At 41.4% G+C, this 144,179-nt stretch overlaps 1 protein-coding gene and 1 pseudogene across 8 annotated transcripts; one reads left to right on the forward strand and one right to left on the reverse strand.

Annotated features, from left to right (window-relative positions):
• The first annotated feature begins 9,865 nt into the window (after positions 1-9,865).
• LOC123392340 (conserved oligomeric Golgi complex subunit 2-like) lies at positions 9,866-78,970 on the forward strand. Of its 8 annotated transcripts, none has more exons than XR_006607077.1 (7): positions 9,866-10,078; positions 29,982-30,143; positions 31,298-31,360; positions 41,506-41,586; positions 48,305-48,432; positions 58,281-59,104; positions 62,489-62,509. XR_006607077.1 is itself a non-coding variant. In XM_045081109.1 (7 exons), exons 1-7 carry the CDS (start codon positions 10,007-10,009, stop codon positions 62,585-62,587), a joined length of 690 nt encoding a protein of 229 aa, XP_044937044.1. In that variant the 5' UTR covers positions 9,867-10,006; the 3' UTR covers positions 62,588-62,666. The 8 variants fall into 8 exon arrangements, 6 of the variants coding, with proteins under 6 accessions (XP_044937154.1, XP_044937044.1, XP_044937286.1 ...); XR_006607121.1 differs by lacking the exon at positions 58,281-59,104 and adding an exon at positions 57,597-57,815 and having other exon boundaries at positions 9,867-10,078; positions 62,489-62,666; XM_045081109.1 differs by having other exon boundaries at positions 9,867-10,078; positions 59,020-59,104; positions 62,489-62,666.
• LOC123392338 lies at positions 14,969-15,635 on the reverse strand (annotated as a pseudogene).
• Positions 78,971-144,179: the final 65,209 nt, after the last annotated feature.

Here is a 144,179-nt window from a genome sequence, read left to right on the forward strand (position 1 = left end):
GTGGGAGCAGCCAACTATATAAACCAATTAATAACAAAATCAAAGAAACACATAAACAATAATACAATAATAGTAGGGGACTTTAATACTCCCCTCACTGAAATGGACAGGTCATCCAAGCAAAAGATCAGCAAGGAAATAAAGGCCTTAAATGACACACTGGACCAGATGGACATCACAGATATATTCAGAATATTTCATCCCAAAGCAACAGAATACACATTCTTCTCTAGTGCACATGGAACATTCTCCAGAATAGATCACATCCTCGGTCCTAAATCAGGACTCAACCGGTATCAAAAGATTGGGATCATTCCCTGCATATTTTCAGACCACAATGCTCTAAAGCTAGAACTCAACCACAAAAGGAAGTTTGGAAAGAACCCAAATACATGGAGACTAAAGAGTATCCTTCTAAAGAATGAATGGGTCAACCGGGAAATTAAAGAAGAATTGAAAAAAATCATGGAAACAAATGATAATGAAAAAATACAACGGTTCAAAATCTGTGGGACACAACAAAGGCAGTCCTGAGAGGAAAAATATATAGCGGTACAAGCCTTTCTCAAGAAACAAGAAAGGTCTCAGGTACACAACCTAACCCTACACCTAAAGGAGCTGGAGAAAGAACAAGAAAGAAACCCTAAGCCCCAGCAGGAGAAGAGAAATCATAAAGATCAGAGCAGAAATCAATGAAATAGAAACCAAAAAAAAAACAATAGAACAAATCAACGAAACTAGGAGCTGGTTCTTTGAAAGAATTAATAAAATTGATAAACCCCTGGCCCAACTTATCAAAAAGAAAAGAGAAAGGACCCAAATAAATAAAATTATGAATGAAAGAGGAGAGGTCACAACTAACACCAAAGAAAATACAAACTATTATAAGAACATACTATGAGCAACTCTACGGCAATAAATTTGACAATCTGGAAGAAATGGATGCATTCCTAGAAACATATAAACTACCACAACTGAACCAGGAAGAAATAGAAAGCCTGAACAGACCCATAACCAGTAAGGAGATTGAAACAGTCATTAAAAATCTCCAAACAAACAAAAGCCCAGGGCCAGACGGCTTCCCGGGGGAATTCTACCAAACATTTAAAGAAGAATTAATTCCTATTCTCCTGAAACTGTTCCAAAAAATAGAAATGGAAGGAAAACTTCCAAACTCATTTTATGAGGCCAGCATCACCTTGATCCCAAAACCAGACAAGGATCCCACCAAAAAGAGAGCTATAGACCGATATCTTTGATGAACACAGATGCGAAAATACTCAACAAAATACTAGCCAATAGGATTCAACAGTACATTAAAAAGATTATTCACCACGACCAAGTGGGATTTATTCCAGGGCTGCAAGGTTGGTTCAACATCCGCAAATCAGTCAATGTGATACAACACATCAATAAAAGAAAGAACAAGAACCATATGATACTCTCAATAGATGCTGAAAAAGCATTTGACAAAGTACAGCATCCCTTCCTGATCAAAACTCTTCAAAGTGTAGGGATAGAGGGCACATACCTCAATATCATCAAAGCCATCTATGAAAAACCCACTGCAAATATCATTCTCAATGGAGAAAAACTGAAAGCTTTTCCGCTAAGGTCAGGAACACGGCAGGGATGTCCATTATCACCACTGCTATTCAACATCGTACTAGAGGTCCTAGCCTCAGCAATCAGACAACAAAAGGAAATTAAAGGCATCCAAATCGGCAAAGAAGAAGTCAAATTATCACTCTTCGCAGATGATATGATACTATATGTGGAAAACCCAAAAGACTCCACTCCAAAACTGCTAGAACTTATACAGGAATTCAGTAAAGTGTCAGGATATAAAATCAATGCACAGAAATCAGTTGCATTTCTCTACACCAACAGCAAGACAGAAGAAAGAGATATTAAGGAGTCAATCCCATTTACAATTGCATCCAAAACCATAAGATACCTAGGAATAAACCTAACCAAAGAGACACAGAATCTATACTCAGAAAACTATAAAGTACTCATGAAAGAAATTGAGGAAGACACAAAGAAATGGAAAAATGTTCCATGCTCCTGGATTGGAAGAATAAATATTGTGAAAATGTCTATGCTACCTAAAGCAATCTACACATTTAATGCAATTCCTATCAAAGTACCATCCATCTTTTTCAAAGAAATGGAACAAATAATTCTAAAATTTATATGGAACCAGAAAAGACCTCGAATAGCCAAAGGGATATTGAAAAAGAAAGCCAACGTTGGTGGCATCACAATTCCGGACTTCAAGCTCTATTACAAAGCTGTCATCATCAAGACAGCATGGTACTGGCACAAAAACAGACACATAGATCAATGGAACAGAATAGAGAGCCCAGAAATAGACCCTCAAATCTATGGTCAACTAATCTTCGACAAAGCAGGAAAGAATGTCCAATGGAAAAAAGACAGCCTCTTCAATAAATGGTGCTGGGAAAATTGGACAGCCACATGCAGAAAAATGAAATTGGACCATTTCCTTACACCACACACAAAAATAGACTCAAAATGGATGAAGGACCTCAATGTACGAAAGGAATCCATCAAAATCCTTGAGGAGAACACGGGCAGCAACCTCTTCGACCTCTGCCGCAGCAACATCTTCCTAGGAACAACGCAAAAGGCAAGGGAAGCAAGGGAAAAAATGAACTACTGGGATTTCATCAAGATCAAAAGCTTTTGCACAGCAAAGGAAACAGTTAACAAAATCAAAAGACAACTGACAGAATGGGAGAAGATATTTGCAAACGACATATCAGATAAACGACTAGTGTCCAGAATCTATAAAGAACTTAGCAAACTCAACACCCAAAGAACAAATAATCCAATCAAGAAATGGGCAGAAGACATGAACAGACATTTCTGCAAAGAAGACATCCAGATGGCGAACAGACACATGAAAAAGTGCTCCATATCACTCGGCATCAGGGAAATACAAATCAAAACCACAATGAGATATCACCTCACACCAGTCAGAATGGCTAAAATCAACAAGTCAGGAAATGACAGATGCTGGCGAGGATGCGGAGAAAGGGGAACCCTCCTACACTGTTGGTGGGAATGCAAGCTGGTGCAGCCACTCTGGAAAACAGCATGGAGGTTCCTCAAAATGTTGAAAATAGAACTGCCCTATGACCCAGCAATTGCACTATTGGGTATTTACCCTAAAGATACAAATGTAGTGGTCCAAAGGGACACATGCACCCGAATGTTTTATAGCAGCAATGTCCACAATAGCCAAACTATGGAAAGAACCTAGATGTCCATCAACAGATGAATGGATCAAGAAGATGTGGTATATATACACAATGGAATACTATGCAGCCATCAAAAGAAATGAAATCTTGCCATTTGCAACAACATGGATGGAACTAGAGCGTATCATGCTTAGCGAAATAAGTCAAGCAGAGAAAGACAACTATCATATGATCTCCCTGATATGAGGAAGTGGTGATGCAACATGGAGGCTTAAGTGGGTAGAAGAAGAATAAATGAAACAAGATGGGATTGGGAGGGAGACAAACCATAAGTGACTCTTGATCTCACAAAACAAACTGAGGTTGCCGGGGGGAGGGGGTTTGGGAGAAGGGGGTGGGATTATGGACATTGGGGAGGGTATGTGATTTGGTGAGTGCTGTGAAGTGTGTAATCCTGGTGATTCACAGACCTGTACCCCAGGGGATAAAAATATATGTTTATAAAAAATAAAAAATTTAAAAAAAAAAAAAAAGAAAAAGGTCATTTGTCTTCTGACTGGAAGGATCCATTGGAACGAGAACTTGATATTGACCCTGGGAGTGGAGTCCTGGAGAGGGCTGGAGGGAACAAATCCCAGACACAAGGAAGAACAAACCCCAGCTGGGGATGTCTGCTCTTCTCAATAAACCTGCTCTGTCTTCAACTCTTTCTGTGTTTCTTGTACATTTCTCCAATTACCATGTAAATTCCATGATGCCAGGGACTTTTCTGTGTTGTTCGCCACAGATTTACAAACACTCAGGGCAGTGTGTAGCACTGACTAAATATTTGTTGAGTAAATGTCTAAAAACAAATTAAAAATGGATACAAATGTAGGTATAGATTTGATTGGGTGGTGGTAAGATAAGGGAATTCCTACACAAAGGGCTTTTATTTTCTTGAAGTGTGACACTAGTGATGAAGTTTTGGAACACAGGTGAGGTTTGGTGGGGTGAGGTCCAGAGCCGATGACCAAGAAAGGATTCTTGAGACGTCTTAGGTGCAAATGGTGGTTTTATTAAAACACAGGGACAGGACCCAAGGGTAGAAAGAGCTGCTCAGACAGAGGCATGGTTGACTGGGAGCTGAGGAAGGTGAGGACAAAGGGGGTGTCCAGAAGGACTGTCATATGCTAAAGAAGAATTTCAGGATAAGGGAGACCTGGTTATTGTCAAGTCAAGGCTGTTTTTACCTCTAATGAGGGAAAGCATGAAGACAGTCAGGAGTTTCCTGTAGATATGTTACATTCCTCCTATCACACATCCTTGTCAGTGGGCTTTGGGCTTAGAAGAAATTCAATTTTTTATTACACTTCCCTCCCCCTTAGCCTCCCTCTATTTTATGGAGGGGAGGGTGATGTTAGGGCTTCTGGAAACTGAGGTATGGGTCTCTGGAAGTCAGGCTATTGATGAGAAAGCTTATTCCTTCCTTGTAAGTCGCTAGGACATTTGTAGAGGGAGGGAGACTCCTGTCCTGCAGGACTGGGATCTCTATCAGTTAAGCATCATTTTTCCTTTAGGGCAGCCAGGAGTGCATGAGGAATGTTACACATATGGCATGGGGAGAGGGTGTAGGGCGCCAGTTTCTGCTTTGTCCTAAGCTTGCCTTCTGCTCCCTCATCCCTAGGACAGGAGCTGGGAGTGAGGTGACATAGTTCAGAAGAGGTGGGGGTAGGGATTGTTGAGGCAAGTCTTGAAGGTGTGAAACGGTCATCCATTAGAGGGAAAGCAAACTCACCAGAGAGACAAGGGAGTTTGAAGCCAGGGTTGAGTATCCACTGGAGAATTGTGGTCAAATATTTTAAAGTACAGCAGGTTGGCTCAGCTGTATGATTCCTTCATGGTTTCTGGTGCATGCCGCTTGCATTGGTAGAATCATTTCTAAAGAAACAAAGCAAAAGAGGATAAGCCATTCTTTCACAAACGATGATGAATCAAGTTTTGAACATGCTGGGTTTTGAGGCACAGGTGGGACATCAGTGAAATAGCATGAGTAGGTAGTCAGTTACACGGGCCTGGTGGGTAGGAAAGAAACAGATGGTCGTGTATCAGTGGGAGAGATGTTGGCTAGGGAATGGGAGCTGAAACCAAGGGCACAGTTGATATCATTACAAGAGAGGGTATCTTGGAAGAGAAAGGTTAACTGAACCCCCAGGGAAACCCTGATGGGAATGTCACATGCATTTCTCAGGCATGCCAATGTTGACACAGATTACTGTAACTCCTAGGGGCCAGAAGCCATGTCTTTGAGATTCATTCATTCTGTGCCTCTGGCATAGCGTGGGCCACATTGAAGGTAATTCTAAAATTCATTCCGATTTGATTTCATTGCACTTTTCATTTACCAGAATCTTGTCATGGTTTGCTAGTGTATCATTTTCTCGAAAAGATTAAATAAGGACCATTTTACAAATATGAGATGAATGCCTGAAGGGATTTTGTTTAATTCATTCATTAGCTCGGGAACCACTAAGATGTTACCACCACTTCAAGCAAAAATCTCAAAGCAGACACATATACAATCAGTAATACTTAAACGAATTTGCTTTGATAGATGCAAATAGATATACAAATAGAATGCAAATGTATGCAAAACTGCCTTCTACCAAAGGAAAGGGGGTCAACTGTACTTCCAGTGGACAAAATTCATTTACATATAGCTATACAAGATCATCTGCATCCACATCAATTATGTACAATCTATAGAGTTGCAAAATAGCTCAAAGACAAGAAAGGCACAGAATATCCCATAGAATTGGTCATCCCAGAAGGGTACATGAGACAGCACCTGTTTTCCCTTGGAAGACACTATAATCTTTTAGGTTCATTTCAATGTCTTTCGTGATTTTGCCTATGCTTTAAAAGAAAAAAAAGTTACCCTTATTATTCTTATTAGTTTGAAAAAAAACTAATAAAATACTAGTCTGTTATAAAATACACATGGAAGAATGTTCTGGCACTATCATACCCAATTTGGGGTACTAACTGATTAGGAAGATGAGGCAGAATTTGGGAGCCTGTAGGATGAGTCTGTTTCCGGTTGGGATGGGAAACATTTAAGAATCAAACTAAATGATCTCAAATCCACTCTGGAATGAAACAGGTTATAAGGAAAATACAGAAGATGCTGAAATGGACCTGTTGGCTCATTGTGAGCTTTCCTGGTCGAATGGAGACCTCTACCATGATGCTTGTCCTCCATGTCCCAACCATCCCATACCTGCTATCCTGGCACCAAAGGGCCACCAGACTTTAGGCTCAGTCTGCAGTTCCAAATGGAAACCCTCTGTTCCCACAGTAGTGGACAGGATGACTCTGGTTGCTGGTGGAAGCGTCAGCTGCTTTAGTCCAACAGTTCAAGAGAGGATCAGAAGAGCATAAGGACGATATTGGAAAAAATGTTCGGACGAATTTCCAGAACACAATATTTCTCTTTGCAATTTTTGAGTGTTTTGTAGCCAACCTGCCAAAAAAAAATGTGAAAACTATAAATAGAGAGGAGTGGGAAGGAGAAATGAGGACCTGTCACAGTGCCAGCGAAAATAGGGAGCTGAGAATTTTCCAGAGATTCAGAGTCAAAGGGGGTTAATATTTACTTAGAAAAGAAGTCGTGGGCACAAGCTCTAGGATGAAATGAAGGCAAGAGAGGCAAGTTAGGGAATCGAGAGAGAGAGACTTGAAGATAAAAAAAAGTCGACTTAAAGTCTCATTCCTCATTAAGGAAAGTACAGATCAGAGAAGAGGGGAGAGACTGGGATATAGTTGATCGCCGATTGTGTCTGGCTCTGATTAGAAGCTTTGTATCCACTTTTTAATTTCATCTTCCAGCCTGTTTCCTGGATTCCAGCTTCTATTTCCTATGAAATAGGCACCATCACCAAAGACGAGAGTCAAACATGTAACAGTAGTCAAATCCTTAACAGCGCGGACAACTAACTAACCAAAAGCTGGCCCGGGGACCCCTGCAGAGTCAAGTGTTACATGCCCAGTGCCTGGATCATGAGGCCATGGTAGGGATCTTGGGAAGGGTTCAGGGTAGGGAGACACACAGCAGGTTCTGGTCAGAGGCTAGTCACCAAACTTTGTGTGGCTGAAGGGGTGTGTACCAGCTGAATGTCAGCTCCCAGAAGAAACTGAGGGAAATGTCCTTTGGGAAGGTTTCCGCTGACTCTCTGCCTTTCCTTCGTCCTCCCCAGGGTGTTCCATTAGCATTTGGGGTCTGGGGTCTTGCCTGTTGCTCCTGGCTTTGGTGGGCCACGCCACTGCCACAGCCAGGGCTCCAAGTGGCAGTGCACTGTATGGGGTCTTGACTGTTCTCTCCTGACTCTCAGAAGGAGAACAGGCAGCAGGGATTTTCATTCTTTGTTGGCACCTACTCTCTTCAGCAACCCCAAGATCAGTACCCCAGGCTGCACAAGCTCAGGTTCATGCCTTTACCAAAGGCCGGCAATAATTTCAGAAAGGAATGACAATGAAGGTAAAAAACAGTTCAACTACTCGCTCATCTGGACTTCTAGGGCAGGTGGGGTTCCCAGACAACTTTATTCCATCGGTCTGGCACCCTTGCCCCCCCTCTCGGTGCCTTGGTGATGAGTGTGGGCCTTGCTGTTTGCGCTGCCTGAATTTGCCCTTGTCACTTATTAGCACTGTGGCCCTGGGCTAAAAGCCAGGCCTCTCAGAGCCAATCTGAATAGCTTATTAGACCTATTGATTCTGGCATAGTGGGCCTGTGCGGAAATCTCTCTTCTTCATCCCTCCTCCTTCTCAGTCTTCCCCTCCTCCACCTCTTCCTCCTCCTTCTTTGATGTGTAAACCAAGGTATTTGGGGAGCAGGGAATGATGTGATGTTTGGGATTTACTTTAAAATATATTCCAGACCTCCCCTCTCCCCAAAAAACAAAAATACAGGCACTTTGGGGGCAGTAGAAGGAGGAGGGCCTATGAAACAGTTGGGGAAGCAGAGTGATAAGTACTCGGAAGGGCCCGGATCCTTCTGCTCTACACACTTTGGTGTATGCTTGAGCATTTTCATAATAAGAGTAAACAAACAAAGACCAAATAATGAGGCTTTCATTCCCTATATCCAAATGACCACAACAGGGCATAGAATGTACTTTTATAGTTGCTCCCCTGGCAATTTATTCTGATTCTCCAAATAAGATTCCAGCTCTCATCCTACCTGTCATAGTCTCTGGATATTGACTGGGAACGTTTTCCTCAACAAGGCCTTGCCAGGCCCACTGCTAGGGAATGTATTGTTTCAGATTCTGTACTCAGGTTTTAAAGATTTTTTTTTAATTTATTTATCAGAGAGAGAGAGGGGGAGAGAGCGAGCACAGGCAGACAGAATGGCAGGCAGAGGCAGAGGGAGAAACAGGCTCCCTGCTGAGCAAGGAGCCCGATGTGGGACTCGATATGAGGACGCTGGTATCATGACCTGAGCCGAAGGCAGCTGCTTAACCAAGTGAGCCACCCAGGCATCCCTGTACTCACGTTTTTTTTAAAAAAAGTGACCAGTTTCCCGTTTGGAGTGACTTGAATGCAAGACTCACTGTAAGCCATTGTCTTGCTGTGTCCCATCCCTATCTAAGGACTGCTCCTGCTATCTCTGGGAGATCACAGCATTGGGAGAGGCAGCCCAGGCCTGGGCTATTACAGCAAAGCTGCAGCCTGAAGGGCGCGCGTGAGATCTGTGGTTTGAGCTGTCAGAGTCTCACGGAGAAAAAAAAGAGAAATGAATCATCATTTGACCATGACATTCCCACTAAAGGGGAGGACAGTGGGAGAAAGAGCAAGGGAAGAGGAAAGAAAAATCTCAAAATAAATGTGGGGTGGATGGCAGGAGGAGGAGGGGGTCTCGGAAATTGGGGGCAGGTGTGGGGATCGAGCCAACGCTAGCCACAAACACACGATTCCGCCCATTCTAGAGCGGACTGGACATAAACATGCTCGCACATCTACTTGTCGGCTGCGTTTTGTCGGCTGGCCGGTAGTGAAGTGATTCTTTAAGAGCTCTGAGAACCCAAACTTGTGGCCGCCCCGCAGCTGAGCTGAAGTGGAGCTGGGAGCTGCCCAGACGACCCGAGGCTGCCACCTGACCACCTTCCTCCCTACAGATCGCTGGAGCCAAACTCCGGGGGAGAAGCCACGCTCGCGGGTGGGTGCCGGGGCTAAGGGCGGAAGCCGGGTTCCCACAGAGGCCTCCGCGCCCAGGCGGCTGCAGCGGCGGCGCCCGGGCAACGGAGGCCTGACACCCGGACGCGCCCCCCTCTCTGGACGACCGGCCGCAGAAGTAAAGGGCCAGCATCCCGCCACGGCTATGCTTCCCGTGGGACAACCTCGGGAGAAGGTCCTGGAAGAGGTTCGCAGGCCGATTTTCCGAGGGAAAGGGCGAAGTGGGGAGGGAGCGCCCCTGTCCCTCCCCGCCCTTTCTTCTCCCGCTCACCCGGCAGCAACAGCGGCGAGGCTGCCCTGCAGAAACGTAGGCGAGGTTGTAGTGTCGCCCTCCGCCGCTCGGGGGCAGGATAACCTGCTGGCTTCACGGCAGCGGCCCACGCGCCTCTCTTGGTGGAGGCAGGCGGAGGCGGGCTTGGGGCGTCTTCTTTCATTGGCCGGGCGGGGGCGCTGCCATGTTGGAGGAAGCGGTGCCTTCTGTAGGGTGGAAACGCCGTGGCTTCAGCGCAGCCTCCTACCTTTCCTCCTCGCTCGAGTGTTGGTGCTGAGAGGCAGCGGCCGGCGGGATGGAGAGAAGTAAGATGAACCTGCCCAAGGGGGCGGACACGCTCTGCTTCGACAAGGACGAGTTCATGAAGGTGCATGCCTGGGCTCTGCTCCCCGGAGCCGGCCGTGGGTGGCCTGCCCTCCTTGGCCCTCCGGGGCCTCTCCTCGGGCTTCTCCTGCGGGCTTCCTGGGCCGTCCCCGCCCCGGACGGGTCCTCGGCGGGGACCTCACTGCACTTCGCAGTGAGTCTCTTGGCCTCGGGTGGGCGAGGTGCAGCCTGGAGAAAGCACTCCTGTGAAATCGTGCACATTGAATGAAAAGGCCTGAAAGTTCAGGGCAAGTGGTTTTGAGCTAAACGTAAAAGCCCCGGACCCGTAGGACCCGCCTCTGGTACCGTGTGGCACAGTCAGACCGCCGCTCCCCCGGCCTGACAGAAGCCTCCCAGTGCCTTGTGCCTAGAAGCTGAGCGACTGTGCGTTGAACACATCTCTGAACACACGTACTTACCAGGAATCGGGTCAAAAAGGCAATTAACCTAACGTTTATGCCTGACTTTCGTCTTAAGCTTTCGGAATGAGAAATCTGAAAGACTGTACTGTCCTTACTGGTTCTGGTCCAGTACTACAAAGCATACCAAGCTCCTTTTCTAAAGTTGCCCTACTTCTCTTGGTGAGGTCAGCCTGAAGCTGGCAGCAGATAACTGTAGGACATAAACTTACAGAATAGAAATTTAAACTGAAAAGACTTTACTGACAGGAAAGGTTCATCAGACATAGCCTTGAAAATGTCCCAAGGTTTGAATCAGAGCCAGGAGGAGCTTTATCTGTTTTCTGTATCCCTCTGGGTCTGTACTTAAACTATCAAAACTTATATGTTTAATTTCTAAGGATTGGGATTTAGTAGCTAGTTTCAGTGTTTAAAAGTTTTGGCTCTGTAGGTACCTAAAATTCTGAAAAGAGTTTGAATTTCTTACTTTTTTATGGCTTCAAGTCATAATATGTTTTTTTTCTTTTTTGGGTTAACCAGCTAGTTCCTTTTTGATACTTGCATTCAGATCACATCTCCCAAACTCTGGCTTTAAAAGTGCTTATGTCTGGGTCCTCTGCGGTGTGGCCATATCATTTTTAATATGTAGGGATGTCTAGACGAAGGTATATTGTACTCTTGTTCTTGTATGGTGATGTTAAGCCACTGTAATAAAAGGTGTAAATTGAATGGAGTGTCTGAAGGAGAGCACAGAGTGAATTCTCTGATCCAGAAACGTTTTGTTAACAAAGGACACGTGATGGGGAGAGAGGTCATTGGAAGAAGAAAAGGCACACACACAGACTTAAAGAATGTCAAAGCACGGAAGTCTCTTTAGCTTGTCTGTCTTTGGACTTCGTCAGGCTTTCTTTGGGCCTAACACTAGCATTTTCTCGCACTTCCTCACCCCGCCATCTTTCTCACTCTGAGCCGACAGAATGCCTTTGGTCAAAGCAGCTTCGGAAAATAGAAATCTCAAAATAGCAGTTCTAAAGTAGGACTTAGAGGTAGGAAGAGAGCAAACTGGGAAAGTGGCTAGAATGCCAGCAATTCCATATTCTTTCAAGGCTCTGACATTTCTGAATATAATGTACAATTTGTAGTGTTAATGAACATGACCCCTTCGTACATAGAAGGAAAATACATGGAACAGCTGTTCTGTGTAAAGTGGTATTGATCTTCTATGTGGGAGCCTGAGATAAAGGTTATATGCAATTTGTGTTTCTGTCAGAGAGATGTTTTGTTAAGTTACAGTTCCGAGGCAGAAATGAGCGGAGAGCTTGCTGTCGGGGTTGTATTTCTACATAGGTGTCTTGTTTGGCACATTTTGGAATGAGACTGGGATGGTAGAAAGGGAGATGGGGTGGGGCTGCGGGTTGCACCTTGGACACTGCATACATTGAGGGGTCCACGTTGATGCAGTCTTCACGGTAGAGCTGCAGTCAGGTTTACAGCAGGAAGTTGCATGGTCATATCTGTTGAGTTCGAGCTGACTGGTGGCAGGAGACTACTTAAAAAGTCATGTTTATGAGATCTAATGAGAAATAGAAGGGGAAAGGTATGCAAAAGAGGTAGGTGATCAAAGTGCAGGAATGGCAGATGGGGAAGGGTCACCTGGGGCAGAGGCACTGGCAACATCATACTTTGTCGGCTTAGAAATATGAAAATCCTTTGGGTTGTCAGCCAAATAATAGATGAGCAGGACATAAGGTATTGGTAGTAGGGGGAGAAAGTGGCATGACAGATAAATTAGACCGTTTACATGGGTGTGCTATTGACATCACATGTAGCCTTCCTCTTCCATCTCAACATATGACTTCATCTCCAGTCGTACAGAAAAATTAGCAGCCATCCCACGGGACCTCCTCCATCCTGCTGATCATGATCCCATTCTTGTATTTGTCCCCTTCTCCTCCTCGCCTGGTACGGGGAGGGGCTCTCCTTCCTCCTCGGGTTCAGTCTCCACTCTGGCTCGGAGTCCATGCTCTCCCGCCCTTCCAGGAGCCTGCGAGGATCCTCTCCCCTGCACTCCTTCCCATCACGCGCTCCTGTTTGATCCTCTCCCACTTGACTGCCCCACCTCTAGGTATTGCCCTGTCACTGTTGCACATCACAGCCAGTGCTCAGGGGTTGACTTGACTTTCCCACCTTCTACCCTTCAGGCCCTGTCGTTCCACTAAAGAGTTCTTACCAAAACTGTTTCTAAGTCAGCGCACCTGACCTTTCTCTGTCTCCTTACTCGACATCGCAGTAGACCAAATGCTCTGCATTGCTTCCTGTCTTCCTTCTACCTCTCTGATGTGTCTCCTGTGCAAAGTCATGCTCCTGGTAGCCACTGAATGCTAATTATGGGCTCAGCCCTGTGTTCCTTTCTTTCCCTAGATGACCTTTTGTGCAGCTTCATGACCACCTATCAGCAGGTAAGGCAGATTCCTGTCTCTGGCCCACACGCCTCCTGAGCACCAGGTCTGTGTATCAGACTTGCTTACCTTTCTTCTCGGATGTGTCTGTGGCCCCTCAGACTCATCAGGTTCAAGACGGAATTCATGAGCACCTCCTCCACTGAAAACCACCTTTCTTATTCTATTGCCTCTCTCGGTAAACACTTCATCCGTTTAGCCTGGAGTCGGGAAACCAGAAGTCAACTCCTACTCTGTCACCTTTCCAAAATCTAGTCTGTCACACCAAGTCCTGTGGATTTCGCTTCCTAAACCTCTTGAGTCCATATACTTCTTTCCATCTCTTCTCGTACCTTTGCAGCGCGCCCTTGCCATCACACCATAGAAGCTTCTCACCCAGTCTCCATGCGCCTTCCTTGTCTTTCTGGCCCCTGGTCTACACTGCAGGCAGGCCACTCTTGTCAGAATGCGGATGTGATCTTGTATGTACCAGGTGACTGGTCAGTCCACCAGCTCTTGAAAAACCATTTTCCCACGCACTCGAACGTATTTCAAAGAGAATCAGTCCCCCATGGGGTAGTTTTCCTTGGTCGACAGTTTGTTTCTGTGCTGAGCCAGTCTGCCTCCTTCTAACTTCTCTGTCAGTTCCTCTCTGGAACCTGTGGCTTCGTTGGCACCCCGGGTAGGCACATGAAGACCTTTTCCATGAGAAGTGAAGGCAGGACACCTCTGGACGGTGAATGTATGTACCCTCATGTTCCATAGGTAAAAGAACCGTGTGTGGGGGTGGGGGGGGTAAGTCCTTGAGGCTCCTCCCTGTTCGAATTGGATGAACTGGGAATTTTGAGACAGGCAGCAGGTCCTGTGTGTCCTTGTTTGCAGGGAGCATGCATTCTGATGGACAAAACAGAAAAGGGGAAGAATGAGCAGCTGCTCAGATCTGTTTGTACTGTGCTGGCTGATTAGCTGTGACCTGCAGATGTGGGTCCCATCCTCGGCTCTGCTCTCTGCCTGCTTATGGCTGACTTGGGGCAAATCACTCGCCTCCGGCCTTCTGTTTGCTTGTTAGTATAATGAGGTGGTGCTTATCTATGTGATCTTTGCAGGCTCCTCTGAAAAGACTCCAGTCCATCCTGGCTTGCAGATAAGGAAACTGAGGCCTGAGGTGTGATGACTTCCTTTAAAGCCACACAGCTAGTTGGGGCCAATCACAGGCCAGATCTCCTGACCCCCACGCATCAGTCCTTGGAAATCCTACTGTAATATGTTCCTTTCCAGAGGCCACAGGTGGGAACTGAGGGAAGTGGGACAATCAGAACATTAAGAATAGCGCAGAAGATGGCACAATGTCTGCATGCCTTGGCACCTGCATTTCACCAATAGGGCCACCTCTTACCTTAGAAGAAGTTCCCACAGAGCTGGTGATCTGGATGCCTGGCCTGGAGCTTAGCTATGGTAAATGGGACCAGAGGGAAGTGATGGCTGTTCGAGGTGGACTTTGTTGACGGCGGCTGGAGATAGCAGCTGACAGAGGAGGAAGAGGGAAGAGTGACAGACGGCAGATAGCCGCAGGCCTGCAGATCAGCCACTGTTGCCCAGGGCCGCCCATCCCCAGGAGCTGTCTTCGTATCACAGGAGCTGAGTGCTTACCCTGTGGGTTCTTAGTTCGATGTCACGTCTTGATGACAAGATTCCATTCTCTTCCGCATCAGTTTGAGACAGACATCGTAATGAAATTCTAATTAGCCAAATATGGAATGTAAGCCTGGAACTCATTTTATAGAGAAATTTTCTTATGTGAACTACTTTCCCTGATGATAGAGGAGTTGTGACGATGTAACATCAGATATAGTTTATCTGATTGGCACTTGTAAGAAGGGTTCCCGGCAAAAAAGAACTGTTTTTTTGTTGTTGTTGTCCTCCCTTTTGATCTTTCCTTTCCATTCCTTTTTTTTTTTTTTTTTGTCTTGTGAGCGGTCATCTGATTTATAAAAAGATGCAACAAAAAGTAAAATGGTACAAGATAATCAGTTTCAAAACATAAAAAAATGAGTGTCTTTAGCCATAGCTCAGAACAGAGGAACTGGGTAAGGAGAATTGCTTGTATGAACTGGCAACAGAAAAAGTTGGTAAAGGAGAGCTGAGGAACTCTATTAAGACATAGGAGTGAGGGGCTCCATCATCATCTGGCATTCGCTCAGTGTCGTCTATATGGTTAGAGATGTCCATGATGGGAACTCCAGCAATCTTCTGGGTCTGGGTCAGCTGATGCCACAGTGTAACACTCTGAATTACTTCCGTACTGAGCAGTCATCTGCATAGTTTGTCTTGTGTGTACGTGGTAATCGTTTGAGTCTTGGCTCTTTCGCAATCCTTAGAGCCTCTTGATACTTTCACCCCGGTTTCTCAGTTTCAGCCATTGCACAGTCAGTTGTACAACTGGTACACTTGGCACACAGCCCGTCCATCATTGACCGGTCCAGTTTGGCCTAAATAGAAAAGTTGATAAAGTCGGTACCAACCAGGATGTGGTAAGTCGGCCCAGCTGTGTGTTTATATTGGAAAAAGCAGGAGGGATGTTGGGGGACTTCTCTTTCCTTGAGTGCATGGGATCCTTCTTTTCTTTCTTTTTAGGTTTTAATCTGTTCTTCTCTCGGAGAAGGATCTCAGAGCTAAGCATTTGCTTCCCGGTCACATACTTTCTTGCTTTCTCTTGCTTCCCCATGTTCACATCATGCCCATTTCTCCTTGCTTTTGATTTTCTAATTCACTCTTTGTAGTACCATAAAACTTATTTAAATAAAATGTTGGCCTACTAAGTTATTGATTATTAGTAAGTTCTTTGTTCAAAATTTGAGAGCAAGAAGTATTATGTAAATATATCTTTTTGTTATTTAACTTGTCTTACAACATTTAGCATCAAATTTCTTGAAACATTTAAACAAATTAATCACAAACTGGGGCTTGGGCTCTTTCTTTTTTTTTTTTTTTTTAAGTAATCTCTATACCCAACATGGGACTTGAACTCACAACCCTGAGATCAAGACCTGCACGCTCCAGTGACTGAACGAGCCAGGTGCCCTTTGGGCTTTTTGTTTTTAAGTTCCTCAGGTGAGGGGCTGCCTTAGTGGCTCAGAGGGTTAAGCTTCTGCCTTAAGCTCAGGTCATGGTCTCAGGGTCCTGGGATTGAGCCCTGCATGGGACACTCTGCTCAGCATGGAGCATGATTCCCTCCCTCTCTGCCTACTTGTGATCTCTCTGTGTGTCAAATAAATAAATAAAATCTTAAAAAAAAAGTTCCTGAAGTGATTCTAATGTGTGACCAGTGTTGAGAACTCTAGCACTGGATAAATCCTTTAAATAGCTCAAGAAATTAATTTTGAAAAGTGAACTAAAAGCCTACATAGATTATGATTGGTGTTAAATTGAGGGGAAAAAAGAGATAAAGAGAAGAAATCAGCTGGAACAGAGTGTAATTAGGTACTCAAATATTTGTTAGATGGATAAATACATTTACGGAATGTAGGGTTGTTTTTTTTTTTTTTTGTCTCTTCATAAATATGTCAAATGGGTATATAAATTCAAGAAAGGAGTTTGATATAAAATTGATTAAAATGTTAGAACAGAAGTTTTTTAGAATTTCAGTGTTACTATTTCATGATGCTTTTAAGATGATCTCTCTGTAGATGGTGGGAAGATCTTGTTAGCATATGTTTTTAATTTCTCAAGCTTGAATAATTTAGTCACCGAACAAAGATTTAGAATGAGTTTTGGGAGACACAAGTCCTAGATTATGTCCCCACCTAGCTGGGTCAGAGATTTGAGAGCAGGGGCTGGAGGGAAGAGCTCCAAGGACATTTTTGTATACATGCTGATACCTTGGGCGGGAACACTCTTCCCACACTTCCTGTGGCTAGCTCCTTTGTGTCATTTGGATTCAACTCATTGTTCTATATTTCCTGGTTCATCCAAGTTAAAATACATCCCATTTGTCACTCAGACCTTTACTGTGTCCTGTTTTCTTTTTAGCTGTGATCACTATTCATTAATCACTATTTGATCACTGTTCATTAATATAATGTTTGTTTACATATTTATTTTCTCATTTCTGCATTAGAATATCTGCTCCTTAAAAGCAGAGACCTTGTCTTTTCTTTTCATGACTGTGTCCTCAGGTCTTAGAGCAGAGCTGGAGTTGCATGATAAATATTTGAGGAATATTTATGGGATATACAGGGACATTTATTCATCTCTGTTGCCCATTGTTTTCAAGAATGGTTGGAAACACACACATACGTGAGCTCACACAAACTTTCTATGTCTTTCAACCCCTATGTAGTGTGCAGATTAGTGCTTAACTATTTTGGTTTTTTGTCTCGATGAAATGGGACATGTTTCAGGACAGAGCTCATAAATTTCATATGCCCTCTTAGTACTTCTCATCATTACAGAGTGATGGTTCTGGGGGATTCTGCTTCTCGTGGAGATAGTATATAGTGATTTTATAAGTCCATGTATCTGGGAAGGACTGTTTTACTTCTTGGCAGCTTAGAGAACTTCAATCTTTACAAATTCCATGTAATTTTCATAGCATTAAAGCTACTAATTTCAGATTATTGGTAAGTTTTAAATGATTAATTCCCAGGTTACTTTGAATTAGTCTTTGTTTGCCATCCCTGATTGCAGCTACTTAGTAAAGTAGCTAAACTTTTAAACTCTACTTGGTTTTAATTTTGAGTGATGTCACTGCTTCTCTCATGGTTAATGGTTGTTAATTACCTGCAGCTTGTCTGGTTTGCTCATTTATTTTCCTGTGTTCCAACTCCTCTTGTGATCTCCCAACTTCTGGCCTTTTGGGGGATTTTTACTTGAACTGGGTTCAGATAGGAAATACCCCTGAGTACAAAGAGAAGATATTTTTCTTCTAACTTCACTATCTCCTATTATTAATGTATTACATTGTTGTGGTACATGTGTTACAACTGATGAACCAGCATTGATACAGTATTAATTAATAATCCATGGTTTACATTAGGGTTCACTCCTCTTTCTATAGTTCTGTGGGTTTTGACAAATGTATAATGTTATTTACCTACTGTTGGTATCTTACAGCCTAGTTTCATTGCCTTGAAAACCCCTGTACCTCATCTATTTGTTTCTTCTCCTCTCTCTGCACCCTCCTCGCTCACCCCTCAGCCCGGGATCTTTTGACTGTCTAGAGTTTTACCTTTTCAGAGGCACCTGGCTGGCTTAGTTGCTAGGGCATCTGACTCTTGATCTCGGGGTTGTGAGTTCTAGCCACCACATTGGGTATAGAGATGACCTAAAAAATAAATAAAAATAAAAATGTTGGTTAATTTTTACCTTTTCCAGAATGCCATAGAGTTGGAATCATATAGTATTCAGCCTTTGAGACTGGTCTTTCACTTAGCAATATGCATTTAAGGTTCTTCAAAGTCTTGTGGCTTAATAATTCATCTTTTAATTGTCGAATAATCCGTTGTGTGGGTGTGGCACAGTGTACCTGTTCACCTACTGAAGGAGATTGGATTGCTTCCAAGTTTTGGCACTTCAGAGAATAAAGCTGCTGTAAATATCCGTGTGCAGGCTTTTGTGTGGACACTAGTTTTAAGCTCTTTTGGGTAAATACAAAGGAGCACAATTACTGATCTTATAGTGAGAATGTGTTTAGTTCTGTGAGAAACTGCCAAGCTGTCTCACACAGTGCCTCCCATTTTGCATTCTGACCAAACAGTGAATGAGAGTTCGGCTGTCCCACATCCTTGCTAGCATTTGGTATTACTAGTGCTTTGGATTTTTTATATTCTACGTGATATGTAATAGTACCTTGTTTAAATTGCAATTTCTTAATGACATAGAAAGTTGAGCATCTTTTCAGATCCTTTTTTTTTCGTTTTTAAAGATTCTATTTATTTATTAACAGCACAAGCATATGGAGAGGTAGCAGCAGGCAGTGGGAGAGGGAAAAAAGCAGGCTCCTCGCTGAGCCGGGGGCCCAGTGTGGATTTCAGTCCCAGGACCTGAGCTAAAGGCAGATGCTTAACTGACTGGGTTTCCCAGCCACCGCTCTTTTCACATTTTAAAATTAGGTTTGATTTCTTGTTGCTACTAAGACATCTTTATATTATATTTCTTATTTTAAGTCCTTTACCATGGATGTGTTTTGCAGATATTTTCTCTACTCTGTGACTGGTCTTTTCATTCTCTCTCTCTCTCTCTCTTTTTTTTTTAAGATTTTATTTATTTATTTGTCAGAGAGAGAGCGAGTGAGAGTGAGCACAGGCAGACAGTGGAAGGCAGAGTCAACGGGTGAAGCTGGCTAACTGCGGAGCAAGGATCCCGAAGTGGGACTCGATCCCAGGACGCTGGTATCATGACCTGAGCCGAAGGCAGCTGCTTAACCAACTGAGCCACCCAGGCGTCCCGTCTTTTCATTCTCTTAACAGTGTCTTTTACAGAGAAGTTTAATTTTAACAATTAATTGTTAAAATTTTTTTTAACAATTTTTTTCTTTCGTAGATCATGCTTTTGGTTTTATATCTGAAAAGTCATTGCCAAATCCAAGGATCCCTACATTTTTTCTTATGTCATCTTTAAGAAGTTTTGCATTTTACGTTTAGGTTTTGTGAAAGGTGTGAAAAGTTTGTTTTTATTCTTTTCATTTGTTTGTTTTTTCTTATCAATGTCCCATTGTTTGGTTCCATTTGTTGAAGACTGTCCTTGCCATTGAGTTGCCTTTGCCTGTGTGTGTGGATGTTGTTCTGGGCTCTCCACTCTGTTCCAAGCACCTGTCTCTTTTGCCAGGCACCTTCTGTCTTAACCACTATAGCTTTAATAGTAAGTCTTGAGATTGGGTGGTGGCAATCCTCAATTTCCTTTTTTTCCCCGCTCTTTAATATTTTGTTGACTACTCTGGGACTCATGGTTTTCCAGTTTTCCATCCAAATTTTAGAGTCAGCATGTTGGTATCCACAGAATAACTTCCTGGCATTTTGATTGGGATTGCATTGAGTCTGTCGATCAGTTTGGGAAGAACTGACCTCTTAACAGTATTGAGTGTTCTTACCCAAGATTATGGACTTTCCACTTCACATCTTACCTTGCTTGTTATCTTTCATCAGAATTTTATACTTTTTCTCATATAGATCTTATGCATATTTTGTTAGATTTGCACCTAAGTATTAATTTTTTTTGGTATGCTAATGTAAATGGTCTTGTGTTTTTAACTTCAAATTCCACTTGTACATCGCTGGTATATACGAAAGCAATTGACTTTTTAAATTTTTAATTAAAATTCAATCTCGTTAACATATAGTATACTTTTAGTTTCATGGTTAGAATTTCGTGATTCATTGGTTGCATACAACACCCAGAGCTCATCCCAACAAGTGCCCTCCTTAATATCCCTCACCCAGTTACCCCAACTTTCCCCTCTCCAGTAACCCTCAGTTTGTTTCCTGTAGTTAAGTCTCTTGTGATTTGCCTCCCTGTCTGTTTCTATTTTTCCTTCCCTTCTCCTATATTCATCTGTTGTTTCTTAAGTTCCACATGTGACTGAAACTATATGGTATTTGTCTTCCTCTAGTTCCATCCATGTCCTTGCAAATGGCAAGATTTTGTTCTTTTTGATGGCTGAGTAATGTGTGTGTATGTGTGTGTGTGTGTGTGTGTGTATACCACATCTCCTTTATCCATTCATCTGTTGATGGACATCTGGGCTCTTTCAATAATTTGACTATAAACATCGGGATGCTTTTGCCCCTTCAAATCACTTTATGTACTTTGGATAAACATCTAATAGGGCAATTGCTAAGTCGTTGGGTTGTTACATTTTTAACTTTTTGAGGAGCCTCCATACTGTTTTCCAGAGTTGCATTCCCACCAACAGTGTAGGAGGATTCCCCTTTCTCCACATCCTCGCCAACATCTGTTGTTTCCTGACTTGTTAATTTTAGCCATTTTGACTGATGTAAGGTGGTGTCTCATTGTGGTTTTGATTTGTATTTCCCTGATGCTGAGTGATGTGGAGCCCTTTTTCATGTGTCTGTTGGCCATTTGGATGTCTTCTTTGGTCTGTTCATGTCTTCTGTCCATTTCTTGACTGGATTTTTTTGTTTTTTGGATGTTGAGTTTGATAAATTCTTTATAAATTTTGAATACTGGCCCTTTGTCTGATACATCATTGGAAAGCAATTGACTTCTGTATTTTAACTGTGTATTGTGCAGACTTGCTATAATCACTTGACTAGTTTCAGGAGGGTGTGGGGTGTGAAGTCTTTGTATTTTCTGTAGACAGTCATGTCATCTGTGAACAAAGTTTTTTTTTTTTTTTAAATTGTCAGAAGACCTCTTTATTAGTAAAAAAGAGAAATTGAAAACAGAGAACAGTATGAACACTCAGGTACCCATCTCCTGGACTTAACTGATGTTATTAACATTTTTACACATTTGCTTCGTTTTTTAAAACAGTATTTTGAAGAGCATTATGCATACCATGGTATTTTACATCCAAATTGGTCAATATTTATCTTGCAAAAGTAAGGAGTTTTCTATGTGACCACAATAACATTATCACAGCTAACAAAATTACCAATAACTCCCTAATATCATGTAATACTCAGCCACTACTCAAATTTCCTCAGTTGTATTAGAAATGTCTTATTCAACTGATTCTTCAAACCAAAATTCAACCAAAAAGCCATCTTATCTTTTCAATCTCTTAGCTTCTCCCTTTGGAATTATCATTAATTTTCAATAATTTTAATAATTAGTATTGTTGAAAAAAATAGTATTGTTGATATTCCAAGTTAATTTCATTAAGTCTTTTTTTCATGTGAACAAAGTTTTATTCTTTCCCAGGTTGTATACCTTTTGTTTCCTTTTCTTACCTTATTTCATTAGTTTGGCCTTCCAGTATAGTATTGAATAGTAGTAGTAGGAGGGACATCCTTGCCTTGATTCCCTGTCTTCTATTTTCTCAGTATTAATATCATGTTAGCTGTGGATTTTTGGAGACATTTTTATCAAGTTGAGGAAGTCCTCCTATTCCTAGTTTCCTGAGGGTTAATAATGAAGAGGTGTGGATTTTATTAAATGTTTTTTTTCCTCCCTTCATTGATATGATCATGTGATTTTTTTTCTGTTGATATGATGGATCACATTGATTTTCTAATGTTGAACATTTTCTAATGTTGCATACCTGGAATAAATCCTACATGATCCTGGTGCATAATTTTTTAATATAGTGTTTGCTTTTATTTGCTAATTTTTGTTGAAGATTTTTGTGTCTGTGTTCATGAGAGATACTAGTTTGTAGTTTCTTTTCTTGTAGTATTGGTTTTGGTGTCAGGGTAATAATGATCTCCTAGAATGATTTAGGAAGTATTCCTTCTAGTTTTACTTTCTGGAAGAGATTTTAGAGAATTGTGTAGTATTCCATAAATGTTTGGTTGAATTTACAGTGATTGGGATTGTTAGCAGTAGCCCTCCCTTCTTTCATCTGATATTAGTAATTTATGTCTTTTACCTTTTTTTCTTTGTTTGCCTGGCTAAGGGTGTATCTGTTTTATTGATGTTTTCAAAGAAACAGACTTGGGGTTTATTGATTTAAAAAAAAAATTCCTCGTTTTAATTACATTGATTTCTGCTCTAATTTTTATTTTTTTCTACTTCCTTTAGGGTTTTTTTTTTAATGATTTTATTTGACACAGAGAGAGTCAGTGAGAGAGGGAATACAGGCAGGAGGAATGGGATATGGAGAAGCAGCCTCCCTGAGCAGGAAGCTCTGATGCAGGGCTCTGTCCCAGGACCCTAGGACCATGTCCTGAGCCAAAGGCAGATGATTAACCAACTGAACCACCCAGGAGCCCCTCCTTACTTTAGATTTGATTTTGTTGTTGTTGCCTAAAATGGAAGCTTAGATTATTGACTTTAATCTTTTTTTTTTCTAATATTTGCATTCAGTACTGTATTTTCCCTTTAAGCAGCATTCCACACATTTTGCTACATTGTATTTTGTTGAGACTGGTCTCCTGTCATTTAGAAGTGTGTCATTTAATCTCCATGTATTTTGGACTTCTTCAGCTATCTTCTGTTACTGATTTTTAATTCCATTGCGGTCTGAGAACATACTTGGTATAATTTTTATTTTTAAAAATTTGTTGTGTTTTGTGGCCCAGAATTATTCTGTCTTGATGAGTGTTCCATATGAGCTTAAGAAGAATGTGTGTTGCACTATTACTGGGCGAAATTGTCTGTGTACATCTGTTGTACGGTAATTGATGGTGGTGTTAAGTGTGCCATGTCTGGACTGAATGTCCACATCTGTCAAATCCTTGTTGCCCTGCTGCTGGATCAGCCCATTAATGATGGAGAAGTGTTGAAGTCACCAGCTGTGATAATGGAATTGTTTATTTCTCCCTGCAGTTCTGTTAGGTTGTGTCTCACCTGTGTTGATCAGGCACACATACATTAAGGATAATTGTGTCTTCTTGGTCAGTCGATTTCTTTATCATTATGTAATGCTGCTCTTTATGCCTGATAATTTTCCTTCTCTGAAATCTGCTTTGTCTGAAATTCATGTAGCTACTCCATTGTTCCTGTGATTAGTGTTACTTTGGATTTTTTTTAATGTATCCTAGCATTTAACTTGTTGATATTTAAGTTGTTTCATTTTTCATCAAAATATAATTCACAAAGCATAATAGTTGCCATTTTAAAGTGTACTCTTCTCTGGTTTTTAGTATATTTACTGTGTATATGGTACATACGTCACTTCTGTCTAATTCCAGAATGCTTCCATCACCCGAAAAATAAACCTCTTAGTTCCAATTCTCCCCTCCCCTTATTCCCTGGCAATCATGAATCTACTTTCTGTTTTTATGGATTTGCCTTTTCTGGAAAATCTCATATCAGTGGAATTGTATAACACGTGACCTTTTGTGTCTGGCTTCCTTTAACCTGAGAGTAGAATGTTTTCAGACTTCACTCGTGTTGTAGCATGTAACAGTTTATTCCTTTTTATGGTTGTGTAAGAGGCTCTTCCACATTTTATGTATCCATTCATCAGTTGATGGACATTGGGTATATACTCTTTTGGCTGTTATGAGCAGTGCTGCTGTGCACATTCATATACAGGTTGTGGCAGGAACATCTATTGTCAGTTCTGTCGGTGTCATACCCCTAGACGTAGAACTGCTGGGTAATTGTACGTGTGTAACTTCTTGAGGAGCTACCGAGCTGTTTGCTGCCTTAGCCACACTATTTTACATTCTCACCGACAATACAGGAGGGTTCCAGCTTCTCCGCCTTCTTGCCAGCACTTTTCTTCTTCTTTTTTTTTCTCTTTTTCTTTTTCTTATTTTACCATAGTTGTCCTAGTGGGTGTGACGTGGCATCTGCATGTGCTTTTGATTCGCATTTCCCCAATGACTAAGGATGTCGAACATCCCGACATGTGCTCTTGACCGTCTGTGTATCATCTTTGGAAAAATGTCTATTCAAAAGTCTTTGGCTTGTTTTTAAATTAGGTTATTTGTCTTTTTGTTGTTGAGTTCTAAGAGTATATTTGCATATTCTGGTTATTAGGTCCTTGTCAGACAAATGATTTGCAGATACTCTCTCCCATTCTGTGGGTTGTCTTTTCACGTTCTCCGTAGTGTCCTTTGACATGCGAAAGTTTTTATTTTGATCAAGTTCAGCTTATCTAACATTTCTTATTGCTTTGTGTATCATGTCTAAGAAAGCTTTTCCCTATCCAAAGTCATACAGATTTTCACCTGTTTTCTCTGAGTGTTACAGTTTTGACTCTCACATTTAAATCTTTGATCCATTTTGAGTTATATTTTCGTGTATGTGTGACGTTGCTGTTCCAAGTTCATTCTTTTGCATGTAGATATTCACTTTTCCCAGTAGTAGGCACTCGAAAAGACTGTTTTCCCCCCATTAAATGGTCTTGGCATCCTTGTGAAAAATCAATTGACCGTAAATGTATCGGTTGTAAATACTTTCTTTTTGAATACTTGGGAAATCTACACTATAAAGTAAAACCATTCCTAAAGTAGTAAAACCATTCTTGGTTAAGTGAAATGGGTCTCTATTATGGCACTGTGAGTTTGGGTTTGCTTTTCATAGCAAACGCTGCCTAACCCAGTATTCACAGATGTTCCGAGTTATTTAGTCAGGTGTTATGCAACTTTTGTTTATCTGAGAACAAATGCATAAATGGTAAGTTGAGTATTAATATTACCTAATAGAATTTGTTCACTGAGGCTAAGTTATATTATTTATTTATTTATTTATTTAAGATTTTATTTGAGAGTGAGAGAGTGCGGGAGCAGGAGGAAGGGACAGAGGGAGAAGCAGGCTCCTTGCTCAGCAGAGCGCCTGATGTGGAACTCAAACCAAAGAGACTGGGATCATGACCTGAGCCAAAGGCAGATGCTTAACCAACTGAGCCACATAGGCACCCCAGTTATACAATTTAGAATGCCATCATGAAGTTCAAGATCTTCAACAATGTGTAACTGAGGCAGGGAAAATGATAGACCTAAAGGTATACAGTTGGTGAGTAGGATGGCCATGATTATGAACCGAGACCCCCTCCCGTGATGTACTACATAACTATGATGTAAGGTCTGAGATGGTCTCAGGAGAGAAAGGTCCAGGCTAATTTGGTCACCAGTGTAAGAAGCAGGTGGCTTTCTGTAGATGACTGTGAAATTACAGTTTGGTATGAAGTCCTTCTCTCCGACACTAGCAGGGTCAGTCTTTGTTTGATTAACTAAAAAAGTCAGTTTAAACAAGTACTCTTAGGGAATGGTACATACAGTTTTTAGCATTTTATTTGGAAAAGATATATGTACATTTATTCTCCATTGAAACAGTGCCAGGTCTTTTCTCTGTAAACTGGCCTGCAGATTAGATTTCTGAGTTATCACAGCACTTGGGTCGCTCAATAGGTTAGGCATCTACCTTTGGTTCAGGTAATGACCTCGGGGTCCTGGGATGGAGTCCCGCATTGGACTCCCTGTTCAGCAGGGAATCTCCTTCTCCCATTGCCCCTTTCCCTGCTCATACTGTCTGTCTGTGTCTCAAATAAATAAAAAGAATCTTTTAAAAAAAAAAGCTTTCTATGTTGTCTTTTTTTGCATTCAGTTTCAGTTTCTTTAACTGAATTGAGTGAGAATCCTGTGATCACTCCCTCCCTGCCTGGTACTTGGTCATCTCACCCATACCTAACTTAGCAAAAATTTTCTTATTGATTTCTTTGTATCAAACCTTTCCAAAGTAGCTGTGTTAGTTTTCAAAAGAACAGTGATTTTTTTTTTTGCAGTCATATTTTGTTGGTTTACATAGTTTTTAATGAAGCTGTATAATTACGAATTAAGTGTAGGTGTCCTTAACTAGTTTGGGAATTTGATTCTTGCTGAGTAAACAGGTCATGGAGTAGCAGAGTCACAGGGGAAGTAGATAGTAATTTATTGCCTTTAAGCATATAAGCCTATCCAGGTATCACAGAATTGTAAAGGGGAAACACAGGATAGCTAATCCTGTGGGACCAATATTTGGAAATAGGTTATGAAAGATTTGGAACATCTGTTCAATGGGACACTCAGCATGCACATAAAATATTAATAGAAATGTATGTGTTCTATGTAAAGACATTCAAGTTATATTTTTAGATGGGAAATTTTTTTTAATAGAATGGGTTTTTATTTTTTATTTTTTTATTCTTTTTTAAGATTTTATTTATTTATTTGACAGAGAGAGAGGTCACAAGGAGGCAGAGAGACAGGCAGAGAGAGGGGGGAAAGTAGGCTCCCAGCTGAGCAGAGAGCCTGATGTGAGGCTTGATCTCAGGACCCTGAGATATGACCTGGGCCAAAGGCAGAGGCTTAACCCACTGAGCCTTCCAGGTGCCCCTAGCTGGGAAATAGTTTAGAAGAGCATGAATATGTGTGTGTGTGTGTGTGTGTGTGTGTACACATATGTGTGTGTACACACATACATAGAGAAGCTCTGGGGTTTCCATTCAAGATGGTGGCATAGGAGGATCTTGAACTCATCTCTTCTATGAAATACACACTGAATCTATAGCTCCATATGGAAAAATTTCCTGTGGAAAAAACCCTACAACTAGCTGAGTGACTCCTACACATTAGGTGAGTAAGGAAAAAAAACTATGTTGAAGTAAGAATCAGTCTTGCCATAAACCCCACCCCTGGTACAGCGACCTGGGATTGGGAGGGTACTCAAAACCCCAGGCTTCTCCCTGAGGAGCAAAGGGTTTGAGCCCCACTTCTGGCACCCCAACTTCCAAGACGTACATCTAAGAGACAAGACCCCAAAACATCCAGCTTTGAAAGCCATCAGAGCTTGCACCCATGAGACCCACAAGGCTATAGCAAACTGAGAAACAGTTCCTAAAGCAGTCGCGCGAGTAGACTGACCCACCCTGGAACTCAGCACAGAAGCAGCAGTCTGAAATGGGTTCAGATTTCTCTGAAAGAGGCTCATTTGCTTATCTTAAAGCCCTGAGGGGCAGGCATCTAATATCACATGGATCTGGGAGCCTAGTAAGGTATTCTCCAAAGATGGAGCTGATGGGTACCATCTTTGCGCTGTCCCTCTACCTCGCTTCTGCTTTCTGGTATCTCCTGGAAAGGAGCTTGAATGCTCGTATGATGCCCCGAGGTTTGCAGTTGCTACCCAGGGTATACCTCTAGATCACCTGGCTCTAGCGGCCAGCAAGATTCACACTCACGGTAGTGAGTATCACAGTATTTACAACAACCAAGACTTGGAAATAACTAAAGTGTCCACCAACGGGGTGAATGGATAAAGAAAATGTGTATGTATATGATGGAATATTACTCAACCATAAAAAGAAGGAAGTCTTGCCATTTGCAACAACATGGATGGACCTTGAGGATATTGTGCTGAGTGAAATAAGTCAGACAGAGAAAGAGAAATACTGTATGATCTCCCTCACATGTGGAATCTAAAAAACAAAACAAAATGAAGTCATAGAGAACAGATTGGTGGTTGCCAGAGGCGAGGTTGTGGAGGAAATAGATGAAGGGGTCCAGTGGTATAAACTTCCAGTTAATAAGATAAGCCTTGGGGATGTAATGTACATCATAGTGACTGTAGTAAATAATACTGTGTATTATTGTATATTTATTATTTTTTATTAGAAATATGTATTATTAGCCCCAGGGTTACAGGTCTGTGAATTGTCAGGCTTACACACTTCCCAGCACTCACCGTAGTACATACCTTCCCCAATGTCCACAACCCCACCACCCTCTCCCTACACCCCTCCCCCCAGCAACCCTCAGTTTGTTTTGTGAGATTAAGAGTCTCTTATGGTTTGTCTCCCTCCTGATCCAATCTTTTTTTTTAAAGATTTTATTTATTTATTGGACAGACAGAAATCACAAGTAGGCAGAGAAGCAGGCAGAGAGAGAGGAGGAAACAGGATCCCTGTTGAGCAGAGAGCCCAATGTGGGGCTCAATTCCAGGACCCTGTGATCATGACCTGAGCCGAAGGCAGAGGCTTTAACCCACTGAGCTACCCAGGTGCCCCCCTCCGAATCCAATCTTGTTTCATTTTTCCTTCCCTACCCCCACACCCCCCACTTTGCCTCTCAAATTCCTCATATCAGGGAGATTGTACGATAATTGTCTTTCTCTGATTATTTCACTCAGCATACCCTCTAGTTCCATCCACGTCATTGCACATGGCAAGATTTCATTTCTTTTGATGGTTGCATAGTATATTATATATATATATATTTTTTTTTAGATTTTATTTATTTATTTGACAGAGATCACAAGTAGGAAGAGAGGCAGGCAGAGAGAGAGGAGGAAACAGGCTCCCTGCTGAGGAGAGAGCCTGATGTGGGGCTCAATCCCAGGACCCTGGAATCATGACCTGAGCTGAAGGCAGAGGCCTTAACTCACTGAGCTACCCAGGTGCCATATATTATTATGTATTTAAAGTTGCTAAAGCTTAAGAGTTCTTAGCACAAGAAAAAAATGTGTATGTTTGGTGATGGATGTTAACTAGTCTTAGGGTGATCATTTCACAAGAGATAAAAATATGGAATTTTTATGTTGTATGCCTGAAACTAACATGTGTCCATTATATGTCAGTTTCTTTAAAAAGTAATTGATATTTTATTTTTTAAAAAATTATTTATTTATTAGACAGAGATCACAAGTAGTCAGAGAGGCAGGCAGAGAGAGAGACAGGGAAGCAGGCTCCCTGCTGAGCAGAAAGCCCAATGCGGGGCTTGAACCCATAACCCTGGGATCATGACCTGAGCTAACGACAGAGGCCTTAACCCACTTAACCAGCCAGGCACCCCAAAAGTAATTTATATTTTAAAGAGAAAGACTAGGGCACCTGGGTGGCTCAGTCAGTTAAGCGTCTGCCTTCGGTTGAGATCTTGATTTCAGGGTCTTGGAATGAACCCTGGCATCAGGCTCCCAGCTCAGCAGAGAGCCGGCTTCTCCCTCTGCCCCTCCTCCCACTTGTTCTCTCCATCTCTCTCTCTCAAATAAATAAAACCTTTAAAAAAAAAAAAAGTAAAGAGAAAGACCAAAACAAAGTCTGGAAGGATGTGAATCGCTGTGTTAAATAGTGAAGAAAAATAAATATTAGCAGTGCTTAACTGCAGAGCATTAGAGAGTGGGTGATTTTTTTTTTCTCTCTCTTACATAAGTATTTCTTGGTTGGTTGAAAGTTTGACAGTGAACATTTGTTACTTTTAAAATTAAGAAGAAAAAGCTGTTTCTATTTTGAGAAGAGCCTCTTTGAAATGTATAATTAAAAGAAATAAAATGCCTGTAGTTAGGCAACTGGAGAGAATGGTCTTGGTGAGGGGCCCCCTTTCCCATAATCTTAGGAAGTGAGCAGACCCCCTGATTTCCCTGAGTGTGTTCCCCTGCAGTAATAAGGCCTCTTATTCTTTCTCTGATCTTATTTTTCTATGTAAAATGTGGTATCAGTGCAGTCATTTTTTCTCTCTGGTTTGATTTTCAGGAAGATTTCGACGTTGATCACTTTGTGTCTGACTGTAGGAAGTGTGTCCAGCTGGAGGAACTAAGAGGAGATCTGGAACTCTACTATAAACTTCTTAAAATAGCCATGGTCCAGCTCATCAACAAGGATTATGCAGATTTTTTCAACCTTTCCACAAACTTGGTAAACCTGAAATTCACAAGTCCTACACACACACACACACACACACACACACACACTTTCTCTCTTTTTCATATTTATTAAAAGGGCAGAGTTTTTAGAAACCTTTCAGTTGATTACCCCACCAACCCCACCAGAAACTTGAAGAAATTACCAATTTTATTAATAAAAGAACTAAACTTTTTGGAATACATTTTTTTGTTTGTTTTAGTTTTTATTCATTTAAGGTTGCTCTAGTTTGATTATGTTTCAAATTCATTAGTCAACAGTGAAAAGTAAAGGATAATAATACCCAAGGGGTTGTTTTATTAGTTGCTAAGTGATTACCCTGAAGTCTTCCTTGATTTAGACTAATTTGTAGGAGCAAATGTCCACCACTCTTACAATGTTTAATTTACTCCCAGGTCATATCTGTTAGCTAGAGCTAGGTTGAAGGAACATTGGTCAATATTGATATTTAAAAAGTTTGGTTTTATAAAAATATAAGAATGATTTGCAGTGAGCTTATCAATTGTTTGTAAAAGCCGTTTAGAAATGTTGAATTTTGTTACTTGGCAGAAAAGTCTCCTTGTTGATGCTTCATTTTGTTTTAAATCTGTTTGTCCAGAGAAGCACAGAAAGTTGCAGCTCCGTGGGAATTTCAAGAAGCATTAAAATTAATGATGCACATTTGCTTTTGGGAAATATACCACTAAGATAAATATCCCAATAGGATTAAAAACCTAGAAAATTTTACTTCTATTTAATTTCTATTTTTCTCAAGGCTTATAATAATGTTTAAGAGAGACATAGCCCATCAGACTTTCACATCAGCTGGCTGAGTATCATCAATTACAGACAGAGAACTGTTCACCTTCTGTGAAAATTTTTCACATTCATTTAAAATGTCATCTAAAGGCAAATTGTTCTTAAGGAAACTTTCGTTTCTCATGACTTCCCTTATTTTTATAGTTTCATGTATTTCAACAGATTTTTTTCATATTCTATGAACAACATTAATGGCCAAATAACACTTCTGTTGTTTATCTAGTTATGTAGCAAAATACGGTTGTGCCAAAAAAATAACTTAAATCTGGTACTGCTTTGATCGTTTAATAGATACGTCACTATTACTCCTTATCATGATGTGTTTTGTGCCAACCTGGTTTTGCCTTTAGGTTGGCATGGACAAAGCCCTCAATGAACTTTCTGTGCCTTTGGGACAGTTACAAGAAGTTCTGGTAAGTCCCCAATTAATGTAAACAGTCTGCTGTGATGCCTGTTGTCCTCGTCGGCTTTTCTCTAAGAATTCTTTTCATCTGTTAGTTTGGTGGTACTGGTGGTTGTATTTTAACGGTTCATGATTATAATATTCGCCTTCAGAAGAGTTGTAAATGATTTTGTTTTTGCATATGCTAAAAACCTAAAAAAAACATGTTCGATTTGAAGAAGACATATTCTCAGAGTAGACAACCTTAAAATGTCAGGGGAGAGGAAGCATATTTCCAAATTCAACTTATTAATGCCACTTTGGTCATATGTAAGTGGTTTCTAACTTATGAATGACTTGTGTTTTAACAGTTTGTAATCTTGTAAATATCCCCCCCCCACCCCATGTAATCTACGTGTGGTTAGGTTCCTGGGCTGATCTACAAAAACTGTGTAATCCCTAATGGAACTGAAGGATAATATTGATGAGGGAGCAGGAGGCTGGCTGAGGACAAAGCAAGAGCTGGCGCCTTGCACCCCCCCTTTCATCCGCTCCCCCTCCATAGGTGTAGCATTCCTCAGGCACCCCTGACTGCCATAAAATGATAAATAGTTAACTTGCTGAGATCACAATCCTGCAAGACAGGAGTCTCCCTTGGTTTGCAAATGTCCTTGAGATTACAACAAAGAAGTTACCTTATCAATAGCCCAATTTCCAAAGACACAGAACTCACTTCCTCAAGCCCTAATGTCACCCTCCCCTCCATAAAAAACTGAAGGAGGTGGAAGTAGAAGGAAAAGTAAATAAAGTTAAATTTCTTCTAAACCTAAATCTCATTAACAAGGATGCTTGATAGCAGGAATGTAACATTCCACCAGACTTCCAAATTGTCTTTACTTGATAGCAACTAAGCCTTCAATATCCTGATAGTATTCTTTGCCCCAATAGCCCTTCTGAACACCCCTTTGTCCTCACCTACCCAACTCCTGTGTATATAACCAACCACTCCTCACAACCCGGGGCAGCAGCAGCTCTTCCTGCCCACGGGTCCTGTCCCTGTGCTTTAATAAACCACCATTTTGCACCAATGACGTCTTAAGAATTCTTTCTTTAGTCGTCGGCTCCGAACCTCCTCACCCCACCGAACCTGACTTAGGTTCTGGGACTTCATCATTTTTGGCGAGCCAGCCAGATTTGTGAGTCTTTACATTTGGACTCTGAGCTTCAGTGCAAAATTGGTGAGTACTTTCTCTCCTTTTCCTGTACTCTCATTCCAGGGCTTTTTCAAGGAGTATGGTCTTATTGGAACACTTGCATGTCAATTGCTCAGGCTGTAATCCTCTAGCCCGTGGCTACTCCATGGGGAGGAGAATGTCTGCCTTTTGACTGTAAGCTAGTACCCTGGCCAGAATGGCAATAAGACCCAGAAACTTGATGGCCTCTCTTTATTCCTGTTCTTATAGAAAGTTGTCTCTCTTGGGCACGGGACAGCCACCTAAGTCACCAGGACGGCTGCCAATCTTGAGACTCCCGTGTGAGGTTTCCTCCTGATTGATCTAATGTGATCCCCTCCACATGCCCGGTCTAGCCACTTCTGGCCGCGAGACCTCCACTGGGAGCCGGCCGAAACCAGTACCCGATTGAATTAAAACGCAACCGGGGACCGTTTCCTAGGGAAGTTGGCTGTAAGGACCACATGTGTTGGAATGTCGCATAGACCATGATGGATTTCAATCTTTACTGTTTCTCGTCAGTGTCTTCTGCAAACCGCCTAAAGCTATGAAATTGAGTAATTTCCCCTTGCCAAAACTTCTCTAGCATTTCCATGGGTTAATATGGCAAAACAGTATGCAGTCTTCAGGACATACGATAGCATGGCACAAGCATTTTAGTCCATTCACCAGGCACCCATCTGTAGCCTAGGATGTGATGGGGAAGTGGAGGGATGCCGGCACCCCTCCAGGGCCTTTTATGGCAGAAATGTCTTCCCAGGGAAGGCAGGATGGTGATCAATAGCGATATCTTGAGGGACGCCCCTGGTCGCTTTTGACACACAGGAACTTCTGACATATCCTGCGTGGGACGCTACCCAGGAGTCAGGGGGGATTTGGTAATGGACCTTCATTACTTTTCTGGAAGCATGGCCTCAGTAGGCTTCTTCAGATCCCAAGGACTCTACCTTGGGGTGCCTTTTAACCCACTGGAAATAATTTGGATTGCAAAACTTAGGAAAGGACTGAGCTCCTGTAACACTGCATGGCCTCAGTGGGATCTATCAGTTAGATCTCCTTTGCAGGAAGCAGGGCAAATGGACCTAATGACCTGCATTGCTCATACCTAGGCCTTCATTGCTCTGCACCAGGACCCCAGACTAAGGGGCTTTTGCGGAATGTGTTTGCCCAAATGAGTCAGCTGTAAACTTTCTCCTGACATATTCGATGATAATTACATACATAAGCCTTCTTCTAGTAAACCCAGGTTGCTGGGCCATCCCTAGCAAAGGGGACTCTGGCTTTATTTCTCTGTTTCTCTTAATAGATGTGGGGGCTTCTCTCTCACTCACTTCCCGTGTTAATGGCTATAACTGGAGCCAACTGGGGTTGGTCTAACTCGAGACAGAGACCATAAGGAATATTCCCAAGCAGCTACCAAAACTCTCTTTGTTTCGGGGAAGTTTCCCTGTGTTCTCTGGCCTGACTTGGACTGCCTAATCCCTTCCCCCTTGCTGGTGGGAAAGCATGGCGTCTGCTCCTCTGTTGGGGCTTGTGAGCTCTAAAACCGGGAATCTTTTCTCTGCCTCCTGGCAGCGCTTTGTTTCTTCTGTTTCCCCCTTATTGTGTTTCTGTACCAACGCGCGTGCAACCTGCATGACTAGCCTCTAGATCATGCACCACGGCTCCTTCTCTCTTCACTGTCAAGGAGCAAGAAGAGCACCCCCTGGACCTAACACTCCCCACTCCAGATCTTCCCATGCATGTCTCAGGTAAACATTCAAAGCGGAGTGGGCCCAGGTGGAATGTAAATCACTATTGGAACTAAGTTAAGTTTGTTGGTTTAATTAAGATAAGACGTGTCTTTGAAGTTACAACAGTAAATGTGAAACTTTTATTCTATCAGTCTACTGAAGGTCAGATAAGCTTGTGTTACTTGTTAAAATTTGTTAGCAAAGAAATGACTAAACTGATGGTTAATTGTCTGTCTCAAAGTTCTAATGGGTAATTGCTGAAGTAGCTTTCAAAGTCTTTGGTAACCTGAAAGTTTTAAAGTTTTGCTTGGATGACAAATGGAATTAAATTGTGGACATCTAGGTCTTAACCAAACAGGATAAAATGCTAAGTCGTTAATTACTGAATGTAGGTTTGTGCTTTTGACTTCTTACTGCAAAGAAACTAAGAGTATTTAAATCTGTTGGTAAACTTGTTTGCCACTTAACTGATTCATAAATTGCCACCTGAAGAATTCTGTTGTAACAGTTCACAATTGGTTAATAACTAAAGGTGTTTCTAAGAATACAAAGTTCTGCTTAGTGTAACTAAGACTGATGGAAATAAAGGGAAACTGTATGTAGGAAAGTAGGAGATATGTAATAAAGACTTAAGGAATGGGAATACATTTTGTTGAAGGTAAAGGAAGGTAATTTTGTCCTAAATGAGATGGTTGTTTAGAAGGAAATGGCTTGGGACAAAACCTGAATGCAAAGGAAAGTTGTAGAAGGTTTGTGAAGGGAAATCTTCAGAAAAGGAATTTTAGCTATGGTCAAGAATGGATTAAGATTGAAATGAATGGGTTTTAAAGGTACATTGGTACAAGACTGAAATTCTCTGTTCAAAAGGACAATGTTTTCTTAGATCAGTTGATCTTCTGTTAAGAAAATGTAAATGGGGGCGCCTGGGTGGCTCAGTGGGTTGGGCCGCTGCCTTTCGGCTCAGGTCATGATCTCAGGGTCCTGGGATCGAGTCCCGCATCGGGCTCTCTGCTCAGCATGGGAGCCTGCTCCCTCCTCTCTCTCTCTCTCTCTCTGCCTGCCTCTCTGCCTGCTTGTGATCTCTGTCAAATAAATAAATAAAATCTTTAAAAAAAAAAGATTATTTATAAAAAAAAAAAAGAAAGAAAGAAAATGTAAATGGTTTTCTCTTTGCCTGCCCAGAAAAACGAGTTTCTATGTTCAGTTTTATCAGGTGTTTAACATCCCTAATTATATTTAGGCATGTGCTTCAACACTTTCTAAAATTTTAGGAAATGTTGACAAGACTTAAATTGTAAATCTCTTTAACTCAGGCTTTTCCTTGGTATGTGAAGTTGCTCATGAAGTACTACTGAACCAATGATAAACCTTGGATTACATTTGGGAAAATACTATATTCTAGAGATTCTACGTACTTCCTAAAGTTTTAATGTTTTGAGAGATCACTGCTTGATACTATAATTATGGAAATGTTATGTGTCACAGAAATTGTAACCTGATTTCCTTGCAGCTAAGTTGTAAACTCTCCTCATCAACTCTAACTATATCCATTCTGAGTTTTTGTCATTTACAATTGTTTTAATTCTCTTGTAAAATGAGTTTTATCTTCAAGTAGATTCCTATAAAGGACTTTCAGGACAAATACAGATATTTTATATACTTGAAAATCCTAAAACTGAAATGGGTAAGAATTTCCAAAACTGACTAAAGCTGCATTCACCGGAATTAGTAACATGGGACTAAGTGAACTAAAAGATTATAGTGTTGTGTCCCTTAATGTTTTATCTTACTTTAAACATTGCTGGTTCTCTCTAATGTTTGCTCTTCCAGACTAGGGATACTTCCTCCTAGTTATCTGTAACTTATATAGAGATGTAAAAGTCCTCAAAGCATTCAAGCTTTTCTCTCTATCTGAACCCTCTGAAACCAAAAGGTCTCAGTAAGTATTCTTTCTTCCAAGGCAATCAGTCATTTGCATAAGTTCAATAAGAATCTGTTCTCCTTGTAACAGGAAAGAATTGGAAACACGGGTTATTTTACCAAGGCTTTGACTAGGATGTCATATTTGAAGAGACTCAGATATGACCAGACAGCTTTAAGGAACTAAGGTTGACTTTATGAAACCTGGAGCCATAAAGCCCCTTGGGACTGTTGGCCTGATACCTTGCTTACAGAGTTCCCAGCAGCCTCACCGGTGAGTAAAGAATGTCACTCTTTGGTAGGTGCGGAGACTCAGAAGAGGCATTCGCCCAAATTAACAGGTATTGCAGGCATGCCTGATGGCAAGTACAGGGCTTGGCTTCTGGCCCGGAGAGTCTACTAAAAGTTCGACCTAGAGATTCCTTATAAGAAGTTCCAGCAAAGCAGATTCTAAAAGATCTATTGATCACACTCACTGTTCTTGCTGAGCTTATGTAAACAATTAGGCCAAGTTTGTAAAAACTGGATTTGTTTCACAAGTGATTTAGTCCTGATTTGGCTATCTCTGTAAATTAGGGTTATTTTAGAGAGAAAAAAAATTATGTTTTAGTAACACACCTTTATGGGTGTTAAATTCTAGATTTGATTGTCTTTAAATGTTTGTTTACCTAAGTTAAACAATTAGAGGTAAACTTCAGAGAAGTTACGCAATAGCTCATTTAGATGATCTTCTTGCGTTTTTATTTTGTGGGGATATTAGCAGATCCCACAGCACATGATTAAACAACTGGAAAATGGGATTGATTCCCCTACAATTGTATAACTTAACTAACACCTTATGTGTGGCTGGGATAATGAAATCGCCTAAAAACCACCATACCACACTCCATAGGATTAACTATGGACTTGTGGAGATAATGGATGATCCCACTTTCATTATGAGTGGATTGGATGATGCATGGGAAACTCCCCTTATCTCTTGACAAGTTTTCTCACTTGCCAATGATCCTCTGTAATCAGGATATTGTTAAGGCTGGACCACTCAAAGGTCGTCTTATTGGTTTCATCCCTTAGTCATATTTATCCAAGAGGCCACCTCTGTTGAGGTGCAATTGCAAACAGATGCTTTAGCTAAGCATAGAACAGCCCTCCTCATAAAAAGAGCCTCAAAGCTCACTATAAAACAGTCCTTGACTGTAATGACTTCACATCAGGTCCAGATTTGTCTTAGAATTCAAAGGCCATCAGTGGATGATAGAAACCAACTAATTAAATATTGGACTGTACATGCCAGAATTAATACTTAAAACTTGTCAGACTTTAAACCTAGTTACCTGTATGCCTGAACCTGACCACTGTACTTCTTTCTCTATAGAGCAAAAATGTTCAAAGGTTATTGATCTTGCTTACTCTATTTGTCCAGATTTAAGATGCCCCTGTTAAAAATACGAATGACCGTTGGTTTTCTGATGTCAGTAGTTTTCATAGAAAAAATAAGATAAGCTAGGTATGCCATAGTGCTCACTAGCACTTTGCAATTGCCAAAGCCTAAGAATTAACATTTATACTGACTCCAAATATGCTTTCCTGGTACTACATGCCCATGGAGCTATTTAGAAGGAAAGGGGATTGCTATCAAGCCATAACTCCCCAATCCAATATGGGCCTAAGTTCCAAAACCCTCCTTATCGCTATACTAAGGATGGCATATATCAAATTTGAGATACGTATCTGTGGCTTACACCCACGATTGGTCAGAAGGCAGTTTTATGCTGGGAACAAAAGAATCATACGTAGGATACTTGGACAAATAACACACAGTATCAAGAATGGCTACCACTAGAAATGTGTTCCCAGATAATAGTACTCCAGACTACTGAATGTTTTGCTACTGATTGGGTAAGGTGACCTGGCATTAGATGGCCAGCTCCAAACGGAACCCACTGGATATGTGGAACTAACCTGTGGGCCTGGCTTCCTCCAGGGTGGATAGGTCGCTGTACCTTAGGATTTGCCTGGATTCATGGGCGCATTACTAAAACCATTACAACTCCAGCTAATCTCCCCAACTTGAAACAGAGATGGAAGTGATCTGTTTTTAAATGGTATGATTACTTAGCATCCATTTTTGTTCTATCTGCGGGACTAGAGGATGTCATGTGACATGTAGAAGCCCTTAATAAATATACTACAAAGGCACTCAATGATTCACTAAATAGCATCTCCCAGCTTAATACCGAAGTGTCACTGCAAGGCAGTCCTACAAAATAGGATGGCCTTAGATGTCCTGACAGCAGCCCAGGGTGGCACATGTGCAATTATCAAGACAGAATGCTGTGTGTACATTCCAGACTATCGCAAAAATGTCACAGGACTAATAAAAGATATGAATACCCAAATTAAGGCCCTACAAGATCCTTCTCTCTCTCTCAGTGAATGGTTAAGTTCCTGGTTTGAAGGAGGACTATGGCCAAATCTCCTTTTCAGGCTTCTTATTCTTATCGCCTTATTAACCTTAATATGTTGCTTTGTTCCATGTTTCTCTACTTGGTGTCGAGACTCCATTGCTACAATGACTACACCACGACAGACGATCCTTGTCGCGCGCGCGAGGACGCCTCTTCACTGTCAGCGCTGGATTCAGCTGCCTCCACCTTTCCTAACTCCCCTATACGTTCCTACCCTGATCAATATTGACCCGAGCAGGTAGGGACAGCTCTACGCCCCTATTCAGCACGAAGAAGTTACAGAAGATGAGACCTTCCACCTTCAACCACCTTAAAGATTTAAGGGTCAAAATTGTTCAGGGGGGAATGATGAGGGAGCAGGAGGCTGGCTGAGGACAAAGCAAGTGCTGGCGCCTTGCACCCCCCCTTTCATCCGCTCCCCCTCCATCGGTGTAGCATTCCTCAGGCACCCCTGACTGCCATAAAATGATAAATAGTTAACTTGCTGAGATCACAATCCTGCAAGACAGGAGTCTCCCTTGGTTTGCAAATGTCCTTGAGATTACAACAAAGAAGTTACCTTATCAATAGCCCAATTTCCAAAGACACAGAACTCACTTCCTCAAGCCCTAATGTCACCCTCCCCTCCATAAAAAACCGAAGGAGGTGGAAGTAGAAGGAAAAGTAAATAAAGTTAAATTTCTTCTAAACCTAAATCTCATTAACAAGGATGCTTGATAGCAGGAATGTAACATTCCACCAGACTTCCAAATTGTCTTTACTTGATAGCAACTAAGCCTTCAATATCCTGATAGTATTCTTTGCCCCAATAGCCCTTCTGAACACCCCTTTGTCCTCACCTACCCAACTCCTGTGTATATAACCAACCACTCCTCACAACCCGGGGCAGCAGCAGCTCTTCCTGCCCACGGGTCCTGTCCCCGTGCTTTAATAAACCACCATTTTGCACCAATGACGTCTTAAGAATTCTTTCTTTAGTCGTCGGCTCCGAACCTCCTCACCCCACCGAACCTGACTTAGGTTCTGGGACTTCATCAATATAAATAAAATGTAATACTTAATAAATGTTACATTTGCATATTCTCTCAGAAAAATCTCTGTTGTGGGAATGGGACTCCCCACCTCTAAGCCATTGGGAATAGGAACTCCACCTGGGTGAACAGTGGAGGGGCAGTTGTGGCATCACTTCTAACAGAAAACTGTGCTGCCCTGTCTCCCCCCCCCCCGCCCGCCCCCTCCTGTCTGTGTCTGGTGCCCTGACTTACGGCCTCTGTCCGTTCTGATGCCCTGTCGTAAACTTGTCATAAACGACACCGTCCTTCCTTGTGTGTCTCCTCTTGCTTGAGTGGCCTCGTGCGTCCCTCCCCTAAGACAGTGCCTGCATCCTAGAGAGAATATAAGGAGAACATAATTTAAGGGAAGACACAGTACATGGTTAGAACCAAGAAAAATGCGGAGTAATGGAAATATCAGTGCTGACAAGCCTAGGGGAGGGGCAGGCAGGAAAGAGTTCGTGAAACAGGTAAAAATCTTGAGTTGTGCCTTGAGGTAGCCAATACTTTCCATGGTTTATGTCTCATTTGAATTTTACAAAATCTTGTTAAAGGTACTTTTCCTTGGAATGGAAGGGATTTTCATGGTCCGCTGTTGGATTCCACACCAGCCGCTGTGGGGCTCTCCCACTGCCTCCTTGGTGTGCCTCTTCCTTCCGGGGCCTCATAGTGGTGTTGTTTCCCAAGCCTAGCCTTCCTTTGGCCTCCCACTCTTCTCTCGAACCCCCTCCCTGGAGGCAGATTTGCTCTACTCACACAGGCTCCCGTTTCGCCTCACCCCCTGCCATCACCGTATCCCCTCCCTTTTCCATGGCCTGTTTTTATGGCCACTTTGGTCCTGCTCAGCCACAGGCCTGACCTGCCTTTCAGGTCCCAACTCTGAAGCTGTTCTGTGAGATTCTCAGACAACTGAGGGATACGACTATATCTGTCTTCATTGTATCCCTGTGGGCTGCCACAATACTGACGTCCAGGAGGTGTTTCATAATGTTGATGGAGTGAATTAATTCACCTTCCTGTGGAATTTTTGTGATATGCCTACTTCATTCTAGTTGTTTCTGTTAACCTTTGTTTTGGCTCTAATTCCTAATTATCTCTTTATTCATTAGCTTCTGGACATGTTTCTCTACCTCTGTGCTCTGCCTTTTTCTGGTCTTCTGTTCTTCATTCTTGATTCCTGGTATTTCCATACCCACATTTCATCATCATGCATCAGTGCTTTGACATTCTTTCGTTCTCCAAAATATGCAGAATCTAAAGACCTCATCTCAGTGAAGTTGGCACTCCATTCCTATTTCTGCTTCTCTCCAGAAGGAAGCCTGCAGTTCACATGGCTGTGTGCCTGTCTGACCCTGCCCCTGAGTGTGTGTGCACTTACATCTGCTCCCCATCCCCTCCCCACCTCGGCAGCTGTGTACACATGGCTTTCAGAGTCCAATTCGAGCCCCGTCGCATTTCCAGACTCTCCTGTACTTTGCTTCATATTATCTGTTCTCCATTCTAAGCCCCCTCATCCCCATAACTTTCACTGTATATGTCATTCTTCTTCTGGCCATGCGACCCTGCCTTTGTGTCATTATGCCACCAGATCATGAGTCCCCTCAACAGTAACTGTGTCTGGTATATCATGTTTGTTTGTTTGTTTGTTTGTCAATATCTGCATAGTACTGGTGCACAGGTATTAAGTTCTGTGGAATTGAATGAGATGTAGGAACTTGATAATGTGACAAAACAATGTCTGTAATACGTTTTCTTTATTATTCTTTTAAAGAGTCTCAGGTCATCAGTCAGTGAAGGAATTCGGGCAGTAGATGAACAAATGTGTAAACAAGAGGACATAAGGAAGAAAAAGGTACCCTCCAGTAGATTTCTTATGCTGCATGCCAGTTGAAGCCCTCTCCTCTTGTCTCCGCGAACTTGTCAGCACTATTCAGCTTTTTTTCTTTTTTTTTAAATTTAGCTTTTTTTCAAAGCTCTCACGCATGTGCATTTTATGCATTATGTCACGTTATCTACCTGAAATAAGAAGACAGAATTTCAGAGGTACCCACACGATCTCAAGATCACCCACTTTTTCCAGAACAAGAAACAGTGATAACTGTTGTTGGTGCAGCACTTGGCAGTTAACGACTGTATAAATTGTCAGCGGCCCTGTAAAGAAAATAGGCCTATATTAGAGACTAGGGGAGAAGTGGGCTTTCCAAAGCAAACTCAGGATTCTGCCGTAGGTTTGTTGTTATTTTCTGATCCTGTGTTCTTTATGTTCTGGTGTTAACTTTAATTTTTTCGATTCCCAGTAGTTAGCATGCAGTGTTGGCTTAATTTCAGGTGTGTGAGACAGGCAACGGCTCTGTACATCTGAGGGCTCACCCCGGGAGTGTGCCCCTTAGTACTATCTCCAGTTCCAAGTGTCCCCGATATCATTCATGATCATAACGATGTAGGGGCACAGCGGGCATTGGGAGTCTGGGCTTCTGACTCTCCCCTGCTGCTCTGTACGATGTTTTCTATGTGTATTATTAGCATATTTGTTAAAATCTCAGTGGGGAGAAGCCTGTTTGAGGGACCTTCTGTTTAATTCGCCTCTGGATCTCCTCACAGCTTTTGTCCAAAGAATGCTTGTCGTGCGCTTCCAGACAAAACAGTAAGCTTTGTGAGAGTAGGGTGTATTTCTTGCTTTATTTTCTCGTGCCCCCCCACCCCCCCGTCGGAATGAATGTCGAGCTCCCAGGGGTGTTCATTATTATTATTATTTATTGAATGTATGACTTTGTATTTTGTTGTTCTTTAAGGATGAGAGTTTTCATAATGTCCCTCAACCTCTTTGATAATATTTGTAGTGTAAAAGGTCTTCAATGACTTGGTGCTTGGGCATATAGGTATATGCACATGTAAACTGAGAGGGCCAGTACGATCGGAAGCCAAAGTTAAAACATGAATAAAGGGCCATAAGAAAACAAATGGAGGGGCGCCTGGTGGCTCAGTTGTTTAAACGTCCGACTCTTGATTATGGCTCAGGTCATGATCTCAGGATCATGAGATTGAGCCCCACATTGAGCTCTGTGCTCAGCAGGATGTCTGCTCGAGATTCTCTCTCTCCCTCTGCCCCTCCCCTGCACGCGCACATGCAGTCTCTCTCTCTCTCAAATAAACAAATCTTTTTAAAAAAATAGGAAAGAAATGCCCATAGAAAGATTCAGGATGGGGAAAAGAAGAAATAAGAGTATAGAATATGAGAAATCAAAGTCTAGGGATTTTTTTTTCCTCTATAAACTTGCAATAGAATATGGAAGTATGCTTATTCTAGAACTAAGATTTGCATTCTTGAGAATTCTGTGTTTCATAGAAATATTCAAAATATAGCATGCCCTATATATTTGAAGTTAACTTTTGGTCTCATATTTTTCTGCATTTAGCATGGGAAATAAAGATGATTAAGAGTAAAGATGGTGACGTTTTTTGTTTGCTTAAGTTTTATTTTTATAGATGTGTGTGTTGAGGCTTATACAAGTTATTTGATCAGTTGAAAAGATTGAAAAAATCTTAAATTCACAAAGTTCTAAAGAAACCTCTGCACTAGAAGCAAGCAGGTAAGCATTTTTTTTTAACTAAGTAGCACATAAATTAATACTTCACATCCAATCTAATTAGGCGGGGACGGCTTAGTTAGAATTCATTTCTGAACAAGAAGAAAATCCAGGTTTGTGGCTAGAATGTAGCTCCAGGAGAGTGGAGAGCATGAAATGGTGAAATCTATAACACGTTCCTATAAACCCTTTGGTTATAGACCACAGTTCCAACACGTCATTATGCTTGCAGTGGAATCACCTTCCCTGAGGACTAGCAAAGTCCTGTTGATCTTTAAGGCATACCTACCATTCATCTTGGTTTTTCTCCATCTCATTTTTTTTCCTAGACATGCCCAGAGTATTACCATTGATGTATTTTGCACCAGCATTATATTATTATGAAACAGTATAGGGCACACCCAGTTGAAATTTACAAACAGGAAAGAAAAAGCTTATGAAATAGGAAAAAGATGATGGCTCTCTTTGTTATACTGTGATTGTCTTGTTCCCTTCCTGGTGTGAATTTTCAATCAGCCAGGGTAGATGAGTGACTCAGAAAATGAGTAGTTAGGTCCTGTCAGCACCGTGAGTCACACAGTGGTGCAGTGGGAGTAGCCCGGGCTGGTTCTGCACATACCAGCTGGGCTGCCTGCATCAAGGTCGCCTGGTGCCCTGAGTGCTCTGTTGTGTGAGGCTAACAGTCCCTCCCCCTGCAGGCGGAGTTAGGTTTCTAAATTTTAGGAATTAAGGTTTTAGATTTGGAAGGAACTTGAGAGACCATATGCTCCACATGTCTCATGATGGAGATTAAGAACGGACACATCCCAAAGGAAGCGATTCTCTGGTCCTAGGTCTCTGCCCCCTTTCACATCAAGGCATTCAACTAAGTGGTCAGCCTCCACTGTGCTTGTGTCTCTAGCCCGTTGCACTCGTGCTTCTGCCCTGGTTTGTTCACACTTAGCAGACAGTCTGTACGCGGCCCTTCTGCAGCCTGTGTGTCTCCAGCGGCTCTGCTTTGCTGCGGCCCTTGGCAGCACCTGCAGCCCCTCCAGCCATGTCCACATTCGGCCCCTGGGGAGCTGGCCCTCCAGTGTTCTTCCCGTCTTTGCTGTTGCTGCTGTGCTCCTCGGATAGAAACACCTCAGTGAGCTCTGTGTCTACAATCCTGTCCCTTTGCAGCACTGTCCTTGATAAACAGACATTGTGCGCTTTCTTGCTCAGAATTACCTTGGAGGACTTTTTTCTCCAGAAGAGCAGCTCTGAGCTCTGGAGTCAGGAAAGCCAGAGCAGCATCAGCGCATGGTAAATCCATCATGCTCTGCTAGGCCCAGAAATGCGCATGGGATCAGTCAGTAGAGGTTGGGATTAGGCTTCTGCATTGGTCGTGCCCAGTGCCTGCCTTCCCTCCACACCAGTTCTGATGCTCTGGGACAGGGCACACCGTGGCAGGTCTCCAGACATTTTTGGGTTTCCTTACAGTGTGTTTCCTCACTACCTGACTGCCCATCCTCAGATGTGGGATGCCTCATAGAGCCCAGCAGGGATTTGGGGCCTTTGTTGTGTTTTTTTTTTTTTTTATTTCACTGTTCGGCTTCCTTTTGAATGGGGTTGACACTTTCTAATGTGGGGGGCAAGAGGGAAGTGTATCCAGTCCACTTGATGGCAGATGCACTGTGAGTGATTTCTCACCAGCTCCCGGAACACCGAGCTTGCTCTTTCTGCCATTGGGTAAATGTAAACGTGGGAGTCCGCTGCTCTGAGCGATTTCCCAGGTTGCTGCTAGGTGGTCAGTTTTAGCTGATTGAGGAGACAGCAGTAGTTGGTACTGGGGAGGTACTTGGGAGGGAGAATGAGGCAGGCGGAGAAGAAGAGGGGGATTCACGTATGAACGGTAGGACAGGGAAAGAGAGAGGAGGGGGTTAGAGAATGGGAGAAGAAGGGAGAAGAAGGGCACGAATGGGAGAGCCCGAGGAACGTGGTGGAAACATGCAGTTGTACCCACACTGACCTAAAATAGCTCCATCCCCTTGCCTGGGCCCTGTGGCCCGGGCCAGGCTGCATCGGTGGCTTCTATGACCTCCCCGCTCCTCACCCCTCGCACCTGGGGCCTGCTGCACAGACAGTTTGTCCTGAAAATTGATGGCGTGCAGGTGCAGGTGCCTGAGCGCTGTAAGGCATGGGGGGCGGTGGGGGTGGCAGGTTTTAACTTTGGGAATTACACTTCTCTAATTGTCTCTACTAGCCCTCTCTGGACTAGAGAGATTTTGGAGAGAATTGCCACAGAATTTAACCAGTTACAGTTTCATGCTGTTCAGAGCAAAGGCATGCCTCTTCTGGACAAAGTAAGACCAGTAAGTGTTGGTTTCGATTTTCAATGTGCTGTTTGTGAATTTCCTGGATGATTTTGGTTTGACCTAGCATTGCCCCTGATAATTGCTACTCTACAGGAATTTGAAGCTAGCTTTGAATTTTTTTTTTTTTCAGTATCTCCTGCTTGGGACCCTGCTTCCATTATGTCACACTAGATAGATTTTGTGTAAAGACACAAGCATAGTCTCCAAACTATGCAAGTAAAATTAATTCTGAATTTCATGTAACTTGACACATCATATGACGTAGTCAGAGTTCATTTATCCAAAGCCCTTGACTGGGTTTAAATGCACGTTTGTCAGATTTACTCCGTAGCTTAAGAGGCAAATAACTTTTTGTCGTTCCATAATTGTCTAAACTTCACTTTGATGAAGCCGACTTACTTTCAAAGAAATCATAGGGAGGGGACGCCTCAGTGGCTCAGTCAGTTAAGCCACTGCCTCTGGCTTAGGTCATGATCCCAGGGTCCTGGGATCGAGTCCCACCTTGGGCTCCTTGCTTGGCAGGAAGCCTGCTTCTCTTTCTGCCTGTGCCTCCTTATGTGCTTGTGCTCTCTCTTGACAAATAAATAAATAAAAACCTTTAAAAAAGAAAGAAAGAAAGCAATCACGGGGAGAAGAGATTCATTGTTATTCTCTAGGAAATGTTGGGATTTTAATCTTACATATATTCTGGTAGAATTAGAGGCTCGCTTTATATATATAACACATATGTATATAAATTATACACATATATTTGAGCTTTTAGAAACTGTTGTGCCTGGACCTTCTTTCCTGGTCTTTCTGTTCTTGCAGCGTATAGCCCACATTACAGCCATGCTGCAGCAGTCCCTGGGAGGCCTGTTGCTAGAAGGGCTTCAGACTTCCAATGTGGACATCATACGGCACTGCCTCCGGACTTACGCTACAATTGACAAGACAAGACACAGGATGCAGAGGCGTTAGTTGGTCAAATACTGGTGAAACCATACATGGATGAGGTTTGTGCCCCCATGCACCTCATTCCACAAACACAGAGCATCTAATCTGGCTTCGTTTCTTGACTGGGTGCGAGAGAGCTCAGGGCTCTTCCTTGAAGATGCTCTTAGTTCCTGCTCTTCTGGTTGTAAGAAAAGGTTGGTCCCGCTTGGAGCCCATCAGCATGGCAGGAATCAGGCATGCGCTCTTTTCTCTTCCAGTGATGCCATAACTCAGGGATCATCTTAATTTAGTAGGGGTGAGGGACTTGCCTAGGAAGAAGGTACGGATCAGAACATTTTTAGGTCAATTTCCATTTCCATAAGTTATACGTTAATGAAGTTGCCGAAAAGCGTGACCACACCAAGGCGCCCATGCCCACTGGAGGAGCTGGAAGACAGCTCTGTGCGCAGGGAAAGTCTGTGAGGGGAGGCGTCTTCGCAGAATTGATGTGGCTTAAGTCTTGAAGACCATGGGGGAGTTTGCCAGGCTAGGAAGGTGGGAGGGAGGGAATATTCAAAGATAAAGGGCTTTGAAGGGCGAGTTAGTGGGGTAGTACCTTAAGTCCGGAACTTGGTTACCCAGTGTTCTTGACCTATAAGGATACAGTTAAATACAGGGAGTCAGTGTATCCTGCCTCTGAGCGGCCGGAGTATGGGCTGCACCATGTGAGGCCACCAGCAATCAGCAGCTTCCAACATAGAGAGCGTCAGATTCATCTAGTTCAGGCTGAGAGAAGTCATGAAGCCAGTCTCAGCGTTTGAGGGCTTTCTTCCAGTCACCTGCCAGTGCGAGTGCTCTTTCTGTCTGGTAAGTATAAAGCTACCCACCATGACTTCAGGATGAAAGGCTTCCAGTTTTAAAACGAGACAGTATCCCAGTGATAGAAGTGAAATTGAAGGATTAATTTCAGTAATCTTCTCAGCTTCATTAAGACTACTAAAAGTAAATGATCTGTCAGTTCTTTGTATGTATCCTATTATAGTTCATAGCTCTCTCTGTGGGGGTGAAAAAGATCACATTATTCTTTGTCACTAAATGAAAATATTTTAGTTATTTAATTTATGCCCTTTTCATTGAACTGAATCTAATATGCTAAATTAGGGAAGTACTTTGCGTTTCCGTGTCGTTAAATGAACTGTGGCCACGTTTGTATTTTAAGTTTGTATGCTTGTCATTCACCTCCTGCAACTCAGCCTCACCAAAAAAAATAAAATACTAAAGCAAAGTAAGATGTGTTTTCTTCCATCACTTTCCATCTCAGCCCTTTCCCTGTTCTGGAGACGGTAGAGGATAAGGCCAGGGTGAAGATGGTACAGAGCTGTTGTCTGCAGATACAGTATTTCGCTTTTAAGCTCAGAAGGGAAGCAGATGAGTGTGTGTGATGTTTTAGCTTCAGGCCAGTCTCTGTCCCTCAGCCTCTGTGTCCCCCAGGGTTGGAGCAGTATTCCCAAATCCCGGGACCCAGATTTTCATGCCATTGTTACTTACCTCCTGTTTAGAAAGCATCCTGAGTGGGGAGGAGGAAGGACGAAGTGCATTTTTAAGGTTTACTCGATTCTTTTCTCTGTAGTGTATAGTTCATACTTCTCTTTTAGGTGCTTTAAAAACAAATAAAAACACAAACAAACAAACAAACAAACAAATAAAAATAAAACGCTCTTCCTTCTGCTAGGTGATTGTAGAGCAGATCGTTGAGTCTCATCCGGATGGCCTGAAGATCATGTATGCTAATAAGCTCCTGGAGTTCGTTCCTCACCACTGCCGCCTTCTTCGAGAGGTCACAGGAGGAGCCATCTCAAGGTGACGTAAAATGCTGTGTATGCACCTGAGCTCAGTTTAGTGACCACCTGTGCCGCTGATCCCTGGCTGTCCTGTCTGACCCGGGAACGTGGGAACGTGTGCTCTTCCCTATTTGTTACCAGTGCTGTGAGGCAGGTGTCGCTTGCCTGGGTTTACAGGGAAGGGAATGAAGAGTGGGGACGAATCTCAACGGAGACATTTGTGTGACTCCAGAGCCTCTGCTTTTCTCTTGTCTATACTTTCTCCTTAACCAGGTTCAAAATCAGAATTGGTTTCCTTCCATTATTGTGATGTCATCATCAGTCTAGAAATACCAATTCATTTTAATTCAACACGTTTTATACTGATGGCAATTAAAGTCATGTTCGGTTTTCCCTCCCTCTCTTATTTCATTTCCATGGCTTTCCAGTTCTGTTTCATGAATATCCCATTACCTTCCACCATCTCCATCATCCCAGTCCAGACCTTTGTCGCCTTTTGTTCGAGGGTAGCGGGCTCCCCCCACCTGGTCTCCCAGCTCCACCTGTCCCTCTTCATTGCAGCCCTCAGCTGTCCCACCTGCCCAGAGCTCTGCAGCCTTCCTGAGTCGCTTGTGGCTTCTCATCGCCCACAGAGGAGCATCCAGTCTTCCTGCACAACCTGTGACCCTTGGTGCTTTAGTCCTAGTGGTTCTCCACTGTAGAACTTTTTACTGTGGAACTTTCCCCCATACCACTATGGTTCCTGGCCAGACAGGAGTGCTTGACCTTCCTTAACACACCTGGTACAGAAGATCCCTGACTTCACCTTGGTTCATTTTATGGTTTTTTGACTTTTTATAATAGTGCAGAAGTGATATGCATTTAGTTTGGATCTTTTCCCAGGCTGGCGATCTACAGTAGGGTCCTCTTTTGTAATGCTGGGCAGGGGTACCGAGCACAGCCCCCAGGCAAACCACGTGATCACGAGGGTCAGCAACCAACACACTTGAACCGTCCTGTTCTGGCTTTCAGTGCACTGTTCAGTAAGTTACATGAGATACCAGACATTTTATTGTGAAATAGGCTTTGTGTTAGAGGATTTTGCCCAATTGTGCAATACTGTAAGTGTTCTCAACACATTTAAGTTAGGTGGGGCTAAGCTCTGATGTTCAGTCGCTTAGGTGTTTTCCATGCATTTTCAACTAAAGAGATTTCCAGCTGAACAATGGGTTTATTAGAAGCCGGGGCCGTCATAAACTGAGGAACATCTGTCTATACTGTGCGCCTCTGTGTTTTCCTTCATTGCTTCCTGTCTCATATCCCTTTGTCTTTCTGTTGATCTGTCAGTCCACATGAAGCTCCAGTCAAATACAACTTCTTTTTTTTTAGGTTATTTATTTATTTACTTTTTAGAGAAAGCATAAGCAGAGGGGGAGGCAAAGCGTGAAGCAGGCTCCCCACTGAGCAGGGAGCCCGATGTGGGACTCGATCCCAGGACCCTGAGATCATGAACTGAGCCACCCAAGCGCCCCCAGGCTATGGTTATTTCAAGAAAAAGTCCTATTTGTGAATTCTTCATCTAGTGAAGATGAATTAAAATCAGAAAGTCAACTCTGCCACCTTTAAAAACCCAGGAACAAAAAAAAATTCCACGAGCAGGTATAACCCTATCCACAATAAATCACTTTCAATCCAGTCCTGAAAACTAATACAGAGTAGGAAGAAAGCATTACAGAAAAATTTTGTTTTCATTAATCAAGCTGGAAAATAACAGGCCTTACACGAATGCCCTTTAGGAAGACAGTTCTTATAGTTTTATGTTGATGGAAACTAACATTACATTCGAAATGCATGTTAAAACCATGACTGTAGACTAACTACCACTTTCAGTCATAAGAAGATGAAAAATGGTTAAGAGTCACCCAAACTGAATCCTGGTTCCTCCTGGAAAATGTGTTCCTAAATATTTTCCCCCTGAACTACTGTGCACTGTTCTGTATCTTACACAGCAGATACTGCGATGCACAAACACATCCAGAAGGCCTTGGAGGGCTGACAGCCTGCTGGAACAATGAGGAATTCACCCGGGTTTCTGCCTTTCTGCCGGGCCCAGAAAGTTCTGGGTAACCCAGGTGACGTGTCATGAGAATACAAGTGTGCCTCACACCGTACGTATCATCTCCTCAGGGTAGACACCAAAATCCATGTTCATATATGAAAATCCGAGATGCGTACAGAAATCAAGAGTGATTCTGTCATCTTGAAAGAAAAACACACTGTTACGCTGCCACATGCCTCGTTTCTCCTTGAGTGACTGCAGGAAGTAGGGATTGCAGTCAGAAGTCTCAGAAAGAAAAATTAGAGTAAGGGCAACACCTGAAGTTTACTCCTGAAAATACTTGGAGAACGACTGTGACCAATAAACCAGGGCTTAGTTCATGAGACTATGTCAATGAGCTTATACCATCCCATGTCCTGGTCAAACCGTCATGTCTGGGAGATGGAGGGACGTCTTCATCTTCCAGAGCTACTATTAGGGAAAAAGGTGGAGACAATACTGACTGAGTCCCTCCTTCAGCAGGAGAGCCAAAAACACCTTGCCCCTCCATAATCCCAAATGAAAATAAACATCTCGGGGCACCTGGGTGGGTTAAGCTTCTGCCTTTGGCTGGGATCGAGCCCCACATCAGGCTCTTTGCTCAGCGGGGAGCCCACTTCCCTCCTTCTCTCTCTGCCTGCCTCTCTGCCTACTTGTGATCTCTGTCTGTCAAATAAATAAAATAAATAAAATCTTGAAAAAAGAAAAGAAAAGAAACATCTCATTTTACTAGTGTGCAGCAGAGACTATGCAGGAGAAATTATTATTATATTATTAGATGATATTATTATTATTATTATTATTGTACTATATTGTTAACCTTTTGAATTTGGACACCTAAAATTTTTAATAAAATATGAAGGCCTTTTTATTTTTTTTAAGATTTTATTTATTTGAAAGACAGAGATCACAAGTAGGCAGAGAGGCAGGCAGAGAGAGGGGGAAGCAGGCTCCCCACTGAACAGAGAATCCGATGCAGGGCTTGATCCCAGGGATCATGACCTGGGCTGAAGGCAAGAGGCTTTAGCCCACTGAGCCGCACAGGCGCCCCATGAAGGCTTTTTTTTTTTTTTTTAAGATTTTACCTATTAATTTGACAGAGAGATCACAAGTAGGCAGAGAGGCAGGCAGAGAGAGAGAGAGGAGGAAGCAGGCTCCCCGCTGAGCAGAGAGCCCGACGTGGGACTCAATCCCAGGACCCTGGGATCATGACCTGGGCTGAAGGCAAGAGGCTTTAGCCCACTGAGCCACCCAGGCGCCCCATGAAGGCTTTTTTTAAAGAAAAAAAACTTCAGATTATATCTTTATCCTAGAAGTTCCCACTACAACTGGCTTCTGTCTTGGCCAACACTTAGCCATTCAGATAAAGTCCGTATTTAGTGCTTCGTGTGTATGCATGTGTAAAATAAGAGGACAGTCATAAATCTTTAAGATTGTGTATAATAACCGTGAAATAAGGATTCTTGATACACAAGGTCTCGTCTGGGGAAAACAGCTGGAGAACAGTATGCAGTTTTCAAATGACGGAGGGGAAATACGCATTCGGTTCTGAGAAAGGGAAGGAGAACAAGACCAAATATTAATAAAAGGGAAAAAAGCTTTTTCTGCCATCTTTCTGTGCCGCAGTAACAGTGTGAACAAATGTCCCACAGATGCCCTCAAGAACATTAACACTGCTGAAAGGGGGGGCGAAGGCCAGGTTCTTAGGAGGCCATGCACCAAAGTCATCGTCCCGTTTCCTCACTGTGATGACGAAGAATGAGTACATTGGCAAATTTGAAATTATTGATGACCACAGTGCTGGGAAAACTGCTGTGAACGTCACGGGCAAGTTAAACAAGTGTGGCATGACCAGCCCTAGACTTGTATAACTGAAAGATCTAGAAAAGTTGCAGAATATTTCCATCCCCTCAGTTTGGTTTCACTGCATGGAAAAATTCTTCTGGCATCATGCACCATGAAGAAGGAAGAATCCAGGCAGGAGGGAAAATCCTGGGATTCCTTTTTCCTAGAAATATAATATACATGGCACGTGAAATGCCTCAATGGGGAAAAAAAAGGAAAATAAATTACAGTCAACTAATGTTTGACAAGAGTGCCAAACAATTCATTGGGGGTAAGAACAGTATTTTACTCCCAAGCAGCCACATGCAAATAATGTAACAGGAGTCCTGCCTCACACCATATAGAGAAAATAACCCAAAATGCATCAAAGACATAAATGTAAGCATTAAAATGATAAACTTCGGGATGCCTGGGTAGCTCAGTTGGTTGGACGGCTGCCTTCTGCTCAGGTCATGATCCCGGAGTTCCCGGATCGAGTCCTGCATCAGGCACCCAGCTCCACAGGGAGTCTGCTTCTCCCTCTGACCTTCTCCTCGCTCATGCTCTCTCTCATTGTCTCTTTCTCAAATAAATAAAATCTTTTAAAAAATAAAAATAAAATAAAATGATAAAGGTTCTCAGAAGAAAACACAAACGTAAATGTTAGTGGTCTTGAATCTAACAATGGCTCCTCAGCCATAACACTAAAGTACAAGCAACTTAAAAAACAATAAACAAATAAATGGGACTCAACCAAAATGTCCCAGTTTTGTGCTTCCAAGGACCTCATTGACAAAGTCAAAAGACAAGCCACTAAATGGAAGAAAATATTTGCAGGTCATATGTAAGGAACATGCATTCAGACTGTGTGAAGAATTCTTACAACTCAAATAAAAAGACAACCCAGTTAAGAAATGAGCAAAGAGAGGTGCCTGGGTGGCTCAGCGGGTTAAGGTGCTGCCTTCGGCTCAGGTCATGAACTTGGAGTCCTGGGATCGAGCCCCGCATCGGGCTCTCTGCTCAGCAGGGAGCCTGCTTCTTCCTCTCTCTCTGCCTGCCTCTCTGCCTGCTTGTGATCTCTCTCAATAAATCTCTCTCAAATAAATAAATAAAATCTTTAAAAAACATGAGCAAAGAACTTGAATACACATTTCTCCAATATTCAGATGTATACATTAATATATAAATGTATATATAAATATATTTTACATGATCATATATTTATATAAACATATTTGTGTAAATATATTTACATTCTTAAATATGTATTTAAATATAAATAAAATATGAAATATATAATATATATTTAAAGATACATATAAGGTATATATAAATTATATGGGACAATAAGCACGTGAAAATATGCTCAACATCACTAATCATTCGGGAAATGCAAATCAAAACCATGGTGAGATACCACCTCCCACCCTCGAGGATGGCTACTATAAAAAAACCCAAAAGCAGGTGTTGGAAGGATGTGAAGATCTGGAACCTGTAAATTGCTGGTGGGCTTGGAAAATGGTGCAGCCACATTAGAAACGGTTTAGTAGCTCCTCAAAATGCTGAACACAGAGTTGCCATATGACAAACCAATATCACTCCTGTGTATAGAGCCAAGAAAAAACTATGCCGACACAAAAAGTTGTGCATGAAGGTTTAGGGTTTATTCGTAATAGTGAAAAGGTGAGAACAACCCAGATGTTCATCAACTGATGAAGAGATAAATAAAATGTGATCCATCCAGCCAGTGGAATATTATTCAGCCTTGAAAAGGAATAGAATTTTGATATGTGCCACGACACAGAGGAGCCTTGAAAACATTCTGCTGATTGAGAGAAGTCAGTCACAGAAGACCACATATTGCATAATTTGATTTATATGGAATTTCCAGAATAGCTAAATCTACAGAGACCGAAAGTAGATTAGCGGTTGCCTAAGACTGGTGGTGATGGCTAAAGTTTTCTTTTGAGGATGATGAAAATGTGTAGGTAGTTCAGTATAGTATAGTTAAATATAGTGAAAGCCATTAAATTGTCCACATTAGATGGTGAGTGGTATGGCCTGTGAATTATATCTCAATTAAGCTGTCATCTAAAAATACAAAGAACTTCTATATTTATCAAGTAGAAAACGAATGAACTTGATTAAAAACATCAAAAATGGGGAAAATAAAAACAAACAAAATAAGATGGGAGGAATAAAATCATGACTGTTTATCATTAATTTAAATGTGTACAGACTGACTTTTTCTATTCAAGTGCCTATCAGGGGATTACAGATCCACGCTGTTCAAGAAACATACTTAAAATGCAAAAGGGATTGAGAATGTATCAGGTGAGGAGATACCATGCAAAAGAGAAAGCCGGAATGTCAAAATTCATCGCAGACAAGTTGGGTCTAAAGTTATAGGTACTAAGATGAAGAGGGACATTTTTAAAGGCAGAGTTTGGAAAGAAGATGTAAAAGGTATAAGCAGGTATACATCTAACAACATAATACCTAAAGACTCTAAAAATGCAATAACAAGGTAAAATTTTAGCTTTTCAAATGGGAGTATCTACTAGAAGGAGGGAAAAACAAGGACACACAGAAAATAGACATCCTGGGGCGCCTGGGTGGCTCCGTGGGTTAAAGCCTCTGCCTTCGGCTCAGGTCATGATCCCAGGGTCCTAGGATTGAGCCCCACATCGGGCTCTCTGCTCCGCGGGGAGCCTGCCTCCTCCTCTCTCTCACTCTCTGCCTGCCTCTCTGCCTACTTGTGATCTCTGTCTGTCAAATAAATAAATAAAATCTTTTTTAAAAAAAAGAAAATAGACATCCTTATTTCCCTCGGAAAACATTTCTTTCTTACACCTAAGGAAAGCCATATTTGTAAAGATTAATTGCATACTAGGCAACAAAAGAAACCTTTACAAGCCTTCCAAATTAAAGATTTAAAGAACAGTTCTTTGATCACAATCCAGTAGAATCAGAATTAGATAACCTGGTAACAAAAAATTGAAACTACATACAAGTTAAGAAATACAGTCTTCAGTCAAAGAAGAAATCATAAGACGACTGAAGAAAATCTTGAAAGCAATGGAAAGGAGACTATATCATACCAAAACTTACAGAAGACACCAGAAGTTATACTCTAAGGAGACTTTAGTCAAATGTCTTCAATTTCAAACATTTTTTTGAATAAAAGAAACTACTCATTTACACCCATCAGAAAAGGGCAGCTCAATCAAAAGAAAGGAAGTAGTTATAATAAAGATAAAATTTTTTTTAAGATTTTATTTATTTATTTGACAGAGAGAGAACTAAGTAGGCAGAGAAGAGATATGAGCCCGATGCGGGACTCGATCCCAGGACCCCGAGATCATGACCTGAGCCGAAGGCAGCGGCTTAACCCACTGAGCCACCCAGGCGCCCCATAAAGATAAATTTTTTAATAAAATATGAGGGGCAAATAAACTCAAAGTTGTTTCTATGAAAGTCAAATGAAATAATAATAATAAAAAAAAACTTCACATGCCCTATTAAGGATAAGAGAGGGGGAAGATGGGGTGTGGGAGGAGGTGGGGAGAGGGAAGGGGAATGGGGAAAGGGGGGTTTCAGGGAGGAGGGGACAGAGAGAGGGAGAGAGTTGCAAAACATATAAGGATTGGGAACAGATATAAAAGCAAATGCATAATATAAAAGAATCACTAAACTGCAAGGCACTTTATACTAATCAATTTGATAACCTAGAAGAAACGATGATTTCCTAGGAAAACAAAATCATCCAAATGATTCAAGAATGGAAAATTAAGAAGATGTGTTCCAAGATCAGACAGGTTTGCAGCTGGATAACTGTCATTCTACTTTTAAATGGCAACAGGCAATTAAACAATAATAAGTCAATTCACTTGATGAAGCTGAGCACAATTTTAATACCCAAACCTGAGAGGGAGGAACGGGGAAGCTATTAACAAATCTGGCTTAGGACAGATTAGTTAACAGAAACTGAACTAATGTTAGCAAATAACAGAAGTCAGGCATCTATCAAAGGACTATATCCTGAGACCAACTTGGATTCATTCCAGGAAAATAAAGGGAGCTCAAGACCAGAAAATCAGTAAGATTTACCTCATCACTAAATTAACTGTGATAAAACTCTTAAGACCATAGCAATAAATGCATTTGATAAAAAAATAAAGGCACCTGATTAAAGGTGAGCAGCCATTCTTTATAAAAATGAAGATAAAAACAGAAGGACGTTATGCAGGAGGGATTATTAACTGGGAAGCACTAGATCAAGGGGTAGATAAAATGAGCCCATATTTGTTAAACAGTGACAGAGCCCCATGCGTGTGTGGATAGAGGCGAATGAGCTTATGGATGAGCACCAGGCTGTCAACAGGTATTATAGGGACGAAGGCAGCGGTGAGGGAGAGTCTTAAACAACAGGGAAGAAGGTAAAAGGAGGATTGCAGTTAAAAATTGTTCATGATACAAACACATGCAAATAAGACCGGATATTTTCCCGTATATAGTTTTTTTAAAACCCTGCACACATTACTGGAACTACCAACTCTTGCTTTCAGCTCCGCAGCCCTCGCGTGCTTTCCCAGTACCAGGATGCAGGGGTAGATCCTCCGTTGGTGACATCCTATGTCATTGTACTCCTAAAGGGACAGGTGAAACAGCGCAGGGGCTGGAGGTCGGAACTTAGGCATCGCTGCGCCCACCCCAGCTCTCTGCTCACCCAGCCCCCACTCTGAAGCAGCGGGCACTTGGAGCTGTTAAGAAGCAGGGATCTGAGCAGTTCTCTGGTTTCCCCTGGAGCCATCTGCATCCATCATATTTCCCACAGCTCTCCCCGAGTGTTGGTGCTGGCTCCCCCCGAGTGTTCCCTTAACTCCTAGCACACCCTTCTTATGACAGCACCTAGTACTCCCCGTCACAGTGCTCTGTCTGTCACATGCATCCATTGATCGACTTTGTGCTGGTTGAGGGCTGGAGCCCCCTCCTGTTAACTTCTCAAGTCCATTTCTAATGCAGCAGCACCTGGCACTTAAGCACCCTGTCAGTACCTGCCAAATGAATGAAATGTACTCAAAACATAGTATGAAGTCTGCGTTTTGAAACTCCTTTTTGGAGCCGTTTGCTATCATTTTCCCAGGCAATTTAAAAAATTTCCAGCCTTGCTGCCAATAACCTGAAGGGGTAAAGGAATGCCGGTGTGCCCCATGGGACATGTCACTCTGGATGGTCCTTCAGCAGCAGGGACTTTGATAGCGCTCTTCCAAACCCAGCAGGATGGTGGAATGGGTACGTGACTGAGTGCCTCCTGGGTCTGACCCTGTGTGACGCCACCTGGTGCCTGCAGCTGCCCTCTGGAAGGTGTTGCTTTTGCAGCAGAGCCGGAGGGCAACAAGCGTGTGTCTGTCTCCAAAGTCCTGGGCACCACATCACAATGGCCTTCCTGAGAAGCAGAATCAAGGACAGTTGCTGATCTTCATTCCTTCCCACCAAAGGTATCTCATACACCATCTTTGGAAGTTGGAGCCAGGGGGTGCCTGGGTGGCTCAGTCGGTTAAGTGTCTGCCTTCAGCTCAGGTCATGATCCCAGGGTCCTGGGATCGAGTCCCACACATTTGCCTCCCTGCTCAGCGGGGAGCATGCTTCTCCTTCTCCCTCTGCCATTCCCCCAACTTGTGCTTTCTGGCTCTCTGTGTGTCAAATAAGTGAATAAAAAATTTTTTAAAAGTTTGGGCCATACTCTTTAGCCATTCTACTTTCCCTGGGGTAATTTGCCACCTCCCTGAATTTACCTGAATCTTTCCCAAAATCTACTTATCTTCCAGCCTTCTTGACCATAATAAGTCTATAAATTTTCAATAGACAGTGTGAGCTTACACTTGCTAATATTTGCATAACATGCACCTCTTTCAATCTCAAAGAAAAGCTTTGCACTACAATGGTCTTTAATCTCCAATTAGGTTCTGTTCCGGGATCCCACTGGAATTCTATGCGCCTGTCCCCAAAGATCTCATAAATTGTGGTCCAGTTTCCCAGCCAGCCAAGGAAAGCACATGGGAAATCTTGCTGAAGTATGAGTAAGAGCCAACGAAAGGGAACATATTTATCTGCCTCGAATGCTGGGACCTGAGGAAAGCAAGTTTCATTACAGACAAATCAGGAAGGAGGTGCAGATTGCTTTTTATGTCACTCTGGAGTGGAGGTCTGCCATTGATCATTAAGGCCATTTCCTGCAATGCACTCACCAAAGTGATACTCACTTCGGAGTGGACAAAACTTAGGAAACGGCCAAGGGGAGCTCTGCTTACACTTTACACTCTCAGCATTTATTTGTATTATTTTCTTTATGGGGCAGTATAGAGACTTGAGACCACATTTAAAAAGCAAAGCTTGTCATCCTGTGGCCTTGGGTCAAGAATAGAGATAGTGCTGCTCATGTCAGTTTCAACCTCCAGTGGCCAAGTGTTTGATCTGATGCTCTTTCAAGTTTTCACCATAGCCTTTATCAAGCTCAATGGCCAATAATCCCACAGGAGGAGATTTTAGGGCCCTCTCAAACTTCTGTTTTGCTATCTCTCCCCAGCCTGCTTCCTCTGCAAAAGTCACCACTTTGCCTGTGCATCTACTACCTCTTAGAGCCTTTGGAATCAGCCACGAATTGCAGTGCTGATTCCTTCCATGACCACATATTGTTTACAGGAAAACTCTTCATTATGCCTTGCCAGTCAGAGTGATGGTTTCATCCGCAACCTGGACCAGGTTCGGGAATGTTCTACACATAAATGTGAGCAAATGTCTTCTGTATTGAGAGACATGTACATGCTGTAAATGGACTCTATTGAAAAACCAATACATAGGGTACACTTATGTCCTGACCCAGCTGGAAGGAGGCACTTCATTTCCATCTTTCAGAAAATTGGTGTAACACATTGATTTTCATAACAAAGAAAGCAGTTTTGTGTCCTCTACCAAAAGACTGTCATAGTAAGCAATAAATTGCCTCTTTGGGGTGAACAAATTAATAAGACATTTTCTAAATTTCAAAATAACAAAGACAGAACGATGTCTGTAATGCTAAGTGCATCCCCTTCGTTGCAGGGCATTGTGTCATGGACCACCTGAGCAATGACACATGGTGGCCGGTAGTCTGATTTGTACATCAATTCACCTGGCAACCTGTTAAAAGAAAGTCTTGCACATGACAAGCTTTCAATAAGACACTGACAAGATGGCCAGGAAGCCCCCTTAGCTGTCTTTTTCAGGTGTCCAGACATCTAGTCAACCTACCTCACCAACTCATCACCATGCTTACTGGAGTAAACCCAATCTCTTCCTTCCCCCCTGGAGATGGGAGAAGAGCCACTCACACGTTTGTATGGAATTCTCATTCCCCCTCGCTCTGTCCCCACATGGCGCTGTCCATGTAATAAATAAACAAATCTTTATGTCACCCGGAAGTTCCTGGGTCAAATTACACAACTCGGACAATTTTGGGTCACTACAGCCTTTTGTTTTTCTCTCCACCTTAAGCCTTCCGGGTGACCAACAACTATCTAAAACTCATGTTGCTGCCATATGCTGTTGTTCTGCTTCATCTTCCCAGTAAAGTTCAGTATTTTTCCCTAAAGTTTGGTTTATCAGTATCTCCAGCATCTATCTCCAGCTAGGGTCATGATCCCAGGTCCTGGGATCAAGTCCCACTCTGGACTTCCTGCTCTGCGGGAAGCCTGCTTCTGCCTCTGCCTCCCATCTCTTATGAATAAATAAAGAAAATCTTTAAAAAAAATTTAAAAAACCATTCCTATCTTCCCACTTTTAAAGATTAATTCTAGGAATTATTGCTATAAATCCAGTGTCCTATCTCTTTCTTAAAAAGTCTTCTCCAGGGCACCTGGGTGTCTCAGTTGATTAAATGTCTGACTCAAGATTTTGGCTCAAGTCATGATCTCAGGGTCATGGGATTGAGCCCTTAGTGAGGCCTCTGTGCTCAATGGGGAGTCTGCTTCTCTCCTTTTCCCTTTGCCCCACCCCCCTACTCACATGTGCACACACGTGTTGTCTCTCTCTCTCTCAATAAATAAATAAACAAATCTTTAAAAAGTCTTCTCCAAAGGAAGTTTGACAAATAGTCCAGTAAGGGGCAGGAGGAAAATATTATAAGTTTTATTCATATTTCATGTCATCCATTTAACTGTTTAGCTTTTGCATGTCATTTATAATGTGCATAATAATTTAGTAGAGTAGTAGAGTTTATACTTTATCAAAAATTTGCTTAAATTGGTGGTATGTCCACAAATATTTTTTATATGTATGTATGTATGTATGTATGTATGTATGTATTTATTTTTGTGAAAGAGAGGTGCACAGTAAAAAAGGGAGATCACTGCTCCAGGGACCCAGATATTTCCCCAAGTCCTGTTTCCTTCCATTCCCTCTGGGCTTCATTAGACCCCCTTAACACCAATCTTGTCCCTAAAACACGCCCTCTGCAGCACCAAGTTCAAATGCTTAACTCGGGCCATCACTGCAGGCTGTACCGAGATGACCTTAGGGAAAAGGGTGGTGGGTCTCACGGATTAGCTGTGTCACCTCCATGAACAGTCTTTTGTTCTGAACAGCTAGTGCAGCCCACGTTTGCAATCACAGGCTCTGGCATCAGAGTGGGCATAGAGCCCAGCTGGCCCCTCAGTAGCAATATGGCTTTGGGAAAGTTGTGTCATTTCTGGCCCAGACTTAAGGCTCATCCATAACGTGGAGGAGAAGACAGTGTGACCCTCAGTGGGCTGTTGAAAGGATCATGAGATGGTTCGACTCAGGTGCTCCGAGGTACCCAGCACACAGTAGGCCCACAGTAGAACAAAAAGTTGTTCTATTGATCTTATAGTTACTATTACTCATACTAACAAAACTGATAATTTTAGATGATTGTCAAGTGAAGTGTCTTCGCCTGGATTTCTAAGATTAACCTACTTCAAAATGAATTCTGCTCTACTGTGAAAAACGAGCTAACCAGCAGGTTTCTTCTGCGTCTTTTCTGAACTTTTTAGGATCCTCTCTAGAGAAAGGTTCTAAAGGAAGGCAAAGTGCAGAAATACTCTTGCTTCAAAGGATGTGTAGGAAATGATTAATTTTGCCAAAAAACAGTGCCTTGAACATAAAAGATGTTTGACGAAGCTCACTGTAGACAGTGTATCCCTCCAGGATTCATAAGTTGAAAACTCAATGTCCAAAGGGACATAACTAGGAGATGGGGTCCTTGGGAGATGTTTAGGTCATGAGGGTGGAGTCCTCATGGGCGAGATTAGTGTCTCCATAAGAGAGACCCCACAAAGATCCCTCGCCTCCTCCACCTTGGAGGTTATAGGGAGAAGATGGTCATCTGTGACCCAGGAAGTGGGCACTTGAACAGACACGGAATCTTCCAGGGTCTTGATCGTAGACTTCCCAGCTTCCAGAACTGAGAGAAATAAGTATGTCTTTAAAGCACCCAGTTTATGGTGCTCTTGTTACATCAGCCCAAACTAAGATAAAGCTTGTCTCTTATACTGAAAAATAACACAAATGTTAACAACAATTAAAAAAAGGAACATTGTGGCCAATGACATGTAATGAACATCATCTCTCCTCTACAGTGCCAAGAGCTTAATTAGTTTCGGGCAACTCAGTAGAGTATGATTAAACCAAAGAGCAGCAAGATGTCTAAATGCTCAAGTCCTCTGCCTCCTACTTTTCTGCCAAAACAAAAGAAAAGCCCTAGGCTGGTTTTGGTTACCACCAAGCACAAAACAGCCAAATTCCAAATTAAAAAGCTCTGGGGTTTAATTGTGGATGTATGGAATTACATAGAAGCTCTCTTTGATCATTCCAAAGGATGTTTCCCTCAAAGGTTACAAATACATCTCAGCCTACCAACCATCTCAGGCCTACCACAAAAATTATATATATACACTTTTAGCATTTTAAAATGTGTCTAAATTTCAGTTTCGGATCCAGTTTTGACTATTGTTATGGGCTTATTTGGATGCCCCCAGATTCCTACGTTGACGTCCTAACACCCAGCATCTCAGACTGTGGCAGTATTCAGAGACAGGATTTTTAAAGAGGTGATAAAGGGAAAACGAGCTCACTGGGGGTGGGCACCAAGCCAACAGGACTGGTGTGCTTACAGGAAGAAGAGATTAGGACACAGACAGTACAGACTGAAGGACAATCGTTTGAAGACAGAGTGGAGAACACAGCTATCTGCAAGCCAAGGAGAGACGTTTGAAGAATCGAACCCTACTGCCACCTTGATCTTGGACTTCTAGCGCCCAGAACCATGAGAAAATAAATTGTATGTTGCCTAAGCCACCCGGCTGTTATTTTGTTTACAACAGCCCATGACTCAGAAATTTGAGGACCTCCCCACCAGACTTTATCCTGAAGTTCTGTTTCAGCTTCAGGGGCTTGTGTAATACTACTGTATCAAGGAGGGAGGCTCCTGCCATTCCCTGCACTGGGCCATTAAGACACTGCACAGCTGTCCCCAGGGCTGGCTACATAATTTACAAGCCCCATGCAAAATGAAGATATAGGGCCCTTTGGGCAAAAACAGGGAGGAAGTGTTTGTTAAAGGTACTAAAATAGAAAGCTCATTTCCTCCATCATCTGTCTTCTGAAGGGGCATGGCTGCTGTTTTCTATTTGCATTTAATGCAAATAAAAATTTTAAAATGTGATTATGGGCATGATTTATGCCATTCATCTTCACAGGGTGCAATGTCAGTGTTAAATAATTCACGCAGGGATTCCACAGCTGGGGCACACCCACGTGCCCTCTTCTTATCAGAACCGTAGAAATCCTGCACAAGACCAGCTCTGCCATCTTTACCTCACCTGGGGACTCACACCTGTTCCACCGACCCTGCTGCCCTCGGCTTCCTGATGATAAGGAACTTGACAGGATCAGGAGCCGGGGGCTGCCTCTCTTTCCCTTCCCTCCTAAGTCACCACTTCCAAGGCTTGGCTAACACAGGGAGGTGACATGAGTGAGAAAGGACAAGACAGGGTTCTGGGCTGCTCACAAGAGGCCACCGCCTCCTGCCGATGCTCAGAGCAAGCTCTGGTCTGTAGGGAAGGCGAGCTCCGGTTGACTCGGTCATAGACATCACGTGGTCAGCGAGTCTCGTTGACCACCACTCACGAGGTGTCCATTTCCATGCTGTGCTCACCGGGCAGGGCGAGCAGTACATGCAAATGAGGAGGCAAGGAATGGTGGATACCCACAGTGGGCTGTCCCCTCCGCTCTGTACGTGCTGTGCCACCTGTTATGCCCCAATAATGGGTCCATGATTAAAAGAGCGAGACTGATACAAAGCGAAGGTCAAACAAAGCTTTATTTCACACCAAGCATCAAGAATCAAACTGACCAGCCAGGGCCACTTTTCTTACAGAGAAGTCAACCCCTATCTCCTTTACGGACTAGCTTTTAAGGACATAGGCCATGCGGTTGGGCCTGGTCATGCACAGGTGGCCAATGAAATTGTAACACACAGAGAAAGCTGCACAGTGATGCTAGGTGACCAATTGAATTACAACTTACCTTTTAGTAGATATTTGACCTAGCCTATCACCTTGGTTAGGATTTTCGCCCAAAAGACTCACAAAGGCCGGGACCCATACTCCTTGGTAGCTAGGGAGACAGTATGCAACCCTTCACTGATCAGATGTCTTACCTGGCCTGACCCACCCTTGTATTTGGGCTTTGTTACCTGAGGTTGACTTCCAGGACTTGTTTTTAAGTAAGTCCCCTGGGAGAAGGGGAGCAGGGACAGCTTAAGGGTTAAACAACAAGGTTATTGTGTAACCTCAATGGAAGCCACTGGCTAAAATATAAAAATATAAAATAGGTCCTTACACCACCCCCTTCGCTCAAAAAACACAAAGTCAAAAATAAAACTGAGTAATTCCTAGACATTGAGAGAGAAGCACACTGACTTCACCTTAGAACCCTTCTGAGGGCGGTGCTTTGCAGGGAAGGGGGGTGTGAGGGGCTTGGGGGTGGATAATGGGACCTCTGAGGGTGTGGCCAAAGGGCAAGGCCCTTTGGGAAGGGGCTTTCTGGGGGAGGGCCCTTCTGGGAGCAAAGCCCCTGGTGGGGGCATTCCCTCTGGGGGCAGGGCTGGGAGCAACCCCAGAAACCTGGCCCAAAGAGAAGCTGGTCCTTTCTCTCCCTCTGCCCCCTTTCCCCTGGGACCCCTAGGCTTTGGAGACTAAAGTCAAAATTAAAGGGGCGCCTGGGTGTCTCAGAGGGTTAAAGCCTCTGCCTTCGGCTCGGGTCATGATCCCAGGGTCCTGGGATAGAGCCCTACGTCAGGCTTCCTGCTCTGCGGGGAGCCTGTTTCTCCCTCTCTCACTCCCACTGCTTGTGTGCCCTCTCTTGCTGTGTCTCCCTGTCAAATGAAAAAAAAAATCTTAAAAAAAAAATTAAAAAAAAAAAATTAAAGCCATATGTCTAAATGGTTCATACTGTGGTTGGGTAGTGTTTTTAACATATTAATTGACTGGTTTTTCTCAGTATTTGTCAAACCTTTCACAACTCAAGGCTTTCTCTTAAGCAGCAGCGCAAGGCTGGCCCTTCAGTTGGGTCAAGCTGTTTGGTGATTCTCTGTAAAAACCCACCCTCTTGCGCTGCTCAGGAGGGCAGTGTTGCATCCTAGGATAAACATAAATATATATCAAATGTGTTTACAAATTATATTTATATGTATACATTCAATTCTATGTTTACATATATATGTATAAAATAAAAATAAAAATATTGTTTAAAAGGCTGTTTTCCGGGGTGCCTGGGTGGCTCGGTGGGTTAAAGCCTCTGCCTTCGGCTCAGGTCATGATCCCAGGGTCCTGGGATGGAGCCCCGCATCGGGCTCTCTGCTCAGTGGGGAGCCTGCTTCTCCCTCTCTCTCTGCCTGCTTCTCTGCCTACTTGTGATCTCTGTCTGTCAAATTAATAAATAAAATCTTAAAAAAAAATGCTGTTTTGCAGGTAACCTGGGTGGCTCAGTCCTAAAGCATCTTTTTTCCACTCATATCATGATCTTAGGGTCTTGGGATGGAGGCCCACATTGGGCTCCCTGCTCAGCAGGAAGCCTTCTTCTCCCTCTCCCACTCCCCCTGCTTGTATTCCTGCTCTGTCTCTCTGTCAAATAAATAATTTTTTAAAAAGAAATACTTTATTAAAAAATATATGTAAAATGCTATTTTGCCCTCTATCCTGGTAAGATTGAACACATTCCTAACAAGAGATCTTCCTTGACTCCGTGATAAAAATTTAACATTGTCTTAATGAATCCTCACAACATCTGCCTCCCCAACCCTTCTCAGATGTTACAGTTAAGGTTCAGTGAAGTCCAAACACTGGGCCTGAGGTAATATACCCAGTATGTGGCCTCTTGGCATAGTCTAGCAGCCCAAATTGGGGGCGAGGGTGTTTGAGTGTCATTGGCCAGGATGAAAAAGCTGAAAGATGAAAAGAAGGATAGTCTTGCTTTTTGGCCCAAAAAAAGAGGATTTAGAAAGAAAGAGACCTGTCGCCCAAAGGAGGAGGCTCCCCACTGATCCCGGCTGGGCAGGAGTCAGAGCAGAAGGAAAACTCCCATCACCAAGGAGAATGGGCTTCTCCTTCATACAAAAGCATAGGATCCCTCTCACCTGATATGTTTCTGTCCCATGGTCATCCCCCTGTGCCTGCCCCATAATAGCATTCACAGGAAATGGCTGAGAGATACATTCAACTTGCAGAATTATAGCAAATAAAGTAATCTTTGACCCATCCTGGGAGCTTCTGATTACTGGGAGGGGCCAAGCCATCCTAGGGCAAGTGCACTCATTTCAAGAACCAGTAAAATGACTCCAAGAGTATCATAAGGGCTAGTGATCATGACTGGTCCAGAAATATTTCTGGGAGTCCCTTTTAACATCCCTCCCATCATTTCTTCTCATCTCCAAGGGAATGGTACTTAGGTATTCTGAAAGAAATATGCATGACTAGTAAACTGTGTGTGACCCCTGCCGCCTAATTCATCCCTCACCAGCAATTAACACTGATGGTTTGAAGGATGGCTACTCCCCTGGCAGGGCAAGAGCTGAAGCAGAATGTATGGGACGAGGCGACTCTTCCCCCTGGATATAAATAATTAAACCCAGTAGCCACCCTTCCTGCCTGGCCACTGTCATTTAGGTATGGCTGATTATCCATAAATGGGAATGAGATGGGGGCAGGGGTGGGGGAGGGAAGCAGGTGACGGTCAAAAAAACTACAGTAGCTGCCACTGAGGGTCCAACCTGGCATTAGACTGAACTCAAGTCCTGATTCCATCATATACGAGCTGTATGAACTTGGAAAACTGAGTTCAACTCTCGAAGCATCTGCTTTGCCCCCCCTTGGAGTGAGAATAGTCAGTAGTATTGACTTCACAGGGCTTATTAGGAGGATTAAATTAGATACTGTTCATTTAGCACAGTTCCTGGCCTATAGAAGGCACACATAAAAGTTGATTATCGTTTTTATGGACCTCCAACTTTAAGCCTTCTATAAAGAACCAAATGATATCTCTGAAAAATACCAACTGCCTACAAGGTTGTAGGGAAAGTGGTATCTATGTTGACCTGATTAGAAAAAAGTGGAAAATCTCTCTTGTTTAAGCCTTGTTGAAAATTTTCTAAACTCTGTCTGCTCTTCTGCTTTAGTAATTAGAACAAACGTTGGAGACTCGTGGTTTTCTGATAATTGAGTTGCTCGTTGTAACGCAGGGCAATTCGACATTAGTGTTTATTTAAAAAATTACCGCAAATGAAGATAAATGGTGAGACGTGCACTAAATTTGATGAAAATCCTGACGTGAGTGTTTCTTCTTGGGATTCTCTCTCTCTCTCTTTTTTCTCCTATGATCTGAGAGCGGATTACATTCTACTTGGGTGATGGCTCAGGTCAAATGTGTGGTTTTGCAGGTGCCTAGCCTTTCACAGACAATCTTGGAAGAACCATCATTGTCTCTGTAAGAAAACGGAGGGAAATATGTGATTTTAACACTCAGCCTACAACAGTTCAACAATCTACCAATGTGAATTTAGAAACGCTGAGCAGGTCCCCCTTCTAGTAAGGAATATCTCTCCCGTTTTCTTATAATACCTGAGTTTCTACAACTGAGCAATCTACTCTTTTGTGTCAAACAGCTTCCCAGGATTGTTTCTCCTTTAAACGCAAGTGAACTTTGGGGATGGCACTCAGATCCCTTTCTTTTACTGGACAACTGTGGAGCAGGGGTTGGGTGTGTTTCAAGAGGGAAAATATCGACAAGGGGACAGAAAAAGGACATAAATGTACAAAATCCCATTTTCCAAGAATGTAAAAAGCTAACTTCCAGGGGAGCCTGGGTAGCTCAATTGCTAAGCATCTGCCCTTCGGCTCAGGTCATGATCCCAGGGGCCTGAGAATCCAGCCCTGCGTCGGGCTCCCTTCTCAGAGGAAAAACCTGCTTCTCCCTCTCCCACTCCCCCTGCTTGTATTCCCTATCTCATTGTGTCTCTGTCAAATAAATAAATAAAATCTTTAAAAAAATGCGAACTTCCAATATTTATTTTTTTTTTCCTTTGCTCTAAATATCTCAATGATCACTTGTTTAAAGCAATTGATTGAAGCCCTTGGAAGAAGTGGTAGATTGAAGCACTCGTCAGAGTTGTTTGTGCTGCTTTGCAGGGGTCTGGCTGCACTAAATTATTTCAAGAAGTATTAATTATCTAAGTCACTCAGAAGAAGCCATTTACCTATTTCATTTTCTTTTTTTGAAGAGAATCTTTTTTTTTAAGATTTTATTTATTTGTCAGAGAGAGAGGGAGCGAGAGCAAGCACAGTCAGACAGAGGGAGAAGCAGGCTCCCTGCCGAGCAAGGAGCCCAATGTGGGACTTGATCCCAGGACGCTGGGATCATGGCCTGAGCCGAAGGCAGCGGCTTAACCCACTGAGCCACCCAGGCGCCCCTTTCACATTAAATTCTCAGCCACAAATCCAAGTATGTTTCTCTGACTGACAGAATCTCCACTCTTCTCGTGAAATATTTTGACTATTTCACATCTTCTTTCCTCCAACCTTAAGCCAGGGCTTCTCAACACTGGCCACACTTTTGAATCACCTGGAAGACTTTAAAACACAGGAGTGCCCACCTCCAGAGGATCTGATCTAATTGGTTCTACACCAATTAGGGTCTGGATATAAGTGTGCTTTTAAAATTCTCCCAGTGATTCTAATGTACAGCCATTTTGTTCAGAGTGAGAACTGAACACCTTCCATCAGATACAGCTGATGACCGACCATTCTGATGACTTCACTGAGAAAAGTAAATTGAGGGCACCTGGGTGGCTTCAGCTCAGATCATGGTCTCAGGGTCTCGGGCTCTTGCATCAGGCTCTCTGCTCAGCAGGAAACCTGCTTCTCCCTCTCCCTCTGCCTGCCTCTCTGCCTACTTGTGATCTCTCTCTCTCTCTCTTTCTCTCTGTGTCAAATAAGTAAATGAATAAAATATTTTTAAAAAAGAAAGAAAAACAAACTGGGTGGGTGTGTAGGTGGCTAAGTGGTTAAGCGTGTGAATCTTGGCTCAGGTCATGAGCTCAGGGTTATGGAATCGAGCCCCACATCAGGATCCATGCTCAGCGGGGAATCTGATTGAGATTCTCTCCCTCTCCTTCTGTCTCTTCCCCCTGCATGTGTGTGCTCCTGCTCTCTCTCTCTCTCTCTCTCTATCTCTCTCTCTCTCTGTCAAATAAATCTTGAAAAGAAAAATCGGTAAGGAAAGAAGACCCACAGAATCCCACTAAGTTTACTTGGGTGGAACCCTTACTCCAATCCCTTCTGAGTGAGGACAAGACCCTCCACTTGGGGTTTCTTCTCATTTCCCTGATCTCTGAGTATGAATGTGCTCCAGGACCCAACCTCAGACTTCTCCTCTGTCTACACTGAGTCCTTGGTGACTGTCCCTCTTCTACCATCTATCTCCCGATGACTCCACATCTCCACCTCCAGTCCAGACCTGGATTTTGAGCTTTCTTCCACTGCCTGTTTTCCAGATCTACCTCGATGAGTTAAACCCAACATGTTCAAAACCAAGCTCTTATTCTTCTCGAGCTCTGCTGGTCTTGCAATAGCTCAAACAGGAAACTGTAGAGTCATTCTTGATTCATCTCTTTCTTTCACTGCCCACGTTTAATTCTTTGGTAGAAGCTGTGGATTCTATCTTCAAAATATATTCTAAATCTGACCAGTTCTCCACACTTCAGTTACTCCCACTGTGGTCCAAAACACCGTCTTCTATAGCCTGAGTTATTGTAATAGTCTCCTATCTGGTCTTCTGGATTCCATTTTTGCTCTGTTCTAGTTTATTTTCCACTCAGCAGTTAAAGCAATCCATTTAAGACAAAAGTCAGACCTTGTTATTTCTCTGCTCTAAGATCTCCAATGGCTCCCCACTTCACTCAATACAAAATTCAGTCTTACAAAATTTAACACTCAACTTCCTTCTCAATTCATATCCTACCTCTTCACTCAGCTGTCTCTGCCTCCGCTCACCAGCCTCCTTAGTGTTTAACAGAGTACAGCAAGTGCGTGCCGCCCTTGGGGGGTTGCACTTGTTTCCTCTTCTTAAATGTACCCGTCTTGTTCTCTGAATCCACTCAAGGATCTGCCAATGTCTTCTTATCAGAGTAATCTCCCCTAACTGCACACACAGCCAGCACCAGCACCATCACAATCAACATAGTTTCTGTCCCTCTCTACTTTTGACTTCTTATCAACAGCTGACATATTATATATTTATTTATTTACTGTCTGTTCTCTCTTTTCTATTTGAATGCATGTGCTATAAAAATGGTATTTGTGGGGTTTTTTTTTCCTGATTTATTCTGTGTTCAGAAGAGGATTTGATACATAATACTCAGTACATAATTGTTGAACGAATGAGTGAATGAATGAATGAATCAATGGAAATATCAGGTTATCTCAATCATAAGAGAGATTTCTCTCAAGCATTTTCTATAGTATTGCCCTATTTCATTCTCTGCATCTCTGGGTTGATTAGTAGATAAAATCATCATGTAAAATCAGTTTGAGCAAGGTTGGATCCTTAAGCTTCTATGTCACCTAGGACCCCAAATGTCACGGTGTACCATGCACATTTGCCTCCAGCCTTCTCCCCCATATTTTGGTCATGGTTCAGCAGCTGTGGCATCGTTCAGCTTTCTTTTCCCCTCCCCTGTCTCAGTTCCAGGAGGTCCTCCTTGGCTTTGGGCCCCCTCCTTGTGGGTGATGAAGGCAATGTAGGGAGAGGCAGCAGCTTCCCTGACTCATCCCCGCTTTCTCCATTTATACTGATCCAGTAAAGCATAGCCTGTGCAGTACAGGGCTGGCCAGGTCAGTCTCTGCCACCTTAGGACCTCATTTTTGTTTCCTGCGGCAGCTTGGCCATTTGCAAAATCAGAAATTGTAAAAGTACAAACAGGAGACAATATGCCATATTTTATGGATTTTAAGATGCCCCTCCCCTCCCATTTTCTTTCACATCTCCAATGTCAGGAATTGTCTTATAGTTGGGGCTGAGCAGGTGGAAGTCCCTATAAAGTTACCACAGCTTGACCCTGTGCCATGTGGTTACTGCTCCTAGGGCACAACTGATCATCTACATCCCTTGGCATGCCAAGTCACAGGCCTTTTGAGGACCATTTAAAGAAAGAAAATAAACTGGTTATTATATGAAAATCTCAGATAAGGAAAGAAAAAAGAAAAAGAGAAACCCCACCAGCATCAAACCAAGCAGAATGGAGGGGTGGCAATTTGGATGACCTCAGAATACTTTTATAAGAAGTGTAGCATGCAAAACAATCTTGAGAAAGGAGAACAAAGCTGGAGGTATCAGTTTCTTGGATTTCAAGATATACTACAAAGTTATAGTAATCAAAACAGTAGAGTACTGGGAGAAAATATACGCATAAATCAACGGAAACAGGATAGAGAGCCCAGAAATAAATCCACAATTATATGGTCAATTAATCTTTGACAAAGGAGGCAAGTATATGTAACAGAAGAAAGTCTCCTCAAAAACAGTGTTGGTAAAACTGGAGAGCCATTTTTAAACGAATGAAACTAGACCACATTCTTTTACCATACACGTAAAGAAACTCAAAATGGATCAAAGATCTAAATGTGAAGTGTGAGGTGTGCCTGTCTTGCTCAGCCTATACAGCATGTGATTCTTATTCTTGAGGCTGTGAGTTTAGGTCCCACATTCAGTGTAAAGCTTACTTAAAAAAAATTAAATGAATAAATGAGAGACCTGAAACCATAAAACTCCTAAAAGACAATAAGCAGTAATCACTTGGAGATTGGTTTTAGCAACATTATTTGTGGGTATGTCTGCTTAGGCAAGGGAAACAAGAACAAAAATAAATTATTAAGACTACAACAAAATAAAAAGCTTTTGCACAGTAAGGGAAACCCACAACAAAACCAAAAGGGAACCTACAGAATGGGAGAAGATAGTGGTGAATGATAAATATAATAAAGGACTAATAACCAAAATATGTAAAGAACACACACACACACAAAACCCCAAAAAACCCAAACCCCAACATATAATCCAATTGAAAAATGGGCAGAGGACTTAACAGACATTTTTCCAAAAAAAACATACAGACATCCAGTAGACATGTGAAAAGATGCTCAATATCACTCATCATCAGGAAAATAAAATCAAAACCACAGGGAGATCTATCACCTTATACTTGTCAGAATGGCTAGTATTAAAAAGACAAGAAAGAACAAGTGTTGGCCAGGATGTGGAGAAAAAGGAACCTCTGTACATTTTTAGTGGGAATGTAAATTGGTGCAACAACTGTGGAAAACAGTATGGAGGTTCCTCAAAAAATTAAAAATAGATTTACCATATGCTTTAGTAATTCTAGTACTTGGTATTTACCCAAAGGAAATAAAAACACTTGATTCAAAAAGATATATGCCCTCCTAGGTTTTCTGCAGCACTATTTATAATAGCCAGTATATGGAAGCAGTTCAGGTGTTTATCAGTAGATGAATGGGTAAAGATATGGTGTATATAGATATATAATGGAATATTATCCAGCTATAAAAAAGAATTAGATGGAGACTAAACAGCATCCTTCTAAAGAATGAATGGGTCAACCGGGAAATTAAAGAAGAATTGAAAAAAATCATGGAAACAAATGATAATGAAAATACAACGGTTCAAAATCTGTGGGACACAACAAAGGCAGTCCTGAGAGGAAAATATATAGCGGTACAAGCCTTTCTCAAGAAACAAGAAAGGTCTCAGGTACACAACCTAACCCTACACGTAAAGGAGCTGGAGAAAGAACAAGAAAGAAACCCTAAGCCCAGCAGGAGAAGAGAAATCATAAAGATCAGAGCAGAAATCAATGAAATAGAAACCAAAAAAACAATAGAACAAATCAACGAAACTAGGAGCTGGTTCTTTGAAAGAATTAATAAAATTGATAAACCTCTGGCCTGACTTATCAAAAAGAAAAGAGAAAGGACCCAAATAAATAAAATCATGAATGAAAGAGGAGAGATCACAACTAACACCAAAGAAATACAAACTATTATAAGAACATACTATGAGCAACTCTACGGCAATAAATTTGACAATCTGGAAGAAATGGATGCATTCCTAGAAACATATAAACTACCACAACTGAACCAGGAAGAAATAGAAAGCCTGAACAGACCCATAACCAGTAAGGAGATTGAAACAGTCATTAAAAATCTCCAAACAAACAAAAGCCCAGGGCCAGATGGCTTCCCGGGGGAATTCTACCAAACATTTAAAGAAGAACTAATTCCTATTCTCCTAAAACTGTTCCAAAAAATAGAAATGGAAGGAAAACTTCCAAACTCATTTTATGAGGCCAGCATCACCTTGATCCCAAAACCAGACAAGGATCCCACCAAAAAAGAGAGCTATAGACCAATATCGTTGATGAACACAGATGCGAAAATACTCAACAAAATACTAGCCAATAGGATTCAACAGAACATTAAAAAGATTAATTCACCACGACCAAGTGGGATTTATTCCAGGGCTGCAAGGTTGGTTCAACATCCGCAAATCAGTCAATGTGATACAACACATCAATAAAAGTAAGAGCAAGAAACATATGATACTCTCAATAGATGCTGAAAAAGCATTTGACAAAGTAAAGCATCCCTTCCTGATCAAAACTCTTCAAAGTGTAGGGATAGAGGGCACATACCTCAATATCATCAAAGCCATCTATGAAAAACCCACTGCAAATATCATTCTCAATGGAGAAAAACTGAAAGCTTTTCCGCTAAGGTCAGGAACACGGCAGGGATGTCCATTATCACCACTGCTATTCAACATAGTACTAGAGGTCCTAGCCTCAGCAATCAGACAACAAAAGGAAATTAAAGGCATCCAAATTGGCAAAGAAGAAGTCAAATTATCACTCTTCGCAGATGATATGATACTATATGTGGAAAACCCAAAAGACTCCACTCCAAAACTGCTAGAACTTATACAGGAATTCAGTAAAGTGTCAGGATATAAAATCAATGCACAGAAAACAGTTGCATTTCTCTACACCAACAGCAAGACAGAAGAAAGGGAAATTAAGGAGTCAATCCCATTTACAATTGCACCCAAAACCATAAGATACCTAGGAATAAACCTAACCAAAGAGACACAGAATCTATACTCAGAAAACTATAAAGTACTCATGAAAGAAATTGAGGAAGACACAAAGAAATGGAAAAATGTTCCATGCTCCTGGATTGGAAGAATAAATATTGTGAAAATGTCTATGCTACCTAAAGCAATCTACACATTTAATGCAATTCCTATCAAAGTACCATCCATCTTTTTCAAAGAAATGGAACAAATAATTCTAAAATTTATATGGAACCAGAAAAGACCTCGAATAGCTAAAGGGATATTGAAAAAGAAAGCCAACGTTGGTGGCATCACAATTCCGGACTTCAAGCTCTATTACAAAGCTGTCATCATCAAGACAGCATGGTACTGGCACAAAAACAGACCCATAGATCAATGGAACAGAATAGAGAGCCCAGAAATAGACTCTCAACTCTATGGTCAACTCATCTTCGACAAAGCAGGAAAGAATGTCCAATGGAAAAAAAAAAGACAGCCTCTTCAATAAATGGTGCTGGGAAAATTGGACAGCCACATGCAGAAAAATGAAATTGGACCATTTCCTTACACCCACACACGAAAATAGACTCAAAATGGATGAAGGACCTCAATGTGCGAAAGGAATCCATCAAAATCCTTGAGGAGAACACAGGCAGCAACCTCTTTGACCTCAGCCGCAGCAACATCTTCCTAGGAACAACGCCAAAGGCAAGGGAAGCAAGGCAAAAAAATGAACTATTGGGATTTCATCAAGATCAAAAGCTTTTGCACAGCAAAGGAAACAGTTAACAAAATCAAAAGACAACTGACAGAATGGGAGAAGATATTTGCAAACGACATATCAGATAAAGGACTAGTGTCCAGAATCTATAAAGAACTTAGCAAACTCAACACCCAAAGAACAAATAATCCAATCAAGAAATGGGCAGAGGACATGAACAGACATTTCTGCAAAGAAGACATCCAGATGGCCAACAGACACATGAAAAAGTGCTCCATATCACTCGGCATCAGGGAAATACAAATCAAAACCACAATGAGATATCACCTCACACCAGTCAGAATGGCTAAAATCAACAAGTCAGGAAATGACAGATGCTGGCGAGTATGCGGAGAAAGGGGAACCCTCCTACACTGTTGGTGGGAATGCAAGCTGGTGCAACCTCTCTGGAAAACAGCATGGAGGTTCCTCAAAATGTTGAAAATAAAACTGCCCTATGACCCAGCAACTGCACTACTGGGTATTTACCCTAAAGATACAAACGTAGTGATCCAAAGGGGCACGTGTACTCGAATGTTTATAGCAGCAATGTCCACAATAGCCAAACTATGGAAAGAACCTAGATGTCCATCAACAGATGAATGGATCAAGAAGATGTGGTATATATACACAATGGAATATTATGCAGCCATCAAAAGAAATGAAATCTTGCCATTTGCGACAACATGGATGGAACTAGAGCGTATCATGCTTAGCGAAATAAGTCAAGCGGAGAAAGACAACTATCATATGATCTCCCTGATATGAGGAAGTGGTGATGCAACATGGGGGCTTAAGTGGGTACGAGAAGAATAAATGAAAGAAGATGGGATTGGGGGGGAGACAAACCATAAGTGACTCTTAATCTCACAAAACAAACTGAGGGTTGCTGGGGGGAGGGGGTTTGGGAGAAGGGGGTGGGATTATGGACATTGGGGAGGGTATGTGTTTTGGTGAGTGCTGTGAAGTGTGTAAACCTGGTGATTCACAGACCTGTACCCCTGGGGATAAAAATATATGTTTATAAAAAATAAAAAATTATATTAAAAAAAAACTCATTACCATTTAAAAAAAATACAGGAAAATAAAGTGATTCTTGCAAGAAAAAATAAAAATAAAAAAATTAAAAAAAAGAATGAGATCTTGCCATTTGTGACAATATGGCTGGATCTAGAAGGTATTAGGTTAAGAGAAATAAGTCAGACCAAGAAAGGCAAATACCATATGATTTCACTTCCTTTTTTTTTTAAGATTTTATTTATTTATTTGAAATAGAGAGAGATCACAAGTAGGCAGAGAGACAGGCAGAGAGGCAGGTGAAGCAGGGTCCCCACTGAGCAGAGAGCCCGACTCGGGCTGGTATCATGACCTGAGCCAAAGGCAGAGGCTTTAACCCACTAAGCCACCCAGGGGCCCCTGTAATTTCACGTCTATATGGAATATAAAAAAAGAAACAAGTGAACAGACAAAAAAAAAAAAAAAAACCAGAAGTAGACTCTTAAATACAAAGAACAAACTGGTGGTTACGGGAGGGAAGGTGGATGGGGGATGGGTGAAATAGGTGAAGGGGATTAAGAGGTACAAATTTCCTGTTATAAAATAAATAAAATAATTTCCTGTTCTCATTTGGAGATGAAAAGTACAGCATTGGGAATACAGCCAATGATATTTTAATAAGTTTATATGGTGACGTGATGATATACTTACTGTGGAGATCACTGAGTAATGTATAGAATTGTCAAATTACTATGTTGTACACCTGAAACTAATTTAACATTGAATGTCAGCTATATGTCTAATAATAATTTTTTAAGTGCAGCATGACAAAAGCTCTGGGTGGCTCAGAGGAACATATTGTGAGAAAAATCTGGGCACTGAAATCTCTCAGTTAGAAAGTAAATAAAAGTAGTGAGATTCTTAATGTGAGGTTTGAAAAAACGTTAACCAAAAATTTTAACTTTTATTTTATGTATGCATTAAGGCCATATGTAATAAAAATCTGTCTAAATACTTACCAAAGAGCTTTTTGAATACATTTAAATTAAAATATTAATGAAAAGAAAACATTGTATCATAGTTTGAATGGTAGCATTTTTTGTTTCTTATTAAACTATACCAGGAAAGGAGGCCAAGACTCAATGAAATATGGCTATTATCCCCAGTTTCACAAGACCATGAACCTCTCTGGCTTAACAAAGCCTAAGGAATCTACTACAGAAATGGGTTGTTTTTACTACCCTGGAGCCTTTTGTGTAGACTATGAACCAAAAGCTCAATATTAATCTTAAAATTAATTATATTACAAAGTTGTATTATTTGGAAGATGTGTTTAAATGACTCAAAGTTAAAGGATCTCAGTATAATGCTGGTTCTATAATTATCCTCCCAGAAAACATTACTTGTAAAACTTAATGATGTAGAACCATAATCATAGCATCGAGTAGGAGGTTGCCAAGCAGATGGGAAAGTTTTTTGGTTTTTGTTTTCCAGTTGTTTTCTTCCCTTTCCTCCCCTCCTTTCACAAGGAAAATCAGCCACCTGTTTTTAAAGGCTGAAGTATTTTTACTGTTCTTGGTCGGAAACATTTGTTTAAACAAAGTAGCACTTGGTTGCTAAACCCTTGATTCTAAATGGACATAGCCATCTCATTTGTGTTGGGCCAGGGTTTGGATAACAATTTGATTTCCCAGTCTGTTTCTTTTGTGACCATATAATCCTCTCCCAGTGTTGCATGCTCTGTGAGCTACAAGCACTTGAGAGCTCATAAGCACAAAGACTCTAAGGTTTCTTTGGGATTAGCACCATACAAATGCAGATTTGGGACAATGGAAGACTGATTCCATCCTTGTAACTGTTACTGCTCTACTTCCTGCTTCCTCTGGGTAGCAAAGCAAGCTACTGTTTTTAAAATACACACTCACTTTAGCTGCTGACTTTTTCATTGGCTGCCTGGAGAAGAGAAGGAGTTCTTGCCTATGTATTTCGGTGTTTTGATCCCTTTCAATTATTTTTTAAAATATATATCATTAAATTTTACAGGAGTATTACAGAATTCCTAATTGCAGAATTTGAACTTGAGCTACGCAATCTTACTTTCCGTCTTTAATCTATGTGTCAATGCCTTTTTAAGTCTGATTACCTGTATGAACTCTCTTCAGAATCTTTCCCTGGTTAACACAGTATAGAGAAGTGCTGGAAACCAGTTCTTTTCTGTGACACAATTCTTCCAACGGAGTTGAAATGCTTTGCAAACAATTTCACGTATATCAGCCAATTCATATACAAAGCAATGTCATGTGAATCCTTTCCTTTTATATATATCATCTTTCAGTGATGATCAGGAATTCATGCTGGTACAGAGACTCTGGTTTTGGAGGAGGAAACAGGGGCTTGCGAGGGGAGGGCGAGAGCAGAAGCTGCTCACCTGCTTTTAGAACTGACCTTAGCTGGTGGTACCAACATCTTCACCCTTTATGCATCTGCATCCTTTATGCATGAAATAGCAATATGCCTTTCCCTTTCGTGTAATCCTTATTTAGTTAATACCCAGTAGGATTTGCAAGCCCTTCACATCTCTGTGGATTTATTTTATTTCAGAGTGCAAGTGACTTTATGGCCCAATTACCATCATTGTGACTTATTGCATTATTGTGGGAGGGAGAGAGGAACAAGAAACGCCTGATTATGTGTATCGTCATCAATGGAATGAGTGCCACGCACTCCTGGCCAAGGCAGAGGGATGGATGAAACCTTTCTGATCTATTGTTTATCAGAACACTGAAGCCTGGGTGATTGTGCCATACTTTAACAGACAAGTGTGTCAAATGTATGGGTGAAGATGTTGCAGTGGTGGTGTTAGAGTAATTAATATTTGGAAGGTAATGAATATTTTGAGTTTAAAGATGTCAAAGGTCAAAGACGGGAGGAATGACTAAGATCGGATGTTGACCCCCTCAAATTACAGGGGTATTGAAGCGAGACTGAGTCACCACCTGACCCCAGGAATGAACCAGCGAGGCGGGCTCCTTATTAGAGCAAGGCTCCCGGAAGCCAGATAGCCCTTGTGCTTGCAAGAGCTCAAGGTACAGCCGGCTGTGGAGCACCGAAGCAGCAGCAGCCACAGCAGCCACGGGAATCGTGACCCTCGGGCCCGGCGCCTACCTGGAATTTCCGCAGCGCCTGGTTCAGAACCACCGGGGAGGACAGCTCCCCGCCACCGCCGGCGCCGACTGCGGAAGGGGACCGAGAGCGCGGGCTTCACGCTCCGTGAGCCGGCTCGGGCGGCGGGAAGACCGGCTGCGTCCCCCCCAACCCCCGACACCCACTCGGTTCCTCCCTTCCCCCTGCGGGGCCGTGCGGGGCCTGCGGGTGGCCGTCCTGGGCCACACGTCCCGCAGGCAAGGAAGCCACCGGCCGCCCTACCCTCTGCCGCCACCGCCGCCGCAGCTGCTCTCCTCGCCCCGCTCGGCCTAGGGGTGTGGGGCGTGCCCCGCGCGGGCCCCGCCCCGGCCTGCTCCCCATTGGCCGGCGGGCCGGAGGTGCGAGGAGGTGGGGTCCGTCTCTGGCGGCTCGCGCCCGGAAAGGTCGGCCAGGGAGGTCGCACCGGGACGCAGCGGGCGCAGAGGAGACGCAGCGGCGGCGGTAGCGGCGGCGCCTGGGCCCGGCCGCAGCCCCTGCCTCCCGCCCTCGCGCCCTGCGTCCCTCCGAGGCCTGCAGCCTGCGAGGCCCGCAGCCTGCGAGGCCCGAGCTCCGAGGGCGCTTCCTCGGGCGCTGGGCCCGCGGCGGCCAAGACGGTGGGCGGGTCGGGCGCGGGGCGGCGGGCGCTGTGCTGCGGGCTGCGCTGGTGGGGGGCGGCGGGCCGCGGCGCGGGCCCGGTGCTCGGCGCGTGCGGCTGGGAGGCGCTCTGGGGGGCGGGCGCGCGGGCGGCGGCCAGGGCCATAGCCCAGGTCGGCGGGAGCGCGCGGAGGAGGGCGCCGGCGCTGCTCGAGGCGGCCCGCGCGCGCTACGAGAGCCTGCACATCTGGGACGAAGTGTTCGGCGAGTCCGGCCCGGACAGCGGCGGGAACCCCTTCTACAGCACGTCAGCCGCCTCGCGCTCCTCCTCGGCCGCCCCGGCCCCCCGCTAACTCCCGACGCCCCCGAAGCGCAGGAGTCCCACGAGGACGAGGCCAGCGCGGGTTGGAGTGTCACGCTGCGGGACCGCCCGCCCCCGCGCTTCGTGGACACTGGCGGTAAGGCGCGGCCGGCGGGGGCGGGGGCGGCCTGGGGAGGCGTGAGCGGGGGTCTGGGAGAACTCCAGAGGCTCCGCGGGCCGGCTGCTTGAGGGCGGCTTTTCGGTCAGCACACAGATGGGGCCCTGGCAGCGGGGATTTGAAGTGCGAGAATCAATCTGGTTGCGTGGTGGTGGTTGGTGGGGGCCGCTCCGACTTCCCCGCGGATGGAGAGGATGAGGCGGAGGCCCAGGTGGCACCCTGCCGCTGGCAAGGACCCAAGGGGGGGCCTTCCCTCCCTTGCTGGGAGTGTCCAACCCAGTCACACCTGTGGGGTTGCTCGTTAGGGCTGCATTTGAGTTAGGTTCCTAAAGCCCGATGCAGCTTTGTGTGTGTGTGTGTGTGTGTGTGTGTGTGTGTGTGTGTCTGTGTGTGTTTGTTGCTGGTGGGGGGTACGTAAATCGTTTTGTATGGATGGTCCCAGAGCAGCGTTACCCAGGTGCCAGGGGTGGGGCAGCCAGCCTTTGGAGGGAGGCCTAGTGCGAGCCGGGACGCCTTCACTGGCTCATGTTTTCTCCAGTGAATCTGACCAACTTTGTCCATCCCTTTCAGGATCACTTGCTGAGAGCAGAGAAGAGTGAGAGGACCAGTTATCAGCGTTAAGCTGTCTGCTCTCGCTCCAGAAGGCACTTGTGTGTTCTGCTTACCGACACGGTCATGGTCAAGCCCCTGATATCTGGAGGTCGCAGGCCTGCTGGCTTTTGTGGCTGCTTGAAATCCTCCTTTACTGCCTACTTTTTGGGAAGGTAATTCTGACATGTCTCTGCTTAGCCTGCAGAAGCTCTGCGGCCTCTGCCCTCTGGGAGAGGTGGAGACCAGCCAGCAGTCCCACCTGTCCCCTGATGCTTTCTGTTCCTTGCTCGACAGCCTACTGTGGCAGGCCCTTGTTTCTGCACACCATTTTCTTGTGTTGAAGAGTGTGCAACCAGTGTTGTGGAGGACCAGGGAGTGGCCATACTGGACCCAATGCCGCTTTCCCTGTGGCTCTCCATGATTGTTGTTCAACCATAGGAGGGCAGGCCAAAGGGAACCCTGGCTGGTGCCTGGGCTTGGATCTGGACCTTGTGCCACAGCCTGCTGGTAGGCTGATTGGGTTGGCTGGACTCTCTCAGCAGGGAGTGGTCTGCAGACCTCCCACGGACAGGCTACAGTGTGGACACCTTGAGCTACAGCTGGGCTCTAGGGTCCGAGTCAACTGTGCTGTGTTTTGGAATGGGTGAATTTAACATATTCTCATTTAGGCTTCAGTTCAGAGTTTGGGAATTTTGAAAGTCACATCACCCTGCATAATCCTTTTAAACCCCATACATTTCCCAGAATGTCATAAGGGTTTCCAGCCCCAGATGGCTGTTTTCCATTCAATTAGCTCTTTAAGAATTGTACATACCCAGAGCTCTGGTTTGGCAGACTTGATGCTGTGAGTGCTGTGATCCAGTTTTTGATCTTGGACCACGAGAGACATGTCCTCTTGTTTCCCTCCCTCTCTGGGGAAAATAGGGGAATCGTGTTAGCTTAAGCCTGGTTATGACTAAGAGCCATGAGTGTTGGTCTGAGAAGGATGAGCGCACCTAAATACATTTTCAAGCAATATTATGTTTCTCAGTAACCTATACTTGAGAGAAATTCTGCATCAGAGCAATTTAGTCTAGCCACTGCGGCACTTAAATGGTCATGAAGTTCAGGATCATTTGTCATTTAGCATCAGGTTCAAATTCTGCTTCCTTTGGACGTGCACTGAGCTCACATCTGGACCCGAGAATCACAGGCAGGCAGGTGCTTTAACCAAAGACATTTAGTGGTTATTGGATGGTATTTATACCCAATTTTGTTTTCCAGTTTTTTGTGGAAGCTTGCTTTTAAAATCCAGCCCTAATGAAGAATTTCCTTTTCTTCTTGAAACAGTCTTTCCCTGTGGGAAATTCGGGGTGGTGGCAGAAGGGTGAGGTGGATGGTTTATTAAGCATGAGTTCAGATGGCCTGGAACAATGGGATATGATTTATGGGGCCTGGAAATAGATGCCGGGCAGAGAAAACCCTTGTGCCCCGGGGGGGGGGGGGGTGGCAGGAGAGATGGACGGGTTTGGTAAGAGTGAGAGCTGCACCCTGGCCAGTCTGAGAGCAGAGAGGCTCAGGCTCTGAGGTTTATTAAAGTGTCAAATATAACCCCACTTTAGGAAGGCAGCTTGGGCCTGTCTTCCATCTTTGTTCCCTGGTTCACTGACAGACTTCAGCGGGCCGGTGGGGTAGGAAAGGGTGGCAAACAGGAAGGTGGCATTTGGATCTGTGATCAACCCTCGAATAGGAAAATCCATAGCAGAAATGGCTGTTGCTGCTAGAAGCAGATGAGGAAAGCAAAGGACTTAGGGAACAGGTTTCATGCCTGCCTTCTGCTGCAAAAGCGTGTGTGTGTGTGTGTGTGTGTGTGTGTGTGTAAGTGAATGTGTATGTGTGCATAGGTGTCTTACACATAAATATGTATTGCTTGTGCTGGCTTGGGCTGGTTGGGGATTTTGGTTTTGGTTTTAAATTAGAGATCACAGGTGCTGTCTAGGAGTCCCGCTGATGCCCTAGAGTCCCTGTGCCAGAGAGAGGCATCGGCACTGGGCACCCCGAGCTTGGATCTGCATCTGGAGTGCAGTAGGGAGGCACCTGGTGCCCAGCCGAGGGGAGGAGGGCAGGGAGGCAGAGGTGTTTCTGTGGTTCAGGTTGAGACTAGTCCATGAACAGCTCTTCTAGTCTTCCAGTCTTCCCAGATTCTTCCTTCTGTTTTGTTCACGCATTTAGCTTCATGGATCAGGTGCTCCAGAAGTGCAGCCAGCAGATAGGAGTGGAGGTACCCTCTCCCTCTCCCCCTTCCCTCTCCTCCCTGGCTTCTGGTTGTGCCTGGAGATATGGGCCCCCTTGAGGTGATTTAAATACAAAGACAATGCTTGCCCTGCTGCCTCTTAAACCCTGTCTGAAGGGAGGGTCAGCTTGGAAGCTGGAGATGCGTGCTGGGACCCCAGGGTCCAGAACCTTCTCCTGATCAGACTTACAGCTCTCCCTCTAAAATAACCCCTTCAAGCTGTCAGCCTCACCTGCCCACTGTGTAAATAACTGACACAGCAGGCGGGCTCACTCCTTGGAAGCAGCACGAAATTCAGGATGCACTGGTTTCCGGGCTTCTGCCCTTCTCATTTCCCATTTTGAGCAGTCTTGTGACTCGTTTCCTTTGAGGAGGCAAAGGAACAGGCAGATTCCCAGATGCTCAGGGGCCCCTCTGTGTTTGGCTTTGTTGTTGGTTCCTTTGCCATAGCTGGCTGCATTCTGAGCTATTTGCTTTTTCTCTTAGAGGCTGGATATCCTAAGAGTTTTTTTTTTTTTTTTTTCTGTGTACCGTGTCAGCAACCCTCGGTAATCATTCAGCAGGGAGGTGTGACCTTGAGAAGCTGAAGACGACCATAGGGCTTTGGAAATTAACACGGTTAAATGTTTTATCTTAGGGTTTGTTGTTGGTTTACTCGGCTTAAAGTCTTTTTTGACTGAGAAGTAAGAGGAGAAACATCTTAAAGCTAGAGTTAAATGTATATGCTTGTAATGGGTTTGTGAGCTGAGGTACCTGGGCCCTCGGCATTGGTGTCCTCGGTGAGCCACTGCTCCCAGCTTTAGCTCTGTATGGCATTCGGTGGCTCCAGGAGGAGCTGGGCGTCTGGGCGAGCTACAGGGTACACCTTATGCAGTGCTCCCTAATAGTCAGCCACGTGCCCCTACCACACAGAATTCAGAGAAGGGAGCTTCCTGGAGGGAGGTGGTGTTCAGGCTGTGGGCATGACGGTGACCACAACCAGTGGGCCCCGGTCATAGTGTTCCGTTTCATAATCACACCAAACCTTTGTGAGTACTCCGAGAGAGCCGCGATCACCTCCACTTCACAGAGAAACATGGTTTCGTCTGAGGCGATGAGATTACCTGGGGAAGTGGTAGCCTTCTCTTGAGGGAGACTTGATTAATCAGGGAAGGTTGTGCCTTTTTAGTTTTTTTTTTTTTTTTTTTTTTCTTTACAGCATCTGAAAACTTTTGCTGTCAGAAATACTTTCGTATTTTTACAGGGAATTGCTTGTAACTTTTTCTCAGGGCGTACGCAGTTCAGTGAGATCTAATGCATGTATGGATTTGGATTTGTGTAACCAATCTGCACAGTCGGATAAGAGACAGGAAATCTGGAATGTTATTTCTTTATTTAATCTGTCTCAGCCACTGTGATGAGCATCGATAGAGCGCTTCTGCAGGCAGCAGGGCTCTGAATCCATGGGGAATATGGGAGTTGTGTGGGGTCTGGTACTCAGTTTTATTTTATTTATTTTATTTTTTTAAAGATTTTATTTATTTTATTTGACAGATAGAGATCACAAGTAGGCAGAGAGGCAGGCAGGGAGGGACTAGGAAGCAGACTCCCTGCTGAGCAGAGAGCCCGATGCGGGGCTCGATCCCAGGACCCTGAGATCATGACCTGAGCCGAAGGCAGAGGCTTTAACCCACTGAACCACCCAGGCGCCCCTGGTACTCAGTTTTAGAGTTGAAAACTCACCTTTATTTTTAAGAAGTGTGATTGTGTATTTTTTCTTATTAATAAGTAATATATTTACATTTTAGGGAAAAATGATAAAATTTTAAGAAATCCCATAACCCCTCATGACCTTAGCTAATCATAGTTAATCATATTGAGTATATTCTTCATATATCTTAGGTGTCAGCTTGTTGGGTGACCTGCTCTTTAATTGTAATTAATATATTGTAGTCGTTTTTCATTTACATTTTTAAATGTCGATTTTAATGAGTCTGCGGTATCACACAGTTTCCTCTGGGTCGGTGTTGTTGCTGCCTCCCTCTTGTATTTGTTCTGCTGTGATAAATATTCTTGAAATCTAAGTCTGTGTGCACATCTGTAGCACAATCCTTAGCAGAAAATGACCGAAGCAGAATTGAATCAAGGACCCACTGTAAGGTTTTTGGTGTCTGTGGTGAAATAGGTCTCCATAAACATATCTACAATGCTCCTGCTGGCTGTGCACAAAAATCCTTAGAAAATCATGCTCGGAGGACCTGCTCCAGTGTGTGATTCCTGCCCGCTGGGGCTCTTAGAGGACCGTTGCCTTTGGTAAAGCTTGCTGAGGTGTAATACACACACACAGCATGTGAGTCCTAGCATGCGGCACGCTGTGTGTAACTACTACCCAGATGAGGATCAGGAACATTCTGAGCACACCAGAGGTTCCCTCCTGCTCCTTCCCAGTCAGTCACTCCCTGCCCCCTGCTACTCTTCCATCACCAGTGATCAAGTTTGCCTGTTACCTTGCTCTGGTGGTTCGGTTCCTCAGGACATCTGTGGATTCCTTCTTGTTGTCGCGTATGTGGCATCTTAAATTTCATTATCGTCTGTTGTCTTCCATCACGTAGGTACTGTAGTCGGTTATCCGTTCTCCTGTTAATGGTCTTTTACATGGCATCCAGTTTGGGGCTTCTGAGGATAAGCTGCTTCAGACATTCTTGTGGTTTTGATGGACAGATACATTTCCCTTGAGCATGTAAACCTAGGAAAAGGTTTTCCAGGTCCTAGATTAGATGCGGGTCTCCCCTGTCGACCTCGTGGACTGGGTGATGTTTTGCTGAGGCCTGTCTTGTGCATGGCCAGATGTTGGCCACCTCCATTTGGCCTCTCCCCACCAAATGCCCAGTGGCGCCCTTTCCTCCAATTACATCAACCAAACGTTTCTCCAGGCATTGCCATATGTCCCCTGGGGAGCCAAATCACCTGCAGCTGAGAACAACTGCTTAATTTTTTTTAAATTTATTTTTTGAAAAGATTTTATGTATTTATTTGAGAGGGAGGGGAGAAGCAGAGGGAGAGGGAGAAGCCAACTCCCTGTTGAGTAGGGATCCCGGTGCAGGCCTGGATCCCAGGACCTTAGGATCATGACCTGAGCCAAAGGCAGATGCTTCACCGACTGAACCCCCTGGTGCTCTGAGAACCCCTGCTTCAGTACATGCTGCCACACTGTGTTCCAGTTCATCCAGCTTCCAGCGATGTGCGGGACATGCCATGTGTTAATTCAGCAACATACTGAACCCTGCTGGGATAAAATGATGAGTGAGACCTGTCTCCTGGGGTCCAGCAGGAGAGACAAAGTAAAGACAAGGAGAAAGAGCCTCTGGGAAGCAGTGGGATCAACGTTAACAGGGATTTATATGGAATTCTGGGGAGGGTCACCTGGTCCAGCGGGGTTGGGGAGGAGGTGGCCCCTGTGATGGAGGTGGCCCCCTGAGCTGCTTCTGGAAGCAGAGATAATGATTACTCAGGTGAAGAGGAAGGAACAGGGCATCTCCAACTCGGGCAAAAGCCAGGAGGAGAGAGAAGGTATGCCACTCTGCCCAGGGGCGGACCCACCCTTTTCCTACCCTGAGGATCCCGACCCGAGGCCTTATTTATGAAAATGTCCTGAAACGTGACATGATGTCCTTGTTACCACAGCACAAGTAACTGTAGCTGGGATCCAAGGTCCCATGTTCAGGTGCAGATACAGATGTTTCAGGCGTTTCCTGGCGCCCACAGGGAGGGGAATGTGGTCAGCTCGGTGAGATCTATGAACTTAGGATGGAATCTCTGGAGAAGCCTTGAGCTCTGCCCTCGAAAGAAGGAAGAGGGAAAGGGAAAAACTCAACTTCTGTTGGCGGAAAGAGGCACGGTGCTGTCTCGGGGTGGGAGGGATGTCGTACTAAAAGGATAATGGGCTCTGAAAACACCCTGTAATGTGACTATGATGTTCCGCCCCGACTGGCACGTGGTGCAGAGAGCCCCTCTCCCCTTTTTGAGTTTCAGAAAAAACTTATTACAAAAGTAGGAACCCCGGGCAATAGTTAGCTGTGTGTTTAATAAGCCACTTTACTAAAAAGTTTAGAACTGCAAATCTTGACACTCTCACTGCGACAGACTCACTCCTTGGCCAGGATATTGGAAACTTCATCTGCTTCCATTTCCAGCTTCTAGGCTCGTGGACACCCCCACCCCATCCCCATTTCTTCTGTGGAAGAGGAGCAATCTTTTACAAATATAGGCTAATCTGATGATTCCCCGCTTAAACCTTCATGTAACTTCCGGCTGAAACCAAAGGGAATTCCAGAGTCCTTCGCAAGGCCTCCAATGCCGACAGCTGCTCCACAGCCTTCCTTTCCAATGTCCCCTTAGTCCCCTGTCCTTCTGTCTTCACATAATCTATTCATTTCCGCCTTCATGCCTATGGGGCCCATACCTGGAATGTTCTTCATGGCAGGCTCTGCTTGTTAGTTTGGTCTTGATTCAGATGTCACTGCCTTACCCCATCCCTCTTTGCTGCCACATTTGCTAATATGTTTCCCTTGTGGGATGAGATGCTGGATGTCTTGGTCACAGTTAGGACACGGTGAGTCCTCTCTGTTTGTTGAATAAAGGAACTAACAGAAGACCAGATGAACACACAGCTAGATTGTTAAAAGTGAGGATGGAATCAGCACCAATGGAGAAATGTCTAAACGTTTTCTACATCCCAAATAGTGGAAGAGAGGTTGGACCACTCTTGAGGATATGGATTCCCTACTAGGAAGGCAGCGAAGCAAGTCTGGGATGTGTTTTACAGGTTTTCTGTCCTGCATAGAAAACTGAACTTGGCCTCAGAGGAACTCTACAATCTTGGGCTTCTGTGGCCTGCCCACTTCCTAAGAGCTAGAGACCCCCAGACAGGAGCCTATTAGAAATCTGAAGGGAAGCCAGCCTCTTGTACCCTTTTATCTGTTTAACAAGTGCTTGTGTGTCCTGTACTATGTGCATATAGTGTTCTAAGAACTTCTTTTTTTTTTTTAAGATTTTATTTATATATTTGAGAGAGAGAGAGAAGGAAGGAAGTGAAGAGGGAGGGAGAGGGACATGCAGACTCCTCGCTGAGCAAGGAGCCTGACACGGCCCTATCCCAGGACCCTGAGATCATGACCTGAGCTGAAATCAGATACTTACCCACTGAGCCACCCAGGTGCCTCTAAACACTTTGTAACGTGTGTGCTCCTCAAAACAATCTTGTGAGGTATTGTTATCCTCATTTTTAGTATAAGGAAACTGAGTCACCGATTGGTCAAGTGATCTTGGGTGAAAGAGTTCCTTTGATTAGGGCTCGAGGAAACCCCATCCTTACGGCGTGAATGTGGAACACAGTATATCTGGTCAAATCTGCTACTTAATGGTATTTCCCTTGTGAGGGGCCCTTGAAGGCCAGTGTCATTCTCCAGATCTGTCTGACCTGCTGCCTCTCTTCCTGGTGGCGGCACCTCGTTACTCAGCACCCTTTGTAGTGAGACGGGGCCCCTGCCTGGATTCAGCGCGGTGGAAAATGAGCCCAAGGGTGGGCTCCACTCTCAGGCCTGGCCACGGGGAGGCGCCTGGGAGCCACACGTCAGGGATGTTGGGGGCCGGCAGGCAAAAGGACCTCGTATCGAAATCACCATTTGGAGAAAAGCTGCTCCCGCATCAGCCACAGCTCTCAGGGATTAAAGGCTTGTCGGCCAGAAATGAACTTCTTCCCCAGTTGGTTCTTGGTACGTTTGGTGGGGGGTGTTCGAGGAGCCGGGTTTGCAGACACAGACGCTGAAGAAAAGCGGATTCCTCCGGGGAAGTGGATTCAGAGCAGAGGATAAAACAACCCAGAGGATAAAAATTGATTCCCTGTCTCCTTGCTGTGACATTCCCACAGTGATTTTGGGAGCGGCCAGGGAAGGGTGCCGGGAAGCCATGTGCATCCTGCGCTCTGGAGATGGGTGCTGAACTGCACGTCGGTGGTTTCAGGCTGTAGACGGTTTGGAAGGGGCTAGGGGGTCAGTTTATGGCTGGAGAGGACCTGGGGCAGGAGGCCTGAGCTGTGCGTGGGCTCCCCCTGTGACTTTGCACCAAGGGGCTCCTTCCCAGGGTTCTGAGGGACAGGAAAGATGTGCGGGGAAGCCCAGAGCTGCTGGCTCATTCTGGGGATCTTTATCTTTCTTCCTTTAAACTCCCTCTGTCCCGTGTGGCCAAAATACACATGATGGCTTTTGTGCTACTTAGGAGATTTTCAGACCTTTGCAGCAACCAGGAACCTTAAAGAGGGCAAACCCAGGGTACCTATATGAGGCAGGGGAAAGCAGGCGCTGTCTTTGAAGTTGGGAGTGGGAGGGCCCCAGAGCCCCCCACCCCACCCCAGGGTGCTTCCACACCCCATCCCGCTCAGTTCCTCATACTCTAATGTGAAGGACCTTTGGCTGGGACCTGGGTCAGGAGGGGAGAGAGACCTCTAAGAGGCACCCAGGCCTTTTCTGAGATGGTGAAGAGGACAGTGATAAGTCAATGAGATTCTGGTGTTTCAAAGCCACCCAAAAGTGTCTATGGCAAAGTGATTAAAAATTGAATTATTTTGGGGCTTCCTGGGTGCCTCAGTTGGTTAAGCATCTGCCTTCGGTTCAGGTCATGGTCTCAGGGTCCTGGGATCGAGCCCCAAATCGGGCTTCCTGCTCAGTGGGAGAGTCTGCTTGTCCCTCTGCTTATGTGCTCTGTCTCAACAAATCACAATTTTTTTTTTAATTTTAAAGATTTTTATTTTATTATTTTGGATGGAACTGGAATGGGAGGACACCTGTTTCCTTCTTTAGGAAACTGTTACAAAAAGAAGATCATGGATTGGGAGAGAGGATGATTTTCTAGGAAGAAAAAAGGTAAATAAGTGTAATTGTCTAAAAGTGGTGACAGTCTTGCTTGTAGATGTTCCTCCTGCATTTTGGGAAGTTGGAGAATCCGTAATACTTTCAATTAAAGTTTTCCTGAGAATCCCCAGCTGACTTTGGGGGTGGGGGGCATTGTCCTTTGTGAAGATTTTGAGCTTCTGTGAGTGAGCAGACCTCCACTCCAGAGTGACATAAAAAGCAATCTGCACCTCCTTCCTGATTTGTCTGTAACGAAACTTGCTTTCCTCAGGTCCCAGCATTCGAGGCAGATAAATATGTTCCCTTTCGTTGGCTCTTACTCATACTTCAGCAAGATTTCCCATGTGCTTTCCTTGGCTGTCTGGGAAACTGGACCACAATTTATGGGATCTTAGGGGACAGGTGCGTAGAATTCCAGTGGGATCCCAGAACAGAACCTAATTGGAGATTAGAGACCATTGCGGTGCAAAGCTTTTCTTTGAGATCGAAAGAGGTGCATGTAATGCAAATATTAGCAAGTGTAAGTTAACACTGTCTATTGAAAATTTATAGACTCATTATGGTCAAGAAGGCTGGAAGATAAGTAGATTTTGGGAAAGATGCAGGTAAATTCAGGGAGGTGGCAAATTACCCCAGGGAAAGTAGAATGGCTAAAGAGTATGGCCCACACTTTTTTTTTTTTTTTAAGATTTTATTTATTTGCCAGAGATAGAGAGAGAGAGTACACACAAGCAGGCAGAGAGGCAGGCAGAGGCAGCAAGAGAAGCAGGCTCCCCGCCGAGCAAGGAGCCCGATGTAGAACTCGATCCCAGGACCTTGGAATCATGACCCGAGCCGAAGGCAGCAGCTTAACCAACTGAGCCACCCAGGCGTCCCTGGCCCAAACTTTTTTTTTTTTTTTTTTTAAGATTTTATTTATTTATTTGACAGAGAGAAATCACAAGTAGATAGAGAGGCAGGCAGAGAGAGAGAGGGAGGGAAGCAGGCTCCCTGCCGAGCAGAGAGCCCAATGTGGCCTCGATCCCAGGACCCTGAGATCATGACCTGAGCCGAAGGCAGTGGCTTAACCCACTGAGCCACCCAGGCGCCCCCTGGCCCAAACTTTTTAAAAAGATTTTATTCACTTATTTGACACACAGAGAGCCAGAAAGCACAAGTTGGGGGAATGGCAGAGGGAGAAGGAGAAGCAGGCTCCCCGCTGAGCAGGGAGGCAAATGTGTGGGACTCGATCCCAGGACCCTGGGATCATGACCTGAGCTGAAGAAAGACACTTAACCAACTGAGCCACCCAGGCGCCCCCTGGCTCCAACTTCCAAAGATGGTGTATGAGCTACCTTTGGTGGGAAGGAATGAAGATCAGCAACTGTCCTTGATTCTGCTTCTCAGGAAGGCCATTGTGATGTGGTGCCCAGGACTTTGGAGACAGACACACGCTTGTTGCCCTCCGGCTCTGCCGCAAAAGCAACACCTTCCAGAGGGCAGCTGCAGGCACCGGGTGGCATCACACAGGGTCAGACCCGGGAGGCACTCAGCCATGTCCCATTCCACCATCCTGCTGCGGTTAAAGAAATTACATATATATATATAACCAGAATAGTGGGAATGAATGAAAAATAAAAGTTTTCCTATGAAGTAGTGGTAGTTCTCTTGTAGTACTTTCTCTCTCTCTCTCTCTCTTTTTTTTTTTTTCTTTCTTGGTTTGTTTTCTGGGGAAGGGGCCTACCATGTGGGTTTTCAGTCAATGATGTTCCCTGACTTAAGTCCTCCCGCCCCCCTCAAGGGGGTGGGCTCTGAGGAAACTTTTTTTTTTTTTTCAGGCTTTTGTTCTCTGGAGGTTTTTTGTTTGTTCGCTTTTTTTTCTCACTTTGACCTCTTTTGATGGCTTTTGTAGTTTTAGAGGAAAACAAACCGCACCCTGATCTCCCTCTCAGAGAGAAGCCTCAGTCTGGCTGCAGAGCCCAAATAAGTTCCCCCTTGGCCGCTGGCAGAGCAGGTTCCAAGTCGCTGTCCCTGGGGATGGAGGATCTTTTGCTTGTACCCAAATGCACAGCAGCAGCAGCTTTGGGCACCTCTAGACTGCTAGAGAGGTTCCAAGCAGCAATCACACACTGAGATTTTCCCACTGGCCCGGGCTGGGAGTGCCTGGTCTTTCTGGGTCTAAGAGCGCCCACCTTGCATGCACCAATTTCAGGGAAGGCAGAGGTTCGTGCGCGGGTCTCATGCCCTGAGAACGGGGCACAGGTCCCAAAATGGACTATTGTTTTAAAATATTCTATCATGTGTGCTGTAATATCTCATCCTGGACATGATACAAATGCTATGATAAAAAGAAGAGATGCTTTTAAAGTGATCACCAGAGTTGTGAAATTCATTGGCATGATCCTTCTTTTTTTTTTAAAGATTTTATTTATTTATTTGACAGACAGAGATCACAAGTAGGCAGAGAGGCAGGCAGAGAGAGGAGAAAGCAGGCTCCCTGCAGAGCAGAAAGCCCGATGCGGGGCTTGATCCCAGGACCCTGAGATCATGACCTGAGCTGAGGGCAGAGGCTTAACCCACTGAGCCACCCAGGCGCCCCGATATGATTCTTCTTTTGAGGGTCATAATTCATTTAATTTTTTTCTGCTCCAGCTTAACCTTCGCAGTCTTCAGTTGTTATGTGCATTAGACACAGTATTAGCAGTAGTGGCAGTAAAAATACTCCTATCACCCTTTACAGGTACCATTTTACTAGCATCTCCTTACAACTTTAGCAGCTTTAAACCCTGTTTCCACCCTGTTCATTCCTTTAAATGCCTTTTCTCTCTGGCTTTCCTTAAAACCTTTTCTTAGTTTTTGGTGTTATATAGCTTTACCACAAAATGTTTAATTGAAGATTTCTCATCTTGCTTGGTATCTGTGCATTTCCTGTATTTCTGGATTTATCATTTCGGTAATATCCTCAGCTGTTTTCTTCTGAAATGTTGACTCTGTCCTGCTGTACTTCCCAGGATTCTTATTTAAACCTCCTGTCTGTTGTTCGTGTCTCTCAAGCTGGCGTTCATCCTCTTCTCCTGCCTCCTTGTGTTGCATTCTGGGGAATGTCTTCACTTCTTGGTGCAGTGTTGTGAAGTCCTTCATTCGGGGCTCTTCTACTGCCCCACCATTCTGGTGTGTTTTCTGTTGTGTTTTACGTCTCAGTGATTTTTGGTCCCTGTTTAACCTCCTTCAGTTCCATGTTCACACTTGGCCTGTTGCTTTGGATAGGCTCTTGATCCTTCTTCATTTTTAAACCTCTTTTGTGTTCTTAAACAATTAACATGTAATATTTTCTATTCTGTATCTGATCATTCCAGTGTCTAAAGTCTTCATTTTCCCTCAGTCTTCTGTCTCTCACAGTGGCCTCATTTCTTGCATGCTCTGTGAAGGGATTTTGAGACCAGATTTATTGGAACATGGATGTAATCTCTTTTAATTCTGTTTTTTGGTGTTTTTTTTTTTGTTTGTTTGTCTGTTTGTTTTTTCCTGGAGGGTTTGTCTTTCCTTTGCCAGGAGGCTGGGAGTGTTCTTGGTTGGGATCACCTTGGTTCCATTTGAGGGTCCTGGTTTATTAAGGAAATCTCAGGTTCAGTTCCCCCAACTTACCATGTGGTGGGAACGGGGTCTGGAGGGCACAGGCCTGTAGAGATCCTGCAGTGAAAATGGCATTTGTTCTCTGGAACCCTGATTTGTTTCTCTTGAGCTTGTTGCTTACAGATCAGGTTTTGGCTCACTTGTTTCTGCCACCTCCCTCTTCCTGCTTCCTTTCCTACCATTTTCTAAGTCCTTTGTTAGTTTTCCGATGTCTTCTAAAGCCCAGAAATGTTTTGTGAATTCCATTTGACATCACTAATTGCAAGTCTCATCCTGCAGCAGGAAGGCCAGAGCCAGACACTGTAATGCTCTGCCTCCCACAGAGGAGATTTTAATACCCTCTCCTCGTGTTCAGAAATTCTAGATTGGAGATGGAGTTATGGATACATTATCATCTACAGAGGATTAGTTGCCTATATAATAGAACAAGTATGCATTATTCTAATCTTCCTAAAACTTCCATTTTGCATAATAAATATGAATGAATAAGGAACCCGCATTACTTTAGTTTATGCAGATGTTCTCTTTCTGTCTCTCGCTTTAGATGGTAAGTTGTAATTTGTATGGTTCATTCTGAAAATTGGGTAACTTCATTCTTTTTTTCTACATGTTGGTGCCATATAAAGTGATGATTTATGGAGATTCAGAGGTAAATATTTATCAACATCTAAATAATTGGGGAAGGCTTCCTTTACAAAAGGTAGAATTATTAAGACCTGTTTAATCACCGAAGGGATATCCTGTAAAGCTAGCCCATAAATAAAAAGTGGATCAGAAGAAAGCAGAGAGAGGAGAGAATTTGGAAGGAGTACGTGTAGGGACACCTACTGCCTATCCCTGTAAGTCAGGGGCAATCCGGAAGGGAAACCTTGTTAAAGGAGGCAGTAGTGTTTAGATGTAATGAGCTCCTGGAAACCTCACAGTGTTCTGGTGAAGCAAGTGGTGTGCAATCAAGTCCGCAGCCCAGTTGAAGTTGTGGCTTCAGGCAGCAAGCAAGCAGGCCTTTCTGTCTGCCTTTATCTCCAGTGGGAGTGACTTGTCCTTCTTAAAGTCAGCCTCCAGACATCTTTTCCTGTCGCTACACATCTGTGCATCACTGAGAATTTCTGCGGTTGTTGCTTCATGGAGATGTTTGTCAGTTTTGGGTTTTGTTTGTTTTGTTTTGTTTTTTACCGAGGTTCACTTGCTAACTTTTCTCTTCTCTTAAAAAAAATATATTTAATCTAGGGGTTCCTGGGTGGCTCAGTGGGTTAAAGCCTCTGCCTTAGGCTCGGCTCAAAGGCATGATCCCAGGGTCCTGGGATTGAGCCCCACATCAGGCTCTCTGCTCAGCAGGGAGCCTGCTTCCCTTCCTCTCTCTCTGCCTGCCTCTCTGCCTATTTGTGATGTCTGTCTGCCAAATAAATAAATAAAATCTTTAAAAAATATATGTGTTTAATCTAGGGGCACCTGGGTGGCTAAGTGGGTGGGTTAAGCCTGTCTCTTCAGCTCAGGTTATGATCTCAGGGTCCTGGGATTGAGTCCTGCATCAGCAGGGAGCCCTCTTCCTCCTCCTCTCTCTCTCTCTCTCTCTCTGCCTCTCTGCCTACTTGTGATCTCTCTCTGTCAAATAAATAAGTAAGTAAATAAATCTTTTAAAAATATATATATAATCTCTTCCAGGAAGAGATTATGCTGAGTGAAAAAAGTCAAGCAGATAGAGTCAATTATCATATGGTTTCACTTATTTGTGGAGCATTACAAATAGCATGGTGGACAAGGGGAGATGGAGAGAAGGGAGTTGAGGGAAACTGGAAGGGGAGGTGAACCATGACAGACTATGGACTCTGAAAAATAATCTGAGGGTTTTTAAGGGGTAGGGGGTGGGAGGTTGGGGGAACCAGGTGGTGGGTATTAGAGAGGGCACGGATTGCATGGAGCACTGGGTGTGGTGCAAAAACAACGAATACTGTTACACTGAAAAAAATATATATATATTTCATCTATCATTACCATGTATTTCAAATGGTAGTGGGGGATAATGGTGTGGGACCCCATGAAGTGAATTTACACTGCCATCTTGACCACAATATAAGTGTCATACACAGCCGTCCTGTGTCCCCCTTTCCTTCTGAAATGGATTCTCTCTTCCCAGCTGTTACCAATAGAAGACAGGGGTCTTTGTTCTTGTAGGTGACTTGTCCAAGATAGCACAACTTTCGAGGTTTAACCTTTGGTCTGATTGTAGGACCCATTTTCTTTAACTCAGTGCCATGCAACCTACCATGTAGGAGTCTCAATACTCTCCTGCTTTTGAAGCTGTACTCCACAGGCCACATCTGCCAGTGCATATCTATTTTTGTCTAGTTCACTCATTTATTGCACACATTTACTGGATGCCAGCTATGTGTTTCAGGCACCTTTCTAGGTGCTGGAGATATGGCAGTGGGCAAGTCAAACACAACCCCCTGCCCTCATTGAGCATGTTCCATTTCCTACTACTGGAAGCATCTACCAGGAACAATGGACTTATGCCAGAAGTCCAGCAATGATATGACTTCCAGAAATGTCTGAATGGTTCTTTGGGGAAGTGATGATTTGGCAGCAGCCCTCGAGGTAGCTACCTGCACAGGCAAAAAAAAAAAAAAGGTGGGCTGGTGTAGAAATGCCTGATGAATGGCTTCAAGGTCAAATAACTGAGCCAGGTCTTTAAGGTCTTATTTAGCTCTGAGATTTTTCTAGAACTTTCCATGATACATAAGCATATTATAGAAAAAACCCTATTCAAAGCACACTGTAAATTTGGAGGACGATTGTCTTTGCATTATTTTTGTGATTAAATGACAGTTGATGATACAGGCACTGTTGTAAGTCACTTATCCCTGTGCCAGCACTTTGTGGTAAATTCTTTTATCATCCTTATTTTTCAGAGGTAGAGACTGATGCAAAGGGAGAAGTTTGGTGGTTCTCCACTGGCCACAGCTAAGCTAGCAAAAAGCAAAAAGCAGAGCCTGCATTGGAACCAGGCACTGTGGCTCCAGACCCCAACTCTTCACCCTTGGGCTTCTTGCAGCACGCCTGCTTCCTTGTCACTAAGAACTTGGTGCAGGAGTTTAACGGTACCTTTAACTTCTAGTTTTTCTTTCTCAGAACTGAATCTGCATTGCAGTGCATCTCTGCATAAACATGTGTTTAATTTTGTCACCTTTAATTTTGTTTTTAGGTAAGATCTGAAGGAGTCAATCTGTTTCTTCTGTGGCTTTAAGCACTTCAGACAAACTTTGCAGAAGAGCAGGTGCTGATTTTTGCTTGCCTCGTGCCTGGTTTCCCAGCGATCATGTCATCCAGAGGGACCTGCATGGTGGAGACATTCATCAGTCCTAGCCCTGGTGTGGCGGATGGTGAGGAACATTTTAGCCAGCCTTACAGGTTGAAATGACTCTGGAAGTTCTCTTGAGGGATTCCTCAGCTTGTCATGATCCTGAATAGAACCCTTTATTTCGTAGATGGGTTTGGAGGAGGAATTATCCCCTGCTCTTGTTCACAGTAATGTCTTACAGACATTAGAATAGAAAGAATCAGAGCCCTTTTTATATGCAATGAGGACGGGAGACATTTACTGAAGTGGTGGAAACTGGAATGGAAGGGAGGACTCAGATGTTGGAAACAGCAGGAAGTGGAGACACATCATGTATCTGGAGTGTTTTCTTGGCTGTGAATGAAATTTAAATCTGCCATCCAAAACTACTGTTTATTGTCCTCAGCATGATTGTTTCACGAGTGGACATTCATCTGCTCACCCAGCCCTGTATTTTCATGCCGCATTCATGGAAAGACAGTAGCTGCTTCCTGGGAAAGTCATGGCAACCATCTGTTTCCCATGAGTTTTTAAGGAACTTGCCAGTTAGGGCCAATGATTGATTAATGCACATCACTTTATTGCCCAAAGACAGGTATTTGATCCTTAGGCTGACCGAAGCAGAATTTGGCAGAGAGAAGAATAGTTTAGAGGGAGAGGTGGCTTCATGGGACTTTGTACCCTATTTCCAACCCCTTGATGCTCACTGGCCTGGAGTGTAGTGTGAGCAGGTTCCAAAGGAGGGGCAGATGTATTTTAATGAAGGCCATTTTTAAAAAACCCTTTGAACGTTGGTGAAAGAACTCCTTTTTTTCCCCACTCTGGAGCAAAGATATATCCACAAGAATCACTCCACTCTTGCCGGCCATATCAGGGGAAAGGATCGCTGAGGACCAAACATGCTTTTTCCTTCAAGTACTATTGAACTGTATGGTTATTCAGGTAAAAGCAAAATCTTGGATAATTCAGGAATGGTCTTTCTCTTGATAGGAAAGAGGAAACATTGCTTATTTTCTCCCAGCTCATCCATATTTTGTATGTTTGTTTGTTTGCTTGTTTGTTTTTTGAGTTGACTCTTTATGATATTTCACTAGAACTTGAATATGTGCTATATCACATCAGCAAAGACCTGGCATACATAATATTTTGTGTGAGAGTGTATGTCAAGGAAACATTTCAGTTCTCCCATCTGCTTTCATGTTACCATATTCACACAGAACACTTCACTTCTAACACTGTGGCTGAGGCTGTGGATTTTTTCCTTAGCAGGCAACTCTGCAACACCAGCTGGGTGTCCTGTAGTTTCACTCAGCTTTGACACTGTCTGCCTTGATATGGCATCTGATCCCACAGGTTAAGGGCTCAGTCTCTTCCATCACATTCAGGTGCCAGTCACAAGTAGGAGGGGCCCAGGTTACCCACAAATTCTCTACAACTTGGCTACAAATCAGAGGTTCCTTCAACTCCTCCTCCGGTTCAACTGAGTGGCTCACAGAACTCTGGGAAACATTTGTTTTCATTTGCAATTTATGAAAGATATGATAAAGGATACAGATGAACAGTCAGATGCAGACACAACGGGCACAGTCTGGGAGGGTCCCAAGCACAGGAATGTCTATTCCTATGGAGCTGGGTTTCATCCCCCTCCTGGTACCTGGATATGTTTACTTACCTGGAAGTTTCCTGAAACCCCTGCTATGAGGATTTTTTTTTAAAGATTTTATTTATTTATCAGAGAGAGAGATGGGGAGAGAGCGAGCACAGGCAGACAGAATGGCAGGCAGAGGCAGAGGGAGAAGCAGGCTCCCTGCTGAGCAAGGGGCCCAATGTGGGACTCGATCCCAGGACGCTGGGATCATGACCTGAGCTGAAGGCAGCTGCTTAACCAACTGAGCCACCCAGGCGTCCCTGCTATGAGGATTTTTATGGAGGCTTCCTTACATAGATGTGCTCTGCTTTTAGCCCCCTCCCCTCTCTGGGGGAATGTAGGGGTTGGGGTGGGGGTGCCGAAGATTCTAAATTCTAATCATGGTGTGGTCTTCCTGGTGATGTGTCCCCACTGAGGAGCCATCTCAGAGCCCACCCAGAGTTGTGTTATTAGAACAAAATATTAAACTCAAAATGGATGGAAGACCTCAATGTAAGATAGGAATTCTTGCCAGTTTTCTTAAGGTGATTCTTTCTCTCTGCTATCCCTCAAGATTCTGTCCTTGCCTCCCTTCCTGACTGCACTGTCCTACTGGGCAATCTTGCCTATTGGGAAGGTGGAATGGACCAGTAGGGTCAAAATGCACAGCTTCTAGAAGGCAAAGGGATACTCCAGTCTGCTCTCAGGACTTTGGAGTCTGTGTGTTTTTGGTGCTGGTGAAAGGAAATGAGAGAGGAGAGCAGACAAGAAAGAATGCTAAGTCATTAGAGAGAACTGGAGGGATAAAATACAGGCATGATGAGTAGAATGAGTTTAAAAACATGATACCATTGGGTGATTTTTTTTAATACTCAGTAAGAATATTTTTAACAAAGTGAACCATTTAATTTTGAAATATTCATTCTTAGCATAATTTGAGTTTTAAGATAGGATTACATTACATGATTGTCAACATTGTCACCATGACTTTTTTTTTAATTTTGGATAGGAATTTTAATAAGATAGCATTTTATTTCAGTAGACATTTAAGTTAAAATTTAAATGTATATATGTTCTTTCCCACATATTATCCAAAGGCTACAAATTAGAGTGGAAGAATAAGGAGAATCAAGATACTTGTTTTAAAGTTCTTTTTACACTGTTTTGAAAATGTTTTCTTCCTCATTTATTTCCATCATTTACCATGTTAGCAAAATCTACAAACTTGTACTTGGTAAGTACTGATTGGGCTGGGTATAGAGGATGTCCACAGGGAAGCTGCCATTCTCTTTCAAAGTGACCTGTGTTTATTTTTAAGCAAAATAGTCACTTTATTCTTATATTTAATGGTAACTTTATTGTAAGAGGTTTAAAGTTTCCTAATAAATGTTTTACCTATTTGTACAAACTATTTATTTGTACCTCAGGAAGACTGTGGCTCCTAAAATAATTCAACATGTGTCATGATTCTTCTTGGTATAATTATATTTAAAATTAAGTTTTAAAATTTTAATTTTTAATTGAAACTGTTTATTGAAGGCAGTGTTTATTTTCTCATGCGAAGATGTTGAAATAAACATTCTTGTTGAAGTCTTCTCTTAACGGTGTTGAGGTATGGTGACCCCAGACCCCAGACCTTGCCCAGTGGTGAGGCAGACCATCCCAGGCCATGCAACTGCCCAGAGTAGCCCTTCCTTATATCCTGGATCTTTCATCCACTACGTGCTACTTACAGCTTCTTATGGAGGGGCCAATATTTGGGCAACTGTGCAACCTAAGGGCAGTAAGCTCCAGAAAGGAAGGAAACATGAGGGAATTTCTAGTTTCACTGCTCAGGGTTTTTTGGGTTTTTGTTTGTTTGTTTGTTTGTTTTCCCCTATGAAAAATGAAGGCTCACAGGACATAAGTATCCCTTTGATTGGTGCTGGGTTGGGGAAGCAAATTTTCTCCCTCTTATTGGAAAGCAGGCAAAATTAGTTAAAGTGAATAATCAGAAACAATTTGGGAGGGAAAGAGATCACAACAGGCATTAATCCATGTGGTGAATGTGGACTACTAATTCAGTTGTCTTTGGGTGTTTACTTACATACACACAAATGTGCATGCTTGGATCAGGGGAAAACAGCAAAAACTTGGTGCCTTTTGAAATATGTAGAAGTACTAACCTTTAGAGGTACCGGGCTGTGTATTTGTTAGCTATCTGTATATGGGTATTTTTTTCAGAACTTGTTTCTGATTTGATAAATAGTCTATATTCACTGTGGAAAACATAGTATACTTTAATATATTGAAATTAAAGTTCTTTATTGAGAACTTGTCTGCCTCATGCAAGTGCCTCCAGGTATATAAAAGGTGGGAGGTCGGGGTACCAGGTGGTGGGTAATATAGAGGGCATGGATTGCATAGAGCACTGGGTGTGGTACAAAAACAATGAATACTGTTATGCTGAAAATAAAAAAAAAAAGAAAGTAAGAGAGCTGGACATACAGCAAGTAGTAGCTCAAGTCCAATACCATGTAACTTTTTGTATTGATTATGAAATTTAAAGGAGAAAGGGACTTTTTTTATTATTCTATTTCTTTTCAGTGTTCCAGAATTCATTGTTTATGCACCACACCCAGTGCTTCATGCAATATGTGCCCTCCATAATACCCATCACCAGGCTCACCCAACCCCCTACCTGCCTCCCTTCTAAAGCCCTCAGTTTGCTTCTCAGAGTCCACAGTCTCTCATGGTTTGTCTCCCCCACCAATTTCCCTCAACTCACTTCTCCCCTCCATCTCCCAATGTCCTCTGTGTTATTCCTTATGCTCCAGAAGTAAGAAACCATATGATAATTGACTCTGCTTGACTTATTTCACTCAGCATAATCTCTTCCAGTCCAGTTCATGTTGATACAAAAGTGGGGTATTCATTCTTTCTGATGGAGGCATAATAATCCATATTGTATATGGACCACATCTTTATCCATTCATCCATTGAAGGTGCATCTTGGTTATTTCCACACTTTAGTGACTTTGGCCATTGCTGCTATGAACATTGGTGTACAGATGGCCCTTCTTTTCACTACATCTGTATCTTCTTGGTATATACCAAGTGCAGTTGCAGGGTCATAGGGCAGCTCCATTTTAATTTTTTTGAGGAATTTCCACACTGTTTCCCAATGTGGCTGCACCAAGAAAGGGACTTGTTATTAATTCTGTGGAGCTGGTCAAGTCTGATACTCAAAGATGAATTCTTTCAGACATAAAGTAGTTTATACTGATTCTATTCTTCAGATTCATCTACAAGGAAAAGGCTATAAAACTAAAGTCCCATGGATTTCATTAGGGTAGTATTGGATGTTAAAGTACCTGAAATGATGAAGAATGTCTGTACATTCTTCTAGATTTGTTTCAGTACTAAAATATTAAATTAGTTATAATGTATGTGAAAATATCCTTACTATTAGAATTGCTTATCCTTTCTCAAATTTTCTAGTGGCTTAGTACTTAGTACTTCCACCACTGTATGCCATAGCTATAATAAGCAAGCAGTAACAGGAGTCACCATCCCACCTTTGTCAGGTCACAAGGCAGAATCAGAAACAAGTCTACCAAAAAATGTCATCCCTAATAATTTCTGGTACTTTAATTTTAAAGTTTTAGTTGATATTCATCCAATCAAATATATAGCTGAGGTATATGTTTGTGAGAAATTGAACTGTTTAGGGTGGTGGCTTACACTCACTCCCCTAATCATGTATTCTGTTTCCTTCCAGACATCCCCCATTTGAGACCAGCACCAGTGTATGTACATTACTACAACTCAAGACAATGAAAACATTTATAGTATAAAAATTCCATACATGGCAATTCACATTGTTTTTATTAAATGGATTATAAATTTCTTTTTGGAAAAAAAGTATCTAGCTATAATCCAAAACACTCAAAATCGAGTTGCTGTACTGCCCCAAATAATACAGGTATATCATTTCTCTTTTTCTTATATTTTACATAGGTAAAAGTACACTAACACATACCAAAGTAATTGACTCATAGGGGTTTTGGTTCCTAAAGGATGCTGGTTCTAGGGATTATGTTTATGGGTGGGCTCTCTCTCTGTTGCTGAGGTGTCAGAGGGACTTCTGAGATAGCACTTGCCATGCTCTGCTGACATTGCCATGACAAGGTGATCTTGGGGGCCAGGGAGATGTTCTGAGAACATGGTGTTGTGTGCAGTCTTCTGGAACCTCTAATTTTCCTTCCTTTGCTCAAGAGCCAGTGACATCAGAGCATAAGACCAGGGGCCTGTGTTGCCTTCACCCATCCCCAGCACCAGGCAGGCCCTCAAGAATCATGTAGGTGGGCTGTGGGAAGGACCTATTCGACTTCCAAGTGCCTCTTGGCATCTCAGAGGGAGCAGTGGAAGAGCATCTCAGGATTTTGAGGTGCCATGATGGAATGCCTGGAAGAAAAGGCAGACTCTCTTTTGAAGGCTTTCAGTGAAGACCTCTTTCTGTGTGGGGCCCATGGTATACCTTCCCTCTCTTGTGGTTCTTGGTCATAGAGAAATGGGCTTTCCCAGCAGGTTGAGTTTCTTAGAGACTTTGTGCTGTGTAGGGAAGGACAACTTGGGGAGGTTTGAGAGGGGCTGCTTCATGGCAGGGGCCTGCTTTTATGCACAAAGCATGGTCCCCTTAGAGCAGGTTCGCTGATGCCCCAGAGTTCCCAAAAGTGTGACTAGGCCTGAGCTGCAAGAGTTCACACACCTGAGTGGCAGGTAGCATCTTGGTGGAGGAGCACCAAACTGAAGTCCAGAGCACGTGTCCTCATTGATTAAGAACTGACTACAGAGCTAGAAAAACTTACTGTCAAGAAGTCTTAGGGGGATAAAGTTACAGTAAAGAGCAGCAAAATACTTACTGAAGATTTTGAAAGGGAGCTTTGGGGTGTGTGGATGGCTCAGCTGGTTAAATGTCTGCCAGAGATCAAACCCTGTGGTGGGGGGTGGGGAGTCCCTGCTAAGTGGGGAGTCTGCTTCTCCCTCTCCCTTTCCCTCTGCCACTCTCCCTGTCTGTGCTCACTTTCTCTCTGTCTCTCTGTGTCAAATAAATTTTATAAATCTTTTAAAACATAAAAATACAAGAAAGATTTGAAACTTAAATTCACTAGTTGTAACATGTAATAGGAACCCTGTAAACAGTAATAATCACTGCTGAGAACAAAATTGATTTTTTTAAAGATTTTATTTATTTGGCAGAGAGAGATCCCAAGTAGGCAGAAAGGCAAGGAGAGAGAGTGGAGGAAGCAGGCTCCCCACCGAGCAGTGAGCCCAATGCAGGGCTCGATCCCAGGACCCTGAGATCATGACCTGAGCTGAAGGCAGTGGCTTAACCCACTGAGCCACCCAGGTGCCCCACAAAATTGATTTTCCAAAGGAATATCCCAGAACACTGAGGAAAATTTCAAAGAGATGGAAATGAGAAACGAATAAGTAAGATCTGAGGTCAGGTCCAAATCTACCTTGCAAGTACCCTGAGGACAAAAGGAGAAAATAACAGAAGTTATAACTGAACTAATGCAGCATTTACTTGAGCTGAAAAACAGTCATGCCTTCAGTTCATAAAGCCTTCAGGTCCCAGGGAGAATTAGCTGAACAGACTCAAACCAAAACAGACATAAACCTATTTGACTTTCAGGGACTAAGAAAAAATTGTCAGAGTTCCAAACAGAAACCACCAGTTCCTTCTAGAAAATGAGACAGAGTATCATTGAATATTGACTTTAAGCTCTATCCCTCAGAGCTGAAAAAACTCTCTTTCTTAGAACTCTTGCTTCCTATCACATATGTAAGCAGATGTCATATTGATTAAACTTATAAATTGGTTTAAGTTCTAACTCTACAAACAAAATGATAAAGAATTTGGAGACAATCTAGGGGCATGTAAAAATTTGGGAAGTGGTAGACTACATTAGGTAGAGATAAGACCCACAGACCATAGAAGAAATGACATGCCACTTTATTTTAAAAATTTGAAAAAGATTTGTATATCAAAAAAGAGTAAAGCTGCCTGTGGGCAACAGGCTGTGAAAAGCATCTGTAACATCAGCTGTTCAAGGAGTTCATGTCTCTGATGTGCCTACAAATTGAGAAGAAGACAAACAGTCCGATTGAAAAACACCAAATGAGAGGAAGGAGAAGTTCATGGAAAAGGAAACAGAAATGACCCTGGATTTCATAGTGAGCCAGGGAACACCATTAGTTCTGGACCATGTTGAGACACCTTTATTCACTCACCCTGTAGACAAAAACTAAAAATCATCAGGTAGACAAAAATTTGCATGAAATCATATATAAGAAACTCAGCCCCACTCTTTGATAAATTTTACAGTCTATCTTGTGTGATTGTTAAGTCAATTCAAAACAATCTGTTTAGAGACTCTGACGGTTCCCTACTTGGTTACAAATTTTCAGGGAACCACCACTGTATTTATTGAGAATAAGTTCCTCATTCTTGAAAAATACATTTGAGTGATGAAAAATAGCAAGAATAACGGAATAGCCACAAATTCAAGGTTCTAGTTTTCCCCCCGCCCTTAGTGAGAAAGGAAACTTTTCACACATGTGAGTCATCCACTTTTATTATCTGGATTTCTTAGTTTCCGTAAAGTCTGACCTCCTGAATCGGTTTGGATGGTTGTCTCATCCTAATTCAAACTGTCTTAAAGATTAAAAAAAAAAAAAAAAAACCTTCAATCTCATGAAGAAGCAGCTCATGGCAGGGCTTGCAGAGAATGTGTTTTATTCACACTGTCTCCATGATTTTCTCCATTTTTCCCTACTCTGCCCTTTTCCTCTGGCCAGTTTGTCTTCCACCCCGGGCTGACTGTGTGATGGCTGCCCACAGTGGGGGCACTGCTTTCCTTGTTCACATTCAGAGACAACCCAGATATTTCTGTAAAGCCCTTCCCGTTTGTGTGTGTGGGACAACCTAGGTTACTGTCTCTCGTAGAACAGTAACAAGGCACTGACTGTCGTGCAGCTGGCTGTGTGAATGGCCCAGGAGGAACATGACTGGCTTCCATGACAGAACCCTTCCCTGTAGTGTGGATGGGGCCAGCTTCCTGTGAGTCACCTGGGCTGCAGTGGAGGAGGCACACAGTGCACTGGGGTTCAGGGAGGGGGAGGGAGGAAGGATGCTGGCAGTCAACTCTCCAGATCCAGTACTACCACACCCTGAAGATAGTCCTACCTAGAAATGGTCCCTGCCATTGTACAGACTCAATATGTCTCAGTGAGTTCTTCTAGTAGTTTTTAGTGCCACTGTAGCAAATGACAAATTCTCAGTGGCCTGAAACAACACAAATTGATTATCTTGCAGTTCTGGAGGTCAGAAGTTCAAAAATCAGTCTCAGTGTGGTAAAATCAGGGTGTTAGCAGCCTGTGTTCCTTCTGGAGGCTCTAGAGGAGAATCCACTTTCTTGCTTTGTCCTGATTCTAAAGCTGCCTGCATTCCCTGACTTGTGGCCCTTCATTGCACCACCTTTTATCCCTCTGTTTCCAACTTCACATTGCCTTCTGATTCTGATCCTCCTGTCTCCTTATGGATCCTCATGATTACATTGGGACCACCGAGGTAATCCAGGATAATCTCTCCCCCCTCACACCTTAATTTAATCATGCTTGCTAAATCCCATTTGCCAGGTAAGGTAAAGTACTCAGAGCTTCTTGGGCTCAGGGTATGGTCACCTTTGGGGCAGTCGCTATTCAGCTGGTCAGTTGCCTCCTGTGCTCCCTTTTATGCCTCACACCTCATCTCACATGTGTCTGCTGTGTTTCTCTCTTCATCTGCATTGCAAATGAGAAATGCAGCAATTTAAACCATTGAATATTAGATTTTGGAGATAGTTGCAGGAATAAAAGCACATATAATTTTATTTGTGTCCTAAATGTTTTTGTTTGGAATTTTAAATTTTATCTAATTGTCCCTAGGTAAATTAAATATGATTCAATCAGTTGATCTGAAAAATCTTTTCAAAGAGTATACCGCTGTTGTAAAGGCCCTTCAAAACAGTATTTTGAGTGCTGTTTCCAAATGAAGTTTACACTTTCACCCTTATCACTGTATTAAAGGTCATGTTGGAGGGTTTTGTGTGTGTGTGCTTTTTTCCAAAGTGAACTTGCTTCTCTATCTAAAACTAATACCTCTAACAGTATTTTTCACCAGGGAGGAGAGAAATTAGTGTATCTTCTAGACTAAGTTTTCTTTCCACGTGAAGAATCTGTTAGGACTAATATTCATGGGAGAAGTAAAAGACAGTAGCTCTTACACCACATATACTATGTTGACAACAACAGTATAAACCTGACCAAAGCTGTACATCTTGGTGCATCATTTCAGCTGAAACGTGTTCAGTGAAGAATGATTTATTCCTTAGTAATTCATTTTTGTGTGAGATAAAAGTATATCAACATAAATTAGGGAAAGCAAAGTGGTAATTTTAAAATTTCATCATTGACTTTTTTTTACCAGTTCTATAAGCACATTAATTGATATTAAAACCCATAAAAGCTCATTTGGGAATGAAAAAGAAAGTTTGAGGTGGTATTGATTTTTTTAATGATATTTGTATTTATTTGTATGATTACGCTTAGTTACACTTTGATTGAGTCCGAATGTGCCCTTCAACAATAATCCATGGGCTCTGGGTTTCCTGAAGTTGTATGTCATGGGGTGAACAGTTAGAAAAAGTGAATCCCACAAATTGACAACCCTATGGGGGTTTATATATTACACAAACACATTTGTTTGTTGACTGCCACTCCAGTACATTCTGTGTCCTAGAGCTCTACCCACGTGGTGCAGGCTGCCCCCATCTGTGCTGGAGAATCATGGCGGGGCATTCAGTGGCCTTAGGCATCCCCACAGAGCTGCAGTTGCATCCTCTCATTTCCCACCTAGTTTGTGGGCATCCCCCTTTAGCTTGACCCTGACAGTGGACAGGTCTCAGTATGAGCTGTCTGTGGGAAGAGACAAGATGTTGGGGGGGCAGCGGTAGTTGTTGATGGGAAGTTTTAAGTGTCAGGTTGTATCTTGCAATTTTCTGAACCCTGGCAGTGCAGGCCTGGGCCAACCTGGTATGTCTGTTTCACCGACCAAATCTCCCTCATGTGCCCAAGAAGTGAACCATATTTGCATTTGCCACCAGAATCAACTAATACTAAATAATAGTTGAGAATTCCAGCTTGCTTATAGTGAGTGGAAAATGGACCTCTCTCTGGTTAATTCTTACATATGATTTTACTGTTCATCTTCATAAAAGGGATAAGAAATGAGGAAACGTGGATTATCAGTTTGTTTTCACTCTCATCACTCACTGCAGTTATAATTTTCAAAATACCAAGATGTTTTTCAAAAGTAGTTTTTTTTTTTTTTTTTTTTTTTTTTTGTGTAGGGAGTAGGGACTAAGACTAAGGAAAGCATTGTTCTATCAAGAGAAGTCGTTTTCAATTTATGGTATGATGGGAAATCCATCTGGTATGTCCTATTTGGATAATAGAGCTTACTTTTAATTTTTTTAAACTTCCTTTGATTTTTTAATTGACCCACTATGTTGCATTAGTTTCAGATATAAAACAACAAGTTTTGATAAGTCTGTATGTTATGCTGCGCTCGCCGTACTGTACTACCAACCATATTCCCTATGCTGTGCCTTTCGTCCTGCAACTTATTAATTTTGTAACTGGAAGCCTGTTATCTCCCACTCTATTTCACACATTTTGCCTGTCCACCCTCTGCCTCCTCTTTGGAAACGATCAATTTGTTCTCTGTAGTTATGGGTCTCTTTCTGTTTTTCTGTGTGTTCAGAGAACTTTTTAAGATAACTTGGTGCCTTTAAACATATTCCTTGATTTACATTATTTTGGATACGTATTTGCCATGTTACCCAATTAGTTATGTAATGACTTCAAAATTTGGGGGCTTAAAACAACCCTTTTGTCATATTACATATATTTTGAGGGTCAGAAATTAGGGCAGGATCTCATGGGGCAATTTTTATGCTTAATACGGCATTAACTGAGGTCAGTGGGTGGTGGCCTTCATCAGGCTGCTGCTTGGTCTAGAGGATTCAGGATGACTTTATGCACATGCCTGTCACTTTGATGGGTACAGTTGGGAGATGAGGCTCAGATGGCCCTTCACTTCCATGCAGTCTTTGTAACAAGGTTGTTGGACTTCTTTCCTGTCCACTCAGAGCTCCAATTGCAAATATTCCAAGAGAGGGGTTCCTTTTGGACTTGGGCCTGAAACTGACACGTTTCTTCCACTCTCTTCCACTGTTTAACACAGTCACATAGCCCATGAGAATCAAAGGGAATGGGGAGTCATAGGATTTGTGATCATTTTTTAACGTGCTACATATGTTCATATGTGCATTTTTTCCCGTTTCTCTGACCTGTGGGAAAATGGAAGTTATTGATCAAAGAGTCACAGGTTATCAAGCTGTACGAGAGACTTCAGACTTAATCCAACCTCCATACTTTATAGATTAAAGAATATATATGTAGGTGCACATGTACATCTCCATATCAGTTATTATATATACACTTGTATATCACTAAAAATGGTATCTGTGCATCAGCAAATTCTTCTATTTTCATAGGAATGAAATGGACTCGTCATTCCCCGGCAAATCTGAAGAAAGAAGCGAGAGCAAGAGTAAGGGAGAAAGAGAGTGAGAGGAGCATCTGATGGGATAGGATTTCTTACAAAAGGACTCCTGAAATGATCAGGAAAACAGACCAACAGAAAAGGGCAGACTTTGACCAAGCGGTGCTCAAAGACGTGAATATCCACATGGAACAGAAGAGGTTTTAACGCTATTCCCTACTGATGTAGCCTACATACTAAAGAGGACATCAGAAGTTTTCTGGAAGATACAATAGAAAACCATTTTTGAGGACCTGGGGGCGGTGGCAGAGATGAGTGGAACAGAACACCAAAAACAGGAAGCCCAAGAAAGCTTGGGTGCTGCTTCCAGTCGGCGACGAGAGAAGAATTAGGCACGAACCAGTCAGCTGCAAAAGACTGGGAGCAGGGGACAACAGTCGAAAAGGACGGCTGCCAGGAGCAACTCCACAGTCTCACTTTTATTGGATAGAAAACAGTAGCCAATAGAAGGATTGAGGAAGGTCAAATGTTAATCCCATCTTGCTGACAAGCAAGAAGGAGGATAAAGTTTATAGTTAAACAAGCACTTTGAAAGAACTCTTCTAACTAACAAGGGCACTTCTGGGAAGAGAAAGGCTCGATGGCGGATAAGGGAGGCAGGTGGTTTTCATTCCACCCTGAGCTAACCTGGCGTTCCCGGGTGCTCCGCTTTCCTGAAGCAGGTGGCATTCTGCCCTGGGCCGGCTGGGCTTCCAGCCAGCGCAGCTTCTGTGAAGGGGCGGTGTTCCACCCTGAGCGAGCTGGGCATCCCCAGCTACCCAGCTTCACAGTCATATATCATCCTTTTCCCCAAAGAGACCTGTTGCCAGTATATGTATTTCTAGAGGTCATATGTAAATGTGCTTGGTAACTAGTAAAATCCTCCAGGGGTTACAGTTGAAGTAACAAATTGTTCCGAGGGGCAGCAGCAGTTGGGAAGTTGGACTCTACTCATTCCAAGGTTCCAAACAAAAAAATCTTGCCCAACAAATGACAAGACTAAAACTATTAAAGGCTCTATGGAGATACCAGATAAGGAACTGTATACAACTCTAAATAGGAGAACTAGGAATTAAGAAGGATAGATAGGTAACTTCAAAACAATGAAAATCCTAGAGCAGAAATATCCCAAGGAGAAAGCCATCGGCCAAGAAATATGAAAAGATTCCTGAAATCCTCAGTGATCACAAAAGAGCAAAGGAAAACACAATGTGTTAGTGTTAACCCAAGGAGGCAGACCCCAAAGAGTGTTGCTTAATCCAATAGATTGAATCGTGAAAAACGGATTTAATCATGGAGTGGGGCAGCTGGGTGGCTGCTTTCTGCTGGGGTCCTGATGCCAGTGTCTTGGGTTCCAGACCTTCCTGGGGCTCTGTGCTCAGCAGGAAGCCTGCTTCTCCCTCTCCCACTTCCATGGCTTCTACTCCTTCTCAAATTGGGCTTCCTCTCTTGCTGTCTCTGTCTTTCTGTCCAATTCGTCAATCAATCAACCAATTCCTTCAATTCAAGAAGTAAAAATCAAATGTTGACGCATGGGGCCCTAAAGAACAACAAGAATATGGAGGGTTGTTTGATGATTTTTTTAAGATTTTCTTTCTTCCTTTGACAGAGAGGAGAAGGAGGGAGAGAGACAGGCAGAGAGGGAGGGATAAACAGGCTCCCTGCTAAGGAAAGAGCCAGATGCAGGGCAGGGTGCGCAGGCTGCTGCCTCGCCAAGTTCAGCATGAAGCCCTGCAGCAGCTCCAGCAGTCCCAAGGGGATCTCTCTGCAGGTCTTGCCTGCCCCTCCCCCACCGGGGGCACCTGGGTGCTGCCCTCACCTCCTCCCTGGACCGACCTGTGGCCCCGCCCCACCCCCATCCCCCCAATGAGCACGCTCAGAGGGCGCTGGAGGCGCTCAAGGAGGCTTGCCCCAAGGCTCCCTCCACTCAGCTGCTCCCTGCTGCTCCCTGCTACAGCAGCACCAAGAGCAGCGGGGGTGAAGGCGCCATCTGCTGAGGGAGCCCGGCCCTAGCAGGGCGGAGAGCACCAAGGGCACCTCCCGCTTACCCTGGGGCCTGTCACTTCTCTCCCCACCCCTCCCACTCTCAACAATTGTTCCATTCTGTGAAGGGTTTTCATACTTGGTTTTAGGGCAAGAGCACAATTGAGTGTGAGGGGGAAAGGGCAGGACCAAAAGAGAGACCCAGTGGACTCTTCCCTGAGCCCAGAGCTTGTCTCAGGGCTCAATCTCAAGAGCCTGAGATCACCACCTGAGCCAGAACCAAAGAGTTGGGCGCTTCACTGAGGGTGCCACCCAGGGGCCCCTCAGCTGTTGTGGACCAATTTCTGGAGAGGGGTGCCTGCGTGGCTCTGTTAGTTCAGTGACTGCCTTGGGCTCAGGTCATGACCCCGGTCTTGCAGGATCTCCTCCCGCCTCGGGCTCCCAGCTCCTTGGGGAGTTGGCTTCTCCCATTGACCTTCTCCTCTCTCATGATCTCTCTCACTCATTCTCTCACAAAGAAAGAAAGAAAAGCTTTAGCCTTGTTTTATGGGCTTCAATATGGTTGATCTCAATGAATTTTCTCATCGGATGCAGACAACTTGAGGATAGCCATGTGTTTCTAAAAGGGTCCTTTTGTGTTCTGAAATGTCTTCTTTCTCTGTTCATTTATCAGGTGTATTTCCATTGTCTCTTCTCAAGACCTAGGAAAAGCAGCCTTTGAGGATTCGTTTGGGTAAGGTCTAGTCCTTTTCATCCTTTTTCTTTCCACTATACTAGCCTCTGAATCGTTCTAAGTAGAGTTTATTTTTCACTGCCCTATTGAGGTCTTTTCTTTCAATAGAATTTGAGTCTTTCACTCTGAAGGTCATTGTTGAAATATTGAATTTGAAGTCTACTACCTCGCTAGGCATATTTTCTTTTTCCTGTCTATTCCTTCTTCCCTTTCCCTTTAGAACTGCCTTCCTTTCGATGACCTGAGTCCTTTGGAGGCTAATCTCTGCCTTCTTTGATTGGCTGTCACAGGGGCAGTCAGAGATTAGTAGATATTTCTGACCCTTTTTACAGTTGTTCTCCCCTTCTTTAGGGAAGCTCTAGAGTCAGCTTTCTCCGAGGGATCATTTCATCCCGCTCCTAACTCATGCTCCTTACCGGGTCTCTACTGAATATTGTGACTTAGCCAGAAGAACACTTCCCTCTGGCTGGTAGGAACTTCACTGACCTCTAGCCTTGTAGGAGTCTTGGCAACCATCTGGTTCCATTGCCTTGACTCTTTGTCAGAACCTGGAGCATTTTCTAAGACACACACTGCTTCCTATGGACCAAGGACTCAAGAGGACTCCAGTGTGTATTTTCAAGAGCTTGTTTTCTACTTGAATTCCGTCTCTCTGGAACCCATGGCGTTTTCATCACTCCAACCTCCCTGAATTCCAATCTCTCTTTCCTCATACCAGGGAGACTCCCATCTTTTCCTTGGAATCTCCTCCCTACCCTCACCATCCAGAATTCCTCCAGGTGAAAGCCGAGTGAATCCTGGGGCTCAGTTTATTTTTTTTATTTTTTTGCTTGTTTTTCTTTTCACAGGGTTCACAAATGTGCGTTCATTTTCAATGTTTTAAAGAGTTAGATATATAGATATATAGATATATAGATATAGATATATAGATATAGATATAGACATATCTATATCTATATAGATAGATAGGTACTTTTCTTCTTTTCAATTCCCCATGGGCTTCTGGTTGGTTACTTTTCCTCTCGCAGGGTTTGTATTAGTTTTCTAGGGGTGCTATTACAAGATACCACAAGCCTAGAGGCTGAAACAACAAAGTGGACAGAATTTGAGTCGTTCACTCTGAAGGTCATTGCTGAAATATTAAATTTGAAGTCTACTACCTCGCTAGGCATATTTTTTTTTCCTGTCTATTCCTTCTTCCCTTTCCCTTTTGAACTGCCTTCCTTTTTACAACCTGAGTCCTTTGGAGGCTACTATCTGCCTTCTTTTATTGGCGGTCACATGGGCAGTGAGAGATTAGTAGGTAATTCTGACCCTTTTTACAACTAACTAACTCGGGCTCCTTACCCGGTCTCTACAGAATATTCTGACTTAGCCAGAGGAACTCTTCCCTCTGGCTGGTTGTTACTCCAATGACCTCTAGCCTTGTAGGAGTTTTGGCAACCATCTGGTTCCATTGCCTTGACTCTTTGTTAGTACCTGAAGTATTTTCTTAGACACACACTGCTTCCTATGGAGCAAGGACTGAAGAGGACACCAGTGTGTATTTTTCCAAGAGTTTGATTTCTACTTGACTTATTTTTCTCTTGAACCCATGGCCTTTTCATCACTCCAGCCTTCCTGAATCCCAATCTCTCCTTCCTCACAGCAGGGAGACTTCCATCTTTTCCTTGGAATCTCCTCCCTACGCGCACCATGCAGAACTATTCCAGGTGAAAATTCGAGTGAATCCTGGGGCTCAGTTTTTGTTTTTTTGTTTGCTTGCTTTCCTTTTCACACGGTTTTCAAATGTCCATTCGTTTTCAATGTTTTAAAGAGTAATTTATGTAGATATAGATATAGACATATCTATATATATAGATAGATTTTTTTTTCTCTTTTCCAATTCCTCATGGGCTTCTGATTGGTTACTTTTCCTCTAACAGGGTTGTATTAGTTTTCTATGGGTGCTATTACAAGATACCACAAGCCTAGAGGCTGAAACAACAGAAATGGACAGTATCACAGTTCTAGAGGCTACAGTGCTCGTAGACCATGCTCCTTTTGGAGGTATTATGGGAGGATCTGTTTTAGGCCCCATTTCCCAGCTTGATGTATTTGGACTTTGGACTTCTTCACATAGCCCTCTCCCTCAGTGCATATCTGTGTATCCACAGTCTCCCTTAGAAGCACACAAGTCCTCCTGAATTAGGGGCCCAGGTTATTCAAATATGATCTCATCCACGCTAGTTACATCTCCAGGGACCCTATTTCCAAATAAGGTCACAAACCCAGGTGCTGGGGTTTAGGACTAGGATAGTATATATGCATACACACACAAACACACACACACGTGTGTGTGTATGTCTCTCTATATATATATTTATATTTACATTTATATTTATATGTACATATACTTTTTGATTTTTTTTTTCGCCTAATAAAACATTTTTGTTCAAAATCTCAGTCTTCCTTCCTTTCAATAGAATATGATTCGAGGGGCACCTGGGTGGCTCAGTGGGTTAAAGCCTCTGCCTTCGGCTCAGGTCATGATCCCAGTGTCCTGGGATCGAGCCCCGCATCGGTCTCTCTGCTCAGTGGGGAGCCTGCTTCCTCCTCTCTCTCTCTGCCTGCCTCTCTGCCTACTTGTGATCTCTGCCTGTCAAATAAATAAATAAAATCTTAAAAAAAAAAGAATATGATTCGCATGCTTTTGGTGCCTCCTGAACAATTTGAACCCCTCTACCTCCTCAATTTCCATGAAAGTTATTCTTACCTAAAGTCGTCTGCCATTTATTTTTAAAAACAGTTGGCATCTTTTTGCAGTTTACAGTGTTTTTGGTTTGAGTATATGTTTATAGGCTGATGAAGGTGACTTTTGTCCTACTCTTTCCTTCTGAATTTGTTCCTTTTTGGGAAAGTAAATTTTATACTCTTTAAAAACAAGGACCTAGAAAAGCAAAATGGTTCTTTTTTGTGAGTCTGCATTCCATTTTCTCATTTTGCATGTGCTTTATGTGACCACAGTTTTGGGGGCTGACAGCATTTATCAGCATTTAAAAGAAAAAAATGAAATTAAATTTAAATTAATTTAAATTAAATATATTTAAATTTAAAATTTAAAAAACAAATTAAAATTTAAAATGTAAATTAAATTCATTGGAAGGGGACGTGAAACATGAGAGACTAAGGACTCTGAAAATCAATCTGAGGGATTTGTAGGGGTGAGGGGTGGGAGGTTGGGGGAACCAGGTGGTGGGTATTAGAGAAGGCACATATTGCATGGAGCACCTGGTGAGATGTAAAAACAAGGAATACTGTTATGCTGAAAATAAAAATTTAAAAAAAAACGGAAAAATTGAAAAAAACTTAAATAAATACTTTTAAAGAAAAAAATGTATTTTAAAAAAGGAATCTATGACTTTCTTTTTTTTTCTTGTTACTGTCAATGACATGAAGACAAAGTCAGCCTAACCTAGCCCTGTCAGCTATTAGCATGATCACTTATTTCAACGTGGAGTTAATTTAAAATGAACACTCTGGGAGAAATAAACTATATAAATCAAATATATAAGCATTAGTCTAAAGCTTTGGACTTTGCTTCAAGAGAGTTGGCATCTCTTTAGTTTCACTGTGAGAGCAATAACCAGTCACTGGGGTATCTAGTAGGATATGTAAACTGGAAGCAAACTGAAATGAATGCTAATATATACATCCATATACATGTATGCATTGTTTATATGGTATAATCATATATTAAACCCCCTGGCTTTGGAAGAAAGTTCTGAACAGCTCTAATATAAAATGATAGAGAATATTGCAAAATATAATATATAGACTTTCAAATTGGAATTCAAAGTTTTGTGACAATTGTCAATATTTGCCAAACTTTTCAGTAGGTTCTTTGATGCCTGATTCTTTATTTGGGTATCAGAAAATCTTTTTCCCATATGGAAGCTTTACACATATTCCTAAGCCATATGGAATAGACACTTTGACTTATATGCAAAAGATTTGTGATCGTTGCAGAGTCATTACAATTTCTCTTGTGGTACAGATGAAGCCATAAATAAATATATTTATATTTATTTATAAATAAGTATATTTATATATACTTTATACTTTATTTATACTTATAAATAAGTATATTTATAAATATACACATATTACATAAATTGTCTCATATGTTTTTGAGTATCTTACTTGCTCTTACTCATCAGAGGTAAATCACTGCATAGGCCCATACTTAAAGGAAGTGTGCACAGTGGGTTTCATCAAATATAATATTTTTCTTCTCTTTGTACCCTCATCCAATTCCAGTAAGTACTTTACTTATACTAAATCCCGTCAACTTAACCTGTACTGGTTATTCTTGTAAAAAAGAAATGTTAAAGAGTCTTGAAAACATGGTATTTTTTCCTTCTAAAATTTTGTCTCTTTTTTAATGTAAGCTAAAAAGAAAAGATAATCATTCTGTTAGAAACTTAGCCCACTGCATCTTCAGGTCTTCCTCTGTTATAACATATATTTTTAGTATGTCCTTCATACTAAATCTCTAATAGTATTCATTTCACAGGCTTTTGTGCTCAGAAAGGAAAATAAAGGAGACCTTGAGATTATAATAGCATTGACTAGTATTAAATGTGAGAATTTGATACACAAAAAGGATAGCATTTGTTCAAGTTTACTTTGGTTTTAAAAATTAATATTTATTTATTTGAGTAATAAATTCATAAACCTAATTCATTCTTATATTTTTAAGTTCAACAGGCAAAATTTATTACTCCATTTACAACTCAAAAAATATTAACAATCACTTCTCAGGAGACTGAGATTACTTTATAAACACATTAAAAAGTTAGCTTAGGTAACCTGAGTGGCTCAGTCAGTTAAGCATCTGACTCTGGTTTTGGCTCAGGTGGTGATCTCAGGGCTGTGAGAAAGCCCCAAGGTGGGCTCTTCACCCATCATGTCTGCCTGTACTTCTCCCCTTGCTCTCAGGACCATGGCACGCACACACACCGTCTCTTTCCCTCTCAAATAAATATATAAAATCTTTTTAAAATTTTTAAATGTTAGTTTAGATTTCTTTAAATATTTTTAATTGCATCTATATCTATTTGGATAATTAATTGTCCATTTTACAGACATATTTAAAATCTTTCATATATTTAACTCCTCTATACATAATAAATTAAACTTATAGACATGATGGACATCAAGTTCTCTTAAATATTCCAATATTGTGCGTAATCTTTTGACCTTTGACTTTAAAACCACAAGACTAAAATGATTATGCAGGCTACACATTTTGAATTAGAATCCTTATCTAATGTTATTTTTAATGAGTGATGGTTGACATGAAGACTAATAACCAATAACCTTCCAGATTCATGGTAAGAATGTGCTTTGAAGATAGGTCGGGCCATGTGATTTGTTTTGGTCAATAAAATAAGAGCAGAAGCAACATGTGTTGCTTTGATGCCGGAAAACTTCAAGAGGCAGTGCTATATTGTCTTCCCCCAGAAACATTGATCAGCATTGCTCCAGATCATGGTGACTCTGTCAGTGTCAGTCCCTGGTATTTTCCTGTCCTTCCTTTTGTAACAACACGGGTGGAAACTGAGGGCATCATGCCAAGTGAAATTAGTCAGAAAAGAAAAATATCATGTGTTCTCTCTTATATTTGAAATCTGAAAAAGGCTTTCTACTTAGAAAGTAGAATGGTGGTTGCAAAGAGTTAGGTGCTGAGGAATATGGAGAGATGTTGGTCAAAGGGTACAAACTTTCAGGTAAAAGATGAATAGGTTCTGAGGATATAGCCACTCAGGCACCCCTAGAATGACTACTGTTTTAAAGACTGATAATACCAAGTGAAAATGTGGATCTACAGGAAATCTCAAACATTATTGATGGGAATATAAAATAATGTCATTGCTTTTGAAAAAAAAATTATACTTTAAGTTACATGTAACACCTACACATGACCAAGTATTTCCAAAAAAAAAAAAAAACTATATTTCCACCCAACATCTTCTATTTGAATTTTTAAAGAACTTTATTCAGAATAGCCCAAACTAAACAACCCAAGTGTTCATTAAATAGTTAATGGATTAACACATTGTGGCATATTCACACAACAAAATACTACTCAATAGTAAAAGAATATGAACATAAGGGAATAATCTCTTATATATACAACATTGCAAATTAATTTTAAAGCATTATGCTAAGTAAAAGAAGCCAGGTACAAACACCAGATGTTATATGATTCCATAAACTACAGTGTATTGTGTAAAGAAAAGCAATTATCTAAGGTCACTGAAGACTGAGCAAAGCAGACATATGTCACAGGTAAGTCAACACTTGCTAGAAGAGAAAAATCCTAGGTAAGCTTCCTAGTTTCACCACTCAGAGCCTGAGGACAGACAGCACCAACATTAGTGCAATGTTGTGCAACTACAATACGGATGTGATAAAACTTTTTTAATAGACTGATGAACCAAGAAGAGCAGAGTCTGGGACAACTACACAGCTGAAAAATTAAGAGGGTACAGAGTAGAGTGAGGGCAGGATTTCTAAAAAGAGAGATAAGGTAGAAACATCACATTATGCCTAAATATTTGGCGAACTTGCCATGCATCACATGGGAAAAAAAAATGTAGTTTGAGTTCTGTCAAACTGCACACTCAAAAACAACAACAACAACATTCTTTGAAAGTATATAACCTAATCCAGAATCTCTACAATGTATAATTCATACCCAGAACACAAATCCAAATTACACAAACTCCAATGAAATGGAAAAATGCCCCACTCAAAGAAAAAAACAATCAGCAAAGACAAAAGTAGAGATGGATCAAGATGTTGGCATCAGAACAGATTTTAAACAAGCTACTATAAATATCTTCATGGATATGGAAAAAAAAGACAAATAAAAAAATAAAGTAAAAAAATAAAAAAAATATGAATAAAAAGACAAATCTCAGCAAAGGAATAGAAGCTATAAGAATAAAAAAGAAATTAAAAAGTGGAAAATACAATCTGAAATAAAAATTTCACCTGACAGGATTAACAACATATCAAGGATAAAGTAAATGAACTTTAAGACAGATAAATAATAAATTAGATAAGAGAGAATAAAATGCAAAAAATGAACAGACTCAGAAAAGGTGCAACAATTGAAGATGGCCTAACATATATGCAGTGATTGTACCAGGAGAGGAAAAAAAAAATAAAGGGACAGAATAAATGGATGAAGAAATGTGGCTTGTTTCTCAAATTTGGTGAAAAACATAAATGTACAAATTCAAGCTCATTAAAACATAAGCATAGTAAATGTAAGGAAAATAACATCTACACACATACAGTCAAATGTATGCTTCATTTGAAAGTTTTGAAAGCAGCCATAGAAAAACAATATATTAAACAACATACAGAAGAACAAAATTTACTTGAGATCAGTCAAGGTAACTCTTCAATCTCCACGATGTAACACAGAGATGTCAGAAATAGTAGAAATCTTGTAGATATTTACTGAAGAGATAAGATATTTATTGAGATGTCCAAATGAGGCTATTAATTACTTCAGTTGGTGTAGGTAGTCAGAAAATCACAATATTTGGGGATAGAAGAGCTCAGTTAAGGTTCACATTGACCATCAAGTAGCTGAGATTCTGAACAAGTTCCTTAACTCTCTAAGTCTAATCTGCTTATCTTTAAAATTGAAATAATTGCTCCACAAGGTCCTTGTGAAGATGACCTAAGACAATCCACATGAAGAGGTGCCTGGGTGGCTCACTCTGTTAAAGTGGCTGCATTCAGCTCAGGTGGGATTTCAGGATCCTGGGACCAAGCCCAGAATTTGGATCCCTGCTCAGTGGGGAGTTGACTTGTCCTTCTCCCTCTGCCCCTACCCCTGCTCCATCCCACTTGTGTGCCCACACTCTCTCCCTCTCTTTCCCTCTCAAATAAACAAATGAAATTTTGAAAAAAAAAAGATTATCCATGTGAAAATGTCTGTTTTTAACATATACAAATTATAATATTTATGATATTTAGTTGAATCCAAATGATGTTTCATGTTTGAGTATTTCTTACAAAGATACACGGTTTAATTTCTGCAGAAAGGCCATAATTTTGGTACCATTTTTCTGTATCAGTGGTTTATGGACTAAAAATAATTGTCCAATATAAAGGCAAATTACCTGTTGACACCTGCAAAATGACTTAAATCTTTAAAATCTTGTCCATATGTCCTCTCACTTCCCAGCATGGTGACAGAATTTTTAATTAATGCTTCTAGTTATTGATTTTCTACAACTGACCATTCTACAAAATTTTCTTACATAGACTTTTAAAAATAATTCTTATATTAAGATTTCTAGGGGTGCCTGGGTAGCTCAGTGGGTTAAAGCCTCTGCCTTCGGCTCAGGTCATGGTCCCAGAGTCCTGGGATCGAGCCCCACATCAGGCTCTCTGCTTGGCCTTGTTATCTCTGTCTGTCAAATAAATAAATAAAATCTTTAAAAAAAAAGATTTCTAATAAATTGAAATTAATTTTCCTTAAAATTATTTGAGAATTTTATTTTGTATTTGCCATTTATTCCATCTCATTAAACATCACTATCTAATATTTACCTCCAAATAGCTACTAGCATTTTTAACATTTATACCACAATAAACTTTGATGGTATCAAAGTATACTGTCAAAGTATACTGCAATGTTTAGCTATACTGCTATTGCATATAAAATCAGGACTTGGTAAAGCATACCAAATATACACAAATGTACATTTTTTATCCAGTAAGTTTCAATTTATCTGAGGTAGACTGTTTTATATAGAAGTATCTTGAACAAATAGGAATATGTTTTCTTCTTTTATGGATTAATACTTCCAAAAAGAGATAGCTTATTTGACAAAGTTTCTGAAACAAACTATGACCTCCTACAAAACTTAAGTGGTTGAAAATACAAAATATTACTAAATAGACAACAATACTATGTTTTTATTCGCTGGAATCTGGAGATTAAGGAAAAAATACACTCTACTCTAAGCCATGTTAGGTTGGAATTATTATCCTAATACTGTGAAGAAAATTTTCATTAAGTCATGGATTTTTATGTGTGAAGGACAAGCAGAGAATTATCTTTAGGAAATGGGAGAAAATTGCAACTACTTTTCAAATGTAACCTTGACATTTTGAAAAATGCAGTCATGGATCTGTCCCCATGGGGACAAACATATTACCCTTCATTTCTGCACCAAAATTCAGGACATCATAGCCAGATCTGATCTAATCTCCATGGTCTGTCTTAGGGGGTTTATATGCTTATAAAGATATGTCCCAATGAACAGCAAAGATTCACTGAATGTTTCTGCTCCCCACCATTTCAATTGATACTGACAGTCATCCTTTTTTTTAGCCTCAGGTTTTTCAAGATAAAAATCAGTTTTTATGCAGTAAAATAGATGATTCAGTCAAACGAAAAAGTTTGGGAGAACTTCAAAGCAACCACAATCCTTGGGACTAAGAATTAGACCCTATGGCTCCATTCTCCCAGTAGGACACATTTATAGAAATCAACATTGCTTACAAACATCCAGAGTTTGCCTTCATTTAACCCCTTATTAATGACACATGGAAGGAAGGTTTAGAGTCACTAAAATACACTGCCACGTAGGTCATTATTCTTTTTTTTCTCCTCTTTGCATTGAGATAATCTATACAAAAGTGCTTTACCTGGTACCTGAAATAAATTAGTTATCCAATAATGTGTTCATTGTGGTCTTTTAATTGTTTTGTTTCATTCATTTTTCTCTTTACACCTTGAAAAGATACTAATTAAGAAATTTTAATCAATACAGTCAAATAGCAGACATCCTGTTTATTATCTGCAGATCTTTCTAAATCTCTAGAACAAAAACAAAACTTTTTAATGAATCTCATCATTGGCAAGTTCTTACTGGTAATTTCATACGTGTGAGTCATTAAAATTTTGCCTCTGTGTATGCTGAGGAATAGGAGAACTTCGATTTTTGTCACTTTGCCAATGTGCTCGACTTAAGCATGATCTCGTCTTATATTTCAAAGTTGCTTTCTATCATGGGGTCTGAGGACCTGGCCTTTGAAAGCACTATAGAACTTGCTTCCAATGCAAACACAGTAATTTCACTTCAACACCATATCACAATATATCTAAACAGCAAAATCACATAGTTAACCCAATATAACTCAATAACTTATTCATTTCAGGGTTTTATTTTTTCTTAATTGCTTTATATTTGTACTGTCCACATGGAATTTTGCTTTTATGTACCTCCATTTCCATAGTAGGCATATCAAACATTATGAACACAGTTCACTTACAAAGGCAAAAACCTTATGATAATTCATTTCATGCATTACTGTTTTTAACCTAATTGATTTTCCTTATGGAAAATTTTAACACATAAAATGACGGAGTGCCTTTGTTTGTTTACTTACTTGCCATCTCTCTTCTACACTAGAATATCACGTTTAGGAGGGCAGGAACTGTATTTCTTTGCTGCTATATCCTCATTGAATACAGTACCTAGCACACATCAGATGTACAATAAAGATTTGTTAGATGAATGAGCAAATAAATAAAAGCACAGTAAATGTCTGTCTGTACTTGTTCAATCTTATGGAGGGTCAAAAACTTACACTATTAGGTGGGACAATATGGCTCCAACAGAATGGAATTCAGTATTTTGCTCCTCTTAGGTCACTTAGGCTCTGTCAAAGGACCAGAAGGCTAGGGTGTGGTTAAATCCCCTAAATAAGAAATATATTAAGAGCTGACATTATTATTTGTAATCTCAAGGACTCCAAATTCTGTTTTTTTTTTCTTCCATTTGTATCTTCCTTTCCCCAAATTATTTTAGAGAGATCTGTCTGATCTATTGATCAGAGATCAACACTCTAGGTCAGAAATAGTCTAATAGAATCTGTATTCTTAATATTTCTAATAATGTTCTAAAAATAAAACCAAAACCAATGTACTCATAAACATCATTTGAGAATGATAAATTTATGACATTTCTCTGTTTACATAATATGTGCACATACATGTACACTATATACTCATATTCTTACAAAAAGAAGAATTAAAATGCATACACAAATTGAGAAATAAACCAGAAAAATAGTTTATAAAGAAGGAATGGTTCATATCAATTAAAATTGTACAAGTTTTCATAAATTTCTAGTTGGCATATTAGCAAATTGGAGGTTTTTTTGAATGGCCAATTATCTCCTTAGGAAGTATATATCTTCTAGCCTCCAAAGGTGACAGACAGGGCCAAAACAGGAAATATTATTAGTTGAATGGTATTAAAAAGTTCTGAGTTCCAAGGTTGGAAAGTAAACTAGAGAGCTCCAAATGTGGAATTCCTGAAAAGTCAGAGAAATAAGTTCAACAAAAGAGCAACTGGCAAGGGATGGGATGTCTTAAAATTTGTTCATTGCATATATGATGTCTTTAAATATGCAGGTTTTGTTGTGCTAAAAAAAAGTTCCCTTTTGTGCCTAGTGTTTTAAAATATTGTTATCATTGAAAATACTGAACTTTATAAAATGTTGTTATGGGGCCTATGGGTGCTTTAGTAGGTTAAGTATCTATCTGCCTTTGGCTCAGGTCATGATTTGGGAGTCTTGGGATGGAGCCCCATGTAGGGCTGCCTGCTCAAGGAGTCTGCTTCTTGTTATCCTCTGCCCCTCTCCTCACTTGTGCTTTCTTTCTCTCTCTCAAATAAAATCTTTTTTAAAATGTTATGACATCTACCAAGATACATATATTTTTTTTTGCACAGTGACACATTGCCTGATACTCAAATGATAAATCATCCTTGAATATTTGGATTAGACTCTTTCTTTAATGTAATGTAATGTAATGTAATGTGTTACCATATTTTACATAGTAAACATACTATTGAATTTATATTATTTTACTGACCTTTTCCTTTATTACAAGTTTTTGGATTACTTTTACACTGTTGGACTGATTTCATTGTATAGGTTATCTCAAATCATTTTTCGGATCAGGTGGGGTAAAAATAATCACACATTTATGGCACAAGAAGGATAAACAGAAGAACAACTTTGACTCTCATGCTTCCATCAATGAGAAAATAGTTATATTTCTATATATACATAAATATACATATTTATGTCATTATGTACATATTTGTACCCATATGAGATGTTACAATCAGTATATTGAGCAGTGATTCTTTTTTTTATTAAAGGTTTTATTTATTTATTTGACAGAGATCACAAGTAGGCAGAGAGGCAGGCAGAGATAGAGAGGGAAGCAGGCTCCCACTGAGCAGAGAGCCCAATGTGGGGCTTGATCCCAGGACCCTGAGATCATGACCTGAGCTGAAGGCAAAGGCTTAACCCACTGTGCCACCCAGGAACCCTGAGTTTAGTACAATTTCTAGTTCAAATTTAATTTCTAACTCTATCTTTATTAAAATATCAAACAATCAGGGTAACACAAGAAGTAAAAATAGTACAGGTCCCTGGCTATATTTTAACCTCTCTATACATATATATTTCTGCTGTTAAAGGCTCTAGACTCTATTCCTTCAGTATATAGACAGAGAGAGAGACCCAGCCCTAGAAATAGTAGTTGTAACATCAGAATCATACAGTAGCAAAGGTTTTCAGTAAAAGGGTAGAGAAATAATCCTAACTGAGAATATCTTCTACCCTTCTATTGGCAGAAGGTCTCAACTATTACCCTAGAATATTATGCAGTAAAACACCTGGTACACAAGGTCAAATAACATTACTGATTATATATATATATATTTTTTTTTTCTATTTTTATGACTGCCAATCAGCAAAATACTTCTCAGTCTATCTGTACATTTTAACACATATTCAATCCCAATTTGGGGATGAGATAAATGACTGACCCATCTGAGTCAAAAGTAGTATCCATTTCTATCACAGTAATTATAAACTATGTGAGTATAGGGGAGGCTATCCATTTAAATTACTTCATATTCTTTGTTCTAACTGAATTCTGTCCCCTATACTCTACAAAAAAATATGTTAGAATCATAATCTCCAGCACCTCAGAAGGTGATTCTGTTTTGGAAATGGGATCTTTATAGAGTTAAGTTAAACCGAGGCCATTTGGGTGGCCCCTAATCCAAAAGAACTGTTATCCTGATAAAAATGGGACATGTAGACAGAGAGACAGAGACACGTAGAGGGAAGATGATATGAAGAGACATAGGGAGAAGACAGCAACTGACAAGCCAAGAAGAGAGGCCTAGAACAGCTAACTGAACATTAAAAAGAAAGAAATAACAAAAGAACAAAAGAAAGAAAAGAACCTTCTCTCGTAAAGCCACACCTGCTGACACCTTAATCACAGACCTCCAGCCATTAGAACTGCAAGGAAATAAATTTCTTTTGCTTAAGTCATCAAGTGTATGGTGTTTTGTTATGGCAGCCCTAGAAAACTAACATGCCTAGTTTCCCATAATGGTAGCATCGTGCAACAGTAGAGTAAAATATCGCAACTGGGATACTGACATTGATAGAGTCAAGATACAGAACAGATCCATTACTACTAGGATTTTTCCTGTTGCTTTTTTAACACTACATCCATCTTCTTCCCACCTACCTCTTCTGGTCCCTGAATGCCAGTGACAGCTAATTTGTAAGAATGTCATATAAATGAATCATGGGGTATATAAACTTTTGGGATTGGCTCCCCCCCTCAGAAAATTACATAACATTTATCCAAGTAGTTGTGTACATCAGGAGTCTGTTACTGAGTAATATTCCTTGATATGGATGAACCCAGGATATTTAACCAATCACCCCTTAAAGAATGTGTTTAGTATCTCTAGTTCTTGGCAATGATGAATGGATCTTCTTGGAATAATTGTGTACAGGTTTCTGGGTGAACATAAATGTTCATTTCCTGGAGATAAATGACCAAATATGCAATTGAGTCATTTAATAGTTACATAATTTGTTTTATAAGAAATTAACAACCTGGGGGCACCTGGGTGGCTCGGTCATTGGGCATCTGCCTTCGGCTCAGGTCATGGTCCCAGGGTCCTGGGATCAAACCCTGCAACAGGCTCCCTACTCAGTTGGAAGCCTGCTTCTCCCTCTCCCACTCCCCCTGCTTATGTTCTTTCTCTCATTGTGTTTCTCTCTGTCAAATAAATAAATAAATCTTAAAAAAATAAATAAAATACATGGAATATCATAAAAAAAGAAATTAACACCCTGTTTTTCAGAATCACTGTACCGTTGTATAATCCCATCAACAACCTATGAATGATCTAGTTTTCCTATATCCTCATGCATATTTGATGTTGAGACTATTATTTTTAATTTCAGTCTTTGTGATAAGTACAAAGTGAAAATTCATTGTGATTTTAATTTACATTTCCATAATTGATGATGATGTTGAATATCTTTATTTGCTTATATTTATATGTATTCTTTGGTGAAACGTCTATTCATAACTTTTGTTCATTTTCTAAATGAATTGTTTTGAGTTTTGATTTTTTTTGTATTTTAGACAAAAGTTCTTTGTCAGATATGTGATTTGCAAATATTTTATCCCATTTTGTACCTTCACTTCCCCCTCCCCCATTAACAGGGTCTTTTGTTGAACAAATGTTTTTAAGTGTGATGAAGTACAGTTGCTCAGTTCTTTAATTTATGTATCATGCTTTTAATGTCAAGTCAAAGAAATATTGCCTAGATCTTGGATCCTAAGATAGTTTTCTTTTATTATTTGTTATTTAGTTTTGTCTAAGACTTTTATAGTTTTATGTTTTACATTTAAATTTGGGATATATTTTGCATTAATTTTTTGTACAATGTGAGGCTTAGGCTGAGGTTCTTTTAAAAACTTCCTTATGGGGAGAAACTGGGTAGCTCAGTTGATTATGCCTGACTCTTGATTTTGGCTTAGGTCATGACGTCAAGGTTGTAAGATCGAGTCCCACATTGGGCTCCAAGCTGGGCATGAAGCCTGCTTAAGATTCTCTCTCTATCTGCGCTTCCCCCACCTTTTCTAAATAAATAAAAATAAAATAGAGATAAAATAAAAATAAAAAATTTTGCTTATGGGTACCCAGCTGCTTCAGTACCATTTGCTAAGAAGGCTCTCCTCAACTGAATTGTGTTTTGCTTGTTTGTTTGTTTGTTTTTCTTTGCATTTTTGATAACAAATTATTTAGGTACATTTCTATGGGCCTGTTTCTGGGTTATCTTGTTTTGTTTCATTGATCTATGTGTTTTCCATTTTTCCAACATCATACCACCTTAATATATATCTGTAGGTGCTTATCAGGCTTTATATTAGGTACAGTGATTCCTCCCACCATATTTTCCTTTGTCAAGTTTGTTTTTGCTTTTGCAGGATGTGTGCCTTTTTGTTTAAATTTTATTATGAGTTTATCTTTGCAAAAACGCTTTCTTGGATATTGTGTTTTTAGTTTTAGTTTTCATATTCATTGTTAGTATACAGAAATGTGGTGACTTTTTGTGTGTTGGTCTTGTATCCTATGACCTTGCTGAACTACTGATTAGTTCCAGGGTTTTATTATTGTTGTTGTTAGCTTCCTATGGATTTTTAATAGAGAGTCATACCATCAGCAGATAGGAGCAGTTTTATTTACTTATTTCCAGTCTATATATTTCTTTCGTTCTTATCTCATTGTAGTGGTTAGAACCTTCATATTTTGTTTAAATAAGAATGAGGGAGTGGATCTTTGCCCTCTTGCCAATCTTAGATGGAAAGTTATCAGTCTTTCATTACTAAATATAATGTGGGTTATAGGAAGTTTTTGTAGATGCTGTTTATTAAGCTGAAGAAGTTCCCATATGTATCTTGTTTGGTAAAAGTTTTCATGTGAAGGGGTTTTGGATTTTGTAAAATACTACTTTATCAATTGATATCAAAATATGATTTCCTTAGTCTGTTCATATAGATGGTAGATTATAAAGATTGGTATTTGAATGTTAAAACACTTTAGCATAACCAGAATAAATCCTGCTTGACAATGGTATATATATTCTTTGTAGACATTGCTGGATTGGATTTGCTATTCTTTGTTGACAACATCTGTATCTAAGTTCATGAGAGACAGTATCTGTAGAGTATTTTTTTTTCTTTTTATATTGTCTTAGTCTGGTTTTGGTAACAAAATAATACTAGCCTCATGAAAATTACTTGAGAAGTGTTTCCTCCTCTTCTGTTTTCTGGAGGTAATTCTATAAAATAGGTATTAATTTTTCTTTAAATATTTGGTAAAATACTCTAGAGAAGCAATCTAGGCCCAAAGATTTCTTTTTCAGTAACCTTATTTTAATTGGAAGTACTCTAAGAAACACATACTCCTGCTTGGAAGGATAGGAAAAGGGTAAGAGGAGATGTGGTGGAAGAAAAATCATCAACTTCTTGCTCAGTGCCAATGAAACCATAGTGGGGAGGGAGGGAAGCATCCTGGTTTTTCTGTTAGTATTTAGCTGGAGTAGAAAATAGATTACCAGACAACATCTAATGTTGGGTTGTCCAGTTTGGGGCCATTTGGTTATAGTTGCAGGCTTTATTGGAGATTTTTTGGTTTGTTTGTATTGGTGATTCAGGATTGGATGCTTCTCTAGGACATTAAGAAATCCAGGGAACCCCCTGACATGCTATTCTTCAAGTCCTCCATTCTCCAAGCACCATGTTTTCTTATTCCCATCTTTCAGAGAGTTCCCATGCTTTATGTGGAGGGATTTTTTGTTATGTGTGAGAAGACCCATGAGGAATGGGACTATTCCACACTGACAGAATTGGAAATCCATCTACGTTGCCCTATTTTTTTAGAATAAAATAAAAATTGAGATAATGTTTGTGAGAATTACATGATGTGATGATTAACCCAAAGCCTGGAATATTAAAAGTATATACTTTGAGCTATTAAGGGTCTTCTAATGACTTTGATGAGAAATAAGTTCAGAAGCAGGAAGGGTGGGGAAGAAATGAGAAAAATGGAAAGTAAAAAAGGCCAGAGTATGAAGTACAGGTTAAAGCTCTGAAGGACTTAGGTGACAGATACTCAGTGCAAGCAAACATCTGGTGACCTAAAAGCACTGGGCGGGACTGGGCCATCCTCTCTCCTGTCTTTCAGTGCCAATCCACTTGCCTGATATCAGATATTTCTCAATGTCAGAGAAATATTGATATGGCTAATGGAGAGAAAGTGAAGATAAATTTTATTTTCATCTGAGGGTAGATAAAAATGAATTATTTTAATCATCTGTACTTTTTTTCCTGGCTTTACTACAAACTCACATTTAGAATATCTACTATAATCTAGTCATGAAAAACACAAATTTAAAGCTATGTCAACAATCATGCAATAATTCATAGAGGTAGGGGAAAAATACCTGAGACTTGAAAATAAAATATTAATATTTGGTGATTTAGAAATACTCCTAATAAGAAAATAAAGAAAAGTCAGGAAATTTAAACATAATCACTGTATCAATATTTAATCATAATATTTTATCAATCCATAAATCTCATTTCTCTAGGATTCTGAGTGAAGTTCATTTGAATCATAAAATAATCATCCATCTTTTATAAACTTCACTAATGTAAATAAAGTTAAATATTAACAGTAAAATTAATTTTATAAGACCATCAGATAAATATCTTTTTTTTTTCCCTAACAAGATAGTGGACATTTTTTTTTTCAACAGTTAATCTAACATTTTATGAGTTTACTGGTAACAGGAGGCTGAGAAAACTTCCGCCAACCTTTAAGAATCATTGAATTCAACATCACTTCTTTCTAGAAAGGATCATATTCACATGCTGCTAGATAAATTAAGTTTTCCTTTCTTTCTTTTTTTTTCACTTTATGGCAAGCATTTTTATCTTTAAACAACTTTAAACTAACATAAAAATGACAAGAAAAGTACCAAGAATTTATTTTTGCCCTTCACCTGGATTCTGCAATTGCTGATATTTTGTCATATTCAATTTTATTACTGTCTTTATGATTCATTAGAGAGTAGGCAGCAAACACAGGACTCCTTTCCTATTAAGTATGTCAGTTCATATCCCCAAATTATCCACAAATAGGAAACTTAATATTAATAAAATAATACTGGCTAAGTAAAGATTTCAAGTTTTTTTTTTAATTAACACTTAATTTATTATTTGCCCCAGGGATACAGGTCTGTGAATTATCATGCTTACACATGTCCCAGCACTCACCATAACACATACCTTCGCCATTGTCCATACCCAGCCATCCTATCCCTACCCCTCCACCCTCCAGAAGCCCTCAGTTTGTTTCATGAGGTTCAGAGTCTCTTATGGTTTGTCTCCTTCTGTTCCCATTAGATTTCAAGCTTTGTAGATTGTCTCAATAATGTTTGTTACGGCAAAAATTATATTTCTGCTCTATGATACAATCTTGAATCACATTTCACATTTAGATTTGGCACCTTTTTTATTAATAAAAACTAATATTTAATGAGTATTTACTAAGCGTCAGGCATTTGTGTAATGTTTTTGCATTGGTATTTTATTTATTTATTTATATTTTTTTAATGTTAAAAAACCTCATCAGTTTTTGAGGTAGTGTTCCATGATCCATTGTTTGTGTACAACACCCAGTCCTCTATGCAATATGTGCCCTCCATAATACCCATTACTGGGCTTACCCATCCCCTCTACACCCCCCAACCCTCATTTGATTCCCAGAGTCCACAGTCTCTCATGGTTCATCCAACCCTCTGAATCCCTCTCCCCCTTCATTTTTCCCTTCCTTCTCCTAATATTCTCCATGCTATTCCTTATGTTCCACAAATAAGTGAAACTGTATGATAATTGCCTTTCTCTGTTTGACTTATTTCACTTAGCATAATATCCTCCGCTTACATCTGGGTTGATGCAAATATTAGGCATCCATCCTTCCTGATGGCTGAGTAATATTCCATTGTATATGTGGACCTCATCTTCTTTATCCATTCATCTGTTCAAGGGCATCTCAGCTCCTTCCACAGATTGGCTACTGTGGACATTGATGCTATGAGCATCAAGGTGCATATGGCCCATCTTGTCACTATATCTGTATCTTTGGGTTAAATACCCAGTAGTTCAATTGCTGGTTCATAGGATAGCTCTATTTTTAAATTTTTGAGGAACCTCCACACTGTTTTCCAAAGTGGGGCACCTGGGTGGCTCAGTGGGTTAGGCCGCTGCCTTCGGCTCGGGTCATGATCTCAGGGTCCTGGGATCGAGTCCCGCATCGGGCTCTCTGCTCAGCGGGGAGCCTGCTTCCCTTTCTCTCTCTCTGCCTGCCTCTCTGCCTACTTGTGATCTCTGTCTGTCAAATAAACAAATAAAATCTTTAAAACAAAACAAAACAAAGTGTTTTACCACCTTGTATTCCCACCAGCAGTGTAGCAGGTTACACTGGGGAAAGGATCCCCTTTCTCCACAACCTCTGCAACATTTGTTTTTTCTTGTCTTGTTAATTTTTGCCAAGCTGATTGGTGTAAGATAGTATCTCAGTGTGGTTCTGATTTGAATTTCCATGATGGTTAATGATAATGATCTTTTATTCATGTGTCTGTTAGCCATTTGTATGTCTTCTTTGGAGAAGTGTCTGTTCATGTCTTCCACCCATTTTTTGACGTGATTATCTGTTTTGTGTGTGTTGAGTTTGAGGTGTTCTTTATAGATCTTGGATATCAATCCTTTGTCTGTAGTGTCATTTGTGAATATCTTCTCCCATTCCGTGGTTGTTGCTTTGTTTTGTTGACTGTTTTCTTTGCTGTGCAGACTTTTGATCTTGATGAAGTCCCAAAAGTTCATTTTTGCTTTTGTTTCCCTTGCCTTTGGAGACATGTCTTGATAGAAGTTGCTGTGGCTGATGTCAAAGAGGTTACTTTCTATGTTCTCTAGGATTTTGATAGATTCCTACCTCATGTTGAGGTCTTTCATCCATTTTGAGTTTATCTTGTGTATGGTGTAAGAGAATGGTCAAGTTTCATTCTTCTGGATGTGGCTGTCCAATTTTCCCAGCACCATTAATTGAAGAGACTGTCTTTTTCCATTGGATATATTTTTTTTGCTTTGTCCATAGAGTTGAGAGTCCATATCTGGGCTCTCTATTCTGTTCCATTGATCTTTGTATCTGTTTTTGTGCTAGTACCATGCTGTTTTGATTATCACAGCTTGGTAATGTATCTTGAAATCAGAAAACATAATGCCCCAGCTTTGTTTTTCTTTTTCAACATTTCCTTGGCAATTCACGTTTTTTTCTGGTCTCATACAAATTTTAGGATTATTTATTCTAGCACTTTGAAAAATGCCATTGGTATCTTGATTGGGATGGCGTTGAAAGTATAGATTGCTCTGGGCAGTATAGACTTTGTAACAAAGTTTATTCTTCTGACCCATGAACATGGAATGTTTTTCCATCTTTTTTGTGTCTTCTATAATTTCCTTCATAAGTCTTCTGTAGTTTATCTAGAGTATAGATCCTTCACCTCTTTGGTTAAGTTTATTCCAAGTTATCTTATGGTTTTTGGTGCTGTTGTAAATGGAATCAATTCTCTAATTGCTCTTTCTACAGTTACATTGTTAGTGTATAGATAAGCAACTGATTGCTGTGTATTAATTCTGTATCTTGCCACATTACTGAATTGTTGTATGAGTTCTAGTTATTTAGGGGTGGAGTCTTTGGGGTTTTCCACAGAAAAGGATCATGTCATCTGCAAAGAGAGAGAGTTTGACTTCTCCTTTGCCAGTTTGAATATCTTTTATTTATTTTTGTAGTCTGTTTGCTGTTGCTAGGATTTCTAGTACTAAGTTGAACAATAGTGGTGAGAGTGAGTATCCTTGTCATCCTCCTGATCTTAAGGGAAGAGAATGATATTTGTTGTGGGCTTTCATAGACAGTTTTTATGAAATTGAGGAATTTTCCCTCTATCTCTACAGTTTGATGAGTTTAAATCAGGAAAGGATGCTTATTTTGTCAAATGCTTTTACTGCACCAGTTGAGAGGACTATATGGTTCTTCTCTTTCCTCTTATTAATGTGTTCTACCACATTGATTGATTTGCAAATGTTGAACCGCCCTTGTATCTCTGGGATAAATCCCACCTGCTCATTATGGATAGTCCTTTTAGTGTATTGTTGGATCCTATTAGCTAGGATCTTGTTGATAATTTTGGCATCCATATTCATCAGGGATATTGGTCTGAAACTCTTCTTGATGGGGTCTTTGCCTGGTTTTGGGATCAAGGTAATGCTGGCCTCATAGAACAAGTCTGAAAGATTTCCTTCTGCTTTTATTTTTTGAAAAAGCTTCAGGAGAATAGGTATTATTTCTTTAAATGTTTGGTTGAATCCCCCAGGGAATCCATCAGGCCCTGGACTCTTGTTCTTTGGGAGGTTGTTAATCACTGCTTCAATCTTGTTTATGGTTATTGTTTGTGGAAACTGAGTTTCTCCTGTTTCAGTCTTGGTAGTTCATAGGTTTTCAGGAAGACATCCATTTCTTCCAGGTTGCTTAATTTATTGGCATATAGTGGTTGATAATAATTTCTAATAATTCTTTCTGTTACTTTGGTGTTGGTTGTGATCTCTCCCCTTTCATTCATAATTTTATTAATTTGGGTCCCTTCTCTTTTCTTTTGAATAAATCTGGCTAGTGGTTTATCGATCTTATTAATTCTTTCATAGAGCCAACTTCTAGTTTTGTTGATTCCCTATACTATATTTCTGGCTTCTAATTCATTGATCTCTGATCTAATCTTAATAACTTCTCTTCTAATTCATGATTTAAGCTTTATTTGTTGTTTTTTCTCCAGTTCTTTAAGGTGTATAATTAATTTGTGTATTCAGGATATATATATATATTTCTAATATAAATATAATTATATATAAACTATAAATATAAAAATAATTACATATATATATCCAATTATTTTTATTTTTATTTTTTTGATTAAGGCTTGGATGGCTATGTATTTCCCTCTTAGGACTGCCTTTGCAGGATTCCATAGTTCTTCTCCAATGTGTTTTTATTCTCATTGGTTTCCATGAATTGTTTAAGTTCTTTCTTGATTTCCTGGTTGACCCAAACATTCCTTAGCAGGATGGTCTTTAGATTCCAAGTGTTTGAATTTCTTCCAAATTTTTCTTGTGATTGAGTTCCAGTTTCAAAGCATTATGGTCTTAGAATATACAGGAAATAATCTCAGTCTTTTGGTATCAGCTGAGTCTTGATTTGTGACCCACTATGCGATCTATTCTGGAGAAATATCCAAGGGCATTCAGGAAAAATTAATATTCTGTTATTTTAGGGTGGATTCTGTATATATCTATGAGGTCCATCTGGTGTGGTATCTCATTTAGAGTTCTTGTTTCTTCATTGATTTTCTGCATCAATGACCTGTCTATTGCTGAGTTGAGGGCTGAGGTCTCCTCCTGTTAGCATGTTATTATCAGCATGTCTCTTTATTTTGGTTAATAGTTGGTTATGTAATTGGCTGCTACCATGTTGGTAGCATACCATATTTACAATTGTTAGATACTCTTGTTGGATAAACCCTTTAAAATTTATATTGTGTCCTTCTGTAAAGACTATAGTCTTTAACTCAAAACCCAATTTGTCTGATATAAGAATTGCTACTCCAGCTTACTTTGAGGTCAACTGGCATGAAAGATGGCCCTCCATCCCTTCACTTTCAGTCTGGATGCATCTTGAGGTTGAAAATGATTATCATGTAGAGAGCGTATGGATGGGTCCTATCTTTTTATAATCTGCAACCTTGTGCTGTTTCATGGGAGCATTTAGGCCATTCATGTTGAGAGTGATTATTGAAAGATATGATTTTATTTTCATCATGTTGCCTGTGAAGTCCTTGTTTCTATAGATTGTAAATTTCTGTTGTATATCACTCTTGGGGTCTTTCTCCTTTTATAGACTCCCCCTTTAATATTTCTTGTAGGGTTAGTTTGATGGTAAGAAATTCTTTCCATTTCTGCTGGTCTTGGAAGCTCCTTGTCTCTCCACCCATTCTGTTATCTTGCTGGATAAAGTATCCTGGGCTGCATGTTTTTTCACTTATTACCCTGAATATGTCTTATAGCCCTTTCTGGCTTGCCAAGTATCTGGGGACAGGTCTGACATTATTCTAATTTTCATCCCTTTATAAATAAGAAACTCTTCCCTCTTCCTGCTTTCAAGATTGTTTCCTTGGATCTAAATTTGCAAATTGTGCTATTATATGCTGTGGCATTGGTCTGTTTTTGTTGATCTTGTGAAGGGTCCTCTCTGACTCTTGGACATGAATGCTTATATTTTACCCCCAGATTAGGGAAGTTCTCAGCTACAATTTACTCAAATATATCGTCTAGAACCCCCCCTCTCTCTACCCCTTCAAGGATCCCAATAATTCTTAAATTGAACATTTCATTCTGTCACTAATCTCTTCCAGTTTGATTTCTTGGTTTTTAATTTGTTTATCCCATGCCGCCTCAATTTCCAACTCTTCTATCATCTTATCTTATATCTCACCAATTTGTTCTTCTACCTCGTTTACTCTGACAGTCAATGTATCCTGCTTAGACTGCATTTCATTCACCACATTTTTAAGTTCAGCCTGATTAGATCCCATCTCTGTCCTTAGAGATTCTACATTGTTGTTAATATTTTTCTCAGGCCTAGATATTGCCTTGATAACTGTTACTCTAAAATCTATTTTTGACATCTTGATTGTATCCATATCCAGTAGTTCTATGGCAGAGACCACTTTTTTGGTTCTTTCTTCTAGGGTTCCTTCTCCTAGTCATTCTGTTGAGGGGTGGTTGAAGGGATGTACAGAATCCAAATTATTGACCACAACTCAAGCAAGATGCACCTGTTTTATAGGGACCTTAGGGATGTTGGCCTCTTGTTCTTCCAGCCTATTTTCTGGTGGATGGTGGATAGGCCTGTGGTGCTATTACTCAGGCAACCTTGTTTGGGTGAAATTACCCTGCCCCCTGTGGGGAGGGGATGTATTCATTGAAACCTTTTTAGTTTTGATTTTTTTTGTTGTTGTTGTCTGGCATCTTTCCCTGGCAGCTTTGTGCATCTCTTCTGAGAGTCAGAGCAGAAGTGATTGTATCCAAACTTTGTCTCAGAATAGAGAGAATGCAGTCTGATCTTCATGGAACTCTCCAGGCCACACTGTCTCTGCTTTTGTATGTGCTGCTAAAAACCACAGTGTTCTGGGTTGTGCACCCCACAGCAGCACTCCCAGCCCTTGCTTCTAGGTCCAGGCATGTCTCTACCCTTTGTGCAGAAGCAAGGCACCCTTGGGTTGCTTGTGTGCTCCTAAAGCTCTAGGTATAAGTCTGGTGGACTGTCCTAAAGTCCTTCCTTACTGCTATGGATCTTCGTCTGTGCCTGGTCCATAGTGTGGGCAGCTTTTGAGTGCTCTTGTGTTATTTCACCTTCCAGGCTGAAGAGAGAAGCAGGTCTCTTCTCCTTCTGTTTATCTTACAATATTTGTTCACAGAATCATGGATCCCTGCTTCATACCTCAATACCAACCACCAGAGATATTCTGTTTGTGGAGATCCAGATATATCTTCTTATATCTCAGGCTGATTTTGTGGTGTTCTGACTAGTCTGGTAGATATCCTGCTCAATTCAGGGGACCAGTTGAAATAGGGTCCCCTACTTCTCTACCATCTTTTTACTCTTTCTCTGCCATCTTTTTTATTGCTATGTAATTCACATATCATGACATTTACCCTATTAGAGTGTTTTTTTTTTTTTTTTTGCACTTATTTGGTTTTTAGTATATTCACAAGGTTGTATAAAAATCACCACTATTTAATGCTTGGAATATTTTTATTACTTCAAAAGAAAAACTGCATATATACTAGCAGTTATACTTCATTCTCCCCTCCCCCAGCCCTGGCTGCCACTAGTCTGATTTCAGTCTCTTAGATATACTTTTTCTGGACAATTCATTTTTATGAAATTATACCATTTGCAGCCTTTTGTGTCAATCTTCTTTCACTTAGCATAAGGTTTAAAAATTAATCTGTATTGTAGCACATACAATATTTTATTTCTTTTAATAGTCAAATACTATTCCATTGTATGGATATATCACAATTTGTTTACCCATTTTTAGTTGTTGGACATCTGTGTTGTTTCCATTTGGAGCTGTTAAGAATAATGTTGTTATGAACATTCATATACATGGTTTTCTTTATGTAAACATATGTTTTCAGTTCTGTTAGAAATATATACCTAGTAGTAGAATTCTTGGTTTATATGATAACTCTAAATTTGACTTTTTGAGGAACTGTCAAATTGTTTGACAGAGGAAATCCATCATTTTATGTTTCTTTTTCTTTTAATTACTCCATTTGTATAGAATATTTAGTTTTTCAATTATTTTATGATGAATAATACTATGGTTGACATTCTTATAGATTAATTTTTGTACAGATACTTGATTATATCTTTAGCATAAATTCCTAGGTGTGGAATTATTTAAATCTTAAATGCATTTGATTTTTTATTTTTTCTTTGTTTTCTTTTCTTTCTTTTTTTTTAAGTTAACATATAATGTATTATTTGTTTCAGGGGTACAGATCTGTGATCCATCAGTCTTATACAATTCACAGTCTTCATTATAGCACATACCCTCCTCAATGTCCATCACCCCCATTTTATGTTTCAACAAGGAATAGATGAGGATTCTAATTTCTCAACATATATGGCAACACTTTTTATTTTCTGACTCTACTGATTATTGCCATCTTGATTGGTATGAAGTAACATTTCATTGTGGCTGGCTCGCCAAAAATGATGAAGTCCCAGAACCTAAGTCAGGTTCGGTGGGGTGAGGAGGTTCGGAGCCGCCGACTAAAGAAAGAATTCTTAAGACGTTGTTGGTGCAAAAGGTGATTTATTAGGGCACAGGGACAGGGCCCGTGGGCAGGCGGAGATGCAGCTGCTGCCCCGGGTTGTGAGGGTAGGCATGTTATATACCCTGCGGTTGGGGGAAGGTGAGGGGAAGGGAGGTGTCAGTGGAGTTTTCATATGCTAAAGAGGGCCTACAAGGTGCCAGGATGTTCCAGGCCTGCCAGAGGCCTTGCCCTAGCGGCTGGATCAATGTTGTCTTTAGACCAGCCATTAACATTAAGATAGTTGGGAGACTTTTTGGTGGGGTGTCACAATAGTGAGATTTAGGACATTTGTAAGCCAAGGGAGAATCCTGTCTAGCAGAATTGTGAGCTCTGCAAGTTAACTATTTGCTTATTGTTCATGGCAGTGAGGGCTGCCTGAGGGATGCTACAAATATGGAGGGTGGCAGGTGGAGAGGGGGTGCAAGGCACCAGCTTTTGCTTTGTCCTCAGCCAGCCTCCTGCTCCCTCATCACTTACCTAATGGCTTGTGATGTGCCTGTTCACATGCCCTTATTGGCTATTTGTATTCTTGGAGAAATGTCTATTCAAGTTATTTCCTTATTTTCTAATTGGGTGGTTGTTTCTTTTTCATGTTGTAAGAGTTCTTGATATACTCTGGATGTGAAAGTAACAAGATATATGAATTGCAAATATCTTCACCCATTCTGTGGATAGTCTTTCATTTTCTTGATCATGTCCTTGGAGATGGAGAAAAAAATAATTTTGGTGAAATCTTATTTATCTGTTTTTTCTTTGTATGTTGGACTTTATGAATTATTTCTCAGAAACTATTACCCAATTCAAGATCAAAAATATTTACACATATGTTTTATTCTAAGAGTTTTATAGTTTTAGCTCTTATAGTTTATTTATTTATTTAGATAGTTATTTTTTAAAATTAGATAGTTAATTTTTATATATGGTATAAGGTAGGAGTCCAACTTCATTCCTTTGCATAAGATTACTAGCTGTCCTTCAGCACTAATTGTTGAAAAGACTATTCTTTCACCTACTAAGTTGTCTTGGGACTCTCATCAAAAGTCAGTTTCTCGGGGCGCCTGGGTGGCTCAGTGGGTTAAGCCGCTGCCTTCGGCTCAGGTCATGATCTCAGGGTCCTGGGATCGAGTCCCACATCGGGCTCTCTGCTCAGCAGGGAGCCTGCTTCCTCCTCTCTGCCTGCCTCTCTGCCTGCTTGTGATCTCTCTCTGTCAAATAAATAAATAAAATCTTTAAAAAAAAAAAAAGTCAGTTTCTCAAAGATATATGGTGTTATTTTGGAACATTAATTTTTATCCCATTAATTCATTCATCTACTCTTAATCCAATAGCACACATAATTAAATTTTTAACTTTGTGATGAGTTGTGAATTCAGGAGGTATGAGTCTTCTAATTTTGTTCTTTTAATTTTTTTTTTTTTTTGCTATTTGGAGCCCTGCTGGTTTTGATAGAAATTGTATTATATCTATAGATCAATTTGAATAGGATTGCCATTTTAATAGTATTAAATGTTCCAGCTCATAAACATGGTATATCTTTTAATGCATTTAGTATTTTATAAAATTTCTTTCAGTGATTTTTATATTTTTTACTGTACAAGTTTTGTAGTTCTTTTAAGTTTATTTCCACTTAATTTGTTATTTTTTTCTATTGAAAATTAAATTGCTTTCTTAATTTCATTTCCAGATTGTTCATTTCTAGTGTATGAAATCACCACTAAATTTGTATATTGATATTGTATCCTGAAACCTGAATTTTTTGCTCTAAATTTCCTTGTATATTTTCATATGTTTCTCTAGAAACATTTCATATGTTTCTATATACACAAGATCATGTCATGAAAATACAGATAGTTTTATTCCTTCCTTTCTAATCTTAATATCTTTTTATCTGTTCTTGCATTATTGCTTTGGCTACAATCTTTTAAAATATTAGATAGAAATAATGAGAGTGGCCATCCTAGTGTTGTTTTGAATTTATGGAGAAATTTTTGGTCTTTCATCATTAAGTGTGATGTTAGCTGTGGGTTTTATCAAGTAGTTTATCATCATGGATTAATACAATTACATTTTCTCCCCTACTCTCTTAATAATACGTATTGCATAAATACATAATCTTTTCTTGAAATACATCTTATACTTGGGATAAAGACAATTTGAACGTAGATTTTTTTTTTCAAAATATACTGTTGCGTTTGATTTAGCATACTTTATTTTAATATGAAGGTGAATTATAATGAAATCAGTAGAAACATATATTTTTCCTAGACTACCTGGTGCTATCAAAAGTAGCTGAAACATGAGCTACGTCTTTATAAAAACTAAAATATCATTTAACTCACATGTATATTTAAGGATTAAATAAACTAATATGGATGAAATTTTATGTTTTTTTATGTTTTTTTTCTATTTTTATAATTATTACTACTGCATTTTTTTCTGTAAGAGAGTTGGTCTAATTTTTATATTTTTTATCTCTTTTTACTTTGATTTAAATCTTATTCTATCCTTATAAAGTTTGTTAGCCATTTCTTCTTATTTATTGAACAAATATTCATGCTGTGTTTTTCTTTAAAAAAAAAAAAAGTACTGTAAGGGCCTATTTAGCCAGAGCAATTCCACCCGGTTAAACAATGACCTTGTTGTTTACATAGTAAAACTTAAACTGTCCATGCCCCCCCCCACCCCACGCCCCCGGCCACTTCCCACAGGAGACTTACTTAAAACAAGTCCTGAAAACTAGTCCCAGGTAACAAAGCCCAAATACAAGGGTGGGTCAGGCCAGGTGGAGGTATTCAATCAGAGGGGCTCATATTGTCTCCCTAGCTACCAAGGAGTATGGGCCCCGCCTTTGGGTGCCTTTTGGGCACTAATTCTGACCAAGGTGAAAGGCTAGTTCAAATATCTACTACAGGGTAAATTGTAATTCAAATGGTCACTTATGTGTGACCTAGCAGGACTATACAGCTTTCTCTGTGTTACAATCTCACTGGCCACCTGTGCATGGTCAGGCCCAACCACATGGCCTTTGCCCTTAAAAGCTAGTCTGTAAGGCAGAGAGAGGTCACCTCTTTGCATGAGATGGTCCTGGCTGGTCAGTTTGATTCTCGATGCTTGGCACAAAATAAAGCTTTGCTTGACCTTCTCTTTGGATCAGTCTTGCCCCCTCTTCCATGGACCCAATAGTACAATAAGGGAATTGCTACTTTATTGAAGGTTCCCTGGCATTAGCTTATAAAACATTTTCAAACTAACAAATAATATTTTTAGTAACGTTTACTTGCTGATTTAATCACTTTTATGGCTTTGGATATATTTAGATTTTATTTGTGTGTGTTTGTGTGTGTGTGTGTGTGTGTGTGTGTGTATGTGTAGAAAATTTATAAAGATATATTGATAGAAATGTCATTTTTACCTTTTTTCTTATATATCATTTGAAGTTGTTTATAATTTCTTCTGATTTTTATTTTTATTTTTAAAGATTTTATTTATTTGACAGAGAGAGAGAGATCACAAGTAGGCAGAGAGTCAGGCAGAGAGAGCGGGGGAAGCAGACTCCCCACTGAGCAGAGAGCCCAATGTGGGGCTGGATCCCAGAACCCTGAGATCATGGCCTGAGCTGAAGGCAGAGGCTAACCCACTGAGCCATCCAGGCACTCCAATTCTGATTTTTAAATTTCATTTATATATCCAGAATTATTTTCAATTTTTCAAACCCAATATTGTTTGGGGATTTATTTATTTATCTTTAGTCAGTTGCAATAGAAGTTTGCCTTTTGAGGTTAATGTTCAGCATGAAATCAGCCATAATACAGGGTTTGCTAAAATGTAACACGAAGGCTGCTGGGGGGAAGAAGTTTTCAGAGAAGGGATAGGCCTTTGGAATGCCTAGGCCTGATTGACCTCTCTGCCTTTGGAATGCTGCAGAGACTTGCTTTCCCCAAGGCTCTCTTAACCCAAACAGTCACCCTGTGATCTAAGAGATATATGCATTGTCCCTTAAGCTATGTCTAGGAGGACAGGCAGATTAGCATATCTTATCTTTCCTGTAAACAGATCCTCCTAGTTTCAGAAAGACCCCTTGTCCACATCACAGGCCTCAGAAACAGTGATAAGGATTTGTGATTATTGTGAAGGATCAATAAAAGGAGGAGCAAAGAAGAGCAAAGGGTCTTTGCTCTGGGCATTGACCCCCTTGCCTTCTACTCTCTTTCACAGCCAAGTCTGGAGTGACCTTTCATTTGTTGGGATAGGGATTGCTGGCCATTCCCAGCATTTGCCTGTGTCTAGGTCTTCAGTCTCCTTCCAGGTTTCATACATATATCTGTGTACAAATGACAGTCTGTGTTTGTGTTGTTTGTAATTAAATTAAACTCACACACACGTGTGTGTGTAAAACTTTTATGTAGTTCAATAGGAGATGTGTTCCTATAAATCCATATTATTTGGTGCAATGACAAAGTATCTTTAAAATATTATGCACAGTGAAACAATATTTTTATAACATATATGCTTATATAATTGTAAAATGCACTACATGCATGGAACAAATCTAGATTTAAGTACACTAAAACATTAGTACTCCTTACCTCACTGTAAGTGAATTGGAGATGATTTTATTTACCTAATCTGCAGTTTAGCATTTCTCAGGATCAACCATTACTGATTTTCATTTTAAGTGGAAAATTTTCTTTTATATTGTACTGACATTTTCCAAAATGATTCTTTTTAATTATATCAATCATTTTCTCAAAATGCTTCAGTGATTTGTTGTTCCCAAAGGGTAGAGTTTAAATTCTTTATTCTAATATTCAAAGTCCTCTGTCACTTGGCAGCAAACTGTATTTCTTCTCTTATCCTAATTCTCACACTCAATACAACAATTCCAACCAAATGCTTTTACCAGCTTTTCTCACAAATTTCTCTCTCCAATCTTCATACTTTTTGTGCACTCTGTTTCATCTACCCAACTGAAAATATCTCTATCTTTTTTTTTCTGCCTATGTGAATCCTACCTATTCTTCAAAATGCAATTACTCTTTCTTCATCTTTTATAAAGTCTTTCTGGGGGGAAGGGAAACAAAACAAAACAAAAGGGAGTTCTTTGAATATCTTAATGCCAATATTACATTACTAATTTTCTAATTAATATTTTACTACTCTGGCATCCATTTTAGTGGCATTAACTCAGGATTGCATAAACTCATTGCATTTTGGGACATGTTCGAAGCTGCCCAGCTAACAGGGTGAGTGGGGAAAGCTATCCAGTGCATGCATGCTGGCTACTCAAGCTGTGTGTCTTAGTATAAAGCTGCATCTGCCCAGAGCAAAGAAAGACTATTTTTATAAAAAGATTCCATCCATAGAGGAAGTCATGTTGCAATTATAGTCTGTCCAGAGACTGCATCCTTATATAAGCCACAGGATGTTCAGATAAATAAGTAACTTCATGGCTCCTCATAATTAACATTTTAAAGGGATTATATCTGTTCCATCAAATTAGGATATGGAGTGTTTCTGTAATTTTTTGTATACATTAGATCACCTAGCACAATGCCACATGAATGGTTTATGAACAGATATGCACAATTCAGATATATCTGACATGAAACAAAATCTCAGGGATATCAAGACAGATTCCTACATTTCAAGCAAATTGTAGCTGCAGCAACTTTGCCACCTACTTTTACAAATGCCAGTGAGGCAATGAGAAGAGTTTGGAAGATAATAATCACCATAACCTTTACTCATTATCAGTTATTACTTAACAATAGTAACTAGCATTTAAAAACTATTTTACAGGTTTAAGGTACAACATCATTAAATAATAACCATGTCCTTTCCATTTCTTTTTTGATGCCTAGGTTGGTACCTGGAATAGTAGCCTCCTGGCAAATATTTCTTAAAGGAATAAAATAAATTCAATATTAATTATCACTACACACATAAGTGAAACACCATGGACTTTTTCATACTGTTGAGCATCCTGTGATGGGAGTGGGAAAAATCAGAGTCACAAGGCCAGCAAGTGGAATGTTCTCTCTGTTGTGGCTTTCTTATTAAAAGGAGTGAAGAAAGCACATTTCCTGCAGAGTACAGGTAATAATGAGTATACTAAACTATAAAAGTCACTTAAGCATTCTCTTACATGTTCATAATGATATTTAAAATCAAATAGTTTATTTTCCTCCAAATTAGAAATGTTTTTCCTATAGAGGCCATGCTGCCCGTGTTTATTTGAGAAACAAACCCAAGTTAATATGCTTGTCCTTAGGGGTTTCAACAAGTGACCTTGGAAAGTTGTCACAACTAAATATAGAGCTGAATATTGTGATGAATGCTATTAGAAATAGCCACTTTGAAAGTTTGTCTCTAGCATATTAATTGTGGAGATGTCATCAA

The sequence above is a fragment of the Mustela putorius genome, unplaced genomic scaffold (genome assembly GCF_011764305.1).
Source record: "Mustela putorius furo isolate JIRA1106 unplaced genomic scaffold, ASM1176430v1.1 tig00000056_pilon_pilon_pilon, whole genome shotgun sequence".
Taxonomy (NCBI): Eukaryota; Metazoa; Chordata; class Mammalia; order Carnivora; family Mustelidae; genus Mustela; species Mustela putorius.

Coding starts and splice junctions, on each gene's coding strand:
- LOC123392340 (XM_045081109.1), top strand. CDS start 10,007: ATGGAGAGAAGTAAGATGAACCTGCCCAAGGGGGCGGACACGCTCTGC. Junction 31,361..41,505: donor GACAGTTACAAGAAGTTCTG/GTAAGTCCCCAA, acceptor ATTCTTTTAAAG/AGTCTCAGGTCATCAGTCAG. Junction 41,587..48,304: donor AGGACATAAGGAAGAAAAAG/GTACCCTCCAGT, acceptor TCCTTCTGCTAG/GTGATTGTAGAGCAGATCGT.